Raw genomic sequence first — 144,179 nt, 5'->3', positions numbered from 1 at the left:
GCCTCGCGTGTCTTGAGACGGAGTCCGCTGGCCTCGCGTGTCTTGAGACGGAGTCCGCTGGCCTCGCGTGTCTTGAGACGGAGTCCGCTGGCCTCGCGTGTCTTGAGACGGAGTCCGCTGGCCTCGCGTGTCTTGAGACGGAGTCCGCTGGCCTCGCGTGTCTTGAGACGGAGTCCGCTGGCCTCGCACGCCTTGAGACGGAGTCCGCTGGCCTCGCACGCCTTGAGACGGAGTCCGCTGGCCTCGCACGCCTTGAGACGGAGTCCGCTGGCCTCGCACGCCTTGAGACGGAGTCCGCTGGCCTCGCACGCCTTGAGACGGAGTCCGCTGGCCTCGCACGCCTTGAGACGGAGTCCACTGGCCTCGCACGCCTTGAGACGGAGTCCACTGGCCTCGCACGCCTTGAGACGGAGTCCACTGGCCTCGCACGCCTTGAGACGGAGTCCACTGGCCTAATTTGAGTGTCAGCTGTCACCCACCTTGATTCCGCAGCTCCTTCCTCCCACACTTGGTTGCGGGGCATGGGATGGGCCACGTAAGAGCGCCACATCGGCACTCCCCAAATATTGTATACTGGTTGCAGATCTGGATATCTTAGCGGATGTGGGAGTAATGTTTTTTCTGGGTGATCAACAAACCAGCTTTTCACCAGGCGTGAAATATGCACGGGACTAGTGTCGTAGACGAGGTCAAACTGAGGTTGCTTATGGTCAGGGAAGAGCAATGCCTCCACATATTTGTCACTGGTAGATCTCCTCTGGTTCTAAAGTCCACAAGCTCCCTGACTCCTCCAGCATGTATCCAGTCAAACATTCCAAGCCTTACTCTGCCACTCCTCCGCGTTCCTACCTAGGGTATGATTAAATGTATTGTGGTTAATGGACTCTCATGGTCGGGGTGAAAATCACTGGCGTTCATCGTGTGATGAAAATGAAACCAAAATTTATGAATGTTAAGGTGATATTCAGTGAAAAATATGATATTTTCTACTTTGTGTGTGAGAGGTAGATAGATAGATAGACAGATAGAGAGATAGGTTGCGTCTTCGATTTTCATGCTACCATTCCTGCGCCACAATCTTCACGTCACTTATTCGCTACGGAAGAGGGGCTTCTCGTCCCGAAACACATTGGATTCCCAGAGGTTGACTGGTACGCTAAAATATTCTAGCGCATATTTCATTCGTGTCTCTAGATGTAGCTCACTCAATTCTGGTTTCATTGCAGTTCTTCGGTCACGCAGATGCGTAGAATGGGTACGGTTTCTAACGGTTTGCGCAGATTAAGGTCATTGGAGTTGATGTCGGGTGGTGCTGGTTGCGGTGGAGAAAAGATTTGTTTCTACTGCGGCTGCAGTAGCGACATCCTGTTCCTGTGTCGTATTCCAAGGGCGAGGGTTCGGGGTGTCGCGTGTGTTGCTTCATATCCAAGAAGCAATCATCCCACCGTGGCCTTATGCGCACCCGGCCGCCGTGCCTACTTCGGACGCTGAGTCTTTCTCTCGAAGTTTGCTGTCCGTTGTTATTTTCATCGCCATTGGGTGTCCGTAGTTGACTGATTTCACTGTAATATGTCTGTGTGCCACTTACGTTTCGATCATGTTGCATGTGAGTCGACTCTATAGCCGTTTCGCTCTTAACTCGAAGCATTCGCTCGTTTTTAAAGTCGCTGAATGGCTGGCACATGTAGTACCGGGTATATACTCGTTCATTTATAATGATACTACCAACCAAGCAACACATGCCCGTAGAGATGAACGTGAGTTACTGGTATCGGTAGTATATCAATAGTCATCATCGCAAGCCATTCTCCGAGGCGTGACAGGTGGTACGCAATCGTATACTAACCTTCCATAGTTTCTCTCAGTTGTTTTGATCGCTCATTCCCCTCCTTTCCAACTTTAGGGTTGCACTACTTTTTTGGGGAGGGACTGTATATAAGATAGCATATCATTCTTCTCACACATACGTATACTGAAGTCAAGCCGAAACAAAAAGGAACCATAACATTAAGTACTTCATATTATCATACCAGAGGGGCAGAATAAGAAGACGACGTATAGGAGAAATCTGAAATTCAGAAAGACGTAAGGATAAAATGCCAATAAGAAGACGACGTATAGGAGAAATCTGAAATTCAGAAAGACGTAAGGGGAGAGGGGCAGAATAAGAAGACGACGTATAGGAGAAATCTGAAATTCAGAAAGACGTAAGGATAAAATGCCAAATTTTACAAGGAAATACACAAGTGGGTGTGACCGCCATGGCGATATAATTGCATTGAAAGTCCAGCCGCAAATCTTTAAATTTTTCCCTCTTCTAGGTTTTAATCGTAGCATACCTAAATTAACATGTGGCTATGGTAATCTAGATCTGGTAGTGGATTGATTATAGTTATTAGAAAAGGATATACGTCCTCGGGACAAAGAGTGTAAGAAAACTTATGAGTGACTAGATTATTTAGGTGTTCAGCTGATCAGATTAGTTTAAAAATATAAAGGACGGATACATTATTCGTTTCCATAATGTATTTGGATATTTTTTTTTGATATTTCGCCCCAATATCTATCCTAGATTTTCAAGCATTTTTATGCTACATAGATTGAAAAGTAATTAGTGAATGATAACCAACTTCAGGACGGTCATTTAAGTTTTACTCTACTATACACACCCCGCCACTTAGGCTGTAACACATTTTGAAAGGCTTACTCAGAATTAAAATCATGTGTAGATGTGCCGTTAAACTAGATGACTCTATGGACATTCTTCAAAGTATATTGATGAATATCTATAGTTTTTCTGGATCTTTGTTATAAGAAAACGAAAAAAAGGAAAGATACATGTATTTCAATATGAGAGAGAGAGAGAGAGAGAGAGAGAGAGAGAGAGAGAGAGAGAGAGAGAGAGAGAGAGAGTATTAAGTGCCCGCCATCTAAAGCAGGATACGAACACCTTTGAGTTTTCTCTAAATATTCTTAGTTTACAATGAAACCTTTCATCACTGAGAAATCTTGCATTTACTCGCTAATTGGTTCAGGGCATTATTTTGAGGCACACGCCCTATAATAACTGATATACGAGTCTGATAACACGCTACTTTTTTCTCCCAAGTAGCAATAAGAAACTTGCGCTGGTATCATGCTATTCTTAAAACTAGTTCCTACCGCCCCCAGCCTTCCTTGACTCGTGTTTTGTAAAATTTTGTTCCCTCGCTTTTGCAGGTCTTACAGGTTTGTGCCCAGTTCTCGAAACCGAACTCTGCCTCCTCTCTCTCTCTCTCTCTCTCTCTCTCTCTCTCTCTCTCTCTCTCTCTCTCTCTCTCTCTCCCCAGTAATCCACGTACTTATATCCACAGTGAAGGTTTGATAACCTTCCGACGATATACATGTACCAGTGTATGTGACCTAATGGGCGAAAGGGACACCGGGTTGCTCTTGGAAGTGACGAGGGATCTCACAGACCACAGAAGACGGTCTGAGATTCGAGATTTTTATACCATGAAGGGCAAGTGGATACACTCCCGGATTGTTGAGTAATTGACCCAGGTTCGAGTTTTAGGTGCATAGGGGTGAACACTTTTCACACGCGCGAGCGCGCGCACACACACACACACACACACACACACACACACACACACACTAATATCCATCATCGTTATCTTCACAACTCATCCTTTCTTTTTCAAACTACGCGTTCACCTGTCTCGGTTTTCCGTCCTATCAAAAGTCAAAATATCGAAGATGTTGTTAACCACACGAAATAGCACACTCAGAACAATTCATCATTGTCTGCCTAGCAACTGCAAACACTCATCACCTACACATCGAAACAAAGATCCTTCCAATACAGACTCGCCAAAAAATGCTCTGTATTTATTTCTATGCAACAGCACTACGCCACTCCCACCCAAACTGTTCAGTAGCTTATTACCAGCTTCCATGAAAGAGTATATAAGGTTTATATCTGCTTCACACTTCAGTAACCTCTGCTCAGAGATTCCCTCACACGAAACAAATACAGCCCTGATAAAACACAGAGACAGTGATATAACCCGGTAAGAACTAAACTCGTATATTAACTCTCAGCCCACAAGAATTACATCCATTAGAAACCACACTCCCCAGACAAACAGAAGTCACACTTTCCTGTCAATTGACATCATCCAACCCAGCATCACTATGAACTCAACACATCCCAGGATCTTTCAGGTTTAAGAATAAATCGTCCACGATGAAGACACCAGACACTTCTTGCTCTGTTGCCCACTTAGATATACACACATCACTACATTTTATGACTTTTGGTCCCTCCCGGTGAACGTGGCCGGCCGGCCTCCTGAGTACTGAGGGAGTTTTAAAAAGATTAAAAGGGACTCCTTGAGCAGGAAGTAAGTGTGTGTATTTCATACTTATTCGAAGTTTCCCGTGTTAGTGAGGTAACGCTAGGAACACACGAAGAAAAGGTCTCATTTGCTTACAACCCTTTTCTAGCTGTTATATGTAATGCACCGAAAGCACAGTCTCGTCCCCACAACCAGGGCCCCCCAGGGCCCCTCGGTCTCTTCATATGTCCCTGTTCATTTCAACGACAGCAAACCATCTGCCGTTCACTGTATCCCCGTGCATGTTCAGGCCTCGAACAATCAAACTTTTTCCACTCCGTGCATCCACTTCCAATTTGATCTCCTCGTTCTTCTTGTCACCCTCACTTACACATGAATTCTCAATGTCAAGCTCTCCTCAATCATTTCCTTCGTGAGTCCAAACCATTTCAGCCCACTCTCTTCAGCCCTCTCTTTACTACACCTCACTCTTATCCTGTCATTTCTGATTCGATCAACCCTCCTCACACCACATAATGTCTTCAAGCATTCAATGTCCGTCACATTCATCCTCTTCCGTACATTTTCATATATATAGCCCATGCTCTGCATCCATACAACACCGTCGGGACTCCTATGACCTTCAAATGTACCCATCTTTGCCCACACAGACAGTGAGTGACCTTTCTTTCCACACATTCCTGAATGCTCCAAGGATCCTCGCTTTCATTTTCCATTTATTGACTCGTTTCACATCGCACAGTTCCAATCGCTGCCATGTCTACTCCCAGGTGTTTAAATATCACTTCTTCCCTTCCTCCACATTTTTTCTTTTTCTCATTCAGACCCTCATTCCAACTATCCCGTCTCTTTGCTCTGTTAGTTCTAAAAACTTTGCTTTTATCTGCATTTATTCACAATCCTCTCCTTTCACACACTCTCTCTCAAACTCCAGAACCGATCTTACAATTTCTTACTCGAATATTCCACCAGCGCTGTGATATTAGCAGGCAATATCTGATACACGCCCAAAGATTTTGTATTAAATATATGTATATAAATTTTCGTATTTGACGTCCACATTCACCACATAAATGCCATTGACACATCAAAACATACAAGAACAAAAGTTAGTCACTGATGATGGTTTGAAATCCCTATATTACCTGTGGATTGTGTGCATCAGTCTGTCGGTGACGTATGGAATTGCAAGTTACTTCATTTCTTGTTTCATTAATCAAATTGATATTCGTATCAAGCTTTTATTTGAAAAAAAAAATATTTGATTATGCTGCTCATTCTGATTAAGAGAATTCTTATCACCGAATATTAAGGAACTCACTTTAGGAAAAATTTTCGTTTGATTATCCAGACATACGAATCATGTCTAAAATTACTTCACTTGGTGATTCAGTGTCAGAAAGGTGGAATTAAAGAAACCAGTCTCTCTCTAAGACATCTCAACCCGAACTATACAGACAACGGGTCCTATAAGTTTCATCTCAATAGATTTTTTTCATTATTTTCCTTACACAGTAAGTAAGGATTGATATGAAAATCAAGAGAAATAATCACAGCTGAAAAAAGAAACTTATTCACATCTTTCTGGTAGAATATGTGGAATACGATACGTTGAATAATCATGCGTAATCAGCAAAGTGAAACTATACACAGAGATATAGGCAGAGATCAGTACACAACTGGAGCTGAGACTGGACACCAGTTGGTCGTCTGTCAGATTTAGAAATTCTTAAGTTAATTCCTTCAAACTGCAGCTCCATATTAGGTACGTACATTATTCTTTTACGAGCACAGCGAATTAGTGTTTATACATCCATCTGAAGGAGCGATTGTATTCAGTATGATATTAGTATTCATTGAGATCAAAGCGGTAGAGTAATGCATGTCTAAGAATAGATCTTGTGTTCAGTACACGTTGAGTAATAAGTTTCCTACAGACAGAAGGCACACGCATCCACTTGGCACACCTTTGATACATACCTAAAACTTTTTTTTCCACTCACATCGTGGTTTGGATACATGTACATTACATATGCTCCATAGATTACATTCGCACAGTGTAAAGGATTTCTTTTCATGGTTATGTTAATGTTAACTTTCGGGTTTTTGATAGGAATTTGGGATGATTATTGCAAGGCCAACTGTCGAGAGTAGAAAACCCAGTCGCTTCTCTGGGTAATTGATGTGTATGGATTTTCTCAATGATTCGTTGCTGTTATTGCTACCATCTTGTCGACGTGTTTCAATAGAATATAATGATGTTTAAGTATATCTAAAGACCACGAAGTTTATACAGGACGTTTATTGCCTTCAAATCAATTTCCTGAAATTTTAATGTTAAGGATAACAGAGGAATAACTTCAATAATTTGTAAGAGTAATATTGATTTTCTAGTCTTGATAGTCTATTTCAATTTTCTTCTGTTGATTATTAACATCAATTCTTTTCGAAGATGCGAGTGGATTCTAATATTCTTTTCTATGCATACAATGATACAAATATGTCATTTGAGCATAACAGGATTAAACTTTAAAAGAAATTATTGTTTAAAGAGGACGTACTGATGGAATGAAGGCAGAGTCATCTCCAAAGACACTGTCGATCAAAGAATTCATTCGTTACGGTGCAGCGCGAACCAATGTCGTCAGTAAAAGTATATGGTAATAAGATTTGTTGTTGGCATCTCTTTTTTTTCAGAGAGAAAGCTTCACTTTTAGATTTCAATACCATTCAAAATAGAGCTTTGGGCAAATGATATATATGTACAGGATGATCAACAATATGAATTCCAAGGGAAAGGTATCAGCGATATACAATATCATTGCTGTTAGGAATTATCATTACTAATATCAACGGTAAAAGTTCCAATACAGCAGTATCAATGTTTTCACCAGTGAAAGGTCTCGTAGAACGGCAACAGCGATATAAAACATCACCCCTTCTGTCAAACGTCATCAACGGTATCAACAACAGAGTGTTATTAATGATAACAACAGCATACAGTAGCATAAGCTACTTTAGAAATGCAATCATTTGTTAGCCATATTAACAACAAAAACTCCTCAGAGAAAGGATCGCTAGCGTATAAACGAAGCCCCAGCGGACATGCGTCAAACACCATAGCTCCAACCAAATGGACATCTGAGTTATCCTCATCACAGTTGCAAGATGAGGATATGAACGGTATTGCAAGCTTGTAGGGAACTCGAAGAGTAGGGCATTAACGGTGCCGACCAAAACGGGAACTCTAATAAGAGACTCTGATTCCCCTTGTATCATTCAGGTTTGAGGTATCTTGCCAGAAACCATTTGTTGAGTCTATAGTTTCAAGTTGATGATAGTCACTTTGTTTTGAACACATAAGGCTTCAGGATGATAAGTGATGCGTTTTGTAAATTTTCTTTTAAAAGAGGAGTATAAGTGTTTGGCCTTATATGAATCAAAGCCAAGTTATAAGGCGAACTAATCAAAAGGTTACCACACAAATGCAGTCACTGCAAAAAGTGATCCTCTCTCTCTCTCTCTCACGCGCGCGCAGGCGCAAATTATGCAGAGTATTTGTACAGATCACTGAAGCGCTGGGGATAATATATTTATAAATGCACTCGAGGCTCTGCTTGAATAAGAAAAGAAGAGAGAGAGAGAGAGAGAGAGAGAGAGAGAGAGAGAGAGAGAGAGAGAGAGAGAGAGAGAGAGAGAGAGAGAAGGCAAGCGTCTATCAGTTCAGAATAACTTTAAAGAGTATAATTTATGCTGCACTTACAACAGAAACAGCTGACTGCATATCCTTTGTGTCCGGGCCTGACCGTGGCGAGCTGTTGAGAGCTGGATACTCCCATGTATTGTGGCCAGCCTATAAACCTCTCCGTCAGACGACTCTGCCAAATTCAACCATCGACGGACATGGATTTACAACCCTGGCTTAAAAGTCCATTAAAGCATCAGTCGCGATGAACTATTTGCCTGCGGGCTCCCCGCCCTGCTAAAAAAAAAATTTTTCTTATGCTTTGAGGAACCAGCCGAATCAACTGGTCTTAAGCTGTGACTAATTTGACGTGACCCACTCCCCCAAAAGCTGACCTGACCCAACTTTACGGGCACCTTTGGATAATGATGAAGGAGGGGGGGCATCCTATGTTGGTGGGGGGTTCGAAAGGCCCGGGAGAGAACGGGTAGGAGGAGTAAGGACGTGGGAAAGGGAAAAAAATTGGGAAAAGCAGATGGCGAAGGAACCATTGGTGAAGTGGGAGACATGTCTGACGACAGACAAGATTTGGCAACACATTGGTCATACTGGGGAGAGCATACGGAAGGTCATGCCCTATGGGTCACCTACCTAGTATGAGAGGAAGGCTGAGGTGAAATATGGAGGTCAAGTCTGTTTATGGGGAAAGTTAGCACTATATGTCAATGAGGTCAAATTCTAGGTGTGGATACTGTTGGTCAGCTGGGACAGCTAGGTGGATTTTTTTTATCTTACTATGGTGGCCGGATCATACACGAGAGGTGTAAAGTATCAAGGGAAGAGTAGGGCTGAATGAGACTCTTGCAGGGGAAGTACCACTGCTTACGTGGTTTCAACAGTATTTGGTAATCTTAGCATTAGGTCTTTCGATTGCCAAGCTCATTATGACCGTTAACATCATTCCATACACTTAAATCGAAAAAAAAAAATGATCACTTTCTTCAGGGGTTAAATTCTTTGATCATACGAATCCCCGCTGCATATACGGCCCATGACTTTGATGAATGAAACTTTGATATAATTGATATAATTGATATAATTATTTGATATAATTGCCTTTTACGTTAAAATCTTCGCAAACATTTATAAAAACGGGTCATCTCGTGTCCACCTATATTCCCACTCTCTTCATTCAAACACAGTTCTTGTTTTCTAATGTATCACAACCCTTTCTTCGAACTGTCTCTCACTCTTGGTTACAATATTTTTGAGCTGATTTCTTCTAGTGATCAGAGGCCGTCAACACTGTCACTGATAGAGTTCATCACTTTGTTGATAGCCCATATTCACTCTCGTCACACACACACACTAGTCCCGATTCATAGATATACAACACTACCAAATACACTGGCGGGTCATTATACATTGTAAACTCCACACATTCTCCCCCAGCTCCCATGTTTCCTCTATTCCCACTTATCAGACTTGATTAAGTTCCTCTGGGTCACACACGCCCTTCTGTCACGCCCTCAGCACACCGACTCAGCTAATGCACCAGCGTCTTCTACTCTTGTATCAACTCACGTGGGTCACCCATTCATCAAACTGAACTACCTAATACAGGTGATACAGTATTAACTAACTAGATTTTGTGCTAAACAGCGAAAATGTGCGTCAAACAAACAAGGTTAGATCCTCTGTTTGAGTATGACAGTAGAAGCGTTTTCAATATCTTGGTCACTCCTCTCCCAGTTCTTATACCATCAACTGTAACGACTCCTTGACAGTTCCATTTACATATGTATTTAGACAACAAAACGTAAATCATCTAAGAGTTACTATAACTGGGCTATCCGCTGGTAGAATAATGGTTATGGGCCCTCTGAACACAGAACAATGATATCTTTTCCCGCTGATAGTACCTTTGCTTTGGTTCAGATCAGCGACAATTCACAGATCAATTGGCTGACTTCAAGATTTAGACTGTGATCATATTGGAATTCTTTTACGTTGATGAGATTTTTTCCTCAAAGCGTTTCTCACCTCATCAACTTGCGATCAGTTTAAATCACACTTGTGTAGCCTCATGAGACACATTATCTTTTAGATTAGCTACTGGTGAAAATCAATTGACGATTCGATCCTGTTTTATCAACGGCAGTGAGAAACAGAATTCACTTTATACTTACCACTGAAACATTACTCTACATGAAAAAGCAAGATTTATAAGGCAAAGCTCATGGCTGCATTCGTGAGGTATGGAGTAAGGATCTTTTACTTACCTGTAACTCAATAAGGCAATGGTCTGGGATGTTGTAGACAGAAAGAATGCTTCTGAGGCACATGGTGCTTGAATTTGTACGTGTTCCTAAAACATCCATTCATAGTCTGCCCTGAAATCGATTGCAGAATAACAGCTGATATTCAGTCTCGTAACTTTCATAATATCTGGTTTCTTAAACATCAGATACCATTTTCTTCACTAAATTGCATTATGCAAAAGTTTACTTTCTTTCCATCATTAACTGGATTCTGTCGAAGGCTGTGCACTATATTTCACGCAGTAGAAAATAAATCACAGTTCTTTTACTGTCACCATACTAGTAATAACGAAACTGGGTGAAGACAAGTGAAGATGGTGTTTAATGTCGGGAAGAAAGTACGATCGGTAGAGAAAAACTGGATCCCATGTGTATCTTTGTGCTTCAATAAGGTGAGATCGAGAGCAGGATCAAGGCGTACGTACTATGGCCGTTGTTCTTATGAATATTTTCCTTGGTGAGTTGAATACCCTGACCCGTCTGAATAAGCAGGGAGTGGGTTTTATAAGCTGGCTAATTGTATTAGTTCTTAAGATTATGGACAAACTCGTTCGTGGTTCTTCCTACCTAAGTCTGGATTGAAGAGTCTTTCAGTGCTTGTTGTTACAAGCTGTGCACTCAGATAACATCACGTACGAGAAGGAATCATGGTACTTTATATAATGTTTAAACATTGTCATGTCTGACTTTTATAAATGAAGTGGAATAGAAAAGTGCTTTGCTTTACAACGAAGAGTATAGTTCATTATCTAACTTTCTCTCAAGTGTAGTTGATGATGATTAGAATATTACAATAGCTGGTGGTCGTAATGGAACAAAGAATACTGAGACTGGAAATCCCACAAGGTATAGTAATCTGTCATGTTTCATCTCCCACCGCCGGTCGACCATTGAGCAGGGCGCGCTTTCCCAGCCCTGTGGCATACTCACGCCGCACCTCCATCATCCGTAGACCACACAAGAGATGGAGGTGTGGTTGGGTCAGGAACCAGTGTACCACACTGACACTGGGGAGTGTGGAGGTGGGAGAGGATGGCTGGGTGGAGAGGGAGTGGTTGGAAGAAGAGAGAAAGGGAGGGATTAGGTGGGAAGACAGAAAGAGAGGTGGGAGATGAGTCGCTGGGTAGAAATCGGTTGATGTAAATAACAACGAAGTTGAGGAACTAGATGGAAAGAAGGAAAGAGGTGTAGAAGGGGCAGGAGGAACATAATATCGTATTCTAAAGTCTTATATAAACTCCAGAAGAGGAACGGTAATTCTGTAACCATGTGAAACTGTTAAGTTAATGTGTGTTTTGTAAGCGAAGGTAATATTTCTAAGGTAATTACAATCAGGGCCAACCTAACAGGTTTCCTTTGTGATCTCCATGTATTATGCACGGCCAATAAAGCGATCGTATCAAGGAAAATCGGTTCACCTGCAAAAACATCAGCTATCTTCATGCTTCGATACTAGATAGACAGATGATGATCCTAATAAATAGTGTAACAGGAAAAATGTTGATGAGAAAAAATGATAATCAGAAAGTAACAAACAGATGTTTTAGATTTATATCTAACTAAAGTATCGGTAAGGTAACACTTAAATTGGTTCCCTCTCAAGTCTTCCAGATTATAGATTCATTGTAGTAATTTGTTGATAAAGTAGTACTCATAATAGGACAGAATCGTAATCATCCTTCGGTAAACCAGGGAATTCTCAGACAGACGCTTTAATCCATAGTGAACAAAGACAGAACGAACAAAAAGGTAAAATGATATCGAGCCACACAGACAAATAGATAGATATATCAACTGAAAGGTAGACAAATGAGCAACTTGAGAGGTAGAGTGACACTTAGGTAAGCAGGAGGAGGAATGTATGAAAACAACAAAAATGACAAGAGAATACAGTGATAGAAAGATGAACGCATTCATTCTAACGCGCGCGCGCGCACACACACACACACACACACACACACACACACACACAAAGACACTAAAGACACAAAGGACAATAGACAATCCACACTTCCCTTACTACCCTAGTCCCCAATACATGAAACACTTCTAAACCCAAAACAACATCACCTCTGCCAAAAAAAAAGAAAATAAACACAAGCATACTCATGAAACAATGCTAGAAGTAAGACCCATAAACCATTCACACCCCTGAACAGTCGTGAAGAACAACCCATTCTCCAACCTGAAACAACTGTTAGCTCACCCTTCACAGTCACTAACATTTTATACGCAGTTAAGGCCTTCAACAACTTGAAAGCGTATCACACTTCCTTATAAAACAATTAGGCCCAGGTGCGTTCTCAGCACTCGGATATCTTACACCACTTCTGGCTGCGCAGCAAAATCCCATCCATCTAATTCTTGCCATCACAGTACCCATCTTACAACCTTCCAAGCTCCCTCACTCACCCCTCCTCCTATCACATTATGTCAACACTGTCATCCGTATCCAAACTCGTTGAAAAGCTGATTTTCAGCAAAAACAGGAAAGACGTCTCTCTCTTTTGCCCTCAAATCACGGTGTTTTTCGCGCGACGTGTCCGGTATCTAAATCTAATTGACTGGCATAATCTTTATCCTGCTACTTTTATATAGTTTAGGAACAACTTTACATTCTACATACGTATTTGAGTTGAGGACAATACTGTAGAAGCCTATTGGAGGTCCAGCACACAAGTGAAACAGGGATCCTCTCACACGACTCCTTATACTGGTATTTCTGAGGTATCGAATAATAGGCAGCGAGTTTAACGTTACACACAAATTGGTTTCAAAAGGTAACGTTATGATTTTGATAAGTGCAGACTGTGAAAATTTCTCACACAGACTCTTCATTTTGATTGCAGCGAGACACCAAGTTATCCAATGTAAGCTAAAGATTCTCCAATCTGTCAGCTTCTTAAGACTCCGGAAGGCAGACATAGGAACAAAGGGATTTGCAGTCCTTACAGTTTACATTTCAAAGTAAGGCTCATTATATCCTTTCACACAGAAGAACAATGTTGAATCATTTGAATGTATTCGCTTATAGGTCATATCTTTATGAAAGAATGATAAATGTGTTTAGCTCCGTTACTTCACCTAAGACAGCCGAGCCTTCAACATCAACGCTTGACAGAATTATGATACTTATAAATCCTTTATATCTTCCTCTGCTAAAATATGATATGATACTTTCTGCCTGGAGTAGCAGGCAGCAGGCTGAAACATGGATGGCCATGGGTTAGAGTTTTACTCCTCGTCCACCAGTTAATTTGCTATTAATCTGGATTTTATGATAATCGGTTCCTCAGGCATATTCACTCTCGATCGCATCTCTCAACATGGAATCGGCAATTTTCTCTGATGAACCAAAATTAGTTCGGCTACTACGTTTACGACACGTTTATATTTACCTATCGTGTAAGGGAGAAAGAATTCTGCCTCCGTCTTCGCTGCATGTCGTAGATGGTAACTGAAATGGGCGGGAGCCGGGGGATGACTTCCCCACTCAGATCCTGTATTTCAGTTTCAAAAAGATGGAATAAAAGAAGCCAAGCGGGAAGTGCTCATCCTCCTCGAAAGTTCAGGGTGGAGTGTTTTAAAGTGTGTGGATGTAACCAAGATGAGAAGAGAGGAAAGATAGTTCGTATGTTTGAAAAAAGATGCCTAGATTATTTGACTCTGAGTGAAACAAACCGCAAGGGTAAAGGTGAGGAATGGTTTGGAGATTCCTTAGCAGATAAAGTTGGGTTTGGTGGGAGGGCAAGAGCTAAGGAAGAGGTAGCCCTGCTGCTGAAGCGGGAGTTGTGGGAGTGTGTGATTATATACTAATTGACAGGCGTGCAAAAGAGCAACTTTTGGATGTGAATGTGCTGAGAAGGGCAACTGATGGGATGTTTATCATTACCGTGTGGAGGTTAGGTTGCAGATAATTACACCATGATAACTGCAGAGAAAAAGAGTGGTAGAACTACGCCAGGAAAAGGTACAGAAATTGTATAGGAACAGAAGAACATTACGGCACCAGATGTGCGCCCAGATATGGTATTATAACTGCAGAGACACAAACCACAAACACTGCAGCAGAAGACGGCGTAAGTCCTTCAGTATGGCACATCACTGGATCTGCAGTAAGACACGCCACATGATAGGGAGCAAAGTTATGGTGCAAGAACTGCCTCTGGAAACGCTATGGAAACTGTAGAGGAAATGGCACTATACCTGAAGTAGGACACTTTAAAAAAAACTCCAGTATGATGCGGTGACCGAGAGGCAGCAGATTACTGGACATGAGCTGCAGCAGGAAGCTGTATGTGAAATGCAGCTGAAGACAGCAGATACTACAACAGAACACAGCAAAAATCTACATCTTGACACGGCGCATGTCCGGCAGAAAAAATGAAAACAGGAGATGCATAAAGATATATCAAAGCGCTGATAGAATTTGGTACATATCATATAGCAGAGAACGGCATAATGATCCAGAACTGGAACAGAGTAGGGCACAAGAACCTCATAACTAGAACAGGACTCGGCACAAGAACTGTATCAGGACACGACAGAAAAAAAAATTGCAGAAGAGCGACGCACAAGACCTGCAGCAGGTTATGGTACTTGACCTGCCCTAAGACAACACTGGTCATGTAGTCTGATACGAGGAGAAAGTCGAGGCGGGATACCGCAAGTGACCTTCGGTATGACACAACCATAAGACTTACAGCTGAACACTATACTAAACCTGCTGCCAGACACGGAACAAGACATATCCCGTAAGCTTCTCCCTCGCAATCACAGCAACATCGCACTTTCAGGATTCTAACCCCAACATTCTTGGTGATGACAATCTCCGCACCTTCAGGTGTCGAGGACCCAGCAACAACGCTCGAAACGTTTGCAGAAGAATTCTACCAGTTCGTCTGCGTTATCACACAAGTGAATCAGGAGCCACCTGCTTGTACTACGAAGTAAGATTATATGAAGAAAATGCGAGTTGTCGTAGGAGGTAAACCGTGGATTGAGGAATGAAATAAGAGAACATAGAAAGAAAAAGGAAATGAAATAAGTATAGGAAGGGAAAATACTATAAAGCAAAAATGTGTATTTAAAGAAGATGGTATTTTATTGTCGACAGGCAAGTGACAATACACCGTGAACGTTGCTAATTTTGTTAGCATGGTATATCATTGGCACCCAAGGCTAGACAGGTTGTTGAAAGTAGTTATACATTATCACAAAAAATATAGACAAAGAAGTAAAAGAAATGCAAGCATCTATAAATGAACCTTGAAGCGTTCTGTCCAAAAGTTTTGAGTGCTGAGTTTTCTCTGTATTCAAAGATGTTATCAATATCTCCTGATTCTTGTCATTCTTACTTCATCTCTCCAACGCAAAACATATGGTCGTGGGAGTAGCGCCCTAAATGCATGAATTATTGAAATATTTAAACCAGCCGCTTAGCCCATAAAACTAAGACAGCAAGGTGCATATGCCTTACTTAAGTGAGCGACCGCAATTCCATCTGTTGCCTGAGGTTGACATGGTAAGTTGTAAACACCTACATGTCTTCCCCTAATGATTCAGAATCAATTGTACCGAGACAATAGAAGTGGTATCATATCACAATGTATAACTCATGATGTTCGTACGTTATTGTCAAAAAACCGAAACAAACAATGCCTTTTGAATATGACTTATCGTTCCTCCCACTGGTAGCCTTTATGACATTCTTTTATAAATTACGTAAAGTAAGCGAATTATGACATTCTTTTTGAAGTTTAGTAAAGTAAGCGAAACCAATGGACCTTCAACTGCCCTCGATGTATAATCAATGTATAATGTATAATCAATGAATTCTTAATGACTTTTGAAAACGCTCTTTTTGCATTTATCCTGTGGTACCTGAAGTACGCATCGAAATATTGTGGAAAGGCAAAGTTTTGAGAGGAGATTGGGATCACAGCTGTATGTAGCTTGTTCCTCTTTCATTTCGCTATTTCTTCTCAAATAGAAAGGACAGATAAGTCATCATTCTGACTAGATTTGATGAGCATCTGCAGTACATATCGAAACAAAGCCGTCTGCATGGTCAGCTGGTCATGACGTCTCCTGGGATGACATGCAAAGTTGTCGTACTTTATCATGATTGTAAGAAGAAACCTCGAAACACTTATGTCTGTAAGCGAGAGTAGAAAGACTCAGGAACAGGGTTACAGTTAAGGGCACTAGCGATATCTTGAAATATCAAATCAGCCAGTCATGTGACTGCATTCATCGACATTCAGCCAATGAAGTGAGCGAATTCATCGGGCGATGCCGGTTGTGTATGACAGCAGTAACAGAGGACCACTCAATGGATTGTCCAATTCACAGTCTTAAACTCTACATATGCTCAAAAGTTGTCGTTTTGCCATTTTTTTCCTTATCTCTAGTTTAAGAATTCTTAATACTTTACGAAGAGTAAAAGACACCCAGATGATATTCTAATAAAAAAAAAGGCCAATGAAGTTACCAGCATATCAGTATTATGCTGCCTCAACCCTGTCATAACTGTTATCAGAATAATTTATTATGTTCTTGGGTATACTTCTTCCTTGAGTAAACAAACGATTATTTTCAATCAGATAAGTCATGAGAGAGAAGCAGCTCCGGCCACATAGCTCGCGTGTGACTCAGACAGTCCGGTAAAGGTGGGGAGGCTGTGGCAAGTCCAGCAGGCTGGCTGCTGGTACTGGGCGATCGAGGTGCAGCATTGCCTGGGTGTGGGGGGGTGATCAAGGTGTGGGGTGATCGGAGTGTGGGATTGCCTGGGTGTGGGGTGATCAGGGTGTGGGGGTAGTCGGAGTGAGGGGTCGTCTGGGTGTGGGGTGATCAGGGTGTGGGAGGGCTAGAGTGTGGGATGGCCAAGGTGATGGGTGGCCAGGGTATGGGATGGCCAAGGTGAAGGGTGGCCAGAATGTGGAGTGGCCGGGATGTGTTGTGGCCAGGGAATGAGATGGCCAGAATGTGGGGTGGCCAGGGTACAGGTGATTAGGGTGTGTGTGTGTAGGGTAAAGTGTCGGCTGGAAAGAGTAAAGCTGAACAAAACGACATTCCTCCAGAAAATGAGTGACAGGTGCGGGAGGGGCTGGGGCAGGAACGTACTCTGGCCAGTGTGAGGGTGATTACGATATTGTATGGTTAGGGGTCAAGGTGATTTGGGTGTGGGAAGAATGGCTAGGGTAGACTATATATATATATATATATATATATATATATATATATATATATATATATATATATATATATATATATATATGTAAACAGTACTCCTTAGGCACTACTTTTGTTCCTCTTTTCTATAAATATCCTGAAAAAAAAATGATTCATTCAAATCAGTGTTTGTATATCCTTTACAGGTAAGGATTGCGCGCCTTATTCCAGGTATATCATCGGTTCATATGGTAATTTCTGAAGGTTATAGTAATCAAGTGGGCTATGTAATAATGGCTGATGATATCAGGCACGATCAGTCATTCTTACCATCTTCATTATCATTTTCTTCGTCATACACGTAGAAAAAGATAAAATTGATCGATACCGAATCAAAGTTTAAGATACTCATATGACTTCTGAAATCATTAAAAAAAAAGATTCACCATACCACGTTTATATGATGCTTATATTAAGATGGAAATAAGTGAAGTCTGTCATTCAACAACCTGCAGTGTTGCAGTTTGCTAACGGTAAACAGGGCTTGGCAGATAGCATCCATCATAGTCAATTCATTTGCTTTTTTTTTTCTTTTTTTACGTTCTCTTTCTCAAGTTGTCTGGCAACATTTGATGCTTATCAATGCTGGGGAATGGGATTCTTTTATGATCGAGGGAGTGAGTAAAGGGAGACGGTGGATGGAAGGTAATGGAAAGATTTGTGAGGAAGGACACGAGAGAGAGAGAGAGAGAGAGAGAGAGAGAGAGAGAGAGAGAGAGAGAGAGAGAGAGAGAGAGAGAGGTGAAGGTTAAGAAGCATAAGCAAAAAATGAGGTGCCTGAGGATAGGTGGAATGCATTTTGACTGCTGTGTGCCCCTGTGTATAAGCAAGAGGCATAATAGTAAAAATATTTTCAAATGACAAAGGAATGTATGTTGAGTATTCGTGATCATTTCTTTGAGAGAATGATGAATGAAAGGATAGTGGCTTGCACGGAGCATCAGACTGGGTAGGAACAACGAGGCTTTAGGAGAGGGTCAGGACATAGGGATCAGGTGTTTGAAGGATCAGAGTGAGACATAGTAAATGAGAGGGATTTGTACGAGACATTTATGGATCTGGAGAAAGAATATGATAGTATTAATGGGAATGGGATCAGGTGTTTGAAGGATCAGAGTGAGACATACTTAGTAAATGAGAGGGATTTGTACGAGACATTTATGGATCTGGAGAAAAAGAATATGATAGTGTTTATAGGAAGGATTTATGAAAGGTGTGACGAATGTATGGAGGGAAAGCAAAGATACGAGAAACAACGAGAAGTTTCTGACAAGGGAATGAAGAGTTTGTGCGAGTAGGAAAAGAGGAAGGTGAGTGGTTCCAGGTGAAGTGGGTCCACAGCAAGGATGTGTGATGTTACCATAGCTGTTTCATCCTGTTTAGGCTCGGATGGGAAGGGGTGGGGGTAATCGCGAGGGTCTCACAGAGAGGGACAGGTTTGTAGTCTGGTGGGTGTTGTGAGAGGTGGGGGTCTCGTAGATATATCGATTACCACTTGCTGATGACACGACTGTACTGACACACTCATGTAAGAAATTGCAAAGACTCTTGTCTAAATCTAGGAGCGTGTGCGTGAAGGGAGAAAGTTGTGAATGTGAATTGACGTTAATAAACGGAAGGTTTTGAGGTTTACAAACGGAGACAGACAGGTTGGTTGGACTGTGAGACTAAATGGAGAGAACCCAGAGAAAATTGCAGGGCGTATCTTTGAAACAAATATAAGGGTATGTGTCATTATGAGAAAATGACTAATCAATCCCCCATACTTCCCTAGTTAACACATTTGAAAGTGGCCAAGTTAGAGTTGGTGATATTGGAGTGAAATAACCGCAGATTTGTTTGGATTTATGCCCCTAATACCACACAGTGACAAACATTTGCCTTATTACAGCCCATGCTCATAAGACCTTTCCCCCTTCTTCATTATACGTCTAAGCACGTCGAATCATTTATCATAACTGACGTATACCAACGTACATGAATTATTTTCGATCCTTTCGCAACGATCACGAACGAGCTCAGTGGACACAATTTATATCGTGCTCAGACCTCTGTAACATTGAGTTCTTTGAATGATCACGCAAGGAGATATCAAGCGGATTCAAACTGGTGATCGAGGTGGCCAGGGAATGGGACCACCCCACCCTATACGCCTGTTCGGACACACATCAACAAGATAATTCCCTGGACCCACGGGGCAAATGGGCTGGGGCACCATATTTGACGTCGAGTGCTGATAGGCACATCTTCTAGCAGCACTGGCAAAGTCTGCTCGAGGAAACGTCTGTACAAATTTCCATTTAGCTGCTGCGATGTGAGTCGATAATATCATGTCTAATAATGCCAGCCTTAAACGTCAACTGATGATATCTTCTGATGTGTTGTACTAACTGTTTTCAGAGCGGATTTTCCTCTGTCCATATATAGACGTTGTGGGTGTTGAAATTCCCGTCCCTTGTAAAAGTTGCTTCGTCTATAAATAATTAAACTTACTTGCAAAACGGCAATCATCAATACAACGGAGTAAAAAACACAGACAGAAGTCCGTTCGTCTATAATAGTTAGCCAAATTCAGCGTTTGGAATCTGATGGTGAAATGGGCACAATTCGTGTTTGTGGAAACACTTCCAAAGACTTCCAAAGGAAAAGAAAAAAAGGGGTCAAAAGATGGTCTCCATTGAAAGTCTAAATATATCATAATTACTTCGTCACTATGGTTCAGGAGCAGACGTGGCTGCTGCCGCACTGATCAGTTAACGTCATGCAACTTGTATCCCATGACGTGCGTCGTCGCTATCTCAGCCTGCGGTCGTCCTCAGCACGTCTTGTGTACAGAGCATCGTCCACCAATGTTGATAGCCTTTCAAGATGTGCTTTTAATAAGTGACATGTTTCCTTCAGGCTGAGGGATGTCCTATCTAAGTATTGTCAAAGGTTTTACATCTTGGTGGTGCGAACATTGTGTTGTGTATGAGTTGTTGTTTATGTTTACAGTTGTATAAAATCCTTGGATTTTATGTTTACTTCATCACCTTGTGATTTTCTTACTTGATTAAAAAAAAAAAAAAGATTAATTTTTAGATGGTACGCTGCGATGTTTTAGGTATTTTCTATCCTGAAATTGTTAGCAGTATTGACATTATGTTCAGAAATTTAAGTACCTGATTGTTCAAAAGATCCTGAGATCAGATGTTTCCTATATATGCACGGGACTACCCAGCATTATGAGAACCGATCCTGTCCCACCTTCCGCTTACTTACATCTCTGAAAAGGTTCCCGAAATAGCAAGAATTCTGAATCTGACTCTGCAGCCTGTGGAAGTCCTGGGGTTCATAAACTTTACTGCCCATTAGCTCCAGCCTTCCGTGTATTAACCAGTATTTATGGGTGTGGCGGGTCGACTCCACAGTGTACATAAACTGGACAAAACGAACCCAAATGTTCTTGACCCGAGCCATGCTATTTGGACTATTCTTCCTCCTATTAGCCCCATTTTCTTTAAGAGAGGGCAGGACAAAGTTTCATAAAGTATACTGGATCTACGAATTATCTTTATGGTCTCCATGGGCGTTTTCAGGTTCACTGTTCTTCATTGTTGGGTGTTCTTATACAACTTTCTTCAGACTGTGGTTTATTATTCAACAGGATCCCATCTTACTTCTTTTTTTTTTCATCATATTCTCCGTTCAGTGAGATCTTGGCTTACACACACACACACACACACACACACACACACACACACACACACACACACAAACACGCACACAAGTAAAGACAGATACAAAGTAAACAAGGTTCTTGAGAAGGAGAATGTTAAGAGAGGAAGGGAGGAACAATGAGAGAAAGAATTATGCAATGAGGAGAGGCCCGAGGGAGAAGGAGAGAGGGATGGAGGTAAACGAACTTAGAATAGGAGGATGGTGGGGCCAAGAACAAGAAAAATGAATATCAAATAATGATACGCAATTATAGTGGGAGACATCAGGGAGTTAATGAAGAATGGATGAGAGTGAAGGTAAAGACCAGGAAAGGGAAAGAGAAGATTTAAAGAGAATGCAGGAGGAAAATAGCTGAACGGTGTGAAGAAAGTGACGTGAAAACAGCGGATTACAAAATGTTAAGAAGAGATATGAAACAGATGAAGTTCCAAGTGTATAGAGGAAAGGAAGAAGTGGAAGTATTGAGATAGAATGATGATGCAGACCTAGCATTTACATATAATGTCGCCTGCATCTGCTTATAACACAGTGGGAGAGAGAAACCTGCTTCTTCTGGTGACTTTGGTTGTTGCGTTTAGCAGGTGTGTCGCCTCCTGCTTGGTGGGGAGTGGGTAGAGGACGAGTGGAGGAGACAGACTGAACAGGTAGGATGGGGGGGAAGATGGAGGAAATGAGTAGAAGGGTGTGGTTAGGGCATGGGAGATGCAAGGCAAAGAGGAGATAAACAAGGTTGGGTGGCCGGCGAAACTGAGAAAGGAAGCTAGATACATTTCCCATTTCAAGTGACGTATTACGAACGCTATGAGCAGAGCTAAAGCAAGAACATGGAGTTATAAACGGATGATACGTGCATGAATTCTCACGTGTCATGTACGATGCAGAATTATTCATATCCGTAACTATCACTCAGATGGAAAAAAAAGATCATGGGAAAATCTGGATAGACGGAGCGACAGATGTGAAGATAAAGAGATATGCAGAAACTCAGACAGACAGAAGTTTGGGATTAGTACTGTTAAGTAACACTGGCAGAGAGACAGAGATGCATAGACGGATACACAGACAGACAGAAATATAAACAGAAATTTTTTGTGTATGTACGTATGTCTGCATATATTCATGTATAGACGTGTGTATATATGCATGTAAGTATATATATATATATATATATATATATATATATATATATATATATATATATATATATATATATATATATGTATGTGTGTATGTAAGTCTGTATGCATTAATGTATGTATGTATGTATGTATGTATGTGAGTAACTTAGGAAGGTAGGACGGTAGGGATCAAAGATTGAACTGTGTGAAAGAAACGAGCAAGATGGAAGAGTTATGGATGTGTGAAGGACGTGAGCGCGTTGATTGAAGTAAAACACAAGCACGTAAAGGAAGTGAGTGAGTTAAAGGAGTGAGAAACAGAAGTTAATGGAGAAAATATGTTGGTTGAGGGATGGAGGAAGTTTGTAAAGAAAGCCATAAAATGATGAAAGAGAGAGGAAGGAGAATGAAGGAAGTGATCAGTGTTATGGAGGAGAGATGGACGTCTGTGGCACAAAAACAATTGATGATGGAGGTGGGAAGGAAGTGAATGAGAAAAGAAGACCAACAAAATCTGTAGTGATAAAAGGAACATGATTTTCGTTCAAATTTCGTTCAAATTACTTCTTACGTATTTGAAGGAGAATCATTGGATCCCTCCCGTTACAAATGGACACCTTCCCTTCCCTTATATTGGCCTCGGAGCCACGTCTATCGCCACACCACCTCAGTCTGGATTCTGAGCTACACTGTTGTTCATCCGATCATTAAGACTGTTTGAGGGCGCCGCTTGTAAGATTACATACCCTCTAAAACCGGTCTGATCAGGTCGACTCTGTACATATCAATCCAGTGGGTTTTTTTAATGTCCCCCCACCGGCCGATACACAATGTTTCTGATACAGCCAAGCTTTATGTATCTAAGTTACATTAATATTTTCGTAAGAGATTTTACGAGGCTACCCGCTCCTGTCGATCAAGGAGGGAATTATATTTCAGTGTCGAGTAGAATTTGGTATGTGTAAATTAGTATGTATCATTTACGTTTGCACTTCATAGAAGCTCTCTCTCTTTGGGTAATTTTCAGAAGTTCTGATTTGTGAAAATCCTTTCGACTGAGTTTTCTTTTTTGTAAGTGAATATGTGTATATGTGCATGCGTGTGTATGTGATTTTGTGAGTGGGTTCGTGAAGATTTATTTCTTTGTATCAACGTATATGTATGTGTAGTCATCTAATCGTACTGCACGTATATATATGTGTCGTTACCTAATTGTACTGTGCGTATATACATGTATCATTACCTAATTGTACTGTACGTATATATGTATATATATGTATATGTGTAGTTACCTAATTGTACTATATGTACGTATACATATGTGTAGTTGCTTGATTGTACTGTACGTATACATATGTGTAGTTACCTAAATGTACAATACGGGAAGAGAGTTTTACACACGTTAGACCCTACGTTTTTGTATTTGTAAACACGCGTATGCATGTTTATGTGTTCGCTCCATGTATGTGATAATGTTACTATGTGTGTGTGTGTGTGTGTGTGCTTAATGTTTTTACGTTACGGGGGGGGGGGGGGGTTCACACTCGTGTTACCCGTCTCTTAACTTTGTATATATGCGCCATGTCTTTGCTCCTTTGTATGTATTCACGCGCGAGCACACACACACACACACATACACACACACACACACACACACACACACACACACACATACACATACATTAGCGTGTGCCAGGTACCTATTCTATCGATCATCCTCTAGATGAGGATGAACAGTTAGGTGGACTGTGGACCGGATGCCACGACTAGGATTCGAACCTGTACGGGTTTGATCCCAGGCAGTCCGTGCATTCGTGACGGTCAGTGACGCTAACCTGTACACCACGGGGGTCTGTGTGTGTGTGTGTGTGTGTGCTTACCCTCCTACTGTAAACAATATAAACTAAGAATGATCTTGGACAGGTGAAGTAAATGCAGCAACAGTTGTCACTGTGGGATGTCGAATACGTCTACCCATTGACATGCCAGGCCAAGCCGCCAAGCAGCGCAGGAGTGTACCCCTATACCTTTTGAGGAGAACTAGGTGAGGCCTTTGCCACGCCACTTTCTCTCAAATCTCGGCAGCAAACGCCTTGAATTTGGCTCTAAATGAGAGACGAGATACCTGCCACTATGGCAAATATGCAGTCCTGATGGACATCTTACTCTTGCGCTAATGATGATGTTGGTTACATGAACACCGAGCCAATTAAGCCTGATGGATATACAGCTGAACTTCTTTGCCCAGTAACCTGATTACGGGAGCTGACACGTAGGTTTCTTTTGTCATCTGACGCTCACGGTCCGGTCAACGGTAGCGCCCTTTCTTCTTTTTTAAATGTGGGACGCAATGACTCCCTCTCTCGTTGACGAAGTTCGTGGTAGTTCTTGGTACAGGAGTAAGGAAGTGAGAGAGAGAGAGAGAGAGAGAGAGAGAGAGAGAGAGAGAGAGAGAGAGAGAGAGAGAGAGAGGGAGAAAAAGATAGCTCACAATTAAAGAGAAACCTCAGGGTGAAAGTTTGGTCGGGTCACACAGTCTATTTACGATGTCAGTCTAACCTGGGTATGTGACAGGTCCTGTGGTTGTTCGGGGCGGTGAATGTGGATGGGACTTGGGTAGAATGCACGGTGATGGTGATAGTGCATTTGCTGTGGCTGCTGATGGTGATGGTGCATTTACTGGTGATGGTGATAGTGCATTTGCTGTGGCTGCTGATGGTGATAAAGCATTTGCTTGGGCTGGTGATGGTGATAGTGTATTTACTGTGGCTTTTGATGGTGATAGTGCATTTGCTTGGGCTGGTGATGGTGATAGTGTATTTACTGCGGCAGGTGATGGTGATAGTGCATTAACTGGTGATGGTGATAGTGCATTAATTGGTGATGGTGGTAGTACATTTACTGTGGCTGGTGATGGTGATAGTACATTTACTGTGGCTGGTGATGGTGTCAGCTGTTGTGAGGATGATGCTGGTGATAATGGCTAAGTTCTAGCTAGTAGTACTGGTGATGGTGATGCTATTGCAGATGGTGTTAATTCTGATGGTTATGGTGTTGGCCGTGGTGACAGTGCTCGTTATGGTGATGGTACTGGTGATAGTTTGGTGATGATGATGATGATGGGGCTGTGAAGGTGATGGTGTTAGTGATGGTGATTGTGACATTGGTGGTGATGATGATGATGACTGTAATACTGCTGTTGCTGGTACTACGACAGCGTTAGTGATGGTGATGATGGTGACAATGATGATGTTGCTGATGGTGGCACTAACGATGGTCCCGGTGATGGTGCTAGTGACATTTGTAGTGATGTTACGAGCAATGATGATGTTACTGTTGTTAGCGATAGTGATTACACGAGTGGTGATGATAATGGTGATGGTCTTTTAGGTCTAAGTTATTGCATTTGCTGCTGCTGGTGATAATGACTGCATATCATGTTGGTGATAATGCTTGTAATTTTGTTGGTGGTGTCAGAGCCTGAGATGGTACTGGTGCTACTAATGGATCCTCGACGTTGTAAAGGTTACCAGATACCTTGGCACGAGTCTTTACTTCGATCAGTTAAGGGAACACTTGAGTGAAAAACGTCCAACTGAAGAGTGTAAAAACTTGAGCCTAATATCAAAGAGTTTTCTGTCTGGCAGGTCCTCCCCCGAACTAATGTGCCGGTTATTAATTGATTGGAATCATCTCTGCTGAGAATCCTGTGGTTGCTTAAGTTCTTGTAAGGGTTAACAACCAGATATGTCATCTCCTGGACTTATCAAGATCTCTCCGGAGGCAGGAGCATACGAAAGAGGATCTGGCCAGGGCAGGAGTGGACGACATACACTCGCCTTGCAAAGAAAGCAGGAGCAACTTGTTGTGCGTCGTGTTGGTGACAACCACAGCAAAAAGTTGCTCCCTGACAGAGCGAACAGACGAGAATGTTTGACGCAAGAGAAAATTCATAAGGAAGCCTGTACAGCAAGATCAGATTATTCAAAAATATCACGTAGTGCACACACACACACACACACACACACACACACACACACACACACACATACACATACTCAAAGACAGACAGACAGACACACACACACAAACGCAGGCACACACACAAAAAACACAATATAGCACATACACATATGCATACACACAAGTGGAAGTACAGAAACCATGAAAGGTGTTGTGAGGTGAGAGAGGAACTTAGGAATCAAAAAGATATATTCACTGGGTGTAAAGAGAGACTCATTTTACTGGAGGGGATTTAGGAGGTAAATAATCGGAGGAAAGAAAATGAATTCATTTAAAAGCAAATAAGGTCTGAAAGGTCTTTACTATATGTCTTAAAAGCTGGCTAAGCGACGGACATGAATGCAAGGGAACAGAATCTATTGACAATAGTGGGTAGCGTGGTGAAGAAGGAACAATTTCTCTGGTTGAACAGCAGGTATAGAGTATGAGGACTGATCTAGTGGAACTTGAAACATAGATATAGGAACATACAAACAAAGGTACACAAGGTACTAGGCGAAACTGGAACAACAATAGCGTCATGTTAGAAATGGAACAATCATAGAAGATTATAGCCTTCTTTATGAAGGGTTTTGTAAAAGTGCAGAGTATAAAGGATCAGTGCTTATAAGCTACAAGGAATATTTCAGAGAAGGTCAGAGACACCAAGTTGACAGTTCAGCACTGAAGGATCTAGTTGAAAAAAAGAATGGCACCAAAACTGTTAAGATTGGTAAAATATGTAGCCGATAAACGTTCTGTAGATCATACATAAGATACGGAAATAAGGGAAGGAAAGAAAAACATACTTGGTAAAAGATTATAATTGGAGCCTTTTGAATTGTCAGACGTGAGTTCGGTGATAAAGAAAAAGAATTGACGGTTAGAATCAAGACGTAAAGGGATGACCATCCATGGTTACGTTTGAATTGGAATTATCTAGTCAGGGGGTAAAGTCAGACCATTAATCACTTTTACACCTTCGGTGTCAAACTATATGACAAACCGGCGAAAAAAAAAATTCCGAACAAAGTTTATACATCTGGCTTTACATTGGTAACTCTTTATTCCCTTACACGGGAAGATGTGGAGCCACAAGCGACGCTATCCTGTCATTTGCCATAAAGCAATGACGTCGCAATCACGCTTACCAACACTACTAGAGACGACAGGAGAAGTAGGCGTTCAGTTCGAAATTCGTCGCACCCTTAGGTCAAAATAATTGACAGTCTGATTGTACTTAGGGAAGCTACTAAACTTAAAGACAAGATGAATGCCTGTGAGGTGATCATCGAATGCCATAGATCCAAGAAGGAGAGGGAGTAAAGCAAAGAGTACAGTCAGAGGAGTAACACAACCCTGTGATTGCGTCAGAGTTGGCAGGGGTGTTAGGAGATGGTACTGTCAGACTTAAAGTAATGTATACGAATGTTGATGGATTAGCTGTTAGCGGTAAAGCGCTGGGAATTCAAGGAACTGGAAAGAGGTTGTGCACCTGATAATGGTGGAATCTTATAAATCGTGCTTACTAAAGAGATAAGATTTCACTTGTATTTTTCAGAATCGACACGATGATAAGAAGGGGAAACGAAAAGAAAGGGAAAAGAGGATTAGCCATCTTAATAAAACACAACCATGGATCCAAATGAATACTGGAGGATGGGAAGAAAAGAATGTCATTGCAGGAATGACATATATGATTGTCAAGGAGATATCTACACACGGTTTGTGTTTAGACTTTTTACACAACAGAAATTTTACAATATCCAAAAAGTCCGAAATAAAGTCGGTTGTTCATAAAAGGTATATTTTCCTTTTCTGAATACCAAGTATCTCACCGATGTCATTGAAAATAGAAAATAATGAATAAAGAGAACCAATACAAAATTAACGCATTCACGGGCCGCCCAGTGCTGAGCGCATAGGTTCGAATCCTGCTTGATGGGGTCGGTTCACAGCCAGCCCAGCTCTTCATGTCACCTCCACGTCTAACACACATCTCTTACTTCGTTAATCTCTCCTCACTCATTCTATTCACATGCTCGAACCGTTTCAGCACACCCTTTTCCTCACTGAGCCACATTCTTCTTATTATTACACCTTTCTATTACTTGTTTGTTACTTGCTCGATCGAAACACCTCACCTCACATATTGTTCTTACACTCCTCATTTCCAACACATCCACCCTCCTTCGCACAACCTCATCTGTAGCCTATTCCTCTCATCCATACAACATCGTTGGAAGTACTGCATCTTTAAACAGAATTTTTTGCCCTTCCAAATACCAACCTCTTTCTCCATACATTGCCCTCAGTACCCTCGCTCCCCTTCTCTACCTCCTTCCCCAAGACTCACTTGTGCTTCCTTACTGACATATCCACTACCGCGAAGCTAAATCACTCCGATTCCTTCCAATTTTCTCCAAATTCAAACTCCAACTCCAACCAGCTCGTCCCACTGCCCTGCTAAACCTAATAACTTTGCTTTTATTCACGTTTTCTCTCAACTTACTCATTATGCATACTCTCCCAGACTCACTTTTGCATTTCCTCGCTCATTCTCCAAGCCAACACTGAACGGAACAAAAGTACCAGTGATAAAGCAGCAGGCCTTTTATAAGATTATTAAGAGGATAACGAAAGAGGTGATAAATGAGGTAGTCAAGCCCTTGACTGCTCTTGTCAATAAATCACTTGCTACGGAGAGGGTTTCAGAGGATTGAAAGTTGGCCAATCTAAAACTTATAATAAGAAACGGTTATGAGTCGTTGTCCAATTAGCTTAACGTCTGTCGTTAGTGAACTTATAAAAATCCATCATTCTGGACAAAATTGTGAACCATCTGGAGGATCGTTACTTGATAAAAGACTCTTAGCACGGATTCCGATAGAAATTTTTTGTCTGACAGATGTGTCTGATGTCTTGTATGACATAATAGAAAGCAGGGTGTAGTGTGATTTCCCTTTAGCTACAAAAAGGTAAACGAGGAAAAAGATGTCTTTGTTGTAATTTCTGATGACCTTGTGTCAAGTTGGCAGTGCCCAGGCGAGGTACGAAGGAACAAAATTCTTGGATTCATAAGTAAAGCTTCCGATTCTAGGAAACGTATACATACTGTTGGCGAGTTATTGCTACGTCCCCACTTATAATGTCGTATTCATTTTTGGTAACCGTACTTGAAAAAAGACATAGACCAAATGGAAAGATTACAGAGAGGCACGACCAAAGAAGATTACCTGACTGTGAAACAAATCCTATGAGATCCGACTAAATCTAGTAAAGCAAGTGTTGATCTTAACTTAGAAAAGAGATTATCAGTTTCTCTGATAAGCCGCTTAATGTTAATATTTGTCTGATTTCATCCTTAGGTATAGATACAAACTCGTAGACATTCATTTTACTTCGAAGGAAACGAAGTACTTTTTCTTCAAAAGGATGGATGACATATGAAATGGTTTACCGATCAGAGTAGTTGAAAGCGTTACTATAAATACGTTCAAGAGTTGACTTGACAGATATTTCCCTGCAAGTTTAAGTGTGCCTTTTGTTTGCGCTTTCTTATTAACATGAAAATACGCAAGCTCTTCTTTTTGAAATATCGGAACCCCTTTCTACCCTAAGTAAACCGATATATTAGTTCCCGATCTCTTCCACAGTCACCAATAACTTTGAAAGAATCTAAAGTTCTCTTCCTGTTTTTAGTTTTTGGTACTCCTTTTTTACATTACTGTGAATTGTTGTTACTGTGTCCATTGGCTAATATAAAGATGATGAGTGTTCCTTAAAATTTTACTTGTAAATATGAAGTATAGGAAAATTCTAATGATAAACTGTCATCTTTGCTGTATATTAGGTCAGGAAAATGTGGTCCTATTGCTCGTCTTTCATGTACTTAATATATACGAGACTCTTATAATAGCCGGTCTTTCCAAAGAACATAGTACCGCTTCGTTGTCTTTTCAGGCGAAATGGGTTGAAAGTTTATATTCCTGAAAGTGTACAATATTCAGCCATAACCTTAACGTTAGGAGTAGTTTTATTTCACCTGCAAATAAAGTAAATTTATCAACGTGTTTCCTTCACCATGCCATGATTTCTTGATCCAAATTTGGCAACGTGTTCAACCACTTGTCCCAACAGACCTTCGGCACTGAGCCAAGGGCGACGATTGTTCATGTTTATGATAGTAATTGTCGAGGAAAATTGATGCTGTCCTCCGCCAGTGTCGGAGGATTTGATGACCTCTCGTTGATGCACAGCCTTGTCGACGAACATAATTGATAGCTTGACCTCTCGTTGATGCACAGCCTTGTCGACGAACATAATTGATAGCTTGACCTCTCGTTGATGCACCAGGCTTGTCGACGAACACAATTGATAGTTATCATCTTGGATGATTAGAATGCTCATTACTAGAACAAATACCTCCTGGTTTTGGTGTGTGTTCTGCGTTTGCTCCCTTCCCTGCCTGGGTCTTGGTAAACTGGAAATCGTTGGTAGGTTCTCCACACACTCCAGTAAACCTGGGGAGCAGAGAGTGGCCTCTATCCGGTTCCTTCCTTCCCTGTCCTTCGTAACCGGTGCAGGAGTGGAAGCCCTTGCCCTCGCTCCTTCGTAAATAAGTTCTGGTGTTTAGAGAGGAATTGGTCTCTTTTATCACCTTTTCCATAAGCTTCTCGGAACTCTGGGAGGCATCCTTCCTCTTCAACCTTCCTCCATATAAGTACATATAACTTCGCCATGGAGAGTAAGGTCTCCTGTTATCTGTCCCTCCCCGGTACTTCCATGTATAACTTGTGGAGCCGTGAGCAGTGTCCAAATCCACTCCCTTTCCTCCATAGCCTCTACAGATATGAGCAGACTCCTCGCTCCACCTTCCTGCATAACATGTCCAGCCGTAGGAGGCGATCACTTCAACGGCCCTCTATAACTGGTGCAATGAAACGTATTCAGAAGTTGCATTTTTTTGTGATGATGAGTATCATTCTCATCCTCCCCTTGTGGTAAGGTGAACCTTTACTCGCAATCGTCTTGTGTAGTTTATCTGGGCTCCTTGCACATGTTGTGAAATGCAGAACATGTCACGAAACTGAATGATCAAATAGCGCTTCCTTTGTATCCGTGCCTTTTATACTTTGGTGTGAGCTTAGGACTGTATTTCTTCGTACAATTGAAATATATGATATTCATTGTATTTACTTTGATATCAGTATATATAATGAAACATGTGATAGGACAAAAAATCTTGCGTTGGTAAATTCATACAAATGGACACAATTTGAGAGAGAGAAAAGTACGGGCGCAATAACAAGGGTACAAACTCAAGAGACTTGGTCCTTAAGACTATTTTTAGGGTCGGTCCACCGTAGTCACTGGAGAGTTAATTCTTTATGATAAAAGAAATCAAATGCGGCGTTGGATAAAAGCTCTAGACTTAGATATGAAACTGGCGGGTGTCTCGCTTGCACTGAGTAAGTCCCTCATCCTTGTTTATTTTGTGTGGTTTGGCCCGATAAATTAACCCTGGGTAGATATCTTTTGCCCAAGGACGAAAACGGCCTCCGACATGCCACAGAGTATGACTCCAATGGAATTCTATGGATGTTTACCCATTCCACTTGTTATACATGACTTTTTCTTCGTATTCTCATTTCTTACCTGTAATTTCACTACTTCTTGCTCCTTAGTCACATTCTTATTCCATATCATTTCTTAGTTACCTACTGTGAAACTAACACAGTGTATCATATCTACATAACTGTACTGTTGTTCCATATGTAGGGTCTATACAAAATTGCTATGTCTTGCATGAGGTGCTTGAATATCAGAGATCAATGCGCTTGAATCTGTATGCATTTCTACTATATTCTCACATGCAGTATGCTGGTGCATATGTCATACGAAACATCAATTTGCTCAGTCATTCAGCAAAAGTTATTCCAGCAGAGGAGTTACGTGAAATATGAATAAATGATAGAATTTCATAACGTGCAGAAATCAGTAACATCTCCACTCGTAAAGCGTTTGCTAAATGATGAAGACAGTTCCTACAGTCACTAAGAAGATGATTATTCCTCACATGCTTTAAGGAAATGATCGCATGATGCTTCAGATTTGCACATGTCACGCATGTCGAGTACGAGCACGTAATTCCGGTGAGAGTGTTTGACATCAGTTCGGGAATCGGTTATAGGCAACCCAAACCCATAGAGTTGAATCTCAAATGGGACTGAGACGGACTTTATATTACTGTATCAACCTTTGCTTATGATCAACCATTTTCCTCATAACAGTTCTCTCATGTGGGAGTCTCAAGTGAGCAGCGCTGGTGTTTTGCTGACAATATATCATGTTAATCACTGGGTTGCATATTCCTTCAAAACGTGTGGGTCTGATCTTAACGAGTGTTTCCCAGCAGCCACACTGTGAAGCACCTAAGTTTTTCTGAACTGACGGTATATGATGCCTTGTCGTAGCTGTCTGGGACACCAGGAAATGACGCTTAAAACAAGTAAAACAAGTTAAAAGAGAGAAATTAGCAAATGCTCAAACACTGAACCAGTCCTTTGCTCGTAAACAAAGCCAATTTTCAACGCAAATATAATGGACTTGCACAAAAGAACCTGAGTTGAACATAAAAACAAAGCACAATGTACATCTATTCTCTTCACAAGCGGATTTGTATACACCCTGGTACAGACCAGCACTTGTACACTCCCACACGCCTCGATCAGCGTAGTTTGTTACTCACAGACGTTTGATTTACATATGGGAAAGCTTTGGGTCCTGATCCCCAGAGAAAACTAAGTAATGCATGAATGATATACTTGTTTAAGACAATAAATGGTATATATGTATATTGCATGAAAGTCAGTTAATCGTAAAATAGTGTAAAGAAAATTTCAAGAAATGTATGGTGAAGGTTTCACTTCAGTCTTGAATTTTGTGATCTTCAGGACCTCGACAAACGACTTTAGACTCGAGTCAGTGAGACTTTGAATCTTCGTTTACCGAAACGCTTCAGTATGTTGCTTCATTGTTGCTACCTCTGGATCACCAACTCTGTAACTTTCTCATGTGTTACTGCATGACCTTTCTACTTTCAGATCACTGTCCATTGTCACGATCTCAGTTTCTGTACCGCCTATGCTCTTTTTCGTTGAATCTAAGGGGGGTAGTTGACTACATTCGTGACGTTGGGTCTTCAGTGACTGTGTTTATATGAAACTCAATTTACTATGAGTCAGTTTCGACTCATTCACATTCAGTGACGAAGAGTATAGACATCAAAGTACGTAGATTAGCCATGGGATCATCCCTTAATGATGATTGGTCTCTCTGTAAACATGGAAGCAATGGAAAGGGATAGATTTATCGAAATCATAGGCAGAGATGCTACATACCACAGATGTTGATCATGTAATGTTTTTTACTCCAAAGAGAACACATATCGTATGAACAAATGAAGACGACCCAGCATTATGTGTAAGAACATTTACTTCATAGTGGAGAAATAGAAGGAAGAATGCTGTTTTAAGATGACATTGTATGAAGAAACGACCAAGGCCTGAAATTTCCATATGAAACGCGAGCGGACCGACATGACATGGAGAACGAGGGTCCATCGCTAGGCCACGGACACGCACGCTACCATAGCCCTAGTGGCAGCCGAATGACTCAAAATCCACACCTAAGGACATGTTATCAAGTGATGCACACTTAAGTGAACGTTTAGCACCAGAGACCAGAGGTGGAGCCGTCTGTCAGTATCATGTTGTGCGGCAGAAACTACAGTGTATGTTTGACATGTCAATCTGTTATTGAATAATGCAACAACTATTCAACTTGTGTAAGACCAATGATCAAAACCTTGAGAATCCGCAAATTACCCAAATCGAAGAGAAGGTGTTTTATGACTAGTCTCCGAATTTGGACACATTCATTTCACCTATAGCTACTTGAAGTCAAAATGGTGAAGAAAGACAGGTCCCCTATTGTCACGCCTCTCAATATGAATTGACAATAAAACGCATTCTGATGGAATGTGTTCTGTTTGATCGAGAGCGGAGAACAAATGCATTACATGGTAGATCCATGAATAAATTACTGGGTGACGACTGTCATATTGAATGGTTAATGGAATTTTAAAGCAAATTAATCCAATTTTAATTTCAACGGTTTCTATTGACTTGTATATATATATATATATATATATATATATATATATATATATATATATATATATATATATATATATATATATATATATATATATATTTTTTTTTTTTTTTTTTTTTTTTTTTTATACTTTGTCGCTGTCTCCCGCGTTTGCGAGGTAGCGCAAAGAAACAGACGAAAGAAATGGCCCAACCCCCCCCCCCCCCATACACATGTACATACACACGTCCACACACGCAAATATACATACCTACACAGCTTTCCATGGTTTACCCCAGACGCTTCACATGCCTTGATTCAATCCACTGACAGCACGTCAACCCCTGTATACCACATCGCTCCAATTCACTCTATTCCTTGCCCTCCTTTCACCCTCCTGCATGTTCAGGCCCCGATCACACAAAATTTTTTTCACTCCATCTTTCCACCTCCAATTTGGTCTCCCTCTTCTCCTCGTTCCCTCCACCTCCGACACATATATCCTCTTGGTCAATCTTTCCTCACTCATTCTCTCCATGTGCCCAAACCATTTCAAAACACCCTCTTCTGCTCTCTTAACCACGCTCTTTTTATTTCCACACATCTCTCTTACCCTTACGTTACTTACTCGATCAAACCACCTCACACCACACATTTTCCTCAAACATCTCATTTCCAGCACATCCATCCTCCTGCGCACATCTCTATCCATAGCCCACGCCTCGCAACCATACAACATTGTTGGAACCACTATTCCTTCAAACATACCCATTTTTGCTTTCCGAGATAATGTTCTCGACTTCCACACATTTTTCAAGGCTCCCAAAATTTTCGCCCCCTCCCCCACCCTATGATCCACTTCCGCTTCCATGGTTCCATCCGCTGACAGATCCACTCCCAGATATCTAAAACACTTCACTTCCTCCAGTTTTTCTCCATTCAAACTCACCTCCCAATTGACTTGACCCTCACCCCTACTGTACCTAATAACCTTGCTCTTATTCACATTTACTCTTAACTTTCTTCTTCCACACACTTTACCAAACTCAGTCACCAGCTTCTGCAGTTTCTCACATGAATCAGCCACCAGCGCTGTATCATCAGCGAACAACAACTGACTCACTTCCCAAGCTCTCTCATCCCCAACAGACTACATACTTGCCCCTCTTTCCAGGACTCTTGCATTTACCTCCCTAACAACCCCATCCATAAACAAATTAAACAACCATGGAGACATCACACACCCCTGCCGCAAACCTACATTCACTGAGAACCAATCACTTTCCTCTCTTCCTACACGTACACATGCCTTACATCCTCGATAAAAACTTTTCACTGCTTCTAACAACTTGCCTCCCACACCATATATTCTTAATACCTTCCACAGAGCATCTCTATCAACTCTATCATATGCCTTCTCCAGATCCATAAATGCTACATACAAATCCATTTGCTTTTCTAAGTATTTCTCACATACATTCTTCAAAGCAAACACCTGATCCACACATCCTCTACCACTTCTGAAACCGCACTGCTCTTCCCCAATCTGATGCTCTGTACATGCCTTCACCCTCTCAATCAATACCCTCCCATATAATTTACCAGGAATACTCAACAAACTTATACCTCTGTAATTTGAGCACTCACTCTTATCCCCTTTGCCTTTGTACAATGGCACTATGCACGCATTCCGCCAATCCTCAGGCACCTCACCATGAGTCATACATACATTAAATAACCTTTCCAACCAGTCAACAATACAGTCACCCCCTTTTTTAATAAATTCCACTGCAATACCATCCAAACCTGCTGCCTTGCCGGCTTTCATCTTCCGCAAAGCTTTTACTACCTCTTCTCTGTTTACCAAATCATTTTCCCTAACCCTCTCACTTTGCACACCACCTCGACCAAAACACCCTATATCTGCCACTCTGTCATCAGACACATTCAACAAACCTTCAAAATACTCATTCCATCTCCTTCTCACATCACCGCTACTTGTTATCACCTCCCCATTTACGCCCTTCACTGAAGTTCCCATTTGCTCCCTTGTCTTACGCACTTTATTTACCTCCTTCCAGAAGTAAATGTTTATAGTTGTGTTAATGGAGTGATAGTTTTCATGCATGGTGTTTTTGACAAGAAAATAGTGAAGTTGGAGAAAAATGTAGCTTAGACATTGAAGCTTATTGATACAGTGGTGAAATTGATGAGAACTGCTATTGACGTTTGTGTGAATAAATTGTACATTTCCTTTTCCATAGCCAGAGGTTGAACCATTATGTGACATTCATTTTTTTCATTCATTTCAAGCTAAAAGTTTGCTTTCTAAATTGTTTCTTACATTTTTCATATGTATATATATGTATGTGTGTGTGTGTGTGTGTGTGTGTATGTGCGTATGTGTGTGTATGTGTGTGTGTGTGTATATGTATATATATATGTATATTATCCCTGGGGATAGGGGTGAAAGAATACTTCCCACGTATTCCTCGCGTGTCGTAGAAAGCGACTAGAGGGGACGGGAGCGGGGGGCCGGAAATCCTCCCCTCCTTGTATTAACTTTCTAAAATGGGAAACAGATATATATATATATATATATATATATATATATATATATATATATATATATATATATATATATATATATATATATTTATATATATATATATATATATATATATATATATATATATATATATATATATATATATATATATATATATATATATCTTTCATACTATTCGCCATTTCCCGCCTCAGCGAAGTAGCGTTAAGAACAGAGGACTGGGCCTCTGAGGAAACATCCTCACCCGGCCCCCTTCTCTGTTCCTTCCTTTGGAAAAAAAAAAAAAAAAAGAAAGAGGAGAAGATTTCCAGCCTCCCGCTCCCTTCCCTTTTAGTCGCCTTCTACGACACGCAGGGAATACGTGGGAAGTATTCTTTCTCCCCTATCCCCAGGGATAATATATATATATATATATATATATATATATATATATATATATATATATATATATATATATATATATATATATATTCTCATCAAAATGAATTTTTAAGTAAGAATGTTTTGATTTTTATTAAGAGCGCTGAATAGCCTTACATGCTTCAGTATTTGCCTTAAAAGCCAATCCAATCCAATCTAACAAAACTCCCAACTGGGAGACCACTCACCGAGCGTGAGATTCCTGCCTTTATAGCCTGTTCCTCTCGGGATTGTTTGTAAACCTCTCTCTTACGACACAGAGGTAAAATAGATTATGCATCTAGCTAAAAATATTTGCTCTTATTCTCGTTCTGTTCTTGTGGAATCGGCTTACTATGCTAATATGCTCAACGAGTGTTTATATGGATCTTCGGTTTTATCTTCGATATGTTCGGTTTATTAAGGAAGCGATGAACAACGGGATATAATCCTAAATGTCCAGGTAACTTTACAATGACATTTGGTAAAGAGTCACTAGCATGTTGTAGACTTTCACAGTAATAACATTTAACTTTCACATTTATAGTTTTAACGATGGAGATCCTATTTACCCTGTGTCTCTGTTCCGACACTTTCTTGCGTTTTATCTGCCACATTGGAAATTGGCTCGCCCCTCTGTTGCTGACAAAACCCAGGGATGATCTGATTTCTTTGGGTGATTAGAGGTTTGTTTGAGGTCCTCCAGACGTGTAAGATAGATTCGAATCATGATGAAGTGCAATACAAATCTGTAATAAGATTTTGATTCTTTGAGTTAGAATCTATGTTTTCGCACTCGGCTCATCTGACAGCTAGTGATTAATGTAACGTATGCATGAGAAAGTTAAGAGGAAAACATTCTATCACGCTTTGGATCAGCAAGGTGTTGTTTTATAAATGTATGAGCGTGTTTTTCTTGGATAACATCTGAGGCTTACAAGATGCCATCTGTATCAAATACACTAAAAAGCGACTAGTTTATTGAAAGTATATATACTGATGTTGACAAGTAACTATTTTCAAACTATGAATCAACAAAATGTAAGGATTAATCTTGTTAACTGAAGATATAAAACCAGTTAAGGATCGCAGTTTTTAGAGAATAGCTAATGATATTTCATACATTTTGACTTGCATTGGAGTGGATGGTGTTGCTGTCGAATATATTAAGAAAGGGAGTGACTGTGTTGTTGATTGATTGGTAAGGATATTCAGTATGTGTACAGATCATGGTGAAGTGCCTGAGGATTGGCGGAATGCATGTATAGTGCCATTGTATAAAGGCAAGAGGAATAAAGGTGAATGTTCAAATTACAGAGGTATGAGATTGTTGAGTGTACCGGATTGGTTGTGTGGAATGGTGGTGACGGACAGATTGAAGAAATAGACAGAGCATCAGTGCGGTTTAGAATATTAGAAATAATGTGGATCAGATGTTTTTTTGAAAATTGTGTGAGAAATACCTAGAGAAACGGATGGATTTGTATGTGGCATTTATGGATGTGGAGAAGGCATATGGTAGGGATGGTAAAGGTTCCTCGTGGAAGACCTTAAGAATGTACAGCGTGGAAGGAAATCTGCTGGAAGCAGTAAAATGCTTTTATAAAAGCTGTAAGGCGTGTGCACGAGCAGGAAGAGAGGAGAGTGAACTGTTTTAAGTGAAGGTTGGTCTGCGGCAAAGTTGTGTTATGTCACCATGGTTGTTTTATTTGTTTATAGATGGGGTGGTGAGGTAAGTAAATGCGAGAGTCTTGGAGAAAGGGGCAAGTATGCAGTCTGTAGGGGAAAAGAGGGCTTAGGAAGTGGGTCAGTTGTTGTTAGCTGATGGTACAGCACTGGTAGCAGATTTGAGTGAGAAACTGCAGAGGTTGTTGTCTAACCATTTCAGCACACCCTCTTCAGCTCTCTCAACCACATTCTTCATATTACCATACTTCTCTTTTACCATCTATTACCTCCCATCACATAATGTCCTAAAACAGTTAATTTCCAACATATCCACCCTCCTCGGCACATTCTCATCTATAACTCATGCCTCGCATCCACACCATATCGATGGGACTACTATACCTTCAGTATAGTGTTTGTGTTTTTAAGAACGAAGCGTAGTATTGCGATACGATATGCCGGCTATAGATTTAAAATATTATGCTATTTGACTTGTGAGACGATTTATATTTCACGAATGCTTAAGAACCAAACACCCTCAGCGGTAAATCAGAATCCAATTTCAAGATATACCCGGTTCAGTTCGAGTTTACTTTAATTCCAATTTCGAGTATCGTATTAGCGTAGGATGCAATAATTCTGCTTGCTGGGTGCGAGAGAGTGGTTTAAAAGGTGTTTTTAATAAAATAATCATAAACCTTTTTTGATATACTCTGACAGAGTAACCTGCATCTTTGTATCTAACTTCACTGATGTCTTTGATAGCGTTTGAACTAAATATAATCGCTCGACCCCTTGTGTACTGTATCATGCCTTTAAAAAGCTTTCAGATCATAGCAGCATTCGATCCTGGGTCTTGTAATGCTGTTATAGACATCATTATAGAGTGATTAGTACTGGTTTAAGTTTTATCTACCGTTTTTGGGAAGGACGATTATTGGAAAATACTCTTTGTAGAGTTTATTGACCGCAAGGTAAAAAAGATTGAAATTAAGTTTAGGCTTTTATATCAGATTATCATAAATGAATTAAGTGACATGTGCACAGGGAGCAATGTCTGGTCGTCGGATCTTGTGTGGCTTGGAGTGTGTGTGTGTGTGTGTGTGTGTGTGTGTGTGTGTGTGTGTGTGTATGTTTGTGTGAGTGTGTGTGTGTGTGTGTGTGTGTGTGTGTGTGTGTATGTTTGTGTGTGTGTGTGAGTGTGAGTGTGTGTGTGTGTGTGTGTGTGTGTGTGTGTGAGTGTGAGTGTGTGTGTGTGTGTGTGTGTGTGTGTGTGTATGTTTGTGTGAGTGTGAGTGTGTGTGTGAGTGTGTGTGTGTGTGTGTGTGTGTGTGTGTGTGTGTGTGTGTGTATGTGTGTGTGAGTGTGTGTGTGTGTGTGTGTGTGTGTGTGTGTGTGTGTGTGAGGCTGGAGATATAACCACTGGATCTGTGACAACAGCAGCAAGACGTGAGCATTCGAACCTGGCCACGCGCTTTCCTGCCAACACCGAGTCAGGCTGTTAGTTATGTGTTTTCGTCAGACTGTAAACTTAGACCTGCACCGCTCGACCAGTGACAAAAACAGAGGGACGGGGAGTGTGGATCCTGGCCACATCCTGTGTCATGTCGGTCACTGTAAAAAGAAAATGACCGTCAGCAGTGAGAGTTTTCCACAAACATGCATCAGTTGACTGCAAGATAAGAAGGTTTCTTTACTGTGTGAATATTTGAGTAATAGAGATATATTTCATTTCATGTTCAGACGATGTATATATATATATATATATATATATATATGTATATATATATATATATATATATATATATATATATATATATATATATATATATATATATATATATATCTTTTTTTCTTTCATACTATTCGCCATTTCCCGCATTAGCGAGGTAGCGTTAAGAACAGAGGACTGGGCCTTAGAGGGAATATCCCCACCTGGCCCCCTTCTCTGTTCATATATATATATATATATATATATATATATATATACTGGACTCGCTCGACTTTAGAAGCTAATCTTCTCAAGAAAATCCTTGACGTACCTTTTAAAAGCGTGACTGGCTCGTAAAACAAACGAGGAAAAAATATTAATCCCCTTGTAATCAGGCTGTATAGGGTGAGAGGACTTACTAAAAGAATAGGAATAGTGTACTTACGAGCTGTTTCTTTTGCAGCACCATTAGAGACTGCCTCCAAAATAGCAAGGAAATAGCACAGAAGTCACGCGGCGTTACATCTTCCACTTGGGACTGACATGGTGGGTGATGCAAGAGGGAAATTGATGCCTTTGAGAAAAGACGTCTTGTTAACGTGATGCTCAGACAGATTATTGTTATTCTTCGAGCAAGCAGTGAAAAAGATTTGGAACTTATGAAGCTAATACATGACGTATCTATACAGTAATTTATGTATACCATTAGTTCCTTGACAACAACAGTTGGGCGATTTTCTTTCTCCTGGTGTTATTTTCAGTCTTAGAAAAATACTCATACTCGGAAAACATTTCTATGGTCCACTAAGCTGTGAATAACGTCATTAAAAACAATAGATTGAAGGTAAAACCTTGTGATCCATTTTTATTTCTTTCGGTCTTTGAGGGTAAACACAGCATGGAGCAGTCAAGGTGGAGTTTAGTCAGCTGTATACATATGAACTGCAGCGTCCTTGATATGCATGGTCCACAGCGGTGGGGCTGAGACGGTCATGGATCACCCGTGTGGATGGAGGGAGGGGAAGATCAAGGGAGGGAAGGCGGAGGTAACCAACACCATATATCGTGGTGGTTTTCTGTCAACCAGCTCACGTGTGGACTTGCTTTATGGATCCATTATTGTCATTTGGCAGCTCTGATTTGTATGCAGAATCAGGTGGCTGCAATTTGGATAGAGAAAAGAAAAAGAAAATGGAGCCAGCGAGGACAGAGGATGAGCAATGATGAAGGTTGTAGCCGATGTTAGAGTTGAGAAAGAATAGATGGGAATATTGTAGGAAGCGAGGTCTTGATTGTGGGAGGAGGACCCTAACGGGATCACTGAGGGAGTGGAGAGGATTTGTGGTACGAGGTGAGAAAAAGACTAAATAATAGAGATGTGTTAAAGCAAAACTAGAGCAAGGAAAATGTGAGCTAACTGTGAGGATATGACTAACTTAAGAAAAATCAGGCAAGCTGAAGAATGAAGAAGTGTGCATTATGAGTAAACAAGAGAAACTGGTAGAAAAGGAAATAATGAAGTAAAAGGAATGTCAGGAATATACACAGATAGTATATATACAGATAGTATAGGGAGTAGAGTAATAGTTAGTATAACACTGGTATGAATTGATATCAAACTGGGAGACGACTCATGAAGGACAGGGAAACAGATCATAGCACGTGAAACAAATCGTACCTGATTGTTGAAACCATTGAACGAGTGTCAGTCGGCATTATCTATATATGGTGGTCGACAATGAAAGTGAAATCGATGGAGCAGTGATATGTTATGGGTGAAAATAGTTTGGCCGGTATAATTCTCCACTAACTTGCTGGGGTTTATATATATATATTTGACTTGCTGTCTGACCGCAGTATATTTGCACTAGTTATTTTTTTGTGTGCATCGCTTAATTGGTCATGTATTTGAACAACAACAGGGTCACCACTGTCAGGTACTGCCAGACATTGATGATGGATAGCAATAAATGCCCAAGTCGGATGTAAAAACTCAGATACAAGTTCAGGAATGAATTGTAGAATAAACATAAGAAATTTGGCGAAGGCGAACGTAAAGAAAGAACTAATGATGAGGGAGTTATGACGACACAAGATTTATATTTATCGTCTTTCTTCGTCAATATCTCATGCTGGTAACATCATGGTCGTCTATAAGATTTCTTATGCAAAAGCATAACTGCGAAAAACGTTGAACAATTGCTAATATGGTAAAGATTCAACCCACTGTAAACTAGCATTAGGGAAGAGGACGTTGTAAGGAAACTTAAAAAATGTAGAGATGTTTATGACTATACATTTTAGGAAGATGTAAATGAAAGTTCGAGGGTGTTGTGTGGCGGAGACATTGGTAGATGTCACGTGCTGAGCTTGCTGGCAATGAGACGACGTAACCTTCTTAGATCTATATTAGAAGTGAGACTGCTGTCACTACATTATGGACGGCGGATCAGAACACTTGCGTCATCCTGTTGGCCGAAGGATTACGGCATCACAGACGAGATGGGTGCTACGTATGGTCTAATGTGTAGGGACGCCTTGAACAGCGGGTGCAGAAAAGGTTTCAGGGGCCATCTGTATCCGCCATCAGTTACGAACTCTCGGTCGTATAACGTCAGCTGTTGTGGTCTTTACGTCAGCTGGACTCAGGAGAGGCAGCGGCCAGCAGACAGTGACTAAGGGCCTTTTAGGTGCTAGGCATTTGGGTTAATGGTGAGTGATGGGGAAGCAACAAGAGCCACAGTTCCTTATCGAGGTTGTAACTATTAGGATCTATGGGTGGGCTAGGTTCCTCGAGAATCTACTTCGTGTTTGTGTGTGTGTGTGTGTGTGTGTGTGTGTGTGTGTGTGTGTGTGCGTGTGTGTGTGTGTGTGTGTGTAATTAGTTACTGCACTATACGGTGAAGGATTTTTTCATTTGTTCGGGCCCCATTTCTTAAACCTTCTCTACAGTCGTGCAACTTTTCAAATCTGTATGTTGTCCATATTCAGAATTTTTTCGCCCAGTTCATTCCATACACACATTACCCTTGAGCTGTACGAGTACTTGTTTACTCCTTTTCTAACAAGTATCTTATCAGTTTCATGTTATGTCCTGTGTTTCTTATCTCCTTGCATCTTTCAAAGATCTTTGCCCACTCTGCATCATCATCACACTAGTTTAAATACTTAAAGGTTGTGATCAGCTACCATCTCGATTAGACTTCTGTGCGTTTCTGTATGCGGTGTTGGATGTGGACAGTTCGCTGAATATTACCTTATCGATATACAAACGGTAAAAAGAGAGTCTTACCATAATTTTGTGTGTGTGTGCGAAACAAAACACAAAAGTACGATTTTGAGAAAGGCCCTGTTTGAATGATATTGTAGTACATCAACAACTGAAGGCAATTCCTGTCATCTCCCATATCAAAAGCTACGAATATCTTATATTTGGTGGAATTAACTGTAAACAGAAGCTGAGGAAAGCATTGGCCAACTGTGTGCCTCGTGACTAAATCTTAAGTGTGGGGACACATAAAGACAGTTCTCGAGAATGATGCCGAAAATGATAGAGAGAGAGAGAGAGAGAGAGAGAGAGAGAGAGAGAGAGAGAGAGAGAGAGAGAGAGAGAGAGAGAGAGGCAATATCGCAGTATATGGAAAGGAAGATTGAAGAGAGGTGATGCCAGGAGAATTTATTTATCTTTAACTTCCACATAATAGAGTCAACCTAATCAACAGCTACAGCATTCTTCAGTACAGAATTAAGATGACCTGTGACAAAGAGGAAGGCATCATTGCCTACTTTGTTCTACATATTGTTCTTAAACAGAGTAAACTAGAAGCTGAGATTTGGCGAGGAAATCTCTGATTCTGACATCTAACTAAGATCACGATTACCAGATATAGAATAACTTTCATTCAATATAGGTATATCTAACTTTGAAAGCTTATGTTTACTGCGTGCATTAACATAAAATATTTTGATTGACTTATTGTCGTTGCCATGTGTGTGTGTGTCTGTGTGTGTGTGCAGCAATGAGTGCAAGGGAGCCCATCTACCTGACCTTGGTTCGTAAATTCTATTTGACCTGACCTTCCTTCTTCGCTACCTGCCTTATAGCAGGAAAATGACCTCAAGCTGCACTATTTTGCTTTTTCTCCTTCATGCTTCATCCCCCAGCCTCGGTTATCTTCCATAAACTGTCGTGTTCCCTCACTACCTTGCCACCTGCCTTTGCCTGTGATGTGGCATCTTTCACTCATATAATCTATATCGTTTCCCTACACCTGTCAACTCAGATCAAGAGCATCCGAAGACCATATAGCTAAGCAAACAAGTCTAACTTTCCGCAAACCCTGAAGAGCCTCTTAATTAGGTAAAAACACCATCTTTATCATTTCCCAACGAATTTATCGCAGCTTCTAACTCTGGCATGGGAAAAGTTACTGTCGAATATCTTTGCTTTGCCTCATCAGAAAGTTTGACTCACGCTATCTTATACATGGGGTCGGCCTTGGCAATACCCTTATACTGAATAGGGTTACTCGACACAGTACGACAATGATCCTAGCCATTGTTTGATACGTCGTGTGAAAGTCAGACCTTCCTCCTCACTATGAGTCGAGGAGAAACATTGTCCTGTATCCCAGGTTAGGAACCATCATATCGAGGACTGATTATGACATGCCATTCTTCGACGGTGTTCGTGCTTTCCTTTAATTTCTTGTCTATATTTGCCTGTGCAAGGCTTGAATGGATAGACCACATCACTAAAACTTTGCAGTCAACCTTTATTATAACATTTGGACACAGGTAGCCGGAGTGAAACTCGAACTATGATAACCACCATTTGTTATGCGATTCGCTCATATTGTTCGAGTATTCTGCTTGTTATACGAACGCTCCATCGCTCTAGCTATCCATTATCATGTAAAACTGCAGGTGATTCATAGTAATTGATTTCCCCTTGGTGATATATGGCCACCTTTATAGCACACAGGAAGAAGGATCAGTAGGCCCCGTCTGTTGATAAGCGTCTTACTCTAATGCGCTTTGACATCTCCCTTTTTACACTCTTTCTGACAAGAGAACCTACCTTGCCTAGTAAGGCTCGCCTGTAATTACAAGAGCTTAACATTTACAGCCCATCTCTCGTTCCAGGACTCTAGCCCAGCTCGTTATCGCTGCAAGACTCCTACCTCCTCGCGAGACGCCACCCATCATTATAGCTCTACCCCTGGGCCCATCAGGTCCCCAGAGGGCAGCGGGGCCATTATTGGGCTATCTAGTGGGTGCTTCACCACCCGCTGGCCGTGTATCGTGCCCACTCCGGCAACTTCCTGATTAAAACATTGCTTAGCTTGATGCTCCCTCACCACCGACAGGGAACGGCCAACATTTCACTTTTATCTGAAGAACGACGTGTTTTGTGCACTGTTTTGGTCTGAGGTGGGCGAGACGCCTTCAGAAGGCCTTGCCCAGCGTTTACGGCTACTGTGGAGAGGGAGTAAGAAGTGAAGACCTATCGATTGCATCCGTCGCGGATAGTACTGATGACTCGAAGACACATGGCTAGAGAGATTGTGAATGGATAGATTTTCCTCACTAATAATAAGGTTCTTCTGTTTGGTTACTTTTTAGGCCAGGATCTGCTATTCGTCAATAGGGGTAGGTTTTTCATAGGATTTTTCAATATAAGAACCATTAATGCTGAGAGTTATACGTAATTACTATTTTACAAGAAGGTTTCGGTCAAATATAATGGGATGTTAGTGAAATCTCAAGACGAATGATTGGTCGGAAATGAGGAGGTGTCAGCAAGGTGTTGAATAATTGCTAAGAAGTGCCCAAGGGTCTCTTCTTCAGCCATGTAACTTTATATCAAAAGAATTATTGAACAAACTCAATAATTCTATTTATGATCAAGAAGCTGCTTTTACCAGCTAATAATCAAATACAAAAGTAATGATGATATCATAGCTGATTCGAGGTTATCTGATCTTGTGCACTCAGTACTAGGTTGAATCATATGTAACACAGATCAAATGCAACAGTTCAGTATGTACCAATGTCCTATTTAAATGAACATATGTCCTCAAGTGGTCCTTCTAAAGGAGCATAACAGAGAACACGTTCCATTATTGCTTTGTGTCCGTAGGCTCTACTGGATTGACAAGCATTTTGCAACTTCCCAGGTCTTCACTGATAAGAGAATTCATAACGAATTGCATCGTTAGGTGCAGAGGAGTGAGTGGTGGCTGTGTTTTTTGTTCACTGTGGTGAGAAGTTTTGACAACCAGGTTAGAGAATAACAGGAAACAGCTTGACATGTCTGATTCTTGCCAACGCTCGCCAAGCATTTGCTCACGGCTATTACTCATTGCATCTTGTCGTGCTCTCTCTCTCTCTCTCTCTCTCTCTCTCTCTCTCTCTCTCTCTCTCTCTCTCTCTCTCTCTCTCTCTCTCTCTCTCTCTCTCAGGAAATTCAGAGTAGTTGCAAAAAACTATGTTCGATGACAGTGGTCATAACTTCTATTCCGTTAGTAGTGATGATGTCAGAGAGAGGAAAGAAGGAGATATAAGAGGTCGCAGGAGGAGACTTTGCAGGTGATAAGATAAATGAATCAGAAAAATGAAAAGAGAGAATGAATAATGACTTGAATACTGCATATAAAGAGAGAGAGAGAGAGAGAGAGAGAGAGAGAGAGAGAGAGAGAGAGAGAGAGAGAGAGAGAGAGAGATCAGAAAATGATGCAATTCAATGAAAGAATTTTGAACGAATAAGTATCGGAATGATAAACTGTATACAGGTAATAGTTTGCGAGGGCCAAACGGAAAGAGACACGGTGACAAAAAGAAAAGATTCAAAGAACCGATTCATCATATGAGAAAAACTGGAAATCTATGGCCACAAAAGGATTATACTCTTGAACCTTAAAAGAAGTCCTGGCTTTGGCTACTTTTAAGCCCAGTTCGAATCACTGAAGTATATAACCCCACATCGACTGAACTAACCAGAAGCACCAGCAGCCAGCAGTGTCCATCCTGTCGAAGAACTGCATAAAGTACTGGCATCTTTGTATAGGGATTAATTATCGTGCTTCTGACATCGTTCTCGGTACGTCTGCAGAGCGACAGACAGGAGACAAGACCTTAATATCTTTCTCAAAAAGCATTAACTCGGCCACCAGGAATGTCTGTAATGCCGATGAAATCGAGAAATTATTTGCTACTGTGTATGGGGGTTAGTCATCGTGCGTTTGGCAACTTCCTTGACATATCTGCGGACAGAGAAAGACAGACAGAGAATCGTATTTTCATAATATAGATTACATAGCATAGGGAGGGATACTTCTGGTACAGAATATGAGTAGTAAGGAAACAGTGAAAGGTACTCGTCTTTGGATTTTTCTAATGAAAGCCAATTTGAACTTCATGTGAAACATTACCGCTATTAATCCCATGTTGTGATACACAAAAGGATGATATTCAGGCATAATATCTTTACAATGATGGGAATTCCTGGTAGTCTTGACATGTTCCATCAATGACATTAAAGTTTCCATATCAAAAGATCGAATTAACTAACCTCTGACTACCTGGGATTCTGTACACCATATATTACTACAACGTAAAACAGAGCATGCCACAAGCCTTCTCGTAATCAGAATCAAACGTAAGTACATTTAACAAGAAAACGTTGTACAGGCTTGTACAGGTGACTTTCTGTACAAAAAAACTTTTATTGTATGATATTGCATTACCCATCTGGTTACGCTTTAGGTAAGCCTGCACTCTTTTTACCACTGCCTGTGAGGAAGGAAAAAGAAGTGAGCATATCCATGTCGTTATCCATGACTTGGGTCTTTGTTTGGAGCGGAGTATCGGCTGGACGAGTCACGAAGGCACGCCAAGCTTTCTCAACAGAACTAGACGACGTAGCGACCAGGGTCCGTGACTGACAAGTTAGTCCACGGTTAACGATGTAGTGCGAGTCGTGCGTCATTCATCAAGTGCTGATGTGAATTGATGCCAAGAAATTAGTTCCCTCAATATCACACATATGAAGAACACCTCACACTGGAAATTGACTGCCATACAATAGTTGTTCAGAAAAGAGGCGAAAATCCAGGATATCTCATCACTTCATTATCATGACTGATTTATAGCACTTACTGAACGCTCTATCATATTTTTGATACATGGGAAACTTAAGTGCTTTGCATAAGGTATGTAGAGAAAGAAAAGCAAATCTATTCACATTTCCTTGAAAGGAAATTAAGCTTACTTTAGAAGCCCAAGTGTCAAGGGACTTAGAATAATATGAGTTGAAGAGGAAACTCTTTTGATATAATGCTGGGGGTCACTACCGTCGACAAACAAAACAAGGGCGATATCCGCAGCTTAACTTGTCATCCGGCCAAATGGTACTCGTAAGTGTAGTTAAGTAGGATCAACATTGCCACAGGATACGGCATCATCTGTTGACCGGGATTCATCATGCACTGAAAGATATTTCACCTTATAGATTATACCTTTTGCATGTGGTTATAAGCACCTAGAAACTATTACTAAGTGTTTCACTGTCACCAGATGGGTTCAAAAGAGATTATAAGGAATTTTATGAGGCCATTGTTTTCTAGCGGACATATATATAAAAGTAAAAACATTTCAGTGAAGGTCTTAACTCATTTCAATATTATGGTATGAAATTACACGTTTGTAATTCTCATTGCGACATATATTGAAGAATGTACAGTTGTACGTGCAGAACAATGCAGAAAGGCAACAGAGGCACATGAGTTTCTCTGAAGCTAAACAGTTGTAACTTGAAATATAAACGAACAAAAGATCAGTGAGAAAAGAACTTTCTAACGAACTCAATGAAAAGAAATGTGATTTGATTCTTATTCCCATGCCATTATTAGCGTGGCTCTCAGATCACGCCGACTCTACACCTTTGCACCAAGAAATAATACAACAACAGAGAGATAAAAGAGAAAGACTTCAATATATTTAAGTAGAGGTCATCGACCGATGGAAATTGAAAAGAGATCACAGTCTATATATAATTATCTCTCTTTCCCTAAATTTCCATTTAATCTTATAGTTTGTTTAGCTGCAGTATCTATACAACAGTTCATGAAAACAGGATTATGATTACAAATATTTTACACCAAAAGGTTTTTCTGATAATTTCTTCGCTGCCTTGTTTCTCCTCTCCCTTTCCTGAGTTCTCTCATACCACACAAACACACTCGTGTCACAATGGGAATCATTTACATAAAACCCTGGTAGATTCCTAGGAAATTGACAAGTGAAACTCTGAATCACTTCTCTCATCCTTCCTCTCCTCTACCCTTCTTTTTTTTTAAGTAATTTGCTCCATATACTTCCAAAGACGTGTCTTGATACATATGAAAAGAGTAGACAATTGATAACGTAGTTACTAAAGTTTATGGTAATGACTTACGGAAAATAAATGGAAAAAAGTGTTATTCTCTGAATCACTTCAATACAGAGGCCAAGATCATTCAATGATTTCCCTAGATATCAAAGGTGTGCAACACGGAATCAAAGGTGTGCGACAGTGGAACTAAGACAGACAACGATTATAAGCCAGGCTCATTCTACCACCAGATGCATTTGTTGCTCAGCTAGTGGTCACAGCTGTATCCGTACCCCTCCCTCTCTCTGTTGTCCTAAAACATATGATAGCTCTTGGGATTAACAATAACTCATAGGCTATCATTAACGTTCAAGTTATTGAATACTGAAAAAAAAGGCATTTGATGGAACCAGTGATAGAACTTTCAGAGAGGAAATCATATGCTCTAACTTCTAACATTCTTATGGACTTTTCCAATTCTTCTGATCATACGAATGAGTGTTGAGTCTCTTAATGATGAGCAACACACCAAAGATCGACAGCCAACTCGGGGATGATCAGGGCTGGCGCTCCCTAAGTGGTTTAGTACGTAATGTTACATTCATTTGGTAAACATGCGATTGTCTTGGACAATCACATGTTTACCAAATGGCGTCCTATTTTCGTCTCTTCGATGTATATCAAGTGATGTTATATTTCTCTCTTGTGTCTCCCCTGATGATGTGATTATTACACAAAAGTGCACTTGGGAACTTATCATATTTCATTTTCCTCGTGGACTTATAGGAGCTTATATATATATATATATATATATATATATATATATATATATATATATATATATATATATATATATATATATATATATAATTTGTGTTAGATTTTTGAAATAAGTAAAATCCCTTCAATCGCTAATTTCACTATAATTCATTTGTTTGACTTTCTTGCCAAACAATGCAAAACATAAAGAAACTTGTTATAAGGATTAGATAATGATACCAAATAAGGATAGATAACTTACAAAATGAGATCTGTTAAACTTGTGTTAGTGTGTGTTGGAGCAAGGGAGGTGGAACGTGTTGGTTGTCTGGAACGACAATCGCTGTAGCTTGTGGATCATGGTAGGTCTGTGTGTTTAGTGGAGCACGGGAGACGAAAGGAGCAGAGTGTTTGCAGTGATGGCATATAGCTGCTAGAACAACGCGAGCTTGTCACATTGATGGGTGGAACAGGAGGGGTTGAACATGCGCTAGTTGTCTGGGATGTCAGTCTCTGGCTGGTGGAGCATAGTGGGGTCTGTGTTAGTATAGAGTGGATCAAAGAAAACATCGTGAACTTGTACCGGTATAGGATGGAGCAGAGGAGCCGTGGCGTGCTGGCTGCTGATACTGACAGTGCAGACCAGACTCGCACGTGCCGACATATGAATCATAACTCTTGTTTATTCGTCCATTGTTTCGACAATATGCCAGATATATAATTTAGACTTTACTCTCTCTCTCTCTCTCTCTCTCTCTCTCTCTCTCTCTCTCTCTCTCTCTCTCTCTCTCTCTCTCTCTCTCTATATATATATATATATATATATATATATATATATATATATATATATATATTTCTATGGAAATCTATGCTGCAGCATGCCAAAAAAAAAAAAAACAGAGGCAGGGTTAACGAAATTATGTTCCGCATACGTTACGTGTAGTGGCAGGACGTAGATATTGTATGATATTGTATGCTTGAATAATCGACAGTACCATCGCCCTCTATGTTCTCCAAGTGAAGTAAGAACACTCAGGGACCGATACACTAATAACCTTGCAGGGAACAAAGAGGGAAAGCAGTTTTACTTAAACCGTTTGCCAGGTTAGTAATCATACTACTTCTGTCTTGTAGGTTTACAGTCTCATTAGTTTTAATCATCCTGAGTCATAGTGAGTTTTGTCAATAGAATGTGTAAAAACTATACTAATGAGGATGTTCCTCATAAAAGGAGTCAGAAACTGAAAAGAACCAATATTTGTATAGCGTCCATTTTCATGAAATTGTATTGAGTCCATTTTCATGAAATTGTATTGAGTCCATTTTCATGAAATTGTATTGAGTCCATTTTCATGAAATTGTATTGAGTCCATTTTCATGAAATTGTATTGAGTCCATTTTCATGAAATTGTATTGAGTCCATTTTCATGAAATTGTATTGAGTCCATTTTCATGAAATTGTATTGAGTCCATTTTCATGAAATTGTATTGAGTCCATTTTCATGAAATTGTATTGAGTCCATTTTCATGAAATTGTATAGCATTAAATTTTCAAAATCAACGGTATGAAAGAGCAAGGTAAACTATACATGTGGACTGGTGAGAGGTACTTTCTCGCCCTCACTGAAGATGGCCACAAGGGAAGATACAGCATAGTAAGGTCGGGTTAGCGGCTGACCCATTGTCGCCTCCCACCCAATAGGTCAGGACGGGCCATACCTGTGATAAAATCTATGATCGTTCGTTTCTGTCCTCAACCATCGTATTTGCATACACTTCACGTTTATTTCCGAGTAGTACACTACCAGTCTATCGTTTCCCGTAATATTATTTACAAGAAATTCACGTACGTTTTAATCATGGCTGGCTGCAAATTAAGAAGCAGTAAACGCAGATTTCACAGATACTGTGATCATTGTTCAATAAGAGTGAGATAATGCGGTCACTTGTAGACTGAAATCTGATACCAGTACCTGTGCCATGTATAGCTCTTAGAACCACTCTGATGTCGATGAAATGATCGATTTACTAACAGTCCACCGGCCAAAACATAGAACCCTTCACCCCTACTGGGAATTCATAGACATATCATGAGGACTATGTATGCGTTATCTCTACTGCAGTTTTATAGATATCTTTAGCACTGCAGTAAACGTGTTTGTTGTTCCAAAGTATTGTACTATGATTCATCCGATGACGCGCAAGACAAATGCATTTGTCGTTTTGAACTTTAGAGTGACAGTATTCACAACAGATATCTTATCATTGGATTAGATTATATCTTTATTCTGTTAATCTGATTCTGCACGTTCGCCTCAAAGATATACCTTGACTATACCAGAAGCAGTGATATAAAATGTTTGCCAGTAATCCACTTTGATGTAATTTCTTCTTTGTGTTCATGCATTTGATGTGATAACGGTAGAGATAAAGGCCTTATAGCTATCTTTACGTTAGGCTGCCGAGAACCATTATGAAACATGGTGTTAAAGGTGTCTAATAAGCAACAGTTGTTTGTAGATATGTTCATCACGTTGTTACCGTGAGCCACTCAGACTAATAATACATGGTCACTCAAAGAGCTAAGGGTGCTTGCATGAGGATCGATACAGTGTTGAATACCGCAACCGTGGCACAGATGTGAACCGATTTATCTTATGAATTATAGAAGGTCGTCTTCCGTGAGCAATCTCTATTTAAACTGTTTTCAGTATGTAATGTCTATGTGAAACATTCATACAGTCCGTATAGTCTGTACTATATGCACAGTATGTACGTGCTCACACACACACACACACACACACACACACACACACACACACACACACACACACACACACACACACACACATGGTCACTTCTTATTAAGTACCGAAGTGATTTGCATATTTCATGGTCGTCTTGGTCAGTGGCGCTACTCTTGGTTATCACAAACAACCTCCCACAAGAAAGATGCCAGAAGTCAGTTCACATATGAACTCACCCCACACCCGAACCTGGGGCAGGTGAGGGAAGAACTCTAGGGAGATACCGGTGGACATTACAGTTGAAGAAATGATGAAAGGAGAAAAGACGAAAGACAAGATGGAGGGGGGGACTAAAGAAAACTTTAGGGAAGAAATAAGGCTGGAAGGAATGGTATTAGAGTACTGGAAAGGATTTATGGACTGGAGAGCAAGAGAACATGGACTGTGGGGAAGGGTAATGGAAGGGTATTGTAGGAGGAGATGAAAGTGGAAAGAGCGAGATGCGGGAATTGGTAGTAAGGCAGTTCGAGGTAGAAAGTGAAGGACGGGAAGAGGGTTGCAGACTATGCCATGCTCAGGGACGAGGCAACAATGCACATAAGAAAAGTGACGAAAGTTTCTTCATAGTATAAGTCAGGAGTACGTTGAAATTAACTTTAGATTATATAATCAAAGCAATAAGTCAGGAGTACATTGAAATCAACTTTAGTATATATAATCAAAGCAATCTCATTTTCTTCCTGAGATCTTATTAAGATCTTCATGAGGAAGGAAAGAGAAATAGAATATGATGGTGTTGAAGAATCTTGTCAGTGCATGTTACTCAGCATCATGTGCAATCATTTTCTCGCTCCTGACTTTAATCATGGAATGAACAAAGGTAGAGAATTAGTGTTTCTGCTTTGCTGCAACCCATCCTGGTGTCGACAACACTAAACTAAAAGCTAAAGCATTAAAAAGGATTGACAAGTGATAACATTAAAACTGTTTCACTCACATATATCCCTCAGGCTTAGAGCAATACTTGTATCCAGAAACATACTTGGCTGAATGAGCCGCTGGTAAGTACATGGAGTCGATAAAAGCCTCTTTTTCCTTGTATGTCCTCCCTTCTAGCCCCTCAGCTTCCCCATAGTATACTTTATCCCTGCCTCAGATGCGTCTCAAGAACCTGTTCGTCCCTCATTTATACCCACAGATATAGAGAGAAATGGTATGACAATTGCTGAGAGAGACTATATCATATCATGCGTGAACTTTATTCAATAATCTCTATGAAAATCCAAAGTCTGTCATTCAGTTTCAAAAGAAGATGTATAATGTGGGGTGGTCGTAACAATGAATACATATCCAGGTCTAAAGTTTCTCTAGTAAAGATATGGCGAGTGACAGTACATATGTGTGAGAGGAGATTTAAGGTGAGCTTGACCAGTGTGTGGTGAGAGACGTGGCGAGTCAGACCTGTGTTTGTGTCCTGGGAGGCTGGCCAGTGAGCTGAGAGAGGTGTAGTAGTTGCTGGCAAGTATGTGGGAAGCGGTCTAGTCATGTTGACAAGTGTGTGTGGAGGGAGAGTATAAGGAAGTTCTCAAGTGTGTGTGAAGAGCTCTGGTTACGAAATCCTTGTGATTTGCTCTGTTTAGCGCCATAAGAACACTTAACTCTTGTCCATCACATCAGTTACTGACTGAGCTGCGGGAGACCGGCGCTAAGGTGTGCTAACCTCAGCATGTCCCTGGAACTCGTAGGGGGAAAAAAATACACACACACACACACACACACACACACACACACACACACACACACCAATACAGTGCATATAAACACGCCCTTCAACAACAAGGATTCGCGCCTCGTGCCATTTGCTTGGTAGCTGGATACGTTGATCACTTGGCTATGTAACCTATGATAGGGAAATTGACAAATCGATTATTAGTAATCGAAAAACCTTCGTCTCACATCCATGAGTTAAGGGATCTAGACCGGTCATATTCCGTCAGACTCGCCTAACCCAATAGCACATATGAACACACACTTTTATAGAACACATAATGCCCAACAGCAAGGATTCGAACCCCGTACCATTTGCATGGTAGTTGGGTGCATTGACAATTCTGCTATACCGCCCATAATAGTTCAGTGTACTCACCGACCACGCAAAATAGTACGAGGTTCGAATCCTTGCTGTTGGATGGCACTGTGTGTTCTGTGAAAGTGTACGTTCATATGCGCTCTGTGTTCACATACCACCGCGTTGTGACGATAAGTTCGGTCAAATTTCCGAGGACTGGGTAATGTGAACCTGATGGGACTGATAAATCTAGGTTTGAGCGAAGCATTTAACGCCCTTGAATGATAATGAATTTGATGTTGATTTCTAAATGAGAACTGTATGTTTGTTTACTAATCTGTTATAACTATCATTCCAATTGATTTTTTGAATATATGCTTTGAATATAAAGTCGCAAAGGTATTTTGATATAATCGTATATTGAGTGTTGGTTGTATATGATACTCTGTTTAGTGAGCAAACTCCATATCGATATGTGAGGAAAGAACATCCCGTGTCGTTAAGCGATTTCTACTCTACGTCTCCATGGAACCAGGAGCATAAGTCACCTCACAGCAAAGCCTCAGTCATCCAGACAGTGAACTAATACGTTCATGAGATCGTTTTGACATTGGTCAGCCCAGATAACATCAGCAACCTGGAGAAACCGTATAGAGATTCGATTACTTGATTACACTCAGTGAGCGTGTGGCACCCGACGTGACCGTTGTGACATTTAAGACAGTGACAAACCAGTTTCTAATCCACTGCTTCTCTTGTCTTCACTTATGGAATGAAATATCACAAAAGTCACCCCCCAAAAAAAAGGAATATCGTAATGGAATTTTGCGGCAACTGTATTTACAACATTGGCTATCGACTAAGACGTATGAGATTCGAGAACTCGTTTTCTACTGTCTATCTTACGGTTAGGATGAGAAAGTCGGGGAGTAACAAACTAAATTATTCCAGAAACTGGCCAGTTTTCCTTTGTTAAGCAGCGTCTCTTTCCTTGCTGCATTAAGAATAGCTGGAAGATATGGAATGAGTACATAACTTGTTATTTATCATAATGGAGGTTAATAAGACTTGCAAACATAATTCAGTGGATAACTATGGTTTTGCTAGGAAATCGATCATTGGTCAGTGGAGCAAAACAGAAACATGTATCAAACCTACGTACAGGACCAGAGCAAGTGTGTCGTCATGAGGCCAGTGTGTAGTAATGGTAATTTCAGTACATCGGCCTCTGACCATCCACACTCACATGGATGTTGTTTGTACAAGTGAGGGTGAGGGTTATCAATGACATTCTCCTTCTGACTTCCACAATCATCTTTACACTTTTATTTCCCGTCATTCCCGGATACTTGAAACTTTTGACCCTTTTCTCTTCCACTTTTGATGTCCGCTTCTATGACTATAGTTTCTTATCACCTGTTTTTGTTTTTCTGTTCCTCATTTTCACCTGCCTTATTTATCACACGGTCTTGCTGCAACCACTGGCGCCTCCCATCCTCACATGCACACTCCGTGTCAGTCATCGGTTGTGTTAGAGATCTCCGGTTATGAAAGGTGAGAAGCTAATATTTCCTCATCACGAGAGAGTATTAAGTACCATTATCCCATTCTGTTAGAGTGATCTCGGATCTAAGACAACCTCATTTATGGTAACCTAATCACTAGGCTTCTACACGATTGCAGGAAAAAATTGCGACAAAATGTTGCCCGAGCTCGAAGCATAAATATTCACCAGCGCTGCAAAGCAAGAAAACCCGCTAATCATAGACTCAGGCCAGAGGAGTGCTGGGTAAGCAGGTAAAAAGACATGAGAAAGAAAATTAATCTAGAATTCATCTGTATCCAAATCTTTAGCCAACATGGGTTACCTTAGCGTCCGGCTTGAGTACCGACGTGACGCTCAGCAGATATAGGATAATTGCATTCTTTTATGAGTACTTAATTCTCCTGGAATCAAGGAAGTGATTCGGTTTGACTTAAAAACAGAATACATTCACCAGTGATGCACCACAGCTATATTGCGCCTATATAGCCCTGTAACCCGTTGCTCTAATTCCTACTTTGCATTATTTACGAAGGCCAAACGTTTTTCCGGGCAAAGGTAGAAGGTGGTCAAGTCCCGGGTCACCACCTGAGGCGAACACTCGTACATTTTTTCCTCTGGAATAATAATAGTACATTTTAAAACGATATGTTTACAGTGACCTCTGTCGGCAGCGTTCCGGGATGCGGAAGTTCAAGTGGTTAGTAGAGATGTTTGACTTTGCCACACCGTTCAAAGTCAAGTGAAATACTCCGTTATTAAATGGATGTAGTAACGGGTACACTGAAGACTGATATTAATCTTATGAACCAGGCATTGTTACAAAATGAAATTGAAAAAAAAATTCTCATATATATATATATTTTGGTAGATGTTACTGTTACTTTTATTTCGAATCGTTTCAGTAACAGGTGTTCATGAAACCACCGCTGTTACTGCTACTGAGACTGCTAGTAACGTTAGTTGAAGGTGTTACAGATACATCCACTGTTGATCTTATTGGTGCTGATGACGGTGCAATGTTCTTCTTTAGCTCTGGTGCCTAAGATATTCAAGTACTGAAGGAAATAAATAACCGCCTGGTCAACATTTGTATCTACGAGTAAAACTCCCCCAAAACCCAGAAAGCTTCATAATGAATAAACAGACAGTTATCAGTTCTCTAATACGTAGGCGGGAGGAATCTGATAACCAGTGTATGACACCTGGTTCACAATCATTCTCCTATTACATACGTGCAGCAGTCCTATAGACCAACACATCGTACTTAAGTAATTCCCACTGACGTGGTGTAAAAATAAAAAAAAAAGAAAAAAATTAAGAACATATCTTGTGTAATTACTCTTACCCTATCTTTATTTGTGCATTTTGACTCTGACTTATCTATCATTCTCTTAATGTATGCGGGACGTAATCATGTTGTGACGAGCATTTCTGCCGATATCGCACGTTGGTCACATCTGGTCGCATACCTTCATACGTGAGCAGTGCACCATTCTCTTCTGCGCCCATACTGTGTCAGCGTCTTATCATCTCCTGGATCGTGGGTGTAGTAATCGTTCACCATGTGGTAGGTGATTCTCCTATTCCACACAAAGGGTAAGGTTATCGCTATCTACATCAACCACCCTCTCACCTGAACGATCCAGGAGAGACAGTTAACGTGGCGCTGTTGAGAAGACCACTTGCCACCAACAAGATAATGAGTGGTTGAAGGAACATTATGTAATCTGGGGTCATTTCCTTTTACAATCATTAACTTACCAACTGAGCATAGGTCTACTATTATTACCCCTGGAGATTTCCTTCTTTCCCTTCTCGAATGTAATGTGTTTTTGCTATGTTTAACGGAAGCTAGTGGAGTCAACAGACCAAGAGCAGTGATGAAGATATTGTTCGTGGTCAACGAGTGATGATGATCTCTCACGTTGAAATAAACTTTGTCCGTTTGTATTGTCGGTAATGGGAAGCTTGATCGTGTGCTCGGTTGTCTTGGTGCGGAATCAATTTTCTTTTTTTTATAGTCAAGGACATCTCGAGTGACGGAAAAGAAAGTAAAGACTGATTAGGGCTCCGTAGGTGTCTGTACACCTAGCTCTTGAAGAACGAAAGGTTATATGAAGTGGGGAAGGCAAAAGAAAAAAGAGAATTCCACCAGACTTCTGTTCGAGGAAAGAAGAGGGTGTCATAACAGCCAATCCTCGACCAAAACCATTCCCTGGCCGTTCATATGTCACTGACCAGACCACAGAGAAGATGATGTACCGTGCCACACACTGCCACTACACTTCACGCTCGCTGCTTTCATATTTCATGGGGCATTATAGTCATTGGAAAATTGTAGGAAAGTATACATGCTGCATGTCCATGCTAATTCTTCGGGAGATCGGATCGATTTTGCGCTGCATAATCACCTGTGTACTGTTAACTCTCAATATAAGCGCCACATGAGGGGGTCGTAGTCATGTGCGGAGTTGGTTACATAACGTATACAAACAGGTGAGAGTGTTATGAAGGTAGTTGGTGTTGGTCCATAACCACAGGTTATTGTATCAGGTGCTGTTGATATGTGACACTGGACTTTATCAAATGAAAGTATTATCTTGGCTGTAAAAACAGAAATGCGATACATATATTTCTATTTTGTTATGCAGTCTTGTAACATACAGCAAAATCGACCAATAATCGTAATTTAGTAATTACTAGATGCAACGCACATGTCTTCATGGACTTTTCTTTGCTTAGCGTATCCTGGTTTGGGTATAGTGTGTACCTGGGATGGTGCTCGTGGTGGCAGACAGGATACAAATGAATGTAAAGAAATTCAAATAGCAACTTTTCACGGAGATAAGGAGGGGCAAATAATGTCATTCGTGGATCTGAAGTGAAATATATATCAAGTCTATGCTTAAATGTATCTATGGTACTGCTCTCAACTACTGTAACTATATATCATTCCATACAAATCTTGTTGAAGGAAAGGTTCCTCACCACATTCGAGGGAAAACATTTGCCCACGGGTGCATATCCATTATCACAAGTGAAATCACGACCTTTTCTTCAGCTCCTTAAATCGGCTTAAGTTAACTGTTGTAAGATTTCTTTCTCAGTCCGGAGATCATCTTGGTAGCTGACCTGTACGCTCTTCATTCTGTCTATATCTTTTCCTCAAGCAAGGTTACCAAAACTGAACCCAACGTTCAAGAACTGTAAAGAGTGAGGATAATTTCCCTAGACTTGAATTCGAAAACCATATCAATGAATCCAAAGAATGTGTTTTCATAAGATATCCCAGTGGCACACCACTTGTTACGTCTAACTTTTCATATGCCTGTCCATTAATCATTACCCTTTGTTTACGGCGAGTCATCCAGTTTCCCAACCATCACAGTACAACTCATCTATACCCTGCGACAATTTTTGTTAGTAGTTTATCAGATACTTTTTGAAAATCTCAATAGATGACATCAATTGCTTTACTTTCATTGTACGTGATTATATGGTAAAGGAAATAAGCAGATTTATTAAACATGAGAAATTTCGTCTAAAACTACGTTAAGAATCTATTGTTTGATGATGGTTCTCTAAATGGTTACCATCTTATCCCTACTGATGGTTGCCATAAGTTTACCAAATGCAGACGATGAGTTAATCGGACGATAATCTCCGGGCAGTGATACATTACCTTTTTTGAATATCCGTTTTACATAAGCAAATCTTAATTCCTTTGGAATATTTCCTGTAGTAAGTGAATTAATGAAAATAGCTGCAGAGGGTTTAATTATTTCATTCTGTCGCCTTTTCAGTGTCCTTGGATAAACCTTATTCTTTTAGTGCTGACAGTATTTCTGTATCTTCTAATTCAATACGTTGCCAAACGTTTTCCCTTCTTGGCAATGGGACTGAGTCTGGCACATGCGTTGTATCTTCAGTCGTAAACACAGATCCAAATACACTGTGTGAAATCGTTGCCATGGTTTGCAGGTCTGAATACGATGATTTAGGTTCACTCCATCATACAGTGTTCTTACGTGTGCATATCTGATTCATCATGAAATTGATAAACACTGGCTTTTGCCTATTTAGGTGCAAACATTACTTAAGTGATATGTATTTCTCCACTTTAAAGCCTGGTTTCACATTATCATAGTGTCTAGTTCTGGTCTTGTGTTTACCATATGAGTGGTCATTGTTATAACTGATAGGTTTCCGAAGATATTTCTAATCAAATAGACTTCAAAACTTAGTTTTTAACCCTCTCGTTAAGGTTTGACTGTCTTTTCAAAATGCTCATGGGGATGAATCCAAAATGAGAAGTAATCCAAAGGAACCTATAGTTCTGACCTCGTTTCTTTGTGTGGAAGCCCAAAGTTCTTCATTCTTAAAAAATTCCCTTATCTCATCAGTTCACATAAGTGGTCAACACCCATGTGAGGAGTCTGCAAACTCTGGTAGTTCTTGTGCCAGTTAGAAACCAACTGCCCACTTTCCAGATGACCTGTCGTGACCTGTGTGGGTCATAAGTTCAACTTGAACTCGTCATTACCTGATTGCTTAGGCTAGGTTTCCCTGATAAACGACACCTCTGGTAATGATTGATCCCTCTCCAGTGAGTCATTATATCCCGAATCAAGAGCTGTTGTTCTTTGGTAATGCGAACACTCTTCAGATAACTAGTTGCTCCATGAATATCAACTTGAATCTCTATCAAATCCTTACTTCGTGGATTTTTTGCTATCTCCACGTAGGCCAGTACCTCATCAACTGCTATTTACCCTCAGATACCTAATGACTCTCTGAACTTGGTTACTTTCTTGGTTAAAGTCCTCTCCAGATAACTTAATTGCTTTTTAGATAATTAGACAGATAATTAGATAGACAGTTGTTCCTCGAATAACCTTATACTCCCTGAATAGATGATTGTTCTTTGTATGACCTTATACTCCCTGGATAGATAATTTGCTCCTCATATAACCACATACTCCCTTCGTAGATGGTTATCACTTGGACAACTTCTTACTCACCAGTGAACACTGACTCTCAGGATAAACAGCTCATCAGAGCAACAAATGGCCCTGGTAAGGAGAATGTCCACAGATGAGAGGAAGATGTGGGCGACGTTTATGCAGCAGATTATAGGAGGCCTCGTCGTTAGTCTATAACGCCAAATGTTATGTTGACCATGCTCATGAAAGAGGATCTGATGATAATCATGAAATATTCAATTAACCTAATCCAGTCATGAATACATTTCAGTTGATGTAGATCTGCCCAGTGCCGGGCTATATGTCTGGTCCTTACATTGATCTGAAGGCCAGTATGATAACGTAAACATAGGATAATTAGTTAATGATTGTATGTCCGAAGCCATTTGGAGGTAGTAATACTGTGACACAGGCAGCTCATTTTGACATCTGAAATGTGAATCTGCAGATCAATGGCACTAACTTCAGTATCTGTAATACTAGTTTGCTTCCACGGGACGCTTAGCATCAAAATACAAGGGACACCTCTGGCCATAGCAAGCCAACAAGCCGGACTCACGGGGTCTTGTAAACCCAGTGTGTACAAGCCTCAGGAAGATATGTCAGGCCCGACTCTGCATGACACCGACAACTCCCTCGTGTACCGCGTCATAACCCTCTGTGTTAATGGGTGAGGTGTCTGCTGCATTTTATCGTGCCATCCTTACAACAAGTCTGTTGGGTTCCTTTGTTCCTAAGCTGGACACGACGGAAACACGGCAGTGCTTCAACCATTTCCCTATCACTCTGGGGCCACTCTTATTATGTGCAGACAACGGTTTAGGGTCCTTTGTGTCGACTATACGTCATGATCTTGGTCTCAACGGACATGCCAGAGCAACATTAGCCTTATCGTTGGGGTTAACATGCAAAATGATGTACCAGGAATTTTGCTTTGGTGTATAGTCTCTTAAATATGAATGATTTTAGTGTATTTCTATGGAAATCACAGCAGCGTAATTCTGTTAAATGGCAGTTAGTTATGCGACCTTATCTGGCCGACAGGGTGACATGAAGATTAAACATGTGTCGAAAGTAGAGAAGGTTGGACTTGTTATAGCATCTTCCAGCGTTATATTCCAACATAGGTTTATCTCACTTAGCGGTTTAACCAAACAGTGGATATCTAAAGCAATACCATGGATAGGCCGTACGGAGACTGGAATACGCTCGCTTCGATATCTCTCTCAGTATTTGCATAATACATCTCCGAAAGCTTACGAGGCAAAAAGATAAGGAAATGGACTACAATACAGTATTCATGATATGAACTCTTCTTACTGTGATCATTATATAAAGAACCTAGAAAGAAAATATGTTCCATCGTCCGATGTCACGATAGAGGACGAATAACACAGCAGTGTGGCAGACACTACAGCAAATGACAGAATTCATCATCTCGCTTGCGCGTCCTGTAGCTGATTGATATTCTAACAGAATGTTCGGTGACAATGAGGCGTTGACCGTCACACGCAAGCACCAAAAGGCAGGCAGGGAGAGGCGGCAGGTCGTCAAAACTGATCCCTGGAGATAGGTACATTGGCATCAAGCCGCCTTGAGAATGGGAAGGAGTTGACGGTGGTTGGTGATGGTAACATTGTTGCCAGGCTTTGTGTGAGCCGGAGGGAGATGACAGTCGGTGATTTCTGGGCTGCGGTAATCATAAATCCAGGCTGGAGGCGTGTGGAAGGGAAGAGAAGACAGGCGGTGATGGACAATGAAGGTGACTGTTGCCATACTGTGGGTGTGGGAGTAGGTGGGTGGTGATAGAAAGGCCAAGCTCAAACGGAGAAACAATGGCGACACGTCTGGAAATGAACTATACTTCACACACATCAATCCTGTGGCCGGATTCTCCGTAAGACCTCAGGGCTGAGTATGGCGAAAGAGACATGCATGAAACATAGTTGTATGTTACCGTGATATCAAGTATAGAAGACCCTTTGAAATGCTGCGGTATTTCCAGTATCTTCGTGACTGGATGGACGTGTTGATACCTAACGCTTACGCGTGCTTATTGTATGGTAAGGGATTTACTGAGTTTGCATATTCGTGCACTTACAGCGTCCTTAAGGAAGAAATAAGGATGCAGAGGATTTCATTTCCTTTATTATGTTTCTAGTAAACAGATGCAACCTTGATTTTCAGCAACATGTCTACTTCAGTGAGCTCATGATAATCTGAAAGAAAAGAAAATTACATCTACTAATGCTAATACTAGTTGCTTTGTCTGATATATATATATATATATATATACATAACTACTGTGTAAGTTAACATGCACCGCAGATGTACCAAAATTAGCTAATATATAATCATTCAATATTTGCCATATGCGTAATTTAAACTGAACTGAACGCCTGTTTCTTGTAGATATAAGACAGACTACGATATTCTGAAATACCGTTTTTCATATTCCCATGACCAATACGTTGTGTAATATTTACTTTAGCCTAGGAGAACGAAATCTGTGGCTCATGAATATATATGAATTAAGCATCACTTACCTACGTAATAGAATTAACGCCCACAAGGTTATACCCAGGAAGTGTGAGTTCTGGTGCCATTTGGGCAATATCTTGCTAGTTAGCACACATTTTGATGCCGAAACAATTCCAAGGTTCCAGTTTTTATATAGACGTGAGCCACATCTCCCTGTAAAGTAAAGACACTCGATTAGAATGTAGTGGACGATGTATGAACGTGTATATTGTCATCTATACTGACAGAGATATGGAGTTGATGATTTCGAAATGCTGTGATTATTTTCAGTTCTTCAAACTACTATTGAGTTCATAGGCTTCTTACTTCATCTTCCTACAGCAACTTTAAGATATCATCCTTAGATTTGTATTTTAACTTGAAAACATAACACATCATAAATGTATTATTGGGATGGTTATTCCATAAGCGTTCATAGGTCTGATATTTTTCGACATTTTTGAAGCCAGAGAGAGAGAGAGAGAGAGAGAGAGTAATGAGGACAAACCACTGGCAAAAGGCAGGGCAAGTAGGTAACGATTGCAGCGGGGTTATCTGGGGTTACGAAGAACGAGTCGCACGAGGTTGGTGTTTTGAAAGTGCTGTATTTGAGTTGGAGAGATTGTAGTAATTTGTGGAGTGAATGCCAGCTGGCCAAGTGTGGTTGAGGCAGAAAGGAAAAAGATAGCTGCGTAGACCAAAAGAGTGATATTTGACAGTGATATTTGGTCACTGAACGGCTGGAAGTACCGTTGTTATGTTCCCCGGGTGAGAGAGAGAGAGAGAGAGAGAGAGAGAGAGAGAGAGAGAGAGAGAGAGAATCATTTTCTATGACAGGAGGAGAGCTAACTGCACCCATAGTGGAGAGAAATGTGAGTGTGTGTGTGTGTGATTACTTTTCATGTGTTTGTTACAGGGGAAAGAGTTTTACATCCGTAATATTCCGTCTCTCACCCTTGTATATATGTGCTGTGGGTTTACTTCTGTGTGTGCGTGTTTCTATACGGTATGTACACACTCACGCACACACACACGCAGACAAACACACACACCAGCCTAAGCCAAGTAAACATTTATCGACTATTGCCGAGGGGTGGACGAACACTTGTGTTGGGTGAGGGCCGACTACCGTGCCCAGGATTCGAACATATGATGGCTTAGCCCTGGGCGAGGCTGTTCTGACTCAGGGTCAATAACGCTAGCCACTGCACAATGGAAGCCTCTGTGTGTGTGTGTGTGTGTGTGTGTGTGTGTGTGTGTGTTTCAACAATTTTCTCTTACCTCCTTTGCACACACTAAGAAGATCACAGGATGATGTGTCCATGAGCAAACGTAGGTTTTTCATGAAGTTCATTCTCGATGAAGGAAGGATCCGAGGGAGTCCTGGCTCACAGAAGCTCTCTGACGTGAGAGTCATGGTTCAGTGGTGTCCTATCCAGGAATCCTTCCTTGCTACTTGACAAACACTCGGTTAGAAATAATTGTCTCTCCACCCAGCAAGGGACGGAGACAAAGTGTTGTGCTGGTATCCTTCCTCTCATATTCTGTCCTTACGTCCTCCTCACCCTGCATTCAGTCAATATACTGCGTGATAATCCAGGCACAGGAGGTGTAATAAAGAGGCCTGTAGTCTTAGCAAGTCAGACTTCTGCCTATCTGGTGAGTGGCGGAGGCCCAGCTGGCGCTACGTGCCGAAGTCTTGCCTTAGGCACGCTGAGGAGGAACCAAGGGACGACTGCAGCACCCTCAGGCGAACACCAGGATCACTGAGGTCACTGCTGTTACTGGCGATGTTGTTATGGTCAGCATTGCTGATGCTGTTGTTGTGTCCACCACTGCTGTTGCTACCACCGTCAGCGGAGCTGCAACTCTGGCCAACGTCTATGGACAGGAAATTACCATCTTCAGGATACAGCTTGGTAATAGTGTGAATAAAAAGAATAGAATATCATCGAATTTAGCAGGACTTTGACGCGAATTTGAAACACATTTCATGTGATCGAACACGTCTTGCTAAGACAGATATGATACGAAAAAACACTAGAGACATAATGATTAGACAAGAAAGAACAGACGCTTACGACACATCAGAAAATGCAACACAGATTTGATTCGGCTGGAAAATCTACACTTCTTCAGATGATAATCGGTATAACATGTTTTACGCTATCTGCTATGGCTTGTGACATTGTCAAGTGCGTAAGTGTCCAGATCTTAACACTTGCGTGACAAATGCGAACCGAAGCATAAAGAGTGAACCTTTTATAACGCCACAAGCTTCACTCGCAAACGCGCTTGAGAACAGGAGTAATCTGATACCTATAACAAAGATAGATATCTATGAGGATTTTTGTGCACTTTCTGTGTATCAAACTCCAATAGCTACACTTTGAATCACTTATAATGACATCTAGCTACACCTAAACTGTATGATGAAGAGGATAAAACAAACCAAGATTGGGCCAGCCAGGTACTTTGCTCCGCCGACACTTTGAGGGAACACTAGCGGCAACATAAGGAACTAAAGAATAGCATTACACCAATACTCACAGTTACTTACTGAGGAGTCCTCCGGTGCCATAGCCATAGGCTGGGTACGTGGACTGGTACTGGGTGTACGGCGAGGTGTACGTGTAACAGTCTGTCATCGACGCTGTGCTGGCCGTACCTGCAAGCATCCATAAGTTTGTTAGACTCGTCCCTATGGATAAGAAGGTCATGCTGCATATCTCTTACGGTAAAGCCTCCTCATAGAAAATGAGCAGTAGAGGGTATACTCAATAGGGTATTTGGATGACGTCCCTTAAGATGGCGATTTTATGGGTATCTTTAGTATTTTAGACAGAGTGTGAGGCATACCTTGAAATGGTGGAGGGTACAGTATGTGATAAGATGGCGAGGATGAGATCATTTCTATGGTTAAATCACCGTGTAGTTGGTAGGTGGATTTGATTTATGTAGCTGCAGATTCTCAAGCGTTAAGAACTTGGTAGTGAGTACAGTAAGATGGTTTATATCAGAAACTCAGATGGTATCACACGTTCTGTTCCTTACGTAACCTCATCAAAGAACAGATGTTCGTCTTGTAAACTATCTCCGGAGCAAAATTTATTTTTAGACCTGATAATTCATGGTGAAACGAGCTGGTAAGGACGCAACAATATCCGTATATATATATATATATATATATATATATATATATATATATATATATATATATATATATATATATATATATATATATATATCGCAAGGAAATAGACGAAGAATGGCCCAACCACTCATATACATATATATATATACATAACCGCCCAGACACGCACATATACATACATATACATATCAACGTATACATACATATGCATACACAGACACACACATGTATATATTCATACTTGCTGCCTTCATCCATACTCGTCGCTACCCCTCCACACAGGAAATAGTCCCCCCCCCCCTACAGCGAGGTAGCATCAGAAAGAAACAAAAAAAGGCTAAATTCGCTTACACTTAATCTCTAGCTGTCATGAGTAATGCATCGAAACCACAGCTCCCTTTCCCCATCCAGGCCCCACAAAACTTTCCATGATATACCCCAGACGCTGCACATGCCCTGGTTCAGTCCACTGACAGCACGTCGACCCCGGTATACCACATCGTTCCAATTCACTCTGTTCCTTGCACGCCTTTCACTCTCCTATACGTTCAGGCCCCGATCGCTCAAAATCTTTTTCACTCCGTCTTTCCACCTCCAATTTGTTCTCCCGCTTCTCCTTGTTCCCTCCACCTCTGACACATATATCCTCTTTGTCAATCTTTCCTCACGCATTCAAGTAATATTCATGGACTGCTAAAAGGTGCCAAAATCCCTTCCATAAGCTTATCTGGACAAAAGGTGGCTGTTGAGTATTCAATAATAGCACCGTAAATGTGCGAAAAGTGGAAAAAAAAAACTTACCCAAGTAGTGTGTGATGGGAGGCAGTGTGGTATAAGCTGGATCAGGCGTGGTCGTTACATGGGTGTGCATGGTTGCTTGGGGTTGCGTCGTTGAGTGGACGTAGGAAGGTGTGTGCGCCTGGGTAGGCACTTGAGCATGATGAGTGGTAGGTTGAGTGTGTGAGGAGGACTCCTGGACAGATACAGCGTCGGTGCAAGGGGTGTCAGCCTTGAAGGGAGATGAGCACGGCGACACCACCAGGTTGTCGAGGGGCGTCGCGCTCTCACTGATGCAGCTCGTGGGCAACAGGTATGTTTGCTCTGGATAAGAGGCGGCCAGGGTACTGCTGTAGCTGGTACTCGATGTAGCTTGGGAGGTGCTGAGGGGCGTGTACACGGTGGCTCCTGAGATGAATACAGGTGACAATCACATATTCCCCACCACAGTCATGATAACATGGACAAGCTGCCCGCTCCATCATGCCCGGGTAAAACAAGACTCATTTAAGGTTCTACCTAGGCATCAAAGTCCCCGAATGTCTGATGTGGCAGTGTACGTTCATCTCAGCATATGAATTAGGTTGACACTAAATGGACCAAAGAGATTTTGCGACTGAGAAGAATTAACATGCCCTCGGCCTAAGGATCAAAATGATGGCTTTAGTTGAGGGTAGCGTAAGGTCCGTCTCAACAGATGAGATGGTGGAAGGTACTACGGTGCACCTGGTTTAGATACAGGATATGACTGTAACTACTGACATAAGCAACTGGCGAAATGGAGGTCAGTATGTGTCAGCAGTGAAGATACGATCACCTGGCGATGACCCCCAGTGTGCGGGGTGAGTCATATTTTGTTGAAGCATATCTTCCAGTCAGACACCTTGACCACCACTGCTCAATGAACTATTGAGCGTACAGGCTATGATGCAACCTCTCTCTTCAGTCAACAGGTGCAAAAAGCAGGTGTTACATATGTGCACATATGCACATGTGCTTTGAAACCACATGTTGAATGATGCAAGTGTGCACGCTCCTGTTCATTCATAACTGTTATTTGTGAAATTTAAGTAGCATAAAAGAAAACCACGGTACTATCCATTGGCTAGTAGCAACCACGTTAGATTATATAAGTAGGAATGTACATTTTCAAATGTTCATTTATCATGCATTCATTTGAGGATGGACACAACAGCCATTGCGTGTAGGTCGAGAGCACTATCCTACATCAAGGTTATGACGTAGTCAGCCAGTCGGAACTGATAGTCATCCAGTGTCTATTGTCATTAGATGATGGACAAACGTGTGTCATGAGGAAAAGAACTGGTCAGACGCTGATGTTTGTCATGAGACCACTGCGCACAAAGAATGAATTCTAAGTGTCTGAGAAAGCGAGGATTTTAGAGATTTTCATAGATTTTTTGGAGACAGTAGAAGTGAGAGCAATGGACCGATAGCAGGAAGTGTTGTAACTGTTTTTTTTTCGTAGTGGTGGACTGAACTAAGGCGTGGTTCCTAGAAGGAAAAGTCTGAGTGTTTAGAGAAAGACGAAATAAGCGAGGAAGGATCAGAGCTCGCTCAGAGGCATGATCTCTTGGGAATTGAGGGATATGCCATCTGGGTCATACTGGGAGAGTCCTTGAACGATCCTGCTCGATGAAAATGGATGATGTGTCACAGGTTCAATGGAGGGAGGTGGTGGCACAAATTTAGAAGTGACTTCAGAGAAAATATAGTACTAAACAGAGCGGCCTAACGAGCTGAAGAGGTATCCATAGACTGATGAACACTGGTGGTTAATGCAATTGAGTTTATGACCAGAGCTGTCTTCAGTTGACACTTTTAACGTGATGTTAATCGATTTGATTGTTATTGTCGGCCAAAACTGACCGTTCAGGGATAGGTCAGTTCAGTATCAGAGTAAACTACATATGATAAGAGAGAAATCTTTGGTTGATAAAGGTCATTGATTATTCGTCGAAAATTTAAGTGACTCAGGATTGGGTTATCTATCTTTAGAATTGGATAGGAAATTAGGAGTATAAGATAATCAAGTTAGTCAATCTAAATGATTTATCAGCAAATGATTAATGAACCTGGTTTCCTCAACCCTGAATAAGGGTATACTTCTCTTTGACATGATTTTCCTTATTCCCTTGTTGTGATGACGAGATGTCTCTTATAGTGGTGATAAGGCAGTGCAGTCGAACTGATTTTCCTCGAGTTATGTTAGGGATGATGATGATGGTGATGATGATAATGATGATGATGATAGCAGGATACAGGCAGTAGTGGCGGTGGTATCAGTAAAGGCCTTACCTTGCTGGTACTGAGAGGCGGTGGAGTCTAGGACTGACGATGTCGCTAGGATTGGCTTCACGTCTTGCATAGTGATGGGCGTGAGAGGCGCTAGTCCACCTGTATTACCTGTAGGAGGCCAGCCAGAAGCAGGAACACTTAGATGTCTAGTTTTTCAATATTAGGAGAACGTCTTTAACTGAACACTATAATAATCAAATGACCTTTTTAGTCAAGACTTTGTAAGACATACCATTATCCCCATTGTCATAAATACTATTTCTCCAACAAGTAGCTAAATATTGGGGGTATCAGTCCGGGTTGCTTCTGTACAGTGACTCACCCAGAGAGGTAGGAAGGGGAGGTGAGTAGGCGTTGGTGGTGCTGGCCTGTGGTGTTACTGATATGGTCTCGTATATGGTATCCGTGGGGATGGAGGCAGCTGACACTGAAGGGTAGTTGGTTGGCTGGTCTACGAACGACGGTCCGCTGTTGAGGATGAAGTAAACAGACATGGATTAAGTCTATACATATGCAAGTACCCATCTGAGATCAGAATATCTTTTATTTTACTCAAAAATAGTGTTACCATAGAGCAGTAAAACACACTTTTTGGGTTCCTATAGCTTCGAGGCTGCACACCACATGGGAGCAGCGAAATGATGGACTTCTTTCGATAGAGGAAATCCTCTGCTCTACTCTTTTCTGCCCATTAACGATGATTGATACAGCCTCATCAGAAGTGACGTTTTGTACATGAGGTAACTAATTGTACATAGGGTCTAGGAACACCTTACTCCCTATTCCCAAGCTTTAAATAAAAAGAAAAAGGGACGTATCGACTATTGAATAAAGCCACGTGACAACAGAGGAGGTGCATATCATTTCTCGGGAAGAAAAGAAGACCCTTGAGGAACGACTTACCTGTAGGAGGACGCACCGTCACTGGGATATCCTCCTCCCAGTTCAGGTAGGAACGCTTTGGCCTCGTCCTCAGTCTTGAACGTCGACCACTGCTTCGACCACAACATCTGGGGAGAACAAGGTCACTTAGTGGTTGGCTGTATATAGTTCACACAAGAATGCTTGCAGAGATTTTCCACTAAGAAGAGTAGGATGAAATACCAGCTTCTTCCAAGCATAAGAGTAGACCCCATAAAAGAATGATATTCGATTTTACAAAACTGGAACAAATATAAAGAGAAAAACAAGGATACATACGCAGGGCTAGTGTATTATCTAGAATTACAAGATAGTCCTAAGAATATGTAATCCGAGCCTCATATACAAATACCTTCAAATCCCTCTGTAGGACAAATTACAACGACTTTGAGAAATGAGAACCAGTTAAAACAAAGTCAGAAATCGGCTTAGCTAAAGAGCAACATAAGATCGTCCGCAATGCTCTGTGATTATGCATTAAAATGTCGTGGGTATACACAGCATTCATGTACACTGTCCGCTGCTGATGTTGACATGAAATTATACAGCACACGCGACATCATTTGAGTGCCATTAACTAAGCAGATCAGTACCTCAACATTAGTCGAATGGATGAAAAAAAAAGATTGTTCTCTCTCTCTCTCTCTCTCTCTCTCCCCCTAGCCAAAGTTCGCATTGCTATGCAATCTTTTTACAGCACCAGAATGACCCGCACGTCACCGGCACAGTCACTTCAAGATCTATGAATATAAACTCATACTTTTCACATTTTTGGGTCACTCTTGTTAAAGTGGACGAATGTTTGATACATCTTGTAGAGCATTATGTAATGACGCTTCCGTGTTACTTTGAAGGCCCTGGACCTGAATGTTGCAAGGGATAGTACAAACTGAAGCGATGTGGTATACAGGGGACGACGTTCTGTGAAAGGGCTAGAATATAGCAAGTAGAGGGGTTGTGGGGTAGGAACCACAGAAAGGTTTGTGGGGCCTTAATCGTGGCTAGAGGCTTTGTTTTCGGTGTGACGTACATGGCAGGTAGAGTGTGGATGCGAGCGAATGAGGCCATTTCTTCGTCTTTCCTGGCGCAATCTCGTTAACGCGAGACATACCGAACATGTATGAAAGAAACACAAAACAATAGTTACCCCTGGACCAATATGTAGGAAAGAGTCCAGGTATTACCAAGGATCTCTTTTCAAATTTATATATATATATATATATATATATATATATATATATATATATATATATGACAGCAAAAGTTACCTACTTACACTGCTATAAAGAGGGTTGGTGTTGTACTGAGTTCTCTGACGCTTCAGGTCTTCCTCTTGCTGGATGGTAACATCCTGGGGTTCACCTGCAACCAGGAACTTTGTCAGTGGGCAGCAGTTAAGGGTTTTATGATGATAGGCAGCAAAATCAATTAGAGAGAGAGTATGCTGTGATAGATCACCAGGTCCAGAAGACAGATTATCAAAAATAGTAATAAAAAAAGATTATATATATATATATATATATATATATATATATATATATATATATATATATATATATATATATATATATATATATAACATACAAACCTCCAACAGCCAGGATCGAACCCGGGACCCCTCTGCAACAGGCGGGAGCGCTACCTCTATGCTATGATCGCTCCCGCCTGTTGCACAGAGGTCCCGGGTTCGATCCTGGCAGTTGGAGGCTTGTATGTTCTATGAAGGTGCGCTACCTGGGCCAATGGGGTGACACTTGATAGTCACTGAAGTGCTAGTTCACTACACAGCCATCACTAACCCTACTAATACCTAGGCGGGTAGTACAGGTAATGTGCCTATCTGGTGGGTGGCTGCCCACGACATACTGCCAACTCCTTACAGAGAGAGAGAGAGAGAGAGAGAGAGAGAGAGAGAGAGAGAGAGAGAGAGAGAGAGAGAGAGAGAGAGAGAGTTATAGAAGCTAAGGAAAGGCATTACAGGGATCCTCAGCAGCCAGGCAGATCACGAAGGTTGGAGGCTATAACCAGCTAGGACCTATGTCGGAGTGGTACTTGGCCTCTATTCCGCCAGAGTCGAGCTTTTCCCATGAGATTAAGAATCTAAGAATAGAAAAGATTTGTGATGGAGTGAAGTCAATGTCACTAACAAGGAGCTTGTGGAGTGGCAATGTTAGCACTTAACACAGCTAGTAGCTGTTATTATGTAATAGATATCCTTCATATTAATCGTATACTTAAGCTTTGTTAGGAAATGGTAACATTTTATAGACTCAGGATATACTCACTAGATTCATCCCGCTTCCTCTTGTGGATGTTTCCATTAGGATCTGTGAGGGGAGGAAGGCCGAGGATGCCGTTGATGGAGTAGGACCCGGGGCGCTGGAGGACGGTGTCGTGGGGCGCGGGCGGGACGTGGGTGATGACGGAGGTGGCCTGCGACACTGGTGAGGGCGTCCCCGGCAGCCCATGCCTGACCTTCTCCGCCGCCTTGTTGCGCACTATTCTGTGGGCACGTGAGGGCGGTGGTGGTGAGGGAGGCACGTGAGGGCGGTGGTGGTGAGGGAGGCACGTGAGGGCGATGGTGGTGAGGGAGGTATGTGAGGGCGGTGGTGGTGAGGGAGGCACGTGAGGGCGGTGGTGGTGAGGGAGGCACGCGAGGGCGGTGGTGATGAGGGAGGCACGCGAGGGCGGTGGTGGTGAGAGAGGCACGTGAGGGCGGTGGTGTGAGGGAGGCACGTGAGGGCGGTGGTGGTGAGGGAGGCACGTGAGGGCGGTGGTGGTGAAGGGGCACACCATGGAGGTGGTGATTGTGATGGGAGGTAACGCTGCGAGATGATTGTGATGAGCGTGCGCCTTAGACCTTTGGTGGTGAGGGAGGTATGTCAAGGCAATGGTTGCGAGGGGGCATGTTAAGCCAATGATGGTGAGAAAGACACTTCAAGGTAGCGATGGTTAGGAAAGCGCGTCAGGATGCTGGTTGTGAGGGGGTGGAGGTGTACGTCAGGATGGTTGTGTTGAAGAGGGTAGGTTAGAGCAATGGTAGTGAGGGAGGCACGTCAGGGTGGTTGGTTGTGAGGAGGAAGGCACGTCAGGATGGTACAGGTGAAGAGGGTAGGTTAGAGCAATGGTAGTGAGGGAGGCACGTCAGGGTGGTTGGTTGTGAGGAGGAAGGCACGTCAGGGTGGTTGGTTGTGAGGAGGAAGGCACGTCAGGATGGTAAAGGTGAAGAGGGCACATCAAGTTGATAGTGGTGAAGAGGGTACGTCAGCATGGTGGTGGTGAGCAGGGCACATGAGGGCGGTGGTGTTGAGGGGAGCACGTTTGGGTGGTAATGGTGAAAGAGGGGAAAGTCAGGTGGGTACGCGAGGGCGGCGGTGGTGTTAAAAAGGGCATGTCAGAATGGCGGCGGTGAGGAGGGCGCGTCAGGATTGTGGTAGTGAGGGGAGGAGGGTACGTCAGGGTGGCGATGTTGAGGCGCGTATGTCCAGGCGATGGTGGCAATGGTGGGGAAGGAGGGAAAGATGATGGTGGTGAGGAAGGTACATGAGGGCAGTAGTGTTGAGGAGCCTCAGCAAGGTTTTGGGTGTAGGGGTAGTTTCTGAAGCTGGTGGTAACAGGGTGGTAACACGTCAGTACGGTGATGGTGGGTGGGGAACGTATATTTGATGGTGATCGGAGGGTGATAAAAACAATTTGACTCCTCGTAGTGCTTGAGGGAGCAGAGTGGATGGGTTTGGCAAAGATGAGGTTCCTAATCAAGGAGAGGGAGACAAAAATTTGGTTATGATCGGGAAGTAATCGAAGGGGAAAACATGTTATGGTTAGGGGTTAGTGTATACCTGTACAGTACGTTGGTGGTAGTTAAGCTGGTCGGGAAATTTATGCAGCAGACAGAAGGCTGACTTAGTACGAGCAAACCAAGTTAAGAGGGAGTGTAGTTTCTGATCATTAGAAGGTTTATGCATTGGGAAGGAATTTACATAGTACCCTCAAGCTGAGACTGAAATGGCAAAAAGCATAGATAGTAGAAAATTTGCGATTAAGTTATTAGCTAAAGCACATCATTACATCCCAATGTTGATATAAGTTATTCTAAGATCGTTTCACATGTTTTTTGAGATCATAAAGTTTAAAGTCAACATTATATCATGAAAGACAAATTCACATTGCACATTTCCGTTACTACGATTGAACTTTATTGTGCGTCTTCAACACTTAACTACAACTACTCCAGCTGGAGAGATGATTGAATTGATAGATGTGTTTTGTTTGCTACTCAAACTCATCTTCATATAACCTGAATTTTATTCATTCTGACGTATAGACTAACATAAAAGCTAACATAAAAGAATAGAACAGTGAGCAATTAATGTGTATTCAAGGTTTGCCTTAAGGTAGAGCGCGACCGATCTGTAATCAGGTTTGGCAGAAGTGTGGGTCACCAGACAACCGCCCACAGGACCTAGCTAAAGACGACACGCTGCTCGTGGAGAATGATTGTGCCCAGAGGAGATACGCTCCTCTTGGCACAATCATTCGCCACAAGCAGCCTGTCACAAGTCTCCCAAGCGAAGTTAGTTGGGTTGACAAAGACAGGATAGTAAAGCAGGAGGGTCCTTCCCTCCAATAACCACTCACTTCGGCATAATAACCGAGAGGAAAGTATCTGTAGAGGAACATCACCTACTCTGCATTCATTATAATGACACAAATTTACAACTGATAATGATTTTCACCACGTTGGAATTCTTTATTTTTTGAGCTGGAGCCTGCGATGACACACCTCAGTATTTCTCGATCTCCTACTATTTAAAAGAGAACGGCTGGTTTCGGGTTAGTCATTGTCAGTCGTCACCCACCTGTTGATACTGGAGACAGATGGAACGCCCTCCTGGTCACACACACCATCTGCCAGAAGCCGCTCCCGGATCTCCCAGGCAAACATAGTGGGGTTCTGTTTCTTGTAGTTGGCGATGGCTTCCACCACTGTAGGTGTGGCCACTTTGGGCTTAGACCCGCCGATTACACCGGGTCTGATGGATCCCGTCTCATAGTACCTGCAAGAAGGAAGGTTGTGTGTGTGTGTGTGTGTGTGTTATTTAGGTGAGCAAGAGCACGTTGTGTTAGTGACCAAATATACATATATATATATATATATATATATATATATATATATATATATATATATATATATATATATATATATATATATATATATATATATATCATAATTCCCTTACAACACGCAGGTGTCATTTGTTAATTGTGGAGGAGAGAGGTGACATGGGTCAAGGATGCCCCAACTAGAGGCCATCTCGAGTAAAGGTAATAAAGTAAGATATATTAAATGTAGAATTTAGTCGGGGTTTCGCAGGTGTCTGCAGACCTGACTCTCAAAGGAACATTAGGTTGTAGGAAGAAGGAAGTGCCTGAATTACAGTCCTTGAGGGCAAGGTCATATGCAGACAATAATTCTTACACTCGCAATTTCTCGTATTTCCTTTATGCAGGGGAACGAATGCTGGCATCTCTCTCTCTCTCTCTCTCTCTCTCTCTCTCTCTCTCTCTCTCTCTCTCTCTCTCTCTCTCTCTCTCTCTCTCTCTCTCTCTCTCTCTCTCTCTCTCTCTCTCTCTCTCTCTCTCTCTCTCTCTCTCTCTCTCTCTCTCTCTCTCTCTCTCTGATTGAGCTCATTTCCTTGAATCTAACTATGTTAATATCAAAATCTTTCACTAACCTATTTGTTGTGCGTCTTCCATTATCGTTATGATCACCATACATTAGCAGTTGGATTCAGCTGTTTTGTTCTGGATCTAATTAGCAGGGTGACCAGACTATCGATCAATCACTCCCAACCCTCCCTCGACGTCGTTTTCAGCTTTCTATTTCTCATAGACACATACATATGTAAGGTGCACTAGGTCTTAGCGCTGGGACTTAATGTTCCTGGGAGGATTCTGCGACGCTGTGGAATCTATTTCCTAATCGTATGTGCTGGTTCATCAGCCACTTTAAAATCAAGAACCATTTGTCGTATCATGTGTCGTACACATACGTCTTTGGATGACAAGTGTCGATAAGATATAATCCATGAATCACTGTTCCTCACACAGACATCCTATACCTCTGGGTATCATGTTAGGGTGCAAAAGAGAGACCTGAGGGGCGGTTTAGAGTACTTGAGAATGCTGTGTGTTAGATTAGGTTTTCACATATCCTTTCCTTCTTTTTTTTCATGGCTGATTCTTCTGTTCTGTGATATGTTGTCCTCGAGACATATGCTGACCACCATCACGTGTTAAAGATTACATTTATTTAAATCGCTTTCTCAGAACTCTTTAATTTTATGCTACGACCGTTTAGGTGAAGTGGCCAAATATTATTCGTGAAAAAAAGAAAATTAAGACCAAGCTTTTAGTCTTGCTTGTATTTGCACCGTCACAAGCATTGATACTGCCACCACCTGTACTGCTGCTCAAACTACGCTTTCTGCTTCTTCCTCAAGCAGAACTAGAGTTGCTGAAGTTACCTACCTGGAGAGGATCTTGGAGACGCAGCCGTGGGAGACGCGGAGCTGGCGGGAGATGTCGCAGGGGCGGACGCCGTTGTGAGCCAGCTCCACGATCCTCTGACGAACCATGTCCGGGAGCGGCCGCCCGTTCACGAACACTCCGCCCAGCTGGTTCACCCCGCCGTGACCTGCGGCAGAAGACATGCTGGTCAGGAACTGGCACATGTACAGTTAAGACTGTATATAGAAAGTCCATGGAGTGTATGCCAAAGAAAGAACAGAAAGTTTCCTGAGTTTGTCATTTGGCATAGAAACAGGAGAGATAATATGGGTCCTGGTGGCCTCTGAAAAGAGATAAATAAAGCTGTTATCTGCAGAAGACCAATCTAATGTTGTTAAGCTTGTACTTCACATAAGCTTCAATAATACAGCTGCTATAGAAATATTAACTGCCATGTGATATACTTACTGAAGAAAGTTCTGGGCGAAACTCACCATATTTTCAACTAGACTGTAATGAAGTATACCCAAACGAAGACAGATTCGTTGAGAGTATTAGTCAGATAAAGCATGTGTAATATACACAAAATATGTATGAGTATATATGAGGAGGATTAGCCAATGGGTAAGGCTAGCGAGTACCTCTGAACATCTGGTGTTACCAGGTTGTCAGTCGCTCATCGAACTAATACTAACTCGACCCATTGCTGTTTAACTTCTCTCTTCGTGTCAGGATATGTCATTCCAACTTGATATGAATGCTGGTAAAGAGGAAAAAAGGAGAACAATCGGACAAAGATAGAAGAAAAGATTATACGAAAGAATTATGCGAAGAAAGTGCAAAAAATCAAGATTGAAATATGTCAAACGTATACATTCCCAGATGAAAATGAAATCTGACCACTAACACCACTGTGGAAACAGCATCCATATCGGAAACTCAGAACTGTGAATTAGTGGAAATAGCGTGAGGATAACTCAACTGCACCACACCCCTTTCTTGATTAACTTCATAATATTTCACATGCAGGCAGTGAGACAACTCGCATAATCTTTCCTAAATGCGACTGTGTTTCAAACTATTGGATAATCTTGTGCCTCGTGCGGAGGAATATAACACCTTAGAGGAGAGATTTCATGCTTCAGCTGTTTTTGATTGAGCAGTGACAGGTTCAGGCAGAACAGAAGGTGAGCAACGCAGCGTGGCTTTTGGGGAGACAAGGCCAGTGTTACTGTGTCAGGCAAATCACGAGTATTTGTGTGGCTGTGGAGTCGAGGCCCACCTACAGATGGTAGCCTCCTCGTCTGGTGTACCACCGAAAGCAGATGATATTCCTGACCATATTCTTCTTCCTAAGAGATAAACTATGCGGGAGATTACGAAACATAAGATGTTATCTAGGTAAAATTTTTTCTTATTCAACAGTAGCATAATTCTTCAGACTACATGTTATTGTTATACAGTACAAAATTTAGATAAACTTTTAACTTTAATGATGTGGACAATATGAGTGGAGACAACAGTTCATTATACGTATAAGAACATTACGAAGCATAAACGAACCGACTTCTGAGAGAACTGTATAAAGTAAGGCATATGAAGTACCTTCGGTCGATTAGGATCAACCTGAATACAAGATGCTTCGATAATACACCGAGTATGCTTTTACAGTTAATAGTAAAACCATTTGCAAGGAAACATTTCAATGCCATCATTTGCATATAAAAGCCAGGGCAAGACAGTGCAAGGTGCTTCATATCCTATAAGATATGACTTTGAGAGTATATTTGGAGCTTCGTAATAAAGCAAGATTCATTCCACCCAGGCAGATGTCATGGTGAACCCAAGTTAAGGAGGGGAATGAAAATCTAGATATAGATGAATTATACGATCCAATTATATTTTGCTCCGCTGGAAGACCATGCGTTATCTTCAGTTCATCAACTCTGAGTGACACTGATATGGTTGTGCGTCTAACTACCCTAGTGCATGTGTATTGCCACCACAGATACGTGTGTAATTGTTCTGTATCCTTTAGAATAAGAGATCCCAGAATACGTCGGCGACGTTTTAGTGCTAATGTATTTAAGAAGCCCGGGGAGGAGAGAGAGAGAGAGAGAGAGAGAGAGAGAGAGAGAGAGAGAGAGAGAGAGAGAGAGAGAGAGAGGAGTGCTGCATCCGCCAATGCTTCGGGAGATAAGGATGATGCAAGAGAACAGATATTTATCTTAAACATGCAGCGTGTGTTAACGGATTCAGCCTGAGTGAGGTTATATCGTGATTAAAAAGTCACCTTTTTCGAGGTCGCTTCTTCGTCAATGAACGAAAGGAGCTCAGTATCGTCGAGAACTTCTAACCCCAAAAGGAATCTTGCCTTTCCTTGTTTCTGACTGTAGTGTTGCCTTAGAGTTGCAGGTGCACCCCGCAAAAGAGTTACCGAGGCTACGTCATCAATGTAGATTAAACACGCAGTGACAGTACAAAGACATTCTGCATTGTTTCATCAAAACAATGGAGCTTTTAAATTCTTCCATGTTCATGTACATCTTCAATAGAAGGGAAAGAAAAGAGTAATGTGAATTCTTGTAGAAACTTACTCACCTGCTCACAGTATCACCAGGAATTGACCAGATGAATTAGACTGTTGCTTACGAATTCAGTGCCTGCATGTACGTATACATCTTTATGAACGTTAGATTATGTCTGCATGACAACCGTCTTTGAAAGCATCCCTCTAAGAATATGAAGGACTAAGAAAACAGACAGGCTAAGAGAGCCACACATTCCCACCTCCTTCTGCCTCCTCATGGTCACATGTCACCTCGTTTTCCATAAGCACCAGCCTGGCTGCTGTTGCACCAGCACGGTCATGCGTTTAGGTGAACGGCAACGCTCTGGATACACCGTGCGATAGGGTCTTACAGATCTGCTCAGCTCAGCCGAGCCTTGATATCATAAGAGGGTACATGAATGAAGATGTACTGTTTAGGACGCTCTCGTGTATTCGTCCAAGCATGGCAGATAGTGACGAGACGGTAGCGAGGTACCTTATTGTGTATGACCCAGTGCAACACTCTCGTAATCTGGCACTGTTGATGGCGTCTTGCAGATCTGCGTTTACACAAATATGCTTCAAAGTTACCTAACACACACACACACACACACACACACACACACACACGCACACACACACACACACACACACACACACACACACACATATATATATATATATATATATATATATATATATATATATATATATATATATATATATATATATATATATATATCATCGTCTGAAGTTCGTGTAGAATAAGAAATTCCTACGTTGTTCGAACACATTTCCCAGTCAGTGACGGCTGGCGTGACCAAACATTCCGTTTAACTCGGAAAATCATATAAAAAGAGACATAATTCTTGATGACTTATTATAAGTTTTTGCGCATAACGGTTCTCGGTCAAATGCATTTTGCTGATTTTCTTCTTTTCGTGATGAGGATTTGGTCTTCCACAAATAGGCTTCAAATATGAGTTTGGAGGACGTGTATCAAAGACCTTACTAATGATATAAGATTACATTAATCTCCTGTAAATGGGGTATTGACGAGAGGATTCGCTCGACATACTGGTATCTTCGAAGCTTCTAGTATGAACGTGACTGTAATTGAAGACAGGGAGGATTACTAGGGTCGGTCGCCACTCCCCACCCACTAAAGAGGGCGGCTCATCTCCTTCAGCGCCACAGTATGCACCCATATGGCTTATATGATATGAGATACACGGTACTTCTTCGGACTGATTTTTGATGTATGGTATTTCGAGCCTATATGGAGGTTAATCATCAACTGTAACTGTTTTTGCATCTGCACTGTATCTTCATTCTAGGCATCCATGAGAAGCTTATTTGAATAATGTGATACATTATCTACAGCTTCACGAAAGATAACATTGATTACTCTTGCCTTCTGGCTTTTGCAAGAGCTGAGAGACATCTAAAGGCGTATCTTCTGTTGACCTTTACACTCCAGAAGAAACTCGTGATCTTGAGGCAGAATGAAACGCTAGTGCCTTAATCATAGTCACTCCATTGGAAAAAGTATCATTGATAGTGATTAAACGGGAGTAAGGTGAAGCTGCACATATCTCAGTATCAGCAGAACGGTCGACAACAAAAAGTTGACCCAACTGCAGTCTACAGCTTATTCTTTCCTTTCCGCTATACGGTAATTGTGCCGAACGTCCGGTAAGTTAGCCATCAATTTTAAGGTCATGCTGTTGAGGAAACATCCCCCATCGGCTATATATATCGTAGTTACCTTCCGACCAACCAAGGATAGTGACCCTAACAGCAAGGCACACCGAATAAGGTATTTTGCTTAAGCTGTCTTCATTATGGAGGTTAACACTCCCGCCCGGCAATATAGCACACAGATAAAAAAAAAAGATGTGATTGCAATTATGATAAACACATAACCTGGAAAATGCTACAACTGGTTTACACAACAGTCAAGGTTACTTTAGTCTAGCATCTCCTCAGTCCTCACCAGTTAAACCCGGAGAATTAGCGAGTTTGTATACCTCCGTGGTGTAGCGTATCGCCTTCTTGCCAGTGACGCACTCACTGGCCGCCCAGGATCGAACGCATAGGTTCGAATCCTAGTTTTCGGTAGTCGGTCCATAGTTAACCCAGCTGTTCAACCACCCCAAGGGGTTTGTCGATAAAATGGGTTCCTGGCTCAGGCTAAAGTATGGTGAAAATACAGATACACGTTCTCGAGGTTAGGATGCCATAGGTGCCCGATACCACATCTCTCTAATCTATTCATTCTGTCTTGTGCACGCCTTTCGCCTCCTGTATGTTCTGGCATCAGTAATACGAAGCCTTCATCCTTCCACCTTCTTCTTGGTCTACCCCTTCGCCGCGCTCTTTCCAGTCCTGACGAGCAGATCCTCTCCGTCAGTCTCTTCTCATTCATTCAGCGCACTTTGGTCAGCTTTCTCAATCAGAATGCGTTTAACCACACCGGTGGCTCACTCTCGTTACTTACATGTTCATCTCACCTCATACTACATAACGTTCCCATGCATTTCGTTTCTTAACACGTCCACTCTCCTTGGAGAGAGGGAAAAAGTATTTTACCGCCGAATCTCGTGTGTGTCGTAAGAGGCGACCTCCAGGGACGGGAGCACTGCATTATTGCTTTCTAAAAGATAATCTTAGATGTCCGACAGACTCAAGTCTCGAGTTAAAGTCTTTGTTAGGATACAATGAAAGACTCGAGATCACTACTCCTTCAGGATACAGTGGTCTACGTTTCGTTGTCTATAGGACTTTAGGTAATAGTCTACCACATACACCATAGCTACGTAACCTCCAGGTCTGGGTTGTCAATGACACTTCCCTATTGCAGCTGAAGGATTAACAGAATGGAATCATAGGTGACCAGATAACCATGTCCTCCATGATATATATTTTCCTGAAGCTGATCAGTGAGACCAAGTCTGGCAAACGCACATATTGATATGAACCGATAATGCTGGGTCTGATTGCTTTAATGCTAATAACGTCTCCACCAACATTTCCCTCACGACCATCTCCAACATCATCTCGACCATTATCATAACTAACTCCACCACCACCACCGTCTGTACCACTTCCACTCCATCCGCCCCGACCTATCATCACCACCGCCGCCTTTATCACCACCACCATTGCCATCGTTATCATCTCCCCGTTGACGCTACTCCCGCTACCACCAACATATCATATAGTGTCTTCCACTTCCTTTTTTCACCTTCACCACGTTATACCACCTGTAGCTTTCGTCGTTGCCATCTTCCAACAACTCGATTATCATATTGTCGCCTCTTTTCACCAAGGTCACCTGCTGCCACTGCACCCTTCCAGCTTGTAAGACATGCATGCCTTTGGAAATATTTTCTTCTGTGGCGCCAGACATGGAGGATCAGGCAGACACCTTGTGAAAAAGTTGTCGAGTGTGCTGCTGCCATTTTCTTTTTTGTGTGTGTTTCAGCAATTTGTAATCCATGACTAACCTGCCCAGCTTCAGGCATGCGCAAGAAATGAATGACCTGTACTGAAGAATAATCACAAGACTCGTGAGAAATACTTAAACAGGATGCTGGGGAGGGGTAAAGAGATGAGTCTCCTGGGCAGACGAGTCGAGGGTAAGAGGGAATCCACGACTTTAAGTAGAACAATGAAACAAAGTCTTTTTTTTTTTTTTTTTGATCCCCTGTGACCGCGTCTGCTTCCAGGGTAGACGACCTTTTAGATGACCATTAGTTACACATTCCTTACTCCTCGATTATTCCTCCTTTCTTCTCACCCTCCTATAACAGCACATCCTCCGGGGGAAACTCGTCTAACGACCTATTGTGCTGGACTGAATCGACGGAGCACAATAACGCCTCTGCCTTTGTATACTGTGAAACATTGGAGTCATACCCAGAACTGGTGTTTTATACACGATTATCCTGTCGAGCGTTCTGGGCTCAATGCAATTTTCCCACCAAGATGTCTAATTTTTTCTTGTCTTAATTAAAATTCTTTTTTCCTAACGGCAAAAATTACATCAAATCACTCTTTTTTGTATGGACAGTCATCAGAAACGTTCTTAAGTTATAGCGGGAAAAAAGAAGTTCTTCTTAAACTAAAGATTGGCCCAGATCAGGACTAGATATGTACACTGTGAGGTCCAGAAGGCAGACAAGACTGGATGAGGGTCTGTACACGGTGGCTGGCCTGGAGCAAGGCCTTTCTAACTGGGTCTGCTATAGCTTGATGGGAAGAGCTGTAAGAACCTGGTAACACACACAGCCTTAAATGAAAGACTGTACAGGGAATTGTTCTCTTGTGTCCAGATTATATCATGAAGTAATAACGCCAGTATCGCCAGCTTCATTTAGATCTTATTGTACTCGATAGTTATTTCGAAAAATATTATCTTACGTCCCAGAATAAAGCATCAGTTAACGCATTTAACCAAGTTTAAAGTGGGTTAAGTTGAAATGGGTCCGAGACGCTGTTAAACCATGTAGTCTAGCACTGATAGATGGCTCATGCATCTCTCGAACCAACATGAAATATCACTAAAAGACTCTTGGCAACTCTTTGTAAAGGCCAGTCACCGTTAGACTGGCAACGTAACTCTAATTCACCTTCTGTGCCGTCCCCCGTTTTTTTTTTAGGACTTAAGAGGTATATAGAGACTACTGTGTTGCCCACTAGCTCACACTAGTCTTTGCCATTAAGTCAGACTCATCTGCTCCTCATTCAGATGTATTCTTCATCGATCTGGTTCTCGTCCACTCATTCATGTTTCATACTTTCAAGTACATTGCTCCTCAACACCCATTTCCTCACATCTGATGCTTCTCCATTTTCCATGCTTCTCACGTCCTATTCTCTCTCTCTCTCTCTCTCTCTCTCTCTCTCTCTCTCTCTCTCTCTCTCTCTCTCTCTCTCTCTCTCTCTCTCTCTCTCTCTCTCTCTCTCAGCGTAAACTGAAACACACACTTTCTCCAGGTTATCCCTGTATGATACTGTCGTTAGAGTGACTCTCGCACTGCTCATTGCAGGCAGAGTAACCTAGTGGTACGTCCTTTCCTGCGATCATCGTCAGGTTACTGGGTAGGTAGGTAGGTAGGTAGTCTCACCCAGAACCAATGGTCATGTTAGCCTCCTTGTGTTTACCACCAGTATCCGGGGATGAGGAAGAGAGAGAAAGCTCTTTCACTACTCCGCTTTTTATCTCGCAGAAAGAAAATCTTTTCTAATGTATCATCTTTATGTATATCATTTGTGTTTTTTTCTCATTTTCTTTCATCTATCAATTTCAGGTCATTCTTCGTCTTTCCTGTAGACATTGTTTCTTTCTTTCAACTTTCTTCATCTTTCCTATAGAGATAGTTACTTCACTTAACTTTCTTCATATTTCCTATAGAGATAGTTACTTCACTTAACTTTCTTCGTCGTTCCTGTGGACATTGTTACTATCAGCCAGTTTCCTTTTTCTCTGCATTACAAGTATGAATGAAATGTGTATATGTCCTCTGGATATGTATTTTCTCCAGCTATTGCATCAGGTCTTCCTCTTATCATTCCATAAACGTCTTTCTATCTGATCGATTATGTTCATTTCATGGAGCTATATCTTCTAGCTTTAATTACCTGCGGGCCACCACACATAGTTAACTACTGCAAAGTTGAATTCAGGAGGCGATCAAAAATGTCCTAAAAATCATCCAGCTAAATTCTTCAGTCCAGTCACTTCACAGCGCCTCACAACATGAGACCTATTGGCAATTTTTGTAGGGTCAGTTTTCACTCGCACAAATGCTTAATAGGGCACTTCGAAAGGGCACCATTTTCAGGCCTTTTTTTTTTTTTTGCCTTACTCTGTAACTGTTTATGGTAATTGCATGGGATCATTTAATTCTAATATCCTTAAGTTATGTCTTTATAGATCCTTGCATGTCTATGTTCTTCGCATTTCATTATTTTCATTGGCCTTGCAAAGTCTTGTGTTCAGAATACTTGAAGTTCCCTTTGTCTAGGAGTCCTTCGTTTTCTTTGTTTCGGAAAGCCTTTCCAAGTATCTCTTCAAAGTGCCTTGCATTTTGTTACGCTACGGAGTTTGTACTTGTATCAGTGTTTTTGGTGCCTATATTAAAGATTATCTTGTGGATTAAAAATGTTTCTGTCTGTTTTACGAATTATATATTTGCAAATATCATGCACTAGGCTTCCATCAATACGAGGTGGTCTGTGCACACACAGACATGCAGCTTGAGCTGGCTAGAGTCAGAATTACTGAGAATAAAGGAGAGAACGGGTATACCCTAAAAGCAACAACGATATTTGTTGCCTGAGATGCTTCGACTTATCAAGGGATAGTCTTATCAAATCCTTAGTAGAGGCAGAAAGCGTACCCACGTCATGTTCATTTATTCACCTCCTGATCCCTTCCATTCGCACTGTGTCTGATCTCCATACAGTTATTTGTAACATAAAACAAAGTTTCGGTGTAGGAAACAGAAATAAAAGATAATCTCAAGTTGTAAGGCGAAAGGTGTTCTGGCGCCCAACTGAGAGGTTCACGGCCGTCAAGGAGAAGACCACAAGCCTGCAGAACCTTTCCTCCAGTCATCATCATAAAGGTGGCTGGTGGTCCTCTCGTGAGTCTGTGCTTTGGTCCACTCGCCAGCCCATGTTGTAAGCCACTTGGTAGGCTATGTTATATCCTGATCCGATCAAACCTTCAGCTCATGCTATGGTCCACTCGTCAGCTACAGGTCCACTCGTCAGCTATGGTCCACTTGTCAGCTACGGTCCACTTGTCAGCTATGGTCCACTCGTCAGCTCCGGCCCACTCGTCAGTTTGCACAATGGCCAGCTCGTGATGTGTTGTGGTCTTCTCGTCTGGCTGTACTCTCGTCTAATCGTGAGCTAAAGCTATAATCCATAGCTGATGTTAAGCGTCATCCAGCGGTATAGTCTCCACGATCCAACCATCAGTTTACTTCACGTCATCCCATGATATTCTCTACTCTCGTCCATGCTCTGGTCTACTCGTCAACACGGCAAACTGATCCAACCCTCATCCTTATATTATGGTGCATTCTTCATTTCCCCTGATATGGCCCATCGATAACCACTCGTCAATTCTAAGATAACTGATCTGTCGACAGAAAAAGTAAAAGATTACGAAAAATAGAAAACATAACACAATTGAGGAATATGAAAAGGAAAAATCCCTGATGGTTATATGGCATGACGTTCATGAAAAAGGCAAGAGGATTCTGCGTAACTGTGAAACAAGAAATAACACCATGACTAACCAGTCGGATGAACCTCAAGTCGTATTCTTCATATCTGATTAAAAAACGAGACTTCGGTCACGTACTGGGAGGGGGTAAAGCTGGTGGATGTCTGTTGGGAAAATAGTAAGAGGACCAGGCGTGAAATAGCGGTAAATACACGTTAACACGTCCGAGGAACGAACATTTGTGCTGAAAAAAGTGTGAATGTTTAATTCTCTCGGAGGTAAGGATCATAAAACGTAAATTTCGAGTTGAGTGTCGAAAATTTTATATTACTGATGGTCCAAGATTTGCAACTGACATATCAGTGCATATGGGTAGGTTCACATCTCAAGCCCCCTTCATTATGCTTTTTGTAATGATCATTTGCTCCAAGAGCGTGATTCATAAAGGATCGTTAAGCTCTATAAATGAATCCATTTAATAGTTTTTGATGTAGACGCTAATGCAAGTTGTCCTCACATACGAGTAGCAGCTATACGTAAGGCTGAGAAGTTTAACTACAGTTCAGTTTGCTCACATCCTAGGTTGCTAATCAGGCGAGCCTGATGTGGTTCCCTTAACACTAACCTGAAGGATATTAGAATGATATATCGTGACAACAAGAGATCATACCCTCCCCCTTCCCAATCACTGTAGCCCTCCTGACTTTACTGTCTTATAACATATGATATCACTTGCTTATGTCACTTGCTAATATATCTCGGTTGCACAGTCGCCTAGAATCACCATCCGACATCATATGTATGTGACACCCTTGGCATTACTTGCTGACATCTCTCAAAACATTATGTCACCACCATCAGACAGTGTCCAACAGCACCGCGTATTACCGAGTCCTGGCATCATCTTCTGACATTAGCACATGGTGTGATTTCTATACCTGACTTCACGTTCCAACACCACCTATTGACATCACCACATGATACTACCTCATCCCACTAGCTTCTGACATCATTTAGCCTTATTCCACATCATATATAATGGTAATATTCCCTCTTAACACTAACTTCAGACATCATCACCAAACATTAGCCTATCATAATTTCCAGGCTAAGCGTAACAATTCTCTTTATCATTGTCAAATCCTCCAATGACCCTTACACCTACTTTTGAGCCCTTTAGAAGTGGTGGAGGGACATCTAACTGTACTAAAAACAAAGTGTAAAGTACATAAAACCAATGAAAGAATGTGTTTCGTTTTTCTTTTCTTTTCTTTTCTATCAAACTATTCGTCATTTCCCGCGTTAGCAAGGTAGCGTTAAGAACAGAGGACTGGGCCTCTGAGGGAATATCCTCACCTGGCCCCCTTCTCTGTTCCTTCTTTTGGAAAATTGAAAAAAAAAAACAAGAGGGGAGGATTTCCAGCCCCCCGCTTCCTCCTCTTTTAGTCGCCTTCTACGACACGCAGGGAAGTATTCTTTCTCCCCTATCTCCAGGGAAAATATGTCCTATCACTGCTACGTGCCATATTTCATAACATTTTTTCCTTTATTCTCTTGTGTGTAGTTGTTTGTTCAGTTGTTATTCAACAGGACGATGGAGGTCGTCGATGGACTTCCTCAGGTTTAACCTAACGTTAAGGACTGTTTTCCCTCTGTTGTCTACGATCCATAAAGAACGAACATCTTGACCTCACCAACAGAACCTAACAGTAAATACCGTTTTCCATTGTTGTCTATGCAGAGCGAACATCTTGACTTCATTATCAGAATCATTTATTAGTTAAGACCTTCCCCTCCCTTTATGAGACCAATTACCGCCACTCACTAAACTTCCATCAGCGGGACACCCCTGAAACCCAATCTTGCAAAATACAACGGAACCAAGGCTTGTTATCGCCCTCTAGTTCCTTGTGGTGACTGTGATGAAGGGAGAGGTTTACCTCCACGATTCATTACATCTTGAACTTTTCCCCCTAATTCATGATACTAGTCTTGGTCTACTGCACGGTAAGATTATGTTACTCTTAATCGCTATGGGGGAGTCTTTGGCTCATTCTCCCCTAAGGAATTATCGAGTTACTAAGAGTGGGGAGCTAAATTTGACTCGAAATGATGAAAGGATCTCAGGATCTCCAGATTATGAAACGGTTACTGATAATATATTTCAAAACAATCGTGCGTGCAGGAGAAAGTACCATTGAAGATTACGGAACTTTTTGAACATATCTTTCGATAATCTAAAAGAAATTCATGAAAGAATGGCACTAAAGCAAGGATGTAGTTAATCACGATTATTTGCAAAATGACAAGAGATTTTCTTGACGTGTTTCATTGTTGATTTAACGCACAGAACAGAAAAATATAGATACTGATATATAAGAATTATGAAAGAAGAAAAAGATCATTGAAGTTGCTCGTAGAAGTCATCTATGCTCTAAATCTGTGAATCGTGTCAGTACCAGCTGGTGAGTGTATGGTGCAATGAACACGAGGGGAGATAATATTAAGTAACATCTAGGGAGTGTAAGAAAATAAATTTGTTGACAAAGTTTATACTGATAAGTGACCGGTAGGCAAGAAGTTCTTTTCTTATCTATGTCTTTCTTTTTTCTTGTACGTTCCCTCTAGCTATGTTATCATTCGTCCATCTGGCGAAGGGATAAAGGAGTGGAAAAAGGAGCAAGAAGAAGAGGTCCGTAACTCTAAATCAGTCTTTCATTCCTCTTTTGAAAGCGAACGCAAAATTCAATAGAGAAATATTAATAATGAGAACATTTCTTGTTTTTCTTCTCAGCGTTTTCTTCGAGCTGTGGGAAAAGTAAAACTTGCTTGAGATGGCTCGGCAGAAGACGTGTCCTGGCCCCGCAGAGCTCCACGGGGGCCGTGTCAGGACCCAGGAGGATAGGACTTGGGACCTTTTACGACAGTGTGGGGGAGAGCATCAGGTACTACTAGGGCTAAGGAAGGCAGCTTGGGGAGAAGAGACGGCGGGAACAGGGCGCGAGCACCAGGAACAACTTTTCTTCAATTCAACGCAAGAAGGACCAGTAGGTCCTGCCTAGATTGGTGGAGGGAGGGGTCGAGTATTATCATAAAGGGGTGTGAAGGTGACTGGCTTGTGTCTCCAGGTAGTGTGGGAGAGATCAGTGAGTCCTGGGTGAAAAAGCTCTAGATGACATCAAGGCGGCACGGCGACACAGGCGGGAAGGCGCGGAGACAGCTCAACGAACGATTATAATGCACACTAATATACAGTACAATGTACTGTATCTGGTGGAGATAGGAACAGTATTTTCGGAATGGGAAGTGGGGTCATGACAGGGCGCAGGATCAAAGAACCAACGTCCCTAAATCATTACAGGTACGAGAAGCGAGTGAGGCTCGGATCTACTAGTGTGCGGGAGTTGTGGGAAGGGTGTGATATAACTGATTGAGGGGTTCGCATAAGACAGTAGAGAAGATGCAAAATCCTGGCTCTGGAGGCAACATGACAAAGAGTGGGAACAAGTCACTCTTGCTGCTACGCCATTGTGGGAAAGTAATGGGCCCAGATGGACTCAGGCAATGGCTATACGTTCATGGCAGATAGAAGTGGCTCCCCAATTTCAGGTAGTAGGAAAAGAGTAGCCGGTCCTTATTAGTTTCCAAGAAGAACCGTAGAAGAACTCGGGAATGTGGGACATACAACGTACCTGTAGTGAGGGAGAGAAGTCTGGGTACTGCCGGGTGATGAGAGTGCGATCAAAACGTGGAGACAAGGGACTAATTTTTTCTTTTTTTGGCTACGTAGGAGAGAACAGTGTCAAGCACGGCTCAGAGGGGCTGTGTGGGAGAAGGAAGTGGGTCATGCCGGGTTATAAAGGGTCATACAAAGGGACAAGAACAAGGGAGACGCACGTTTGTCAAGTTGGTAGTAAAGAACAGTGGATCTTACTCAGGTTGAGGAGGGGTCATGCAGCAGCATGGGAGCATGGGATTCACTCTACCATGGCAGGATAAGGGAGAGAGGTGGGTCCTGCCAGATTTAGTGACGTGGGGGAAAGAGGGCCAAGGCAGGGTGCGGGTTAAGAGACATATGGCCTCATGGCGATGTGGTAGAGAAAAATAGGTCCTGCATGGCAAAAATAGGTCCTGGTGAGCATGATAGGTCTTGCTGACCAAAATAGGTTCTGCTGAGAAAAAAATAGGTCCTGCTTAGCGCCAGTGGAAGATATGGATTGATATAAATACAGAACGAAGGAGAAACAAGCATCACCCACTTGACGATGAAGGAGATCGAAGCTGATCCAGCATGAAGGGATGATCACTCCAAGATGTTGCATTTACGAAAAAGCGGGAGAAAGCGGATTCAACCAGTTTCTAGAGGTCGAGGTGGGACGGCGGGGAATGAAAGACAATCCAAGAGCCACAGACACATGGCCATTTGACAGTGCATGGGGAAACATAAGGCGTGCCAGGCTTCAGAGACCTTGAAAAGGTTACAGATCAACGGACTCGCATCTATAGTGTGGGACAGATTATAGAGATCCCTCCAGACGCATAGGGAGGAGGGTGAGGGTGTGGAGGAGGGTGAGGATGGAGAGGACGGATAATAAGACAACGCGGCAGCAAGGGACTCACGCCTCTGCGGCAAGATAAGAAAGAGCAGCTGGTTCCGCTGGTCTTGGGAGGTCTTGACTCACCTCGGGAGTGTGGGATTCACGTCTCTACGGCAGTGTGGGAGAGAGCAGCGGGTCAGCGGCAGGAGGTCAGACACAGCTGGATACCTTCTCAGTTGCAGGACGACCCAGGAGCGCCGATCAACACCCTGTGGACCACCCGTTCCTTCAGTCGAGACACCTGAGCGATCAGTCTTTTTCTTTCTCTTTATAATCCGTGTCAGATTCATAGCTACCTCTTGATCATATGCATAGCAAAAAACTATTTAATCAGTATTATCAGCTCTTAAGATCATGCTTGTGGTATACACCTTGAGGCTTTTGTAACTGCTGGTGGGTATAAAAGATGTTGCTCCCAGAATATCTGTTATCGGAGTCATCACTCATATAATATTCATGTTGTTATTATCATGCAGAGACAGCGCCAGCAGCGCCTGTGATGTACGGGTCCTCAGTGAACCATTCTGGGCCGACAGTGCATATCACTCATGCATGACAGACTTTCCTTCCCTAAGACAAATACGTCAAATAAAACATCATGTTTTGAATTATGAGGTTCACTTGGTCATAGCTGAACATGAGGTGTTCAGGCAGGTGATGAAGAGTTGGAAAACGTGTTCGTGGGAGGAGACAACACAGCTTTACCGATATCATCATCATTAAATCTTTTCTTTACATATGCATTTTGCTCATCTTTTTCCTTGCGTTTTCTTCCCACTTATTTCTAATCCGCTCTTTAATTTTCTCTCCTTTATTGATTCAAGACATGAACTCGATGAGGGCTTCTTTCTGTAACTGGATCCAATATCATTAAAGCGAAGCATTAACGGTATACTCACTCCAGACAAAAGAAGAGTAGCGATATGAGCGAGAGTAGTATCTTGTAACTTAGGGAACTAAGAGTGATAATCACTCAATAGATACCATAAGATATAGCAGTAGAAAAGTTGGTAACATTAGAAACTTAAGCACATGAAGTGTGTGTAACGCCTCCAGCCGGAGTTAGCATATCATGATTAAGGTCACAGTGATGATATTGATGTTAGTATTAACAACATTAAGAATGCTAGAAGCAGAACCATCACTGTCCAGAAGATGAACAGCAGTAATAACAGTAACAGCCCACAAGCATCAGAAGCAGCAGGTTCAATGATTCATTTTTAATGAAGCAAAATGGTTGTGTATAATTTGTTCTTTACGCACAGTATCATTGTCATTATTATCATTATTACTATCATTATATATTATTATTATTATTATTATTATTATTATTATTATTATCATTATTATTATTATTATTTTCATTAGTATTATTATTATTATCATTATTATTAGCATTATTATTATTATCATTATTGTTATCATTATCATTATTATCATCATCATTATTATTATTATTATTATTATTATTATTATTATTATTATTATTGTTATTCTTATTATTAATATTATCATCATTAGTAGTGGTAGTAATAGTAGTAGCAGAAGTATTATCATTATTATATTCATTATCATTGTTTTTATCATTATTCATAATTATCTATAACTGTTATCATAATCACTGCCGTCAACAACGTCGGTGTCTTTAACAGTAACAGTTATACGTGTCAGCTGTAGCCACACTAGCACTAAAAACATCATTACCAACAACACTACAACTACGAGCAGCAGACACACGACAAGAGGTCATCTTGTATGTTCACAAACACAAAAGAAAAGGCGATTGACTTGGTACCCCGCTCGATACTGACCGCTGACTGGCAGTTCAGTAGCTCATAGCATGAGTGAAGATGATCAGCCAACTAAAGAGCAGTCGGTGAAGTTAGCAATGAAGTCGAGGAGGAGGTGAGAAGGGGTACTCATGAATGGACGGTGCTCCGGATACGAGGATAAGCTAAGGGAGGTATCTTTCGAAGGTGAAAAGGCAGTTCATGAAGGTACTTGAGGAGCTTGAAAGTAAGAAAGGAAGCACTCCAGAAACTGAGAGACAGCGGAGGAAGATGTGTCCCGTGATCAAGGACGATGAAGGAGAGGTACTGAGGCTAAATGATTGCCCCAAGTGTATACATCAAGAGATAAGCAGCATCCAGTGACTCCAGAGGCTGAGGAGAATCTGAAAATAAATAGTCCATGAGGGTGTTTAGCAGTCAGTGATCCTTCGCCAGGGGCTGACTAGAAGCTAAGGGAGGTATCAAGGGAGCTGAAAAAAATGCTAAAGGTATGTTTCTCTGGCGTTTACGAAGTAACCGGGAATGTATATCAGAGGGGAGGAACATGAATTTGCTTATCATTTATAATAATGTGAGGCAGTAAACTGCCAAGATCGTAATCAGCATAGAGATTGAACATATTAGTCGCTGTACACCGCAACAGAAAGACGAAGGAGAAGAGCTGGAGGGAGATTATGTCGCAAATATAATCGCAACGTTTGCGTCAAGTAACCCAACTGTAGTAATTAAACAACAAGATGTTGTCTCCTTAATCCAATGAGTTATATTCCGCTTGAACTAGGAACACAACTAACATGGTCAATGAGCCTTAATATAAGGCTATTTTCTACATTAGTTGTCATGTATCTAGTAGAACGGGAGTGAATGTTGCAAAAACCTGTATTTTGCTCAGCCTTCGTCTCTTGCATTCTTTTTGACATTGTGTACAAAAACTCACAATCCATTATTCGATGAAATATACCCAACGGATTTTTTGGGTTAGAATTGTATCACAAAATTATACCCAGTCGTGTCGTAATGATCATTTGAGTGGTACTTGTTCTTACAATTTCTTGTATATATTTTTTTCCTTTTTCTTCTTTCGGCGCTCACCTTTGTATCTCTCTATCTGCTCGCCCTCAGGCCTCGGAGTCCATCTCCAGCATCACAAAAGCATGTGAACGCAAAACGAAGGACGAAAGGTAAATTCAAGGACAGATAAGAAAGAAGGGAGCTGATGAACGGAAAGAAAACGGTTGATAACTGAACCTCGTCTGTATTTTATATCAGTACTCCGCATAAGTTTGCCCAGGAATTAAGTCTAAAAAGCCACTTTAGATGAATCAAAGATGGCCAGATCAAGGGAGAGGAAGCTACAACGTAAAACATGTCTTCCTTTCTCGATATACATTAACGACGGAAGTGGTTCACGAACGGAGGTCGTGATAGGAATGAATGTGATAGCCAGTTATCGTGTATTACAAAGTTTTGTGGTCCTCACAGCCACAACCCACCACACACACACACACACACACACACCACACATACCACGCACACACCACACACACACACACACACACACACACACACACACACACACACACCTGAGCGGACCACCATCGCTTCGCAGAACCCAGATTTGCATTAAGATTTTTCACTATCACAAGACCACATGGGATGTCATGAACATTAGTACACCGTTTATCACCACGCTGGCTGTGGCAACTTATCCCATGACGGAGAACATTCCAGCTGGACACATCTTCAGTTGAACATATGTCCTGCAAGAGGGGGTTAAATGCGTTAATACGACAGCCTTAAGAACAAGTTGTGGTCTGAGGCAAGGGTGGTATTTCTGAGTTTGAGTTTGTGTTGACCTGTTGATGGTGAGAGATCCCTGGACCTCGACGTAGAATGAGCGAGACTAAATATGATGGATCCGGTAGTGAGAGATGCTGGAGAGTTTGATGTAGCCGAAGCGTCACAATGTCCTTAGAGAAACCAACAGAAGGGGACTGGAAGTGAAGGGCTGTGACTGGAAAGTAAAATGAAATCCAGGAAGTGGAGATCTTACTAATACAATCTAAAAATTCAATCCAGCACTTCAACTATTTGTATAACGTCACCATGTATATATATATATATATATATATATATATATATATATATATATATATATATATATATATATATATATATATGACGTTTAAGCTGCAATAACTTGTCAACGAAAAGTCAGATAATATAGTGTCAAGGAATAAGAAAAATATTAAACATTAAGTTCTTTACGTCGTTTGTCTCATATTTTTCTCCACAAAATATTCAGAAAAATATTTTTTTCTTAAATAGCTCAGGTCCATCAATTCTACACCCGCAACGGACTAACACCCTCTCACTACGCTCATTATATTCTGAGATGCCATCCACACGAACATGTCTCCGAAGCTTATCTTAAAAGGTCGAGGGGATAAAAAAAAAAAGCAATCATCACCTGGCACACAAGTAAAACAAGGAAAACAAACACTCTGAAAATAACATCTCGCAAAATAAGAAAAAAAACAAATAAATATAATGAGGTTTAGAAAGACGATGAGTTCAGACTTCTGCATTGCGGCATCTCCCGGAGCGGCAAAGAGCTTCCCGCATGCGGTCGTATCTCCCGGGGTATCAGAAGCTGCTCAGGGTACATCATGAATATCAACATCCCTCACTCTCCCCACAACACTGTTTTTAACCCCAGTTTTCCTACTTCATCCTCCACGTTTTCGTTCTCTTCGAGTCCCGCCACCGACTCCCCAACCTTGTCTCCCTGGGAACTGGTTATAATAGCAGAGCATTACTCTCTCTCTCTCTCTCTCTCTCTCTCTCTCTCTCTCTCTCTCTCTCCCCCAAAAAGAAGACTCTCGCTTAGAATTCCTTTGGAAAATGTCTTCTCATCCCAGGCAGTGGAGAGACCCTTTTGCCGACTACTAGATACATCGAGATAGAACTTTAGACGTCCGGCCACTGGAAGAGCGTAGCTGAGCTTATCACACAAGACCAGTGTTGATGATGCCTGGTGCAGGGAGCTTAAGAAGATGCTGCAGGGGATGATGATGAGACCCCACCCGAACAAGTGAAATAATAATATCCTCTTGGTGTTACAACAAGCCTTATTGATGTAGCCGAGCATTTCTAGGGAAAAAGGAGGAAATATCTACCAAGGATTTTTTTTTTTTTTCAGATCTCAGATGTACGCCACTTCTGAGAAGACCCATTACCGTTGCAAGGCATGAAGTCATTAATGTATTGGGTGCTGGTCATCCCACTGGCGTGAATATGAGGCTCCACGGTTCTTCTCTTCAAAAGATTCCAGCCGAAGTCAGCTTAGCCTTATCAGTTCTCTTTCTCCTGCTCTCCAGCTTGAACCGTCTTCTCAACGCCGAAGCGATTCCTTCCTCTCTCTCTCTCTCTCTCTCTCTCTCTCTCTCTCTCTCTCTCTCTCTCTCTCTCTCTCTCTCTCTCTCTCTCTCTGAGTAGAATATACCACACCGGAGCTATGGTGCCTCCGATATAAATCACGTACACGTTTGGTATATCGATGAATGTATAGTCAGAGGGATAGTGATGCCTTAGAAAGATAGTGATGGTGTCCTCACAACTCCTTTTGAAAGCTCCACTGAAGAGACTTCAGTATTTGAGATTTCCTTCAGTCAACTATGTTTGACGATTCCAAGTGGCCACACATTAGCTGCTATGCTAATGAAACATGAAGGAAGATATCTATCTATGAACTCTCATTATACCCATAAGATAAATGACCCCTCATCTGTACGGCCATCATCCTCATCACGCCTCCCTCTGGGAATGGTCAACCACGACCAAGCATCTTTGCTATCTTTATCATTGAGACATTCCTGAAAAGGGTTACTGTAACTGCATAGTTTTAAAGGCTCGTTAAAATCAATGGCCGCGCTTATTCTTCCTTTTTCCTCCGTCAGAAGTGAGGGATGATTATCCTCCGGCCTCTCTCCGTTTCAGCCAGGTAGCTGTGGGGGTCTGTGTATATAACATCTGAAGTGATAATTAAAGCGCGCACGCCAGCCCCGGTTTTCTCACACGGAAATCATATTTGCACGGCCCCTTTCATAGACGTATGAGTCGCAAGACACTGAGGTTACTTGAACAGTTTTCAGGCTTTCAAATGCGAGCGAGTTTTGGTCTGTTTTGATTCTAGGGCGGTTATTCATAGGAATGAGCGTATTCCTCCAATACTTGAATATGTTGACTTCAAGCCGGAGACGAGTTACGGGTTTTATTCGAACCACGATAGTTGCTTGTGTTCCGAGTGCTTCCTGGCATTCTTGTTCAGTCCCCTCATCTGAATCTATAAAGAAGAATTAACTCTTTTTTTTGGAATTGATAGATATTCTTGTCGAGACTTTACAGTGGGAAATTGTCAGGTAAATTCATTGCCATGGGTGAAGTTTCAGAGCGGTGAATGTACACAGAATATAACGAATAGAGATCATTACATTGCGGAGGCTCTTATAGTAAGTAAATATTCTCACTGTTAATCTAACGACAGATATTCATTTTTAGTCTTAGGTGAGTAGCATTACTAAAGGCTGACGCATTTATCTATCATCCCAACTGTGAATGAGAAATGCATTCAAAAGCGCAAATCATAACAGTTGTCCACTTTCATGCTTCAGGAAATCACATTTAGAGAAGTGAAGGTTCGAGTTTTATTAAACTTTAATCAAGATATCTAACTTAACTGCTGATCATGGATTGTTGTAGGCAAAGTGGGGGATGAGTCGTTTGCGTAGGCTGTGCCCAGTGAGTCGGGGGAACAGCCACCAATAGTGAGAGGTAGTCAAGGAGAAACTCACTGACGCCAGTTTCTTGTTTTGTTCTACACTTCCGTAGCCTTCCCCAGCAGAAGGAAAACCAGCTTCTCCTTCCTGCACAACCCGTCACTACATACACCTATCCTGCCCTGCACAACCCGTCACTACATACACCTATCCTGCCCTGCACAACCTCCCTGCTTATAGTATCGCTGCGCTTGTCCCTCTTCGGTCCTTCAGCCACTTGTCTTCTTAGCCAAATAAGTATCTCAGAGCAACGCAGACCTTTTTCATTCCCTCTACGTTCCGGTTCCTCTGATCTGCACAATCTGTCACCCTCACGTTCTCTTCTATATCACCAGCCACTCTTACTTGTACCACCCCATCCACCTCCAGCTCACCACCCTGAGCTCCTTCGCTGAATGATACACCTCCTGCATCGTCCACATTTGGTGTTCATGACCCTAATACCCTTATACTTATACCTCACTAGAAAACCTTTCACCACCTCCTCCTTCTCCGCCACCACAAAGTTCGTACAGGGTTAAAGGAAATAGATCTCATGGGAGACGGGGCGTCAGTGAATGATTAGTGTCAGGTAACGGGTCAGGTCGTATCAGGGGAAGATCTCAAGTGTATATATATAACTTGGCTCTCACTGTTTCTGATATCATTCCATTTGAGAAGGATTTGTGAAAAGCTAGAACTGTATTAGATTTGAAAATATATCATAGTATCTCTCTCTCTCTCTCTCTCTCTCTCTATATATATATATATATTTTTTTTTTTTTTTTTCATACTATTCGCCATTTCCCGCGATAGCGAGGTAGCGTTAAGAACAGAGGACTGGGCCTTTGAGGGAATACCCTCACCTGGCCCCCTTCTCTGTTCCTTCTTTTGGAAAATTAAAATAAAAAAATGAGAGGGGAGGATTTCCGGCCCCCCGCTCCCTTCCCTTTTAGTCGCCTTCTACGACACGCAGGGAATACGTGGGAAGTATTCTTTCTCCCCTATCCCCAGGGATAAAATAGGATCACAATTTATATTCTATATATTCTGTGGAGCAATCTGCACTTATTTCTATGTCTGAAAATTTACCTTGAGGGGTTGATTAACCTGGGTAAGTTTCATTCTATCGTCAACCTTCCCATTTTCTTTTCTAATTTTATGTATGTGTAAATCTCAAGAATTGTTGAAACAAAAAGAAAATGTAGGTTTTGAAGAACTGAAAACTTTTCCTTCTGAGACAGTCCTGAAAGCAACATATCCTGTTGGATACTCTCCCGAAATGGGGCTACAAAATTCTAACCATATGTCCTGGTGGTGGTGAATCCCTGGCTCTCCCTACCTACTGCTATCCTCCCGACTAGATGGTAGCAACTCACTCACTTTAGGCCTATCCTCATCCAGCAAGAGTCTACCACAGAAATGACATCCTGAAATGCTTGGCCTTGGTCAGGACTCAGAATTTGCAGATCATAGAAATCAGCCCAAAAAAGCCACAGATGATGCTGTACAAGAAAATTTCTAAAACCTTTACCTACTCCATGTGTACATTAATACAAGCTGAGCAGCTGTTCTAGACATACATTTATGCACTGAATTTTGCATCTCTGTACTCTGCACCAACATGTGATACTTTCTTCCCACAGTTCTTCAGCCATTGCCAATAACAGGATACTTTCAAAAGACTTCTAGAATGGGGACATAGTTGACTTTAGCTAGATTTAGAGAACCAGATAGAAAATGATCCTGTATTACTTCATCATAATGATCTGTCTTCAGATCATGTGAAGTGATCTTATGGTAAATGTCTCTTCCAGCTCTGAACATTGACCAAGATGAGGCAGAAGACTGTATTTCTTGTAAAAGTCTATCGCATACGCCTTGGAGGTATGTGTCCGACAAAAAACCCCTCTGGGCATAACCAAGTAGAGAATCTTTTCCACTAACTCTAAGGGGAGCAGGGATTTGCAAAAGTCTTTGTTCATGAGAATGGAGATGGTCAAGTTTATCCACCAGATATAAAATTCCACACCTCAAACTCAGGACATTCAAGAATATGGAAAACCATGGAACCATAAGCTCCTTTTGTTGATAAGAGGATGTTTGTACCTCCAACCAAGAGCATGCACTAACATGACCATTCTTGATTCAATGCATTCCAAACAACTGTCACTGGAGATCTAGAAGTTGCTCTACACTGGCCCACCAAACTAAGAACTCAAAAAGTTCCAGAACAAGTGCTCTTGGATGATTCCTGCTTTCTGTAGGAAAGAATCTGTCGCCCAGAAGGCAACCATTTATGGCCCAAAACTTTACCATATTGTTGCACTGGGCTGCACAAGTTTGCTTTTCTAAGAAGCAACTCTAGATAACATCAAGATACCAAAGTCTGACACCATAAGGCAACAGCAGCATATGCATGCTCCCAAGCTCTGTCCCTAAAGAGACAGAAAGCTGTGGTCAGTTTCAGTCCATTCCTAACCATGTAAATTGCTGACTGGGACTTAAGCAAGAGTAGTCAAAGTCAGTATAAACCCTACTTTCTGTTTTTACATCTCAAAGCCTTGGTATGACACATTCCTCCTTTTGAGTTGAATTTGCTAAAAAATTATAAAGGTAAGCCAGACCTACTGTTCTGATGGATGCTAGCTTTTGGGAGTAAGGCAAAAATTAGGCTACTCTAGTAATTGTTTAGAGTTATGTATAATCTGTAAGGCATCACCTTGGACTGTCAAGTCTGTATACCAATTCTGAATACCAAAAGCTTTTTTTTTTATACTTTGTCGCTGTCTCCCGCGTTTGCGAGGTAGCGCAATATATATATATATATATATATATATATATATATATATATATATATAGAGAGAGAGAGAGAGAGAGAGAGAGAGAGAGACAGAGACAGAGAGAGAGCAAAAATGGGTATGTTTGAAGAAATAGTGGTTCCAACAATGTTATATGGTTGTGAGGCACGGGCGATAGATAGGGTTGTGCGAAGGAGGGTGGATGTGTTGGAAATGAGATGTTTGAGGACAATACGTAGTGTGAGGTGGTTTGATCGAGTAAGTATTGAAAGGGTAAGAGAGATGTGTGGAAATAAAGAGTGTGATTGAGAGAGCAGAAGAGGGTGTATTAAAATGGTTTGGTCACATGGAGAGAATGAGCGCGAAAAGATTGACAAAGAGGATATATGTGTCAGAGGTGGAGGGAACAAGAAGTGGGAGACCAAATTGGGGGTGGAAGGATGGAGTGAAAAAGATTTTGAGCGATCGGGGCCTGAACATACAGGAGGGTGAAAGGCGCACAAGGAATTAGAGTGAATTGGAACGATGTGGTATACCGGTGTCAAAGTGCCGTCAATGGATTAAACCAAGGCATGTGAAGCGTCTGGGATAAACCATGGAAAGTTTTGTGGGGCCTGGATGTGGGAAGGGAGCTGTGGTTTCGGTGCATTACACATGACAGCTAGAGACTGAGTGTGAACGAATGTGGCCTTTGTCGTTGCGCGCACTCGGGGGGAGAGGGTGTCATTTCATGTGTGGCGGGGTGGCGACGAGAAAGGATGAAGGCAGCATGTATGCATATGTGCATGTATATATATGTATATGTCTGTGTATGTATATGTATGTATACATTGAAATGTATACATATGTATATGTGCGTGTGTGGGCGTTTATGTAAATACATGTGTATGTGGGTGGGTTGCGCCATTCTTTCGTCTGTTTCCTTGCGCTACCTCGCTAACGCGAGAGACAGCGTCAAAGTATGATAAATGTATATACATATATGAAGGTGAAATCACAATGCAATAGAAGTTCATATGATTTATTTATCATGAAATTTTTCTATTCATCTGGCACAAAATGTTTTACGGAGACAATCCTCATCAGATGCCACCAATTCATAAAGTTTGAAATCCCAACACCACCACAGAAATTTCAGCTTCCCTCTGGCCTTGTGCTAGTGTGTCGTCTAGAATGGCAGAGGGAAGACGGTATTTTTGTGGTGGTGTTGGGATCTAAAAGACTTTATGAATTGCTGGCACCTGTTGAGAAGGATTGTCTCCGCGAAACATTTTGTGCCACATGGATAGAAATAGGGACAAGGAGTAGTTATGGAATATGTACCAAATGACAGGTATGCAACGAAGTGTTTGGATGTGAATGTGCTTGGAGGGGCAACAGGTGGGATATCTGATCATCTCTTGGAGGAGGCGAGTGTGAAAGTTTTTAATTGGCTTTAGGAATGGAGGAAATTACGTAGGCAGGAGGAAGGTGGTAGAAGATTTTTTAAGCTTGTAGAAGAGTTATCCTCTGGACAACCTAGGTTCAAGAATGCTTCAATATTATAATTTTGTTTCCACTCACAAAAAAGTATTTGTAGCAAGAATTGGGGTATGAATTTTACTCACTCTTTTTCTTGTCGTCCTCTGGGCTGGGCTGCTGCATGATGGTCTGCGTGTGTACCACTTGGTGGGGGGCGGGAGGAGGCGGAATATCCATGGTAATCATGAAGAGCGCTTCTTCTACCACGGTTACAACAGGAACAACAGTGGGTGAGGGCGGACGTGGGAGCCCTCTACACGTGGCACTTCGGACGCAACTATGGATGAGGGGGCCAGTCAAGATGGCAGCCACAGATACACTAGATTAACTCAGCGGCTGGTGCTAGTGACGAAGGGGGCTCATCTAAGGCGGTGATAATTCAGAGAGATGATCCACGCAGGACACCTTGGTAAAGTATTCGCTCCAGGGATCGGAACAATGATAGGGGTCCTCTGTCAGCTTTGCTTGCACCCGTACATTCAGTACCTGTAAGGAGAATGGAAATCGATACTGATTGCTACGTGTCTTGAGCTGGTGTCCATGAGTGGTCTCTCCCGGGTGGGTACATCTCAGCCCACCGGGAGTTGCCTTACATATACAACGAACATCCACATTAGTTGAGTCCATTGTGAACCACTATTTGTGCATGATATCAGAATCACAGACTGCCCACGTATGTGTGCACAGAGAGTAATTGCTTACTCATACAAGGGTCATAGCTGCAGCCCTTAGTTAATATCTATCCATGTACTGATAAAGCTGCTCCTATCTCTCCTTCATACCAGTTGCTATATCCTCCTTCCCGCAAATCATGATGCTAAATCCCCACCATCTTTATCTGACCTTTCCTTATCCTAATACTGCCTCTTATTTTCTTTTCATTCATCCAGTTTTCTCATGTCTTCTTTGACTGCTATGGCTCCCTTTTTATCGGTCCTATGTTTTGAAACTCCTTCCATTATGCAGCCAGCTACATAGTCATAGTGTTACTCTCTCTGGCACTGACGCTGATTCTCACCTGTTCCAGTTTCGCTATATCGATCATGAGTATATGAAAAATCCGATGAATTCATTATGAGACATTTTGCTAGTTCTATCATACTACTCAAGTATAGATGTTTGAGCACGACAAAATATGACACTAGTCACTGTTCTTATGAGCACTGATACAGTTAATGAACCATGCTCAAAAGACTACAGCTTAAACCTCATCAAAAGTGAGCCAGAGTAAAAGCTTAAATCACTGCGTTAAAGAAATAGAATAAAACATTATCTTATCGGTAAGATAGAGATAAGTATTTATTACAATAAAACCAAATGTTATCGAGACATACCACCTAAGTAAAAGAAGTCTTGAAAGAAGTATCCATTACGGGAAACAGTTATCGAACAAAGCTTTTAACAATGGCTTGTTTGAATTCGACTGGGGTTATTGACAGGAATTGACAAATGAATTAAGTTAATTTGCCTGTTTATGTTAACCTTTGTATTCCAGCTAAGGTAATGATATGTTCATAGGATTTACTACGTATTATTACATTAGTAACTTTTAAGTGAAAGATGATGAGAAAAAGAGTATCACATCTTAAACGTAATGAAGCTTAGTTTGCTGTATTCATTCGTATCACGACCACAAGCAGACCCTCTTTCAGCAAATGTTCTGATATCTACGTGTTTATCTGACTCTCACATCTCCTCCTCCTCCTCCTCCTCCTCCCCTCTCCTCTTGCCTGGCAGGAGTTTGGGAATTATCTCGTTCTCTTAACAAATAGGGAGGACTCAGAGCCATCGGTCAGTTCGGGAGAGTGTCTCGAACATCTACATTCATGGAAGGGTTTGAGACCAGTTGTGGAGGAGTATCGAACGTTTATTGTCATAGTGAGCATCGAGCGGCAGTTGGCATTGAGTACGTTGGCGCGTGTTGATTCGATGTTTCCTGGAGTCTTTGGCGCGAATTTTGTTCTGTGTTGTGTTGGATGGATGTTCTTAGTATATGTGGATTATGTGTTATCATAATGAATGTGGAACAAGTACTACCTTTCCTCATATGGGGTAGTGCTGTTGCGGAAGGTCTGTTGTCATGAGGTGCGTAAAAAGGCTATTATAGTGGGTTTGTGGACGGATTCTAAGGATGTGCAGGGGATGTTGACTTGGTGATTGTGGTAATAACATTTTCCTGTCATGTGTGGAGGGTGTATTGTCTAAGAACAATTTTCATGGGTTTTTCATGTTATCCTCTATCTATGGATGTGAGAGACGTAAATTCCTGGATAAAGGAGGCGAGAATAAACCTGTGAACGTAACCTATTTTTGTGCTTCAAGACTGGAGCAGGTGTTTTAGCGCGTATGTGGTGCGGTTATTAGAGATCATTGAGTAGGGTAGCTGAAATACAGGTAACTGTTAACTTAAGAGTGAGTTGGGCGTCTTACTATCATGGAGTGGGAACTGGGCCTTGTGTGGTATGGCTGTTGTTCTTGAATACATAGGATGTCTGTTGTTTTGAGGTGTGTGGAGAAGATTTTGCTCTGAGGAGTTGGATGGGCACTGTCATGAGCGTGTGAAATAATGATTGGTATGAAGTATGAAGGGAAGGCTTTCTCCTGGTGGGTGTAGAGATACTGAGTGTTTCTTAGGCGCATTGATATGGCATCACAAATACGGTATACCCATACAGTACCACAGAAAATTTGTATCGAGTTTCATTTTAAGAGCAATTGACTAAGATAAGAAGAAATCTAGCATTTGCCCTGAGCTGAATAGCACCGTCAGGTGAACGTGGTAGTAACCAAGCGGTGTGAGCCTCCTGTGTTGAGAACGATAAAAAGGGCAGGGTCTCGTGAGAAAGAAAAAAGGACACTTTTGAAGAACTTTTATGAGACACGAAAGGGCACTTCTAAGAAGCGGGAGAGCATGGGCTTTAGCCCACTTAGCCTCACCTGCAGGCACGTCAATGACCTTGTTCAAGAGGGTTACGTTGTGCTGGATAATCCAAAGTCCCTGGCGTTAGAACGCCCTACCAAAAACTTACAGTCACACATTGATTCACTGCCCAGTAATTGAAGATGAATGCAGTTCCTGACCAGCTGCTAGATGATGTATATATTAAAGAGATAGAACCAGCAATAGCTACTGGGACGGAATGTTTAAGCAGATAATTTAGCTTCAATTAATGATGATACAGGCCAACTAAACTTTGTATTCAGAGTAGAGAAGACACCTGTGTTGCCTCACCGACGGCGTTGACAATAATATGTTGACGCTTGTCCACCAGTGTAGGTGTAACGCATATAAATCATGCTCATTAGATGAGTATATTCATGGATATTCATGTTTTTCTTGTATGTATCATTAGATGAGTTTATTCATGGATATTCATGTTTTTCTTGTATGTATCATTAGGTATGAGTAGCAGTGAATCTTCAAGAGCAGAAGTCTTACTGACTATTGACCTTATAAGCACCAGGTAAAGAACAACAGTGTCATCTCAAGCTAAGCTCGTTAATAAACGGATCATTTCATATTTCTTTGTCCCCGTTTTCTCTGATACTGTCTGGCAGCCAAGAAGCAGCACCAGCGAGCCGCTCTTTGCCCTGTGACCCCTACCAACGTACACACCAAGTGGTGGGGGATGCTTAGCCTTTCCATGACCCTCGCCGCCGAAGTAACAATAAGACTAGCAAAAACTTCGACTAAACTTGTTATTCTATACCTTTGATGTGGGATTCCGAAAATGGAAGGTGTGCTGGGAGATAGGTCAGCTGAGAGAGAGTAGAGATGCGGTAGGACAATGTAAGAAGGGTGGAGTCGAAGTGAGGCGGGTCGGAAGATTATAAGGAGGTGATGGTGGTATGAACACCGTAGATTCGTCGTTGGTTACTCTATAATGTAGATGAAAACACTGAGGCATTAACAGCGGTCTGAAGACTGATGAAACTGACAGTGGGCATGTTTGTGAGACCATGATTATGGCTCTTTAATTTCGAGCTTATGCATCTGTTCTATAGGATCATGTGTTTCTTGCAATACTGCTTCTGTAATATTTGAAATTCATTTTCCTGTTATCTATATTCTGTGTTACGTTGTCTCATACATCTGCACCATAATGTTAATTGATTCTTAGAGTGTAATACGAAGGTATTCCTCAATTAGGGTAACATCCGGGCAATAATTCGTTCCTTAAAACACTAAATTATCTAAATATCTAATGAGTAGCGTAAGGTACTATGAATATACATATTCCTTTTTGTACAAAATTTGGTTTAATCACAACGAAAAACGTACATTTTTGAAGCTCAGTATTTGGATACGTAGTTCGACAATAAGCACAATGAATTTAAGCAAGTATATAAGTAGATCAATGTTTTCTACTTAAACAGAAAACGTAACGAGTACTGCTGCTCTGAATCTCTAGAGAACTGTTGCTCTCTGCTTGGCACTTAGTACAGTCGATCATGACACTATTATGTATGCTTGTGCACACAACCTTAAACCTCATAGAACTCGTATGCATTATTTGGTAGCTGGCAAAGCTGTCCCCATATCAATGACTGTCACTCAGTTGTTTTGAGTCAACAAGGAGGGACTTCTCCAGGGAGCCCACTGCTTTCACACACCAAACAAATCTGACACAACAGACACACACCAGCAGCAAGAGTTTAAGGAAGATCTCCCGTGTGAGGCGCTGGTGTCTTCCTGACGACCACAGTACTACGTCATGGACACGTTCTCAAAGCAGCAGGTGCTATTTTGATCGGTATATTTTTTTTCTTTTTCACAGAGCTTTACCATCAATCTCTCCGTATTATCCCGAATAATCATTGGCCATTTACACATTTCGGTGTATATCGTGCACCAGAGAAGACGATTGAGCCACGATCACCAAGAGAAGGACTTTTAGTAAAATCCGCTCTGTATAGATGTCTTTTATCTAAATACCTATCACTTTGTCTTAAATCATTTTGAAAGAGCTTAGTTACATCTTGCTTTTTGCGTCTGGTTACTCAAACCAGCAAACAGGAAGCCTTTCTAACCAACTACAGACGAAATTCCTAACTCCAAGGTACGGAGCCAATATACACTTAAGTAGACGTGTTAAGTATGTGAGATTGGGAGTGTGTTTGAATTTACACCACAAGTGATGATAACATAAGGTCATCTTTCAATGTCTGTCGCAAAAACCAATTATTCTTGTGTCCACTAAGTCCAGCGTTCACTGTAACTTCCGTGACACGTTATGTGTGCATATACGTATGTAGGATCGAACACTCCTGTCGTGGATGGCGATTACGATCAGACTTCATCATAAGTTCTAAGGTCGTTGCGTGTGGTCCCGGGATGGCCACAATGGATACGCTCTTGTATCGTCATTAGCACTCACAACTTGGACAGATATGCTTTTACAGATCGACTTCGTAAGACTAATGTGAATTCGTTATGGTAGACACAAATTTCACTCTGCTGGTTTACTACAAATTTCTGTAAATGCAGCACTACATTTTCCAAATGAATGAAGTGTAAACTATGATATAGTGTTTCAAGAAATATATATATTGTCCCTATGATGAGTAACTAATTTCCTGGTTTCATACCACCCAGAAATATTCATAGCCTCAAGAAAAAGAAAAATGCTTTATTCGTTACCAGCTGAGGGGAGAGGAACCAGAGTAAACTGTAAAGCCCCAGTCAGCGTCCGGGTTGAGACGATCAGATAAGTGGCAACACACTCTCTGTGCCCGTGCGCTACACTGTTAAGCTCACCTCATATTTCCTAAAGTAAATATATCAATTTTGTAATTTTTTTTTTTTTTTGTCGAGACTCAAGTTACTTCATGTCTTAAGAAATGATATATGAAGTCTTCCCTCTATTCTGTTTTCATTAGTGATCACCAGCTCGATCTGTTAAATGCAACAGTCAGGGTGGGTCACACAGTGTTAACAAACTTAAGGTATCAGTTTATCTATCTATCTATCTGTCTCTCTCTCTCTCTCTCTCTCTCTCTATATATATATATATATATATATATATATATATATATATATATTCATCCCCTATCCCTGGGGATAAGGGAGAAAGAATACTTCCCACGTATTCCTTGCGTGTCGTAGAAGGCGACTAAAAGGGGAGGTAGCGGAGGGCTGGAAATCCTCTCCAATCGTTTTTTTTTCTTTTTGATTTTCCAAAAGAAGGAACAGAGAAGGGGGCCAGGTGAGGATATTCCCTCAAAGCCCCATTCCTCTGTTCTTAACGCTACCTCGCTAATGCAGGAAATGGCGAATAGTATGAAAATATATAAACAAGCGTCAAAAACAAGATGCCATTGTTAGATGTCAAGGTGGATGAAAAAGCACAGGGAATCCTCAGACCTCAGCCGATATTGACATGAAATCACTGAATGTCCCCCAACGCTTCCAAAAACTGTAGTCGTCAACGCCATGTTACACCGAGCATACAACACTTCATCAAACTGGCATATCCTCCGCATAGAAACACAGCGCATCAACAGCGGCTGCAAGAACTCCGACTCCGACACAATGCTAAGATTCTTCCTACAAAGCAAACTCACAGAGGAAGAAGCTCCAAGCAACAATACACAGAATATGTTACTGTAACCAGATGTCAACAGTATACATGACAGATGAACGTGCACCTCGAGGCATCGGCATCAGAAACATCAACCACACACCACAGGATAACAAAGTCAAGCTAGTTATCTACTGCAGACACACACACAATAACAAGCAACCTCATCATATGAGCAACCAGTTGTGTAAAAAGAGCAAGACACTTCACAAGAATCCAACGTAATTTATGAATCCAAATGTCAACAAGAAGACTGTGAGCTCCTTGCCAACTTGACCCACGTAGGAGGCACAACCTGTTGACTATCCAGATTTACCTTACGCTTACAAGAAGGCTCCATCAAATCACATGTCACCAAGAAGCATAACACTGCCCTCACACGAGAGACAATTGTTAAATCCACAAGGACACTATGCAGGGAACAAGATACAAGACACCTACACATCGCCGAAGCACTAATGATCAATGGACAACACCCAAAACTCGGTAACCATAATACGCGTCAAGACTGGCTACTACACCTACATCCACCAGCATCACGTTCCAACCAATGAACGCGAGGCGCTAAGTGTACGTCCGCATACTGGAATTACCCAGCCTCTCCCAGCTACTTGTAGTCATACCCAACTGCTTCGCTGACTTCTCTGCACACTCCTGAAGATGATTTGACTGATTCATATCGAAACTTCCCACCCAAATAAAGATATCAGAAAATAAGAAAAATTCAGAAAGAATCTGGTGAAAATAGTTATATAGTCTATATATATATATATATATATATATATATATATATATATATATATATATATATATATATATGTATATATATATATGTATATATATATATATATGTATATATATATATATATATATATATATATATATATATATATATATATATATATATATATATCTTTTTCTTTCATACTATTTGCCATTTCCCGCGTTAGCGAGGTAGCGTTAAGAACAGAGGCCTGGGCCTTTGAGGGAGTATCCTCACCTGGCCCCCTTCTCTGTTCCTTCTTTTGGAAAAAAAAAAAAAGAGAGGTGAGGATTTCCAGCCACCCGCTCCCTCCCCTTTTAGCTGCCTTTTACGACACGCAGGGAATACGTGGGAAGTATTCTTTCTCCCTTATCCCCAGGGATATATATATATATATATATATATATATATATGATTTGGTAAACAGAGAAGAGGTAGTAAAAGCTTTGCGGAAGATGAAAGCCGGCAAGGCAGCAGGTTTGGATGGTATTGCAGTGGAATTTATTAAAAAAGGGGGTGACTGTATTGTTGACTGGTTGGAAAGGTTATTTAATGTATGTATGACTCATGGTGAGGTGCCTGAGGATTGGCGGAATGCGTGCATAGTGCCATTGTACAAAGGCAAAGGGGATAAGAGTGAGTGCTCAAATTACAGAGGTATAAGTTTGTTGAGTATTCCTGGTAAATTATATGGGAGGGTATTGATTGAGAGGGTGAAGGCATGTACAGAGCATCAGATTGGGGAAGAGCAGTGCGGTTTCAGAAGTGGTAGAGGATGTGTGGATCAGGTGTTTGCTTTGAAGAATGTATGTGAGAAATACTTAGAAAAGCAAATGGATTTGTATGTAGCATTTATGGATCTGGAGAAGGCATATGATAGAGTTGATAGAGATGCTCTGTGGAAGGTATTAAGAATATATGGTGTGGGAGGCAAGTTGTTAGAAGCAGTGAAAAGTTTCTATTGAGGATGTAAGGCATGTGTACGTGTAGGAAGAGAGGAAAGTGATTGGTTCTCAGTGAATGTAGGTTTGCGGCAGGGGTGTGTGATGTCTCCATGGTTGTTTAATTTGTTTATGGATGGGGTTGTTAGGGAGGTAAATGCAAGAGTCCTGGAAAGAGGGGCAAGTATGAAGTCTGTTGGGGATGAGAGAGCTTGGGAAGTGAGTCAGTTGTTGTTCGCTGATGATACAGCGCTGGTGGCTGATTCATGTGAGAAACTGCAGAAGCTGGTGACTGAGTTTGGTAAAGTGTGTGGAAGAAGAAAGTTAAGAGTAAATGTGAATAAGAGCAAGGTTATTAGGTACAGTAGGGTTGAGGGTCAAGTCAATTGGGAGGTGAGTTTGAATGGAGAAAAACTGGAGGAATTGAAGTGTTTTAGATATCTGGGAGTGGATCTGTCAGCGGATGGAACCATGGAAGCGGAAGTGGATCATAGGGTGGGGGAGGGGGCGAAAATTTTGGGAGCCTTGAAAAATGTGTGGAAGTCGAGAACATTATCTCGGAAAGCAAAAATGGGTATGTTTGAAGGAATAGTGGTTCCAACAATGTTGTATGGTTGCGAGGCGTGGGCTATGGATAGAGTTGTGCGCAGGAGGATGGACGTGCTGGAAATGAGATGTTTGAGGAAAATGTGTGGTGTGAGGTGGTTTGATCGAGTAAGTAACGTAAGGGTAAGAGAGATGTGTGGAAATAAAAAGAGCGTGGTTGAGAGAGCAGAAGAGGGTGTTTTGAAATGGTTTGGGCACATGGAGAGAATGAGTGAGGAAAGATTGACCAAGAGGATATATGTGTCGGAGGTGGAGGGAACGAGGAGAAGAGGGAGACCAAATTGGAGGTGGAAAGATGGAGTAAAAAGATTTTGTGTGATCGGGGCCTGAACATGCAGGAGGGTGAAAGGAGGGCAAGGAATAGAGTGAATTGGAGCGATGTGGTATACAGGGGTTGACGTGCTGTCAGTGGATTGAGTCGGGGCATGTGAAGCGTCTGGGGTAAACCATGGAAAGCTGTGTAGGTATGTATATTTGCGTGTGTGGACGTGTGTATGTACATGTGTAGAGGGGGGGGGTTGGGCCATTTCTTTCGTCTGTTTCCTTGCGCTACCTCGCAAACGCGGGAGACAGCGACAAAGTATAAAAAAAAAATATATATATATATATATATATATATATATATATATATATATATATATATATATATATATATATATATACATTCACACTTGATCACAGTTTCTCGCGTTATCTATGCAACGGTACGAACAAACTAAAAAATGCCATAGTCACTCGCATCCATTCGATAACTGTCATGTGTAATCCACGGAAACCTCAGGCAATGCCGACAAACCTTTTTATGGTTTACCCCAGACGCTTCACATGCCCTGGATGCACGTCGATCCAAGTGCACCACATTGCTCCAATTTCCTCTTTGGATGCATTTTATAAAATGAGTTCTTGTGCTGCAATACATCAACGTATTTTTTCTCTACAATTTCCATATTACAGTTTAAACATGAAATAGTATATTCCCTTCTTCTATCTAATCATTAACTCTGTTTTAATATACTTTTAAAGAATCAATGGCAACGAAATCATTACTTATTTCATTTTACATCTATGAACTGAGGCAAATAATGCAAACGACCTGATGCATTATATCCGGTTTCTGTGCACATCATCTTCACAAAGAGGCAGTGAGCGTGAGCACTGGTGTCATATGTAGGTCGTGTCAGCTCAGAAAAAAAAAGTTCCATTCGCTCTTCCACTGTAAATAGACTGACGTCTCTAAGACAAACTGTGAAAACTCAGAAAAACATGAAAAGATAAAGAGCTCCACTGTCTTTCTCCGAAAGAAAGGAGGTCAACATTACGTAAGCCAGTCATCAAACTGTCAACTATCACACAATATCTCTGGAACGTAGCTGCATGCTGGATGCTGTGTGACCTACTAAGGCGAGAGGGTAAGCGAGCAGCCGGCTCTCGAGAGCAGAGACCAACTGATATCTGCAAAGAAAAGAGAAAGACCCAAAGGCAACAGTATGGTAAAAAGAAAGACGTTCAACCTGAAAATTCATCATCGATAAGGCGAACTACATTTGACTCTGTCGAGGAGGGAGATGGAAGAAAGACAATCCAAATGAGAGAGAAGTATTCAGCACTGGGAAGGATCACCTTGAGTACGTAGTATAAAGAGGAATACATTCAAGATGCAAAAAGGATCCTGAATCTTATTTGTAAGGACTTGCATCTAGCTCCTTGGGTGACAAAGAATTCCCAAAAAGATTAGAATTTGCATCTATAGCAAATGTACCAATATGGTCAAGAGGATGAACATCAGGATGTTCAGTGTACTTAATAAAATCAATGTGTATTCTTCATAAGAAGGATGGAGAAATCAGAATACTATAAGATTAGCGTTCGAAGGAGAAAATCTTTTTCATCAAGAGGATGAAAAGGGACGAAGATGGAGCAGGACCTTGAGGAATACCACAGTCTACTGGGAAAGGAAAGAGAAGTCTGTCCACGAACAGTTACGATAAGATTTTCAGTGTATATTTCGTGATCCATGATGTATAATTTTCCCCCACACACGTTTATCAGGCTCAAGAAAGATTGGTGTAAAAGCGGCCTCCTTTTTTTTCCTCTTTATTCCAATAGTTATCATCTCTGTTGTATCACTTCCTAACACCTCTATTAACTACAGATTCAGACAAAGAATACCATCATCTTCAAGGCACAGTTTTTCCCCTGAGAAATCTTCATGGTTGTTCGATTCTTTGCCCTGTTTCTCTGAGCATTTTATGCAAATGCAGGAGTCATAACATGTAACATCGGATTCGTGCTAGTCTGTCGGCCACTGACAGAGTGGCCAAATGATCTCGATGAAGAGAGAAATACCCACCGATTTATACTGGGCTGGTTTTGACAGAGTCCTAAAGGGAATTCAAAAGGAAAGTTGGAAGGTTTCGTTACTTGTCTTGTTATATACCCGGGTAAACATCACTTCCCTACTCTATTTTGCGCGAGGACTTTTCTTCAGCAGTTGCCAGGTTATTCCTTAAGAAACAAAATTGTGTAAACACGTCACGATATTCATAAAGTAAAAACGGATAATATGTTTTAGGGCTCGCATCGTTTACAGCCATTTCGTCACGAGCATCAGAGAGCGTTGGATCTCCCGCGCAGGTCACGAGAATCAGGTTTCTGAAAAATAAATCTTCGCTGCATGAACTTACGGTCAAGTTATTGTGTTACATGTATAGCTGTCCTTGCGCTCTCTACTGCTGGGAAACAAAGAAGCCCTACTTTAATAGGTTCAGTTAATGTCTCTCGTTTTCTATTTGGAGACAAAAGTCTTTTCATTCCGACGAAGTGAAAAATGATCTTGATAAAGGTCTCCGAATTGACGGCCATGGCGGAGGGTGGAGTTAGCATTTGTATTTAAGTGGAACAGGAAAGAAATGAACTACAAAGGAAAGGAGAATGGGACTGATTAGGATAGTGAACAGGGAGGATAAGGGAGAGGTAGGGTTTTCTCACGAGATCGTAACATCCTCTTACTCACAGGATGGTGGATGGTAAAGCCTTCCCTACCTTCAACATGCTGTATGACGGAGTTGAAATCTTCCACACAGCCAGTGGGGGAGACCCTTAACACTTAACTTTTTCCATCGATCTAGAATCAATTGTCAGTGACCTTACACACGATTGTCATAACCAGGACGTCTCTTTCAACGTTCTACATTCTTTTTTTACCTATGATAACTCTGTATTGTTAACCCATACTGTAATAGTTTGGTAACACTCATTGCACTACTTAATTTCTCTTAATTTCTCCCTCCACCTTTCCAGGAAATTTAGTGCCTCCTTTCAAACGATACCTGTCTCGCTAAGCGAGTTCAGGAGACCCTTGTGGGGAGTGGAGCCATATATATATATATATATATATATATATATATATATATATATATATATATATATATATATATATATCCTCTTCCTGCAGAACGAATTTTGCTTAGACACTACTGCATAGAAATTCATGGAAAGGACTTGAAGTACTTGGCTTTGAAAAACTCTTCATCCTACGACTCTCTCTCAGCTTTTGTTTCTGGTTGAAGTCATTACAGATCTGTTCTGCGTTTGGAGAAGCATGTTCTCGTCTAAAAGAAGCGTGGTTTCTTTTTATCACTGACAGGTCTTTTCGGTGTTTCACCAGAAATGTATCTAATAATTTTTGTCGATTTAGACATCCTTCTCTTTTCTGGATCGATAATGATATATCATAATCTCATGCCAATAGGGCCACTTTTGTTTTGTTTTTAGTGATTCTATAGTTCCACATTGTATAACGCCGTCATGTTCTCGTGTGATTAATCTTTATCATCACTTGCACCTTCCAGTGATCAATTTATACGATCCATAGAGCACTTCTCTCGACATTAGCAAGGCATATGGAGCGGCCGTCGTTCGTACTTGTGTTCTAAAGGGATATGACTTCAAACTTGTTCTTGTAACTCGTCGTCCATTCCGCTTTTGCCTAAAACCAAAACTGTGTCCCATATTAGAAACATGCAGAGCTACAGCCTCCTCAAACAAAGGAGACAGTTTTCGACTTTCCAAACTTTCGTCCAGTTGCTTGGAATCCTCCTCTCTCCAGGGATTTGGATACCTTCTATTCCAATTTCCAAAACCATTTTGAACCGATATCCTCTGCTCCAGTCACCAGAGAGGATTTCGCGAAAAGTTCGCTGGTGATATCATTTTCTGTTTCATCTTATAGTTATCCTCTCGATCATAATTTCGAGAACCCTGTATCGTAGTCCTTAAGAATTTCGAAACCTTTTCAAAGTGTTTTTCACAGGGATCTTATCAACAAATCTTTCTTCTTTCGGCTGTCCTCTTTCACTCTCTTCTCTTATTTCCAGGTTTGTCTCTGAAAGAATCAGTTTCGTAACTGATGATGGGTAAATCTCTTAATTTTTTTTCCTTTGCATGGTACGTAGACATTTTCTGCAAAGAAGGTGTACGAGTGATTAGGTTGTGCACAAGAGCTAGTGGTTAGAGGTTTAAAGGAAAGTGAACTGAACTAGGGCATATAAAGCGACATGAAGAAACCACGTAACGGTTTGTGGAGCCTGGTTGAGGATAGGAGGCTGTGGGTTTTTTGATGCATCATCCCAAAAGAAGAAACAGAAGAAGGAGCTAAGCGAGATATTTTTGTCTATAACGTTCACTCATGTTCCTGACGCTACCTCGCTCACGCGGGAGAGAACAACCATGTATGAAATATATTAGCAGATTCTGGCCATCCGGAGCTTCCACCTGCTCTCCCTTGTTAAGGTCTATCACATCCTCTCTCACCACCATGACACTCTCCAACCTGACCACCACTCCCTGCTCCACCACTAACACTCTATGCGTCCCTGCCTCCCACACCATCCCCTCACCACCAACACCACTCCTTCACTTCCAGGCCATCACACCGTTTCTCACCACCACCACTCCCTCCCTCCCTGGCTACCACATCCTCGTTCATCACCACCACTCCCTCTACACAACATTTCTCGCTGGCTACCACACCTTCCTTTACCACTACAAACACCACCACCACTTCATTTCCTGGCCATCACATCGTCTCACTACCACCACTCCCTCCATCCCTGGCCATCAAACACTTCCTCACCCCAACACAGCCTTCTTCGCTGCTACCACATCTTCCCTTACCACCACCACCACCACCACTTCACTTCCTGGCCATCGCATCGTCTCTCACTACCACCACTCCCTCCATCCCTAGCCACCAAACCCTTCCTCACCACCACCACGACCTCCCTCGCTGGCAACCATACCACCACGGCTCACTTCCTCCTTGGATACTATACTTTCCCTACTTCCATCTCTCCCTTCCTTCCTGGCCAACGTTGACGCACTAATCACAACTTTCCATCCCTCCCTCCCTGGATATAACACCCTTCATTACCACCACCACTCCCTCCCTTCCAGGCTACCACACCCACCACGACATGCGTTCTTTGTTCCCTTCCACCAAGATGATTTTCTCTTCAACGAACGAGTCTTCCCTTTATTCCTGCCTGAAGATCCAGTTTCTTTACCAGCCTCATATCTGGGACAGGGTCAAATGCTTTTGGCAGTCCAGTTACACACAACAAACCCGTTTTCTTTTAGTCTAAGATAGAGTTTACACAGTCTTATGTACGTGCATGTGTGGTATCGAACCCCACCCAGCTAGTAGCTACACTGTGAGTGAGTAATCACCGAACTCTCAGCTCCAGAATTCCCTTTACTTAAGTGTGTGTGGTGAGTGGAAAACATTATAGGACTAAGTGTTCCTTGTCTTCGCACCGAAGCTGCATCTTGGACATGAGGGGGTCTTTCGTTATTTGAATCGTTGTTTTTGATATTGCCGAGACTGTAGTGTCCAGAGCGTATAAAGAATGTATATTATATCATATAGTTGTCTTGGGGTTTTGCTTTCAGATGAGTGTATGTCTAGTGTGTGGCAAGTAACTGCGTTGGGAGGGAGGTTCTTTCGTTCTGGTCAGGTCATTTCGGTGGAAATATTTTATCAGTGTGAGGGATACTCTGTCTATAGGTTGTTGAAGTGTGAGGTACGGGAAAGGTTTCTGTGTGTGTGTGTGTGTGTGTGTGTGTGTGTGTGTGTGTGTGTGTGTGTGTGTGTGTGTCTAGACAGGAAATCTTCTCTCAAGCATATTTCATGGAATATGACTGCTAATTCAGCATCAATTAGTTTCTTACTGATGTTCTCAACTTGTTTAACGATTCTCTTTCACTGGCCAGAATGTGACACGAGTCACGAAACACTGTGCTAGTGCATACTTAAGAAGAATTACACCATTGCTTTCTGACTGAGTTTGGTTCTACCCTGGCAATGAACGTTGGCCAGGTTACTGGTAATTTACCTGGGCAGTATAGGAGAATCGTTAAACAAGTTGAGAACATAAGCAAGAAACTGATAGATGAATTTGCAGTCATATTCATTGAAATTAAGAATCACACACACACACACACACACACACACACACACACACACACACACAGGAGATTTATGTTATCCCAAAGAAGAAATCACTAGACAGTAGACTGCGTTACGAGAATCTTGTTATTGCCGATTTCAGGAACCAGTCTCAACGGAATACACAGAATGATGGAATTTCGTGGGAAAATTTGACTTTCACATCAAAAAAACGTTAGCAAAGGAATAAATCTTTTCATTAACGAACGATTTTGGTGAAAATAGTTTTTTGCTAGTGCTGGTGAAGTCATCACTTACGATCATGATAAAACTGAGTTAACTAAACTACTTGAAACAATTTCTATCAATATCAGTAATTTAGGCAACACTTGAAAATGAAAGTCAATTTGAAATTTCGTATATCAGGATAATGCTTAGATTTAATGACTGATTATCTCAACATGACAATTTTGGACCTTCGGTGGCAGATTTACAAATGGTAACATTTACTGGTTCAATACCGTTTTTTAAGTTTTTTACTCAAGTGAAGAGAAATCGTAATATACTCTTCCAAGAAAGCCTCAAAAATAAGAAATGGTAGATATTTCATTTATCCAGTGTAGCACATTAGAATGTATGGTGGTTCCAAATGAGATGGTTCGCGATGAATCAAACACTCTGGTTTAATACCCGTAGACTTTATCACAGGAGTGGCCCACCCTACACGCCTTGTACTACCTCGTCTTCTAATGAGATAGGAGCAGACCAGAGGCTGTGTGCTGGGTCCTCCTGCGTGGGTAGGAAAATGACCAGTGGTGAAGTAGTGGGTACCTCAGGGTGGGAGGTGACCAGTAGTCAAGTAGTGGGTACTTCAAGGTCGGTGATGACCAGTGGCCAGGTGCTGAGTACTCCTAGGTGAGAGGTGACGAGTGATCAGGTGCTGGGTCCTCCAGAGTACCAGTGGCCAGGTGCTGGGTCCTCCAGGATGGTATTGACCAGCGGCTAGGTGCTGGTTCCTCGAGGGTGGTAGGAGACCAGCGGCCAGGTGCTGGGTCCTCTAGGGTATGAGGTGACCATCGGCCAGGCGCTGGTTCCTCCAGGATGGGAGGTGACCAGCGGCCAGGTGCCGAGTCCTTCAGGGTGAGAGTAATCCAGTAAACAGGTAGTGTTGGAGTACGCATCTTCAGGGCTTGTGTATTTCTTCAAAAGACGGGTCTCCTATTTGCCAAAAAAGATATGTTCTTTAACGTCACATCAATTTTCAAACCTGTAATATGAGTGGTGCAATTTTATTGATTTTTTTTCTTCAATTTTGGTAGTAACTGAACAATATGTATTCATAACAAAATGTTTTTTTATTCATATATGATAATGAAATAAACATTTATGTTCAATGTTTTCTCTTTGATGAACACGTTAACAAACAAACGATTGATATCATAGATATCTTTCCACACCAAATGATTTTTGTGAACTTATATTGCATTTTCTCCTTTTTCAGCACATGCCGAAGTGTTGATAATATTTCTTATAGGTGGGAGTCCCGTGGTATTTATCTTTTATGCGATTAAGCAAATCCAGCATTATTGTCAGATGGTTTCTCCAGGATGGGAGGTGACCAAAGCCCAAGAAGTGGGTCTTCTAAGGTGAGAGGTGACCAGTGGTCAGGTGCTGGGTCCTCCAGGGTGGGAGGTGACCAGCAGCCAGGTGCTGGGTCCTCCAGGGTAGGAGGTGACCAGTGGCCAGGTGCTGGGTCCTCCAGGGTAGGAGGTGACCAATGGCTAGGTGCTGGGTCCTCCAGCGTAGGAGGTGACCAGTGGTCAGATGCTGGGTCCTCCAGAGTTTGAGGTGACCAGTGGCCTGGTGCTGGGTCCTCCAGGGTGGGAGGTGACCAGTGGTCAGGTGCTGGGTCCTCCAGAGTGGGAGGTAACCAGTGGCCAGGTGCTGGGTCCTCCAGGGTGGGAGGTGACCAGTGGCCAGGTGCTGGATCCTCCAGAGTGGGAGGTGACCAGTGGCCAGGTGCTGGGTCCTCCAGGGTAGGAGGTGACCTAGTGGCCAGGTGCTGGGTCCTCCAGGGTAGGAGGTGACCAGTCGCTAGGTGCTGGGTCCTCCAGGGTGGGAGGTGACCAGTGGCCTGGTACTGGGTCCTCCAGAGTGGGAGGTGACCAGCAGCCAGGTGCTGGGTCCTCCAGGGTAGGAGGTGACCAATGGCCAGGTGCTGGGTCCTCCAGGGTAGGAGGTGACCAGTGGCCAGGTGCTGGGTCCTCCAGGGTAGGAGGTGACCAATGGCTAGGTGCTGGGTCCTCCAGCGTAGGAGGTGACCAGTGGTCTGGTGCTGGATCCTCCAGAGTTGGAGGTGACCAGCGGCCAGTGCTGTGTCCTTCAGGGTGGGAAATGATGGGTTCACTGGGCTATAGACAGTAAGCATCATATACGTTCCCTTAATCCATCCTCAGTAGATAAACAACAGAACTAGGGAGTGGTCAACTTTTGTCTTCCAGTTTTTTGGGATTTCTGTCATGTCTCTTAGAATTCACCATTATTCCACCGACATGAAGGTTTTATATGATACATGATAGCTACATAATACATGATAGATAAGGTACATCTTCACTAGTACAGACTCTCTAGAAACTTTTCATTGATGATTCTGCTTTTCAACAAATGAATACTAATTATGATATAGCAAACAAGCAATAAAACTTTAACTTAAACTGTTTTGAGGGTGATTGGAATGAAAATACTCTTTCGTTATAAGAATCATATTCACAATTATGTATACATAGAGCACAACAAACTCATTAATGGTCCAATAGTATTCTTACCTGATTTAGCCACTTTGAAGGAGTATTTTCGATGCAGACCACTGATATATTCTCACTGTTTTCGACTCTTGTAGTACATAACACGAGGCTGGGAGCGAACACTTAAGTCTGATGTTGAGATACATTGGTGGTTTGTGACTGTCTTGAATTCATAGGAAGTGAATATGACTGAAACATTTTCTCTTTCATTCTTAGTGTCATTTCGTGGTGTTAAGATGAATCACACGCCATGAACACTCAGAGTGAAGTAAGATAATCAGTTGGCGTTATTAGTGATACCTTGCATTGCTTCACTATTCGCTAGGACTTAATATTAACGGACATACACATTTGCCTTGCGTTTTGGGCGCTGCAGAGGATAATCTGACGAGAATCAGAGGGATCCCATGCATGACTTCATATAACCTACTAAGTTAACACCATACTTTACTCTATGGTGGCAGGTAGAAATCACCAAACGTTTTGTGCTCGAGGAATTTCCCGTCATATGAAATATGAACAGTGTATCGTCATGGATACACATTCACTTTAATAGACGAGAAGCTAGCATACGAATATATGGGAGGAGGAGAGACATCACACTCTCAACAGTTGTTCGCAATTTCGACTTATATTTATAGTCACCAAAATATCCTTTAAAAGAATTAGATATAAAGTCTCCCACTTTGCTCATTGGTGACTTTATAGCCTTATAGTGTCCTGTCTTAGGTCAACCAGACGACTGGTAACTTGGATGAATGGCTACTTGATGCCTACTCGCTAGTGACTGTTTACTGAGAGCTGCTGTTTTGCTGGATCATCTTCCCTTCCACACAAGTCTCCATACCAAAGAGCCTGTGTACTAAAACTTCAACTAATACGATTTTCTAAAGTCTCACGTTGCACTTTCGAATGTTCACCAACCAGGTTTTTCTTGAAACTGTTTTTCTACCTCATTGAGGAAGTCCCCAGAAGCAACGTCTCCCCATAAAGTTATAAGTCGAGCACTGAGCCACCGGGACACAGACAAGCCCGGCCTAGCAGAGCTGCAAGAGCAGCCGTAAAGCGCGACTTGCCGAGCGAAAGGCCGCCACGCAACTGTGCAAGGAGAGTGGGTCTCTGGCCAGCATGGACTCTGATGCTTGGGCCGCCCCCTTTCCCTTGTCCACACCGCCCCTCAACCACACTGGCCCGCCCACAAGTAATCCCCGCGTCCCGCCCCTTACTCGTCACGGTTATCGGTCACTACGCCAGGCACCCACACTACGGCAATCACCACAACATACTTCTGACACTACTTAAGCTTTTATATGTTCTTAATTTCTTTTCCATTTTGTCTCGGTTTTTGTAAGGAAAGATGAAGTGTGTATATATATATATATATATATATATTGGGGATAGGGGATTAAGAATACTTCCCACGTATTCCCTGCGTGTCGTAGAAGGCGACTAAAAGGGGAGGGAGCGGGGTGCTGGAAATCCTCCCCTCTCGTTTTTTTTTTTTTTTATTTTCCAAAACAAGGAACAGAATGGGGCCAGGTGAGGATATTCCAAAAAAGGCCCAGTCCTCTGTTCTTAACGCTACCTCGCTAACGCGGGAAATGGCGAATAGTTTAAAAGAAAAGATATATATATATATATATATATATATATATATATATATATATATATATATATATATATATATATATATATATATATATGAGATAGGGGATATATATAGGGGATAGGGGAGAAAGAATACTTCCCACGTATTCCCTGCGTGTCGTAGAAGACGACTAAAAGGGAAGGGAGCGGGGGGCTGGAAATCCTCCCCTCTTGTTTTTTTGTTTTTTTTTCCAAAAGAAGGAACAGAGAAGGGGGCCAGATGAGGATATTCCCTCAAAGGCCCAGTCCTCTGTTAGACAGATAGATAGATGGATAGATAGATAGATAGATAGATAAAATTTCAAATCACTACCATATGTCTTGGTTTTCCATGTTGAGCTATGTACAGTACAAAGAGCTAAGATCCAGCATTCTTTTTTTTTTCGGTTTTGTTAAACATTATCAAAGTGATGTTGATGACGGAAAGTGGGTAAAAGCAAAGTTTGACCACTTCTCGTCCCCCCCCCCCCCACTCCCTCTCACCCTGGGTACATTCTAGCCAAGGCGTTCTAATGAGCGGCTCCCACGCGGAGAGTGTGCGTAGAGGAAAATGGATGGAGTGACGAGGGAGCGTTAACTGATGATTATTCATCTTACTTTGGCCGTCTTGATCCATCCCTGGGCGGCCTCACTTTTGCCCCACCCATCCAGCCAGTTCTTCAACACCACCACTCCTGATTAAGGAATATCTTCACACGTCGCTGTACTCTAGTCTCGTGCCCTCATAGGTCCAGCAGTTCGCAGCGTTCCAGGTTCATTTGGAAGGAAATCCAAGATCATAGAAACTTCTTGTCATATCTAATGATGTGTCCTGACAAGTAATGTGAGACACGTAGACAATGGTTCTGGGAAAAGATTAACCATAGTTAAAGAAAATGTAAACATATGTTCCACCGAGATAGCAGTCATAGCATGGAAATTTCAACGCCAAAAGTAATGATCCAAATTTGTCTTTTTTACAGAGAAACTCTTAAACAACGACACATCTTTACAGTGAATATGATTATCACTTCTGCATCACATCCTTTCACAACCCACTATGGTGAACATTTATGAAATATGATGCTGATGATCCTGCGCTGTCAAAAAAGCGAATATTTTAATTCTTTACAAGTAAAATGTCGAATGAGAAAATAAGAAATTGCCATCAGTTTGGAAGGGAGATAATTCTGCACTGTATCAAAATAAAAACAGCATGTCTTTAATCCTCTCACTGAAAAAAAAGACTTCTTTTAGATTTAACTATGGAAACATTTAACAAAATCATACCTAGGACGTTTTGCAGTCTCTCTCCCCTCCAGGGCAGCACTGGAACAGTGTCGTGCAGCCTCTCTCCCTTCCAGGACAGCACTGGGACAGTGTTGTGCAGCCCCTCTCCCCTCCAGGGCAGCACTGGGACAGTGTTGTGCAGCCTCTCTCCACAGCAGGACACTGGGACAGTGTTGTGCAGCCCCTTGCCAAAGCAGAACACTGGGACAGTGTTGTGCAGCTTCTCTCCTGAGCAGGGCAATGAAAGTCTTGTCCAGCCTGTCTCCCCAGTAAGGCACTTTTCTTCTAGCAGGTATTAGAGCCTTTCCCTCTTGTAGGGTACTGGAGCAGCGTTGTGCTGCCTCTTCCTGGAGGGGCACCAGAGTAGCGTTGTGTAGGCTCCCTCCGCAGCAAACTGAAGAGGCGTTTTGGAGCCTCCCTCCTCAGAAGCCTCAGCATTGAGAAATGTGATTGATCGATGTGAAGCTTTTTAATGATGGACGTGATAATGCTTTTTCTCATAGAGTTCAAACAGATCCGTAAACCTGGTATGATAACAAAAGATTCTGTTTATAAAGTCAGTTTTAGATAATCCTGAGTAGAGCTTTGTGTGGCTAGAGGCAGTCGAGAAGCTAAGTGAGAGGCCAGCAGAGTACCAAGACCTGGGAGGCAAGACACAAGTGAAAAGCGTGGTATGAAGCCAGGTCGTGTGGGTGTTGTGGAGGGGTAAGACACAGGTGAGAGAACGGTAAGAGGCCAGGTGATGGTATGGTGCTGATGATCTGGTGCATCACACTCCCTAATAACAAGATCTAGCGTCTGAGGAACTTCTTTTCCTTATAAATGTCACGGGATTTCCCTCTCTGTCTTCATACCCTGGATAGCACAGTCAACCACGATAAATGATGGTCAATGTAGTCAGCACATTGGGTATAGAAATACTGTACATCTTCAGCTGATTCGTCCACTCCGGCAATACTGAAAGTCTTTACCATACCTGATGCATTATCTGTTATGATGAGAGTGATTTACCCTGTGATACTAAAGTTACTGATGATTTCTTCATACAGATCAACAGTGGTATCAATGAAAGTCAATTTTTCTGAATACTTTTATCAAGTATTAGTCAAACAACAGAAATAGTAGTTTTTGCATGAGCTTATAGACTCCTATGATGGTTTATGACAGACAGATGAAACATGAACCACAGACACAGATGACTGATGATTGAGTGATCATCGTTGACATTAGATACATCGCTCGTGATGAAAACTTACCAATACGGACCTCGCCGCCTTACCAGTCCCATGTTGGTAATGAGACTGGCTCTCTCTCTCTCGACACCAAGGACTGTCGATCATCACCTCGCGACCACCACTATCATTGCCAGCACACCATTATCATGATTAATCCTCAGTGCCAGCACACCATTATCATGATTAATCCTCAGTGCCAGCACACCATTATCATGATTAATCCTCAGTGCCAGCACACCATTATCATGATTAATCCTCAGTGCCAGCACACCATTATCATGATTAATCCTCAGTGCCAGCACACCATTATCATGATTAATCCTCAGTGCCACCACACCATTATCATGATTAATCCTCAGTGCCATCACCATTATCATGATTAATCCTCAGTGCCAGCACACCATTATCATGATTAATCCTCAGTGCCAGCACACCATTATCATGATTAATCCTCAGTGCCAGCACACCATTATCATGATTAATCCTCAGTGCCAGCACACCATTATCATGATTAATCCTCAGTGCCAGCACACCATTATCATGATTAATCCTCAGTGCCAGCACACCATTATCATGATTAATCCTCAGTGCCATCACACCATTATCATGATTAATCCTCAGTGCCAGCACACCATTATCGTGATTAATCCTCAGTGCCACCGCCAGCATCGTGATTACTCCTTCGTATCGCCGCTTCGTGCCAACACTACCACCTCGATCTGTAATCACTGCCGGCATCACAACCAGCCTTCACTAACACACGATGGTCATTCAGCATAACCCTCAGTCATCATTACCAGCTTGTCAACCTTCCCTCACACCATCACCATCGTAGATAATCCTGATTTCAACCATGTTCTAGCAGTTATGATCACCATAATCACTTTCGCAAATAACCTTTGGTAACAAAACCACGGTTGAGCCCAAACTAAATCCATTAGACCTATGATTAACCCTCATTATCACCACTACTGTCATACCTCAGCTACCACCACCATCGTAATCTGCCCTCACCTAACAACTGGTAACACAATTTGATTCTCAAAATTGTCTCCTTTATACCTCTCGCTCCCACTGAATGAAATATAACCACAATAACATGTCATCCATCATTCTTACAACTCCCGTCCATATTGTAGTGTGCTGTAACCAGCGCGTACATCTCTGTATATGCCTTAGAGTCTGGGACAGCATTATATATTCGTTTTTAGTTCTAAATGCTTATTTTTTTTTTTTTCAGAAGTGCTTATGATACTCAGTCTCATGCCCACTCATCTTTACTTCCACCATCTCTACCACTTGTAGGTAGAGATCAAAGTCAAGAGAAATCAAAGTCAGAATCATCATCATCATATCTTGTCAAGTTCACTCACATTATGAAAACATCACCGCAGCCAACACCACCTTCAGGTCGTCAATAACCCTCATCAATACGTATCTTCCACAAATATTTCATTGGCATATTTGTCAATTTCCATTACTCTTCATTAGTATACTTAAATAATTTTTCACACTTAAGCCATTTTCCGTAAATATTATGTTGGAATACTTATGTCATATTCCAGAAAATTAGTATCAGACTGCAGAATGTTTATGTTTGGATTAGTGTATTTTTTTTGGAGAATTTTTGGATATGATGAAAGAAATCAAAACTAGATTCATGTTTGTCTTGTGCTCACATTGTTGAGGTTTTTTTCCTTAAACTCCCGTTTTCGTTTCTACCAGCGGGTGTGTCAGTGCAGCAGACCAGTTTGCGAACTGCCAGTGTACTGAAAGCCACCACAAGGTTTTGTTTCGATTAAATCTTAGGTTTCTGAATTTTCATGTAATTCTCTCTTTCACATTCATACTTTGTAATGATAATCTAATTGACCTTTAGGTCTACAATTTCTCTCGTATAAAGTGTCTTTTATATCTTATTTATTTCACGTCTAAATTATATTTGATTAAGGGTTCAGTGGGCTTTACGTAATATTTACAGTTTATAGACGATGCGTTGAATGAATCCCGATACATTCAAATGTTTTGTAAAAAAGATTATGTAAAAAAAATGCTCTAAGAGGAAAGATGTAATAAAGTTGTTTACAAGAGGATAGATGTGATAGAGGTGTCCTCAGTCACAACATCGGTTCAATTCCTCTGCCGTTGACCAGCTCCAAGAGGAGGACAAACAAATAGTTTGGATGTGAGCTCACTCCTCTGTCCACAGCGGCACTGTACTCTTCTCAATGATTCGATTAGAAGTGTTTGGAGGAGGGAACTCCATCTCACAAGCAGTGTACTCTCCTCAATGATTCGATTAGAAGTATTTGGAGGAGGGAACTCCATTTCACATGGGTATATATACGTTACTCTCCGTTCTTGGCAACTGGTAACGATCTAATCCAATCGCAGCACTTTAACATCTAACCCATTGCATGAAGCCACCGACCTTCAAAAACTCCTCATTTGAGAGAAGAAAGGTTGTCTTCTTTCAAATGTCTTGAAGTGCGTATCATTTAGATGACGCTGTTTAATCCACTGGTGCCTGCCCTTATGAGTTCTTGTCTTAGTTACTAGTTCCCAAAGGTGGCATTTCATATTCAAGTTCAAACTGTTTAATCATGCCATTAAATGCAATGCCACTCCTACATATCTGAAAAGTGTTTGCAAATATGCATTAACATATATCATACGAGAATTCTGGTCATATGTTCGTTGTTAAACTCAACGCAAGTCTAGAGATACGAAATAATGTCCTGGAATTATCACAAGGGTACGGGAGGTCGTTGACCCGTCCCTCCGTCTCCTCCACAAACATGTCAGACCTTCGAATATTGAAGAGTCAACAGTTACTTCACACTTTTGAGCTGTAAAACGCAGGTACAATGAATGACTCGGCATTTGTCTTCTTCTAGATTACATGGCCGTGAACACAGCTGCGTGTGTTTGTGTGTGTGTGTGTGTGTGTGTGTGTGTGTGTGTGTGTGTGTGTATGTGTGTGTGTGTATGTGTGTGTGTGTGTGCGTGTGTGTGTGTGTATGCATATTTGTGTGTGTGTGTGTGTGTGATCCCCAGCACAGATGGGAGCCATGCTACACAAAACTGTCCTCCTTAATCCACCGAGAGTGCAGCCCAAGATAGCGGCTTACCATATACATGAGGTTCTCCTGTGTAGCTTTATCATGCGAGAAACACCTCAGTCTTCATGCTTTAAAAGCCTAGCTCTGTACTTCCGCACGTCTGCCCGTGTTGACATCTACATCACTTCTCATCTTGTGCTACTCCTCCTGGATTTTCATACCATAAATACTTTTATGACAAAAGCAATTGCTGATAAATCTATCGTTTGATATACCTTGATCTGAGCCCTAAGTCTAGCCCCGAGACACATAAACAGTTTTGGATTAATGTGTATTATATATTTTTTTCACTTTCGTGGCGAAGAATTCTTTATTCTTGTGTCATCTGTCCAAGTCTCTGATATCATAAGTCAGACAGCAACCATCATCAGTCATATTTTGTGTGATAAACATTCAGAAGCATTAAAAAGCTACGACTGAAAAGCACACGAGATGTTGGCAGCTAATGTTTCTTATGCTGTTTTATCGCATAGCAACACTGTACGTTTACTAACCAGTGTCAGTTAACATCACAGTTTTGACACAATGGGTTTTCGCGACTACTTGTATTTATATTACGAGATAAACACGTAGGTGTGTTTGGCAAATAGTCATTAATACAAACAGAAAACACACAAGCACTTGACATGTCTCTCCAGCCATGATATACACGCATGCGCATATATATATAGACGCCTACACACACACACACACACACACACACACACAAACACACACACACACACAAACGCACAAACACACACACACACACACACACACACACACACACACACACACACACACACACACATAAACACATACACACACAAACACACATAAACACATACACACACACACACACACACACACACACACACACACACACACACACACACACACGTACGTGCGTGAGCGTGCACGGCATATACATATAAACAGCTGCATACAGTCACAAGACATATACTTGCACAAACAACCAAACTCACATATAGACTACAAGCGAGAAAATCAAAATAAGATTAAAGGTTGTTGGTTTGAAGCAAATTTAAAGGCAACTGTTACATGTATATTTCATACATATCATCTGAGACTTAGGAAGGCCGGCATCACTAGTTGTCAGCAGATAAACAACTCGTCGACAAAATCTTATCATTAAAGAACGACCTCTGGATTCACAACCACCAGCACGATCTATTTCCTTATGATTTTCACTGACGTATACCTGTTGATGTCCCTGTGCTTCCACTCGAGCCTGTGTTTTGTTGGACTAACAGACCTGGAGCCGGGCGAGTGGTCTGCATCGATCTTCAGCGTTGCTTTATTCACCTAGACACTCTTTGGACCCTCCTGGGCAGGCAAGTGGGGATGGCTAGGATCCATATCTCCCTAATGTCATTATCTCTTAGATATTTTCAGAACGATGTGGGACACTAAGATTGTTCGCCAGTCATGCGTCACTGAATTTCTAAGTCAGTCACTAAATTTAGTTGTTTTGTCTGATTTCCAGGTTCTTCACTATCAATGAAAAGATAAAAGAAAACTAATTTTCCATGTTACTTATTACTGTATCTATAATATCTTTCTTCAACTCCCATCACTTTGTTATTATTTTCCCTTCTTTCATTGGTGCCTATCATTTCCATGTACTTCCTCATTTTCCCATTAACTCTCTCTTACCTCCATGTGCAGGAGTGAGAATAGATATGAATGACAATAAGATTAAAGTTGTAGAGATGAGAAAACAAGGAAAATAAACCTGAGGATGTGGTACTGGGAAAAGGAGAAGGGGGGTAAGAAGGACGCCAGGGAGGTGAGGGGTGATGCTAGTGAGAGAACAGAGGAGGGTGTCAAGGTATGAAGGTAGTGGAAAGAGGAACAAAGGGTTACGGTGGTGGAGAGGGAAGGACGGTAGGGAGGAAAGGGTAGTCGAATGAGGTATAGAGTGTGGGAGGGATCATTGGACGAATGCTCGGTAGGACAGAGTGAAACTCATTCTCTATACTCAGAAGGTCAGAGAGGAAGTAAGATATCTGTTGTAGCCATTCAACTTGGAGAGGAGATTAACCTTTACCGTCGTGACCAGTAAATGTCTGTTCCTCAGTAAGAGTTCGTCTGACCCTGTTTGATTAGGAAAGCCAGGCGCTCTTAAGTCTCTGATAAAGACTTTTTTCATAGCTGCTCTCTACCACTAATTTCTCTAGTTTTTACATTTTCCATTTTTCGTTCCTCTTATAACAAGCATATTTCATATTTCTCATTTACTTTATTCATAATACAAAACAAAACCTTTACTTTTTTCAACATCTTTATTTCCTTTTTATTTGCGGAGTTATGTCCATTTTTAGACTAGCTGCTACATCCTCCCTCATATACTTCAGGCAGTCCTGTGCTTTAGCCATCGATACCTGAAGGCCTTTTACAAAGTGTGGCATCGGGATGTGAACTTTAAGCCCACCTGCTTTGGCTATCATCCATCTCACATACACAGCTTCGCCTCTGGTCACTCCTATTCAGTAACTGTTGATCATTCAACCCCTCCTTCTTCGTCTGTCCTGCCTTTAACCTCTTCCTCCTTTAACCATGGATTTCTCTTATTTTCAGCAGATAATGCAAATTCACTTACAAGCAGAAAACTCAAGATCGCAATTCTTCACTTCTTTCAGACCCTCTCCATTATCTCTTTCTCGATCTACATTTCATCTCATCACAACTTCACAAATACAGAGTTGGATAGTATCTTATAGTGAGGAAGACGTGACCTATCCAATTTATACTCCTGTAGAATCCTCAAGATTACCCACAGTTTTCTCTGGTACTTCCATAATTCCACCACTTGATACACGTACATAGTAACACCGTCAGCATTCAATCCATCCTGAAAACTGTGTAGTGCTAAATTAGCAAAATCTGCCTCTTAGAACCTGAAAGCTCTGTTCTCATGCCAAATATTTCTTACCTTTGATCCTGTGCCCATATTATACAAAAGGTTCATATGTGTACTGCCTTCACATATGGCGTGGCTTAAGCTCATCTTGGTAGACAAAATTGAGTCTATAGCAATATAATTCATCATCTTTCTAAGTCTGGTTTACAAACTTGACCAATTTTCCCTAAGACTTGCTGTTGGCTTTCTTAACCTTTTCAGGAGACATCAAGTCTGTTTCAGTATCCAAGAATTGGCTGTTGTGTGCCTCCAAGCAGTGTTCGTCATATGGTGTTTGTGACCAATTTTACATATAAATGAAAGGTTTTGATGTCTTGCCATAATTCAGTGTCAGGTAGATGAATAAGTAAATGGCTAACTATGTTTCTGAATGCAGTCAGACGATTCAGTCATATGAAAATAGAATGAAGCTATTAATTCAAAAGCTAAATTTAATGGTACAGAAACTGTAGCTTTAGCAGTTTCTCCAATTAAATTTTGATCTTACGAATGAAATGTAAAACACCATGGTAATGGAAATAACGCGAATGATAATGATAGTAATAATATTAATGATAATGATGTTATAACAATTGTAATGATAATGATAACAATAACAAAAGACCCTGTTCGTCTTTTCCCATCTCGGCGAAGTAGCGCCTTAGACGAAAAATTCTTGTTTGGCTCCATTTTCTGTTCTTCATTCAGTAAAGCAAATACAAAAGGGTGAGGATTTCTTGGCACTTTCTTGTACCCGTCTGAGGCTCCCTGTACACCACGCAGGAGGTACATTTACATTCTTCTTTCTACCCGACTCCTAGGGATACATCATCGTGTATCTATGAATATATCTTTTCAATACTTGTAATAATGATGGATGAGGAGAGATGTAAATAGAATTACTACAAGAGTTAACACGCTGTCGTGGTGAACAAATAACCAATTCTTTTTTTCTGGTTCCAAACGTATGAAAAAATTGAGGATCATTATGCCAATGGTTTTCATTATTCATATGAAGAACGTGTGAGGAACAAACTGTAAGAGAATGATATGATGGAGGATATTTGTAAGGATGTTTAAAAAAAAGTGAATGAAATAATAAAAGAAAAGAATTAGAATTATAAGGAAAGTAGATATATTCAACAGCATACAGGAGAAAAAATAGAAGGCCATACAAAGAGGGAAAACGAACAAGGAAGGTGAAGAACTGGGTCGCTAATAATGTGGGAATGAGGGAAAGAAGGAAAAGCTAAGAAGAGAGGGAGGGAAACTTTTGTGAGAGAAAGTAAATGAGAGACTGATACTTGTACGAAGAGTCTTGTGGTAGAAAACGTAAGAAGAAGAAGAAGAAGAAGAAGAAGAAGAAGAAGGAAGAAGAAGAAGAAGAAGAAGATGATGAAAAAGAAGAGGAAGGATGAAGAAGAAGAAGGAAGAAGAAGAAGAAGGATGAAGAAGAAGAAAAAGGATGAAGAAGAAGGAGAAGAAGAAGAAGAAGATGAAGAAGAACCCTCGAAGAGGGAACAAGAGGCGAATGATAGAGCATAAGTAGAGGGTATATGTAGATTGGCCCAGCCCTTGGGTACACCTGACACCAGCTGCACTCGGGACTCTCGCATTTGCAGCTTAACAGACGAAGAACTCTTTGATGGCGCCAGTTAACACAACTACGCTGTCATTAAGCATTTATTACCTGTTAGGTATCACCCGTCATATCTATTACTGGAAGGAACAATCAAGCGAGAAAGGGAGTTTCTTGATATTGGAGATGATACTCAATACTTTTACGAGCAGCTGCTCCTTATATTTGCGATTTAAATCTTTTCGTGTAAATCCTAGGCAAAAACAGGGGACAGGAGTGATAAGAGGAGAGCTGTGGCGATAGTAATCTTCACCAATAGCTAAAACCTCTCGTACGTGTGTGTCGATATTCTTATCTCTGTCTTCAGAACTTTATATCTCCCTTGCTTTACGTCTTCTAATTTGTAAGCACCGAGAACTAGTTATGCTTTAAGGGGTGTAAAAACAGAGATTATTCTAGGTATTTATGCTGATGCTGACCACGCTACAAATGTTCAGATGTTGGTGGCTGGCAGTCATGATAGCTGGCTACAGTTGTCTCTGACTTCTCGTAGGCAAAACTACCATCTGCCCGTGTTGGTACTTGTTATGATGTTTCCGAAGTACTCTAGCTGAGGAAGAGTTACTGTGGCAAACTACCCTGGTGGTGATGCTGTAGCACCACTCCTCTGGAACTGGCGTCGTGGCACTACTACTCCGGTGCTGATTCTGAGGCACTGTTACTTTGATACTGACGCTGTGGCACTGCTATTTTGTTGTTGACGCTCCTCTGACACTGCTACCTTAGTGGTGATGATGTAGCACTGTTACTCTGGTGCTTATAGTTTAACACTACGACTTTGGTGTTGATGCTGTAGCACCGCTACTTTCTTTCTAGTACTTGTAGGACCACTACACTGGTGCTGTCTGTGGCACCACAACTCTGGTACTGACGCTGTGTTTCCACTCCTCTGTTTTGATACTTTGGCACCACTAATACGATAGCAGAAACATCACAGTACGCACTGCTGCTATTGTATTTTTCCTCTTACTTTAAGACACTCATATATGATTTCCCGTTGTGGAACCATGATCTAAGTGCTTAAAGTGAAGCATCCTTGTTGTGGTACAGTTATCAAGTTACTCGTGACAAGATTATTTTGCTATGGCCCTACTATTGCATTCTTTATTCAAGTACTGATAGAATTTATCCTAAGTCAATGTAAGTTACACGGAGGTAAAAGAGCAAAAGGAAACCTAGATATGAATATCAATATCATCTAGTAGAAGATAAGCTGCAAGACTCATTGGTGAAAAAGAGACTTAGAAGTAGATACATTCCCTAAACTGTCGCCAGAGTCCTTCCTTTTGAGAATAGTAAAGGAAGCAAACTGTCCGATGGCAAATGTTTAAGTAAGATTCAAGTATACGAAATATAAGATATCTAGTAAGCTTTCCACGTCTAGCATTAGACTAAAGTAGTATATGCTTCTCAAATATGGTCACTCTACTTACAAAAGGTAAAAGACCTGTTAGGTAAGGTCGAGCGGAGGGCAACAAGATAACGCCAACATTAACAAAACTGAATTGTAGGGAAAGGTTAGAGGCGTTACATTTGCCCACCGTGGAAGGTAGAAGATAAGGAGTAACCCCATTAAAACCTTTCAGTTTTCAAAGCATTTATGTGTAATCAAGTGTACAGTCCTCCGAAAAAGATGCAAGGATAGAACAACCAAAGGCCATAAGACGAAATAACATAACCGATTTCAATAGAACTAATTAAGCATCTAAGTTTCATTATGATATAACATTAATCTTTAACACCATAAAATTCATGCTTGAGTTTGTTTATCTTTTACTGGTTTTGTGAAGGCGTTGTTTTGATGTCCGTGTACACGTAAAGTGGGTTTGTATTCGCGTGTGAATGTCACCGTTATTGTTACTACCTTTTTGTAATGTACGGGGAAGGATTTTTACTCCAGTTGGGCCCAGTCTCTTGAGCATTATTCAATATCATACGAAGTTTTGTAATGGAAGAATGGAATGAATCTAATGATGAAACTGTGAATGCAAACAACATAAAAAAGTTTGCTAAGTTGTATGACAGTAGAAAAAGTTCATTTGAATGGGGCCCCACTCCTTCCCCGTACAGTACATAGACATTATTACTAATAGGCAATCAGACACAAAATAATCTACATGCAAGTATAAACCAAAGGTACTTAAACATGGACATGAACACAAAAAACTAAGCACTTTCACCAACACCTTTAAGAAGATACGCACCATCAAACATATATGTTGTATATTGTCAACAGATAATAGTACATCACTTTGTTGATACAATTCTAGGACATCCTTAATGAATCTTAGCTCTTTAATCAAACCCATGAAAATAAGGTATGATGCAAGTATAAGTCGCAGAAGTAATCCCACTTATCACTGCAGGAGTAACTTCGTTTCATTCACGTGTACATGTAGGAAGAAATAGATGTGTGAATTCTAGCAACTTCACCAAATAAGGAAGGTCGGAAGTAGTGCCTTTATAATGATATCTCGAAGAAATTCATACTTTCGTGCGGTGGACTGAAATAAGATGCTTTCCTAGGGCTTATTATATTCAACCATCAGTGACAACTAGCAAGAAAAGACTTCAAGAAATGATATATAATCATACATTTATGGATATCTTTATCTATCATACTTTTACGTACACGATTGCCTGATTATAAGCATGTGTTAGAGTTGAAATGTAATTCACTTTCATGTTTTGCACCTTCACTGTAGTCCGCAATACTTTACCGTATGGCATCTGATGTTTAGAGATTAATCAGTCTTGCTTGTCACATCACACTGCGTTGTGGGTTTTAGTATGTTATTATCCCATATTGGTCATGTGAATACGGGTGAAGGTTAAACATAAATAGAAAGGTTTTCTTGACTAAAAACTATTATGCAAGTTTTAGAAACCATTGAATGTGAATGTTCAAATTACAGAGGTATAAGTATGATGAGTATTCTTGGGAAAGTATAGGGAAGGGTATTGATTAAGAAGGTAAAGGCATGTACATAGTATCAGACTGGGGAAGAGCAGTGCGGTAAAGTGTGTGAAAGAAGAAAGCTGAGAGTATATGTGAATAAGAGCAAGGTTATTATGTACAGTAGGGTTGAGGGACAAGTTAAATGGGAGGCAAGTTTGAATGAAGAAAAACTGCAGGAAGTGAAGTGTTTTAGATATCTGGGAGTGGATTTAGCAGCGGATGGAACCATGGAAGTGGAAGGGAGTCACAGGGTAGGGAAGGGGGCGAACGGTCTGGGAGCGTTGAAGAATGTGTGGAAGACGAGAACGTTATCTCGGAGAGCGAAAATGAGTATTTTTGAAGGACTAGCGGCTCCAACAATGCTATGTGGGGGGATGCTATTTCATGTGTGGTGGGGTGGCGACGAAAATGGATGAAGGCAAAAAGTATGAATATATACATATGAATGTATGTATATGTTGATGTATGTATATGTATGTATACATTGAAATGTTTAGGTATATGTATATATGTATGTATACGTTGAAATGTATAGGTATGTATATGTATTGTATACGTTAATATGTATAGGTATGTATATGTGCGTGTGTGAGCGTTTGTGTATATACATGTGTGTTGGGAGGGATGTGCCATTGTTTCGTCTGTTTCCTTGCGCTACCTCGCTGACGCGGGAGACGGCAAATAATTATGATAATAAAAAAAGAAATATATATATATATATATATATATATATATATATATATATATATATATATATATATATATATATATATGAATAGGGGAGAAAGAATACTTCCCACGTATTCCCTGCGTGTCGTAGAAGGCGACTAAAAGGGAAGGGAGCGGGGGGCTGGAAATCCTCCCCTCTCAGTTTTTTTTAATTTTCTAAAAGAAGGAACAGAGAAGGGGGCCAGGTGAGGATATTCCCCTTAACGCTACCTTGCTAACGTGGGAAATGGCGAATAGTGTGAAAAAAAAAAAATATATATATATATATATATATATATATATATATATATATATATATATATATATATATATATATGTGTGTACGAAATGGAAAAAGGTGAGAACAATGGAAGTAAGGGGAGTGGGGGAGGAATGGGATGTATTTAGGGAATCAGTGATGGATTGCGCAAAAGATGCTTGTGGCATGAGAAGAGTGGGAGGTGGGCTGTTTAGAAAGGGTAGTGAGTGGTGGGATGAAGAAGTAAGAGTATTAGTGAAAGAGAAGAGAGAGGCATTTGGACGATTTTTGCAGGGAAAAAATGCAATTGAGTGGGAGAAGTATAAAAGAAAGAGACAGGAGGTCAAGAGAAAGGTGCAAGAGGTGAAAAAAAGGGCAAATGAGAGTTGGGGTGAGAGACTATCAGTAAATTTTAGGGAGAATAAAAAGATGTTCTGGAAGGAGGTAAATAGGGTGCGTAAGACAAGGGAGCAAATGGGAACTTCAGTGAAGGGCGTAAATGGGGAGGTGATAACAAGTAGTGGTGATGTGAGAAGGAGATGGAATGAGTATTTTGAAGGTTTGTTGAATGTGTCTGATGACAGAGTGGCAGATATAGGGTGTTTGGGTCGAGGTGGTGTGCAAAGTGAGAGGGTTAGGGAAAATGATTTGGTAAACAGAGAAGAGGTAGTAAAAGCTTTGCGGAAGATGAAAGCCGGCAAGGCAGCAGGTTTGGATGGTATTGCAGTGGAATTTATTAAAAAAGGGGGTGACTGTATTGTTGACTGGTTGGTAAGGTTATTTGATATATGTATGACTCATGGTGAGGTGCCTGAGGATTGGCGGAATGCGTGCATAGTGCCATTGTACAAAGGCAAAGGGGATAAGAGTGAGTGCTCAAATTACAGAGGTATAAGTTTGTTGAGTATTCCTGGTAAATTATATGGGAGGGTATTGATTGAGAGGGTGAAGGCATGTACAGAGCATCAGATTGGGGAAGAGCAGTGTGGTTTCAGAAGTGGTAGAGGATGTGTGGATCAGGTGTTTGCTTTGAAGAATGTATGTGAGAAATACTTAGAAAAGCAAATGGATTTGTATGTAGCATTTATGGATCTGGAGAAGGCATATGATAGAGTTGATAGAGATGCTCTGTGGAAGGTATTAAGAATATATGGTGTGGGAGGCAAGTTGTTAGAAGCAGTGAAAAGTTTTTATCGAGGATGTAAGGCATGTGTACGTGTAGGAAGAGAGGAAAGTGATTGGTTCTCAGTGAATGTAGGTTTGCGGCAGGGGTGTGTGATGTCTCCATGGTTGTTTAATTTGTTTATGGATGGGGTTGTTAGGGAGGTAAATGCAAGAGTCTTGGAAAGAGGGGCAAGTATGAAGTCTGTTGGGGATGAGAGAGCTTGGGAAGTGAGTCAGTTGTTGTTCGCTGATGATACAGCGCTGGTGGCGGATTCATGTGAGAAACTGCAGAAGCTGGTGACTGAGTTTGGTAAAGTGTGTGGAAGAAGAAAGTTAAGAGTAAATGTGAATAAGAGCAAGGTTATTAGGTACAGTAGGGTTGAGGGTCAAGTCAATTGGGAGGTGAGTTTGAATGGAGAAAAACTGGAGGAAGTGAAGTGTTTTAGATATCTGGGAGTGGATCTGTCAGCGGATGGAACCATGGAAGCGGGAGTGGATCATAGGGTGGGGGAGGGGGCGAAAATTTTGGGAGCCTTGAAAAATGTGTGGAAGTCGAGAACATTATCCCGGAAAGCAAAAATGGGTATGTTTGAAGGAATAGTGGTTCCAACAATGTTGTATGGTTGCGAGGCGTGGGCTATGGATAGAGTTGTTCGCAGGAGGATGGATGTGCTGGAAATGAGATGTTTGAGGACAATATGTGGTGTGAGGTGGTTTGATCGAGTAAGTAACGTAAGGGTAAGAGAGATGTGTGGAAATAAAAAGAGCGTGGTTGAGAGAGCAGAAGAGGGTGTTTTGAAATGGTTTGGGCACATGGAGAGAATGAGTGAGGAAAGATTGACCAAGAGGATATATGTGTCGGAGGTGGAGGGAACGAGGAGAAGAGGGAGACCAAATTGGAGGTGGAAAGATGGAGTGAAAAGGATTTTGTGTGATCGGGGCCTGAACATGCAGGAGGGTGAAAGGAGGGCAAGGAATAGAGTGAATTGGAGCGATGTGGTATACAGGGGTTGACGTGCTGTCAGTGGATTGAATCAAGGCATGTGAAGCGTCCGGGGTAAACCATGGAAAGCTGTGTAGGTATGTATATTTGCGTGTGTGGACGTGTGTATGTACATGTGTATGGGGGGGTTGGGCCATTTCTTTCGTCTGTTTCCTTGCGCTACCTCGCAAACGCGGGAGACAGCAACGAGGTATAAAAAAAAAAAAAAAAAAAAAATATATATATATATATATATATATATATATATATATATATATATATATATATATATATATATATGAGAGAGAGGGAGAGAGAGGGTTTTATTAATATATAACTCTTAATGATTAGCGTATATCAAACACTGCCTCACACTATCTAGCTCCAGTGGGAGACTAAGTCCTCCACTGGAGAACTTGAAGTATTCATTTATAATGCCACTGCGGCGCAGCTTGACCCGACAGTCATGTACCACCGGGTGATATACCGCCACTCTTATTGCTGTGCCGTGGGTCATCATGGCACTCTCCTCTATCACTTTCCTTGCTATTCGAATCCTGTTAAGTCTCTGTTCTGTTCACCGTTTCTCTGGTCCATCAGTTTTCTTCGTGGCTTGCCTCTTCTCTCTTCTTATAATCGGATCAAAATATAGTTTTCCTTCCTATCATTTTAGAGATTCATGCGTTCATGAACTTTCGTTGTGTATCGGATGATAGCGTTCTCGACCATGACGCATTCACGGGCTGCCCAGGGTCGAGTGTATAGGTTCGAATCCTGGATACGGTAGTCGGTCCACAGTCATCACAGCTATTCATCGACCCATAGGGGTTAGTCGATGAAATGGGTACTTGGTTCAAGCATATATATATATATATATATATAGCGTTAATGAGATGGCTTTAATTAGAACCATTGTACTAGCAATTGAGTATCGGGAAAGTTAGCGACGGCATCGTTGAAAGGTAGCTCTTTGGTGGCTGTTGAGCTTCAATCTTTGGCCCAGGTCTTTTCTTTCCGCCTCACTCCACATATGGATTTCAAACATTCTCTCTCTACACTTATACACTTCCCACATAACTTTCTCGACCACAGGTAAGTCACACAACTCGTTCCTCTGAACTTCAGCTTTTCCTGTGGTGATTGCTACGAGCTAGTCCTGCCCTCTGGTAGATTCTCGTCGTAGGTGCTCTTATGTAGGTCGGCACTCCCTTTCATTTCTAAATGCTAAGGTGCAAAGTTGGCTGTGTGGTGTATGAAGGGTTTACGTGCACATCAGTGGGCGCTGGTCTGTGGAAGTATGTGTACATAACCATGCCTGTGAAAACAGACTATGTAAATCTTGTGCGCTCGCGTGCTTTGTTTGTATGCTCAGGTGTAGCCCGTCTATTGTGCTAGTCTACGCACTTTTCCTCTGTCTATTGTATCCGTGTGTGGACGAACATCTTCATAAGTTAAAGGAGCTGCTTAATTGTCTGTTTATCCTGGAGGTTTTTTTACCTTGTCATGTGTATACGAGGGTGTCCCTCTCCTTCATCTTATTCATCTTAAAACCTAAATCATTTCTTATTGTTAATGAATTGTCATGATGATATTATAAGTCCGGCGAGGCAATTTAGCGAGGCATGCTACATGTGCCAAATTGATCATGAAGGACAAGAGGCTTTGTCTAGGTGCAACACTGTGTTTCCTCTTGTGATGTACTCTTAATCAGAGACAGAAATCCTCATCGAGACCAGGCCTAGAAAGAAGAAAAGAAGGGGAAAAAGAAAACGTTGTTAAGAAATAGTGTGAGGCCGTAAATTATTAATGTATAGATTGTATATGGAAAATTGATATAGAAAAGATCGCTAACCTCGTCCGAATGAGATATGTAGCAAGACCAGCATTCTCTCCGAGGTGTATGATAACATGGCCCCTGACATCGCTTCAGCTACCCTAGGACAAACGATATCCCCTTGCAGAGCAGCTGGTTTCTGCAACCTCCCACTGCAGAGCAGCTGGTTTCTGCAACCTCCCACTGCAGAGCAGCTGGTTTCTGCAACCTCCCGCTGCAGAGCAGCTGGTTTCTGCAACCTCCCACTGTAGAGCAGCTGGTTTCTGCAACCTCCCACTGCAGAGCAGCTGGTTTCTGCAACCTCCCACTGCAGAGCAGCTGGTTTCTGCAACCTCCCACTGCAGAGCAGCTGGTTTCTGCAACCCCCCACTGCAGAGCAGTTGGTTTCTGCAACCTCCCACTGCAGAGCAGCTGGTTTTTGCAACCTCCCACTGCAGAACAGCTGGTTTCTGCAACCTCCCACTGCAGAGTAGCTGGTTTCTGCAACCTCCCACTGCAGAGCAGCTGGTTTCTGCAACCTCCCACTGCAGAGCAGCTGGTTTCTGCAACCTCTCACTGCAGAGCAGCTGGTTTCTGCAACCTCCCACTGCAGAGTAGCTGGTTTCTGCAACCTCCCACTGCAGAGTAGCTGGTTTCTGCAACCTCCCACTGCAGAGCAGCTGGTTTCTGCAACCTCCACTGCAGAGCAGCTGTTCTGCAACCCCCCACTACAGAGCAGTTGGTTTCTGCAACATCCACTGCAGCAGCAGCTGTTCTGCAACCCCCACTGCAGACAGCTGGTTTCTGCAACCTCCCACTGCAGACAGCTGGTTTCTGCAACCTCCCACTGCAGAGTAGCTGGTTTCTGCAACCTCCCACTGCAGAGCAGCTGGTTTCTGCAACCCCCCACTACAGAGCAGTTGGTTTCTGCAACATCCCACTGCAGAGCAGCTGGTTTCTGCAACCTCCCACTGCAGAGCAGCTGGTTTCTACAACCTCCCACTGCAGAACAGCTGGTTTCTGCAACCTCCCACTGCAGAGTAGCTGGTTTCTGCAACCTCCCACTGCAGAGCAAGTGGTTTCTGCACCCTCCCACTCTATGGGTCATATGATCCTGTAAGCATCGGCACGAGGTTGGGTCAGGTTGACTTGGTATAAGGTTGACCTATACTAGTGAGACTGAGCCGATAACTCAAGCTACAGTAACTAAAACTGTGATTGATTTTCATGAAGACTGTAAATAGAATTTCTCTTTTACGAATGTCTCAGTAAAGATGTTCCAGGAATTTTGAAAACTGTAGCAACTATTTTAATGAGAGATGAGTTGATTAATCCATAAGTAAATCATCACAAGGTAAATGGTAAGCTAGAATTGCAAAACTTAAATTTCTCCAATCTAAGCCGAAGGATTTGCAATAGTCGCTGTGAGGCACGAGGAATAAACTTTCTTCCCATGTGACCAGTCACCAGCGCGTCACTCATGAGAACTCACAATTACTCATTTTTCTCATCTTCTTTCAATCCTCTAAGCTCCTCTGCTTATATCCAACCCCTCCCCCTCCACGATTAATTCATCCGTACCGTCGCCACAGAGGCTTATGCTTAATCGGTGGCCTTCGTCAGTTTTTCCTAAAGTAACACAACTGTGCGTGAGTACGTACCTGTGTGTGTGTGTGTGTGTGTGTGTGTGTGTGTGTGTGTGTGCGTGTGGGTGTAGGTGTACGTGTAAGTTGTGTGTGTGTGTGTGTGTATGTGTGTGTGTGTGTGTGTGTGTGTGCGTGTGTGTGTGTGTATTTGTGTGTGTGTGTGTGTGTGTGTGTGTATGTGTGTGTGTGTGTGTGTGTGTGTGTGTGTGTGTGTGTGTGTGTGTGTTCCTGCCGGTGCATACACTTATGTATAAACTTCAAGAAATGGACATTCACTTATACGAAAATTCAAACTCATTATTTTGTAAAAAGTACGATCACTCTGTCACACCCTCATCATGAGTGACTCCAGAGAACAGTCCTTTGGTTTCTTCCCCTCCAAGCTCACCGGAAGTCTTCCCTGCCCTCCACTCCTCCTCCTTCCCAGCCCTCCACTCCTCCTTCTTCCCTGCCATCCTCTCCTCCTCTTTCCCTGCCCTCCACTCTTCCTCCTTCCCTGCCCTCCACTCCTTCCCTGCTCTCCACTCCTTTCCTGCCCTCCACTCTTCCTCCTTCCCTGTCCTCCACTCCTCCTCCTTCCCTGCCCCTCACTCCTCCTCCTTCCCTGCCTTCCACTCCTCCTCCTTCCCTGCCCCTCACTCCTCCTCCTTCCCTGCCCTCCACTCCTTCCCTGCCTTCCACTCCTCCTCCTTCCCTGCCCTCCACTCCTTCCCTGCCTTCCACTCTTCCTCCTTCCCTGCCCTCCACTCCTCCTCCTTCCCTGCCCTCCACTCC

The 144,179-nt window shown here is 41.7% G+C and overlaps 1 protein-coding gene and 1 long non-coding RNA gene across 2 annotated transcripts; both read right to left on the bottom strand.

Annotated features, from left to right (window-relative positions):
- Nucleotides 1-64,532: 64,532 nt before the first annotated feature.
- On the bottom strand, nucleotides 64,533-66,607 carry LOC139754896 (uncharacterized). Its single transcript, XR_011713966.1, has 3 exons — nucleotides 66,200-66,607; nucleotides 64,945-65,092; nucleotides 64,533-64,617 (listed from the first exon to the last, which is right to left on the bottom strand). It is a non-coding gene; the product is annotated as an uncharacterized lncRNA (long non-coding RNA).
- Nucleotides 66,608-66,663: 56 nt separating this feature from the next.
- Nucleotides 66,664-104,379, bottom strand: LOC139754895 (uncharacterized). The gene is made up of 11 exons (XM_071672722.1): nucleotides 104,007-104,379; nucleotides 78,621-78,786; nucleotides 76,949-77,146; nucleotides 74,375-74,592; nucleotides 73,366-73,451; nucleotides 72,072-72,178; nucleotides 71,491-71,636; nucleotides 71,169-71,276; nucleotides 68,874-69,257; nucleotides 67,469-67,586; nucleotides 66,664-66,799 (listed from the first exon to the last, which is right to left on the bottom strand). Exons 1-10 carry the CDS (start codon nucleotides 104,104-104,106, stop codon nucleotides 67,471-67,473), a joined length of 1,629 nt encoding a protein of 542 aa, XP_071528823.1. The 5' UTR covers nucleotides 104,107-104,379; the 3' UTR covers nucleotides 66,664-66,799; nucleotides 67,469-67,470.
- Nucleotides 104,380-144,179: the final 39,800 nt, after the last annotated feature.

This window comes from Panulirus ornatus, chromosome 18 (assembly GCF_036320965.1).
Source record: "Panulirus ornatus isolate Po-2019 chromosome 18, ASM3632096v1, whole genome shotgun sequence".
NCBI classification, from domain to species: Eukaryota; Metazoa; Arthropoda; class Malacostraca; order Decapoda; family Palinuridae; genus Panulirus; species Panulirus ornatus.
The sequence above is the reverse complement of the archived record's forward strand: the minus strand, read 5'-3'. Positions and strand labels throughout refer to the sequence as shown.

Coding starts and splice junctions, on each gene's coding strand:
- LOC139754895 (XM_071672722.1), bottom strand. CDS start 104,106: ATGATTACCATGGATATTCCGCCTCCTCCCGCCCCCCACCAAGTGGTA. Junction 77,147..78,620: donor GTCTCCAAGATCCTCTCCAG/GTAGGTAACTTC, acceptor TCCTTCTTGCAG/GTACTATGAGACGGGATCCA. Junction 73,452..74,374: donor GAGGAAGCGGGATGAATCTA/GTGAGTATATCC, acceptor TCCTGGTTGCAG/GTGAACCCCAGGATGTTACC.